The sequence below is a fragment of the Argiope bruennichi genome, chromosome 1 (assembly GCF_947563725.1).
Source record: "Argiope bruennichi chromosome 1, qqArgBrue1.1, whole genome shotgun sequence".
NCBI classification, from domain to species: Eukaryota; Metazoa; Arthropoda; class Arachnida; order Araneae; family Araneidae; genus Argiope; species Argiope bruennichi.
The window spans coordinates 14467269-14576225 of NC_079151.1; the positions used below are offsets into that span (position 1 = coordinate 14467269).

The 108957-nt window shown below is 29.6% G+C and overlaps 1 protein-coding gene across 2 annotated transcripts; it reads left to right on the forward strand.

Annotated features, from left to right (window-relative positions):
* Nucleotides 1-2562: 2562 nt before the first annotated feature.
* LOC129971406 (uncharacterized) lies at nt 2563-99718 on the forward strand. Of its 2 annotated transcripts, none has more exons than XM_056085162.1 (2): nt 2563-2640; nt 95141-99718. In XM_056085162.1, the coding sequence occupies exon 2, from the start codon at nt 95173-95175 to the stop codon at nt 97279-97281; it is 2109 nt and encodes a 702-aa protein (XP_055941137.1). In that variant the 5' UTR covers nt 2563-2640; nt 95141-95172; the 3' UTR covers nt 97282-99718. The 2 variants fall into 2 exon arrangements, with proteins under 2 accessions (XP_055941137.1, XP_055941127.1); XM_056085152.1 differs by lacking the exon at nt 2563-2640 and adding an exon at nt 35735-35984.
* Nucleotides 99719-108957: the final 9239 nt, after the last annotated feature.

Consider the following 108957-nt stretch of genomic DNA (forward strand, 5'->3'; position numbering starts at 1 on the left):
TTTAACTGCAAATTGAAATTAAAAAAACAAACAAACCCGAAATATGTTTATACTTGTATTTATCACTTTCGCGCTAACAGCTGAAAATCCTGAATAGATTTTTTTTTTTCTGTTTGTTTAAGCAGATCGGTTGAACTTCTTAACTGATTGAAGACGGTGCAGGTTCTTTTCTCGAGGAACACGTGGTCCCTGCTCTTCATCAGCGTACGTGTAAACAATTGCTGGTCACAAACGCCGACTGAATATTCAACGAGACTGCGCATCCTCTTCCTAGAGTGGGTTCATAATTTTCACATTTGGCTATCTTGCGCTCTATTTGGCGATATACTGCAGTTTGGCCTACTTCAGACATACTCGGATTTAAGTTTTTAATTCTGAGATCACATTTATCGCTCCTTTTTACTTTTGGTGATGATTTCTACAAATGTTATCCTATGCAACATAAATAATTTTCGAATCATCTTAAAATATTAAACATTATTTTTCCATCTATATAAATTAAACATTATTTTTCCATCTATATTCTTTCTTTTTTTTTAAAATAAAATTAAAATATTTTAAATGTGATTTGCAATAATACTTTTCATCGTAGAAATTAAAATTGAACCTATTTCATTGTTTCAAGAGATAATTTTTCTTCCATTAAAGAATCATTGGATCTCATACACTCTTATCATTTTATTTTGTTCTTAAGCTATAAAAATGTAGCAAGAGATTTTATAGCTTATTAATATTTTTTCTGTCCTTTTTTATCTCCCATCCTTGAACGATTTAGAATATTTTCCTAACTCCTAAAATTAACATACAAAATATTTTTATGCCTACAATGCATGCAGCCTACAATATATTTTTTGTGCAATGATTGATTTAGATAATTACCGTGATTTTCGTTTATTTTCTAAATATATTCATCTGTGTCTTTACCCTCTAACTTTTTCAGATTTGCAGGTTTTTATCCATTTCGGAAGAAATCTCTCTCTGTGATGTCTGTCTGTTCGTCCGTCCATGTTCACGTGAATGCAATTGCACACAAAAACACAAACGCTAGTTGGCTGAAATTAAACATATAGATTTATGATTAGAAATATTGATCTGTATCAACTTTTGGATCTAATCCTTCAAAGGGCTCACTGTCTGTATCTTTATGAGTATGAGAATGCGATAACTCGAAAATGTAACGACTGAAATGATTGAAATTTGCTATCTAATATTTTCACCAAGATTGTCAAAAGAATATCAGATTGCCAGTGGAAAGACGAATATCGAAAATAATAACGAATATATTCCGTTTCCTTCATTGAATTATGAAGTACCAAACACCGCATATTGTATACAAACCAGTGGCATGGTCTTTCAAAAATTCCTCGCATACTCTCTAATAAAGGTGTTATCCCAGAGAACGCCTTGCAAGCCATTGGCGTACAATAGTAACGAAATATTAAACTTTGTCGTAGAATTAAGCATTTTTGCTGAATCTATTATGTGATTCTTGGCGAATTTTTTGGCAATTAATCCCTGACATGATGTTAATAGTATCCGACAATCGAATTGTGTTTTAGACGGATTTTTCCCTATCAATGGAAACAAAAAGTTGACACAGAATTATAACTGCAGTCCAATCACATACCAAATCTGATATATTTAAATCATTGTGTTTTTGAGTTATCGTGTTTATCTGCTTTCCAAGTTTAGACCAACCCCTTCTTGAATTTGGCTCAAAATTATTTAGATGTCTACACTAAAGATATTAAATCTGTGCACCGAGTTTTATCCGTCTAGCTCTCTTTATTTTGTAATTATCATGTTAACTTATATTCAAACTACCAGACAGACAGCGTCCTTGCATAGGGATAGCGCATCTTCCCCGTGATCTGGGTGTCCCGGGTTCGAATCCCGGTTCGGGCATGGTTGTTCTTCATCTGTGTTCTATCTGTGAGGTGTGCGAATGTCCCCCCCCCATGAAAAAAGGGGTTGTGCTAGCGAATGTGTGAGTTTCATCTTCATATGAGCTAGAAGTCAGACTTCTACCCTCGGGTGCTCAGGGGTATTTCCCTCAGAAGCTACTGCACCCCCTTTCCGTGGTAACGTGGGCACATCATCACCAGACAGATAGAACACTGTTTTACATAGGTGAAGCTGTAGCGCAGTTATGTACAGCTCATAAAGAATCGGTTATTAAAAGGGATTATATTTCTGGAATGATTAACGCAGATTATCTTTCAAACTAAAATGAAACGAAACTATATCATGCCGACATATTTTTATTCCAAAGCAAGCAACTTTTATCACCAATTTTAAAAGGACAAACTTGCGAAACAAAGATAATGATATAAAGATATAGCTGCTACAAAGCCATTTTAGAAAAGTGCTTTTGAAATATGAATGCCATAACCAACAAAACATAACCGACATCCAAAAGCACTAACTTAATATAAAGATTCGGTTTTTGCCATTGACAAAGTTCCCGCTCTTGGCGCTTTGCTTGGCGGTTATTTACGTTCTGATTTATGGTAACCTCGAAACGTGCTGGTTACGCATGATAGCAATCTCTTCAATTTCGTTCAAAGTTTTCCGCCTCGCAGTTCAGGTAAATCGGCATGGGATACTAAAAAAAATGCCTGCTTGTTTGGACGCAAAGGGGTGAGTGAGAAAAAACCATTCAGTTCATTCATAAGAGTTGGTAAACTTCTCTATTAGAATCGCATGTAGTAATGCTGAATATCTTATTTATCCAAAATGTCAAAATTTATTGTGAGCATCGTTTTTTTTTAATTGGATAGAGCTCATACAATAAGAAGAATATTTTACATGACTTCAAATTTTATTCATTTATTACTTAAAATAGAATGAAATTTTGCCAGAAATTACATGTTATCATGCACTGCATATTTTTCATTCCTAATGAGCTTCTAAAAATAATAAAGGCGGGAAATACTTAAGTTTATTTTAAGAGATGAATAAGCTGTTTGCTTTTTTTTTAATAATAAATTACAGAGTTTGTTTGATACTGAAATTTTCTATATAGATGGTTGAATTTCATTGCGTATATTTTTCTTCTGCGTTTCTTAATATTTCTGATTTGTGACCATGCTGCTTTTCTTTTAAACCATAAAAACATTTTCATATTACACTAATTGAAAAGTTTTAAATGAAATACCAAATTTGGTTTGAATAAAAATCCGAAGAATATCAGAAGTTTTATATTCGCTTTTTAATCATCAGAATGATACAAGAATACTGTTTTGGTATTTTCAGATTAAAGGAGCTATTTTAAAAATTATTATCACATCCCTCCCCTTCGCCCCCAGAAATTTGCAGTCTCATTAAATATTATGAAGGCGAAATGAGCTCCATTATAGACCTCAATAAATACTTAAATGCTTTAAAGCTTAAATAATACACTGCTACAAAGTATATTCGAACAAACAAGATAATTGATATTTTAATCCAGTGAATTTTTTGATTATGTATGATACTTTCACGTTGTGAATATTTTTATAATATTTCATGAGTAATTTCTGTATTTTTAATAGCAACATTTTACATTTGTAAAAAAATATCTATAAGCATTATATTTTATTTATTATAATTGTAACAAAATGTTTATTACATTTGTTACAAACGTTTAATTCAAAAAATACTGTGGCATGATCGGATATTAACATTTTTTCTTGTTTTGCATGAATAATTTTAATTTATTATTATGTTTATTGATTCAAATTGTAAATTCCATATAAATTATAAAATTAAAAACATCATTTCCGTATATTTAAAAGATAATCTTATCAGCCGAGTTGTCATCTCTAAAGAATGAAAATATCTTAAATATTCTATTTATTTGCTACTGCTTTTGCTTCTTCTTGTACTTTTTTTTGTTTGCTTTTGCATCAATATTTAATTAAAATTGTATAATATATTAAAAATTATTTAAATCTTTAGAAAAAATAAGTTTTTGGCGATTAAAATTTTTTTTTTTGGATACAGTCTGTTATTTTTAAGGAGATAAGAAATTTAAAATCGTTTGGTGCAAATGATGTTCGTTGAAAAGTAGTTAGATAAAATCGTTTGGTGAAAATGGTTATAATTTTGTTTAAAAATTATATTGTAAACCATAAGAGGAATTCTTATTGTAGTAATTATTTTATATAAAATGATTATCCATATATATTTGAAATTATATGAAAAACCAGTGAACCAGTTTCCCCTCAACCACTGCTTCATTTCGTCAATTTTTGTTTATGAAAACTCATGATCTTTAGTTATGTTTTCAGGAGTCGCCTTCCTTTATCCACCAAAATTCCAAATTCCAAAAACAACACATTCTCTTTTGGGAAAAACCACGCCAGAGTTTTTCGTAATTTTAACCCATTACCGATTCCGAAATATTCATACGAAAGTACTTGAGTTCTAGTTAGGTCATCATTAGAGATCTGTCCTAAAGTTTCAAGAGATATTTCAAAATAAATTGGGCAGAGACCCTAACTTAACGATTGGTCTAATTTCTCTAATTTTATTCGTCAATATATATATATATTTTAAATAATAAAAGAACCAATCCTCCTGCCCCAGTCACTGACCCTATTTTGTAATCTTTTATTTCATATGAAATCTCATTTCAAATAAATCATCTTCTTCTAAATAAAATAGCCTATCTCTCATTAACCCTCCCCCCTCATTTCCGAATAAAATGTCAAAATTTCTTTACATTCTGTATGGATAAAAAAAAATCCCGATAGAATGCGCCATTCTCAATCACTGTACTTATTTTACCAACTTCTATTTTATCAAAAAACTCATGACTTTGAGATACGTTAACAATGATTGCCTGCCCAATTTCCTTTTCCATTTTCTAGAGCTACTGTAAAATAAAAACCATGACATGGGGGCTAGCCTCAATAATTGGACCGATTTCGCCAACTAATCTCGCCATTTAGCATGCGTTGCTAACCAGTCAGAATACTTTTTATTTATTGTGCTAATATAATTTAAAATACTACTTTTAATGCGGTGATGTGATGCATTTCATCAAAGTTGGTTGACTTTGTTAACTAGCAAAATTAAGGGCGGAAAGCTAGTCGCTGTAGGCGGCTAATTAAATTATTGTGTATTGTTTCTGTACATAAAATAGTTTGTTATGTTTTAATCCCTCTTTGCAAGCTGATGGAAATTTCTATCATAACATTTAGCGAACAAAAAAATAAATAAATAAAATGTCACAATAATTACCTCGGGTTTGAATTTATCGTTCCGTTGTTTGTTGTGGTTGGAAGAAACGTGTGATTTCTTAAATATTTTTTATGACTAACCGGAGATTGTTTTGCTAATAAAATCGATAATGAGTGGAGAAATTTAGAAAAGAGGGAGACATTGAAGATTTTGTACTGAGCTTAACATGTAAATATGCATGATGATGGATATTTCCACCATACTGTTTTTAATTATTCCATATTGTATATTTATACTAGGATTTTTTAAAAACATTTTTCTTGTTATCTACGGCATAAATTATATCACCCTGATTTATTTTATCAAAAAAAAATCATGCTATAGAGGGTTGAAAATAGATTTGTCTGCGTTGGCATTTAGCATTTTTCTTGCGAATAGCGTTTACATCATATATCTGATTTAATGCTATAAAAAAGGTCTTCTTACTCAATGAGCTTAGGAAAGCCATTGATACAAGAGGGCGCTTAAAATTTATTACCCTGTTTTTTACTTAAATTTTGAATAAACAAATATTTAATTGTAATTTTATGTATATGGAAAGCAAAAATGTGTTTAGGGTTAATAACTAAACAACCACTGATTTTGTAGAATTACATGAAATATATCGACTCAAAAAATATTCAAATATAAACGATCATTGAGAAAATGCCAAACTATAAGCGTTTTAAAGTTTGTTGAGGTCGACAGTTGCATGCTATACCTAAAATCAGAATACTGAATTAAATTTAGTTCTTTCTACAAAACTCTGCAGTAAAGAATATTGTGCGTTGGATTCCAACAAAATGTGATTTAATTATGTGTGATGATTGCTTTAAAGAATTGTTTTGGCATGAGTATCTTTTGATACGCAATAATAAAATTATTAATCATTTTTAAAAGATACCGATTCTCAAAACTTTAAAATTTTAATCGGAGAATAAATTACTGCATTTTACAACTAGAATCTTTTAATGTGTAAATATTTCCTTTGGGTCATTAACTCTCAAATTCTTAGCTGCAATTATGATGGAGTGGCAAATTACTCTGGGGCACGAGCGCTCATAGTTCTCAAGCTCACCATGATGATATATTTGAAATTTTGAGGAAAATCCACATTCTGGACCTGTTGGAGTCTGAAAAACATATTTTGATATGACTATAATTTCTGACCTGTGTAAAATTTTGGCATTATATTTGTCGGTTTATCTGCTTGTCTGTCTGTGAACAGGATAACTCAAAAATGCTTTGATCTAGACAGGTGAAATTTGGTATATGGAATTACAACGAAATTTTAGATTTCCATCGAATTTTGAGCGAAATCAATTCGCAGGAAGTCTGTCTGTCTAGCTGTTTGAGCACAAGTGAACTTGGTAGTTGTAAAACGCAAAAATCTAGGTAGATAAAATTCGGCACCACAGGTTTAGAATCTAAAATATAGATACTTATCAAATTTTGAAGAAAATTCTTCAAACGAGTGACCGTCTGTTGGTCTATATTTTCGAGTGCATGTAAACGCAATGGCTTCAATCAAAGAAATTTACTATATGATTTTGAGATGATAATTGTTGTTCCGAGTCAAATTTTGGTTTAAATCGGTTTGAACAAAAAACGTTTAAAATACCTATTCAAACGATAGATTAAGTAAAAATCCGAGATTCGCGCGAAAAATCTATATTTCGTAACTATTGTTCACCAATGCCATGCAAAGAATTTTGAACAAGGTCCACAATTTCATGTGGAGGAAGGGAAATAAGCTTTTTACTGGACAGAATGAGGGAAAATTTCGGGGAAACCACTCTCGCTAGTTATACTTTTTAATTCCCGTTAATCAATTAATGTTTAGCCTTCCATAACTATGATAGAAAAAAACTAAAAAGAATCTAATAGTATTTATTTGAATCAAAAAATTATTTTAAATGAAAATGAAATGACCATCATTAAACAAAAATACCCCATGGATATCATATCAGTCAAAAACTTTTTGCTTTTCATTACTGTCATTTCCTGCTTTTAAAGAAAGTGAAGAGGACCGGTATATTGACCCAGTCCGTCGCAAGAGGAAGGTATCTGGCCACTGACCATATCAATATGCAAAACTCGGGCCATGGCGGTTGCGTTCTATTTGTGTCAGACGGTTGTTCGAAAAAAAAAAAAAAAGTAATCAGACGGTGAGCTCTCCAGTAACGAGATCAGGAAAAAACATATATTATTTGTCGATAACTGAAGAAAAACAATTGTAATTTCGATTTCTGAATTAAAGAGGCAATGTAAAAATATTGAGATTTTATTCATTTGGTTTCTGGTTCAATCACCTCATTTGAATGACTTAAACCAAAAAATAACTATGAAAATAATTTATTGGCGAAAGTGTTGTGTTTTATTCTTTTAAATTTTAGAATTTATAATTATTTTGTTTCCTTCTCATATATATTTTTATTTGATTCATTGAAATTTCAGACAGTTTTAAAAGAACAATCATGTTCTATTTATTTAAAATGAACTGCCATTTATATAAAAGTAAAATTTTGAATGGCTCGACCTTTATTTTTCTTGATTGCAGAATTTTTCAAAAGCTAGAATCAATTTATCTTTTGATAATAAAAGTTCAAGATACGCATATTTAATTTTGTATGATAAATGGCACTTTTTTAATATACGTAATTGCTTTTATTGGGGTTAAAAAATGGCGCAAAACATCTTATGATTTTAAAATATATTCTACTTAGTTTTTTTACTACTCTTAGTTATTTTCAGAAGTCAGAAAAAAGCTTTTAGCCGCAATAACATTTAACATTACTTCAATTGTTATTTATTCGGATTTTTTATAGTGTATGTTTGCTAAAGACCGATAGTAAGAATAAAATCGAGAAGTATCAGCTTATATAGGATTTCATTAGCACGTGATAAATACCACAGATGCCTTGTATAATGTTTGATACCGCATAGTATTCATAATAGTGTACACAGTATCGCGCAAAATATTATCATACAATATCGTGATGTTATACCATGTTGTTTTGAGAGGTTTTTTTTAGTTTTGTGCTAAATTTAAATAAAAATTTTCTATCAATGCTGTCTTTCCTTTTGGTTATTTTAAATACCATTAACATTATGAGTGCAAATACTTGATAAGTCAGCCATCTGACTCTCCGACCCGCCACGAAGGCACATGGATTTAAACCATAAAACTGAATGACCGGACCGCCGCAACAGCAACACTGGCGGGAACTGTGGTTGAGTCCCAATGGCCATCACCGGCTACGGTGCAACCCTCCCCGAAGGAAGTACGTCCCGTCATCGATGGGGGAGTCAGATCTCCCACCTACTTGTGTATCCTCCAGGGTGGCGAGATCCAACCACCATACCGGAAGCATCTCATTCTCATTTCGAGGTGCCCCCGGGGGTGCAAATACTTGATAAAGTAAAAACCGAGTATCCGGTTCGGAACTATCCGGCCTAGTTTTCTTTTATCCTAATTAAATGAGGAAGACAAGGCGTTGCATTGGCAACATTGCCAAGGCATTGGAAACGGGCGTCTATTGCGAACCATGTCGTGTGCAAAATACAAGTTGTGACACGGAAAGAGCAACGTTCTGCTCGTTATTCATTGTTTCGTCAGTGTGTAACGGACCTCAATGGTTGCCGTTGTTACTGAATATAACTGCACAGTACGTAGAGTATTCGTAAATTTTTCTTGGGGTATACTTAATGTTTTTTCAAATGTACCACAATGAAGATTACAGAATTTATGTTAAAATGTGAACAATTTATATTTTTGAACTTATTTTTCCCTCTAATAAATTTTTGAAGCATGTAATGCAATGTATGAATTACCAGTACAGAGCCTTCTATTTTAACTCGAAACGTTACCGACAACTACTTCTATGATTCACTGCGCTGTGGGCCGCGTTCTCATTCTATGTGGCTTGAATTAAATGGAAGGCTTTGTACTCAATAAGAAGTGAGAAAATACGTATTATAACAGGACAGTTTTGGTATAAAAACATTGTCTTCTGGTATTGGTGACCAAAGAACTCTGGCCTATGCGGCGTTTTTGTTATTCGGCCGGCCCTTCCGCCACATTAGGCCGTAAACTCGGGAGTCTACTAGCATTTTCTTCCTTAGAAAAATTATTTAAAACTTAAAATCTATTGAATCTATTCTCATCTTTCTTTTGCTGGGAAAAGAAATATTATTTTTCTTTATTCTTATAGCCTCAAAATTGAAAGACCAATTAGCTACAAATGCCCTTTCTATTAGCACGCAAAATGTTGGTCGTGTGCATAGACACTTCATCAGTCAGCACGTCCTTCTGGTGTTTAAATATTTGCGCCAGTCTCGACTCTGTATCTGCAGAGTGTTAAATGCATCAGAAAGAAGCGATTCTGTCATATTTGAAGAATTTTAAGTGGCTTATTTATCATCGAGGCCTTTTGCCGTGTTCTGTTGAAATTTGAATTTTACGAAAGCTTACTTGATTATTTTTAAACTTCATCCCTTCTCCATCATCAGCGCGTGTCAAAATGCTTTGAAACAATTCCTCGAAAAATCGATAACCTTAATCTCCTGGATATCAGCCCCGAAATAGTCATACTCGGATGAAGAGTTTTGCAATGGCGGAGATAAGGAGTTACAAGATAAAGTATTTCGCGTGTGTCATTTTTCTTTTCTCTCTGCTTTTTTTTATTGCGTTGCGACTACTTATCAGTTTGGATTCTGTTTTTAAGGGAAAGTTTTCTGAAATATGAATGCTGATTTATAAGATTTGATTTAGGTAGACTGGTTAGGGCATTTTGTGTTATTGATGGTCCTTGATGGATAGAAGATGTAGTGAGATAATACACATACGCTATTAAAATAATCTCACGAGAATGCTTTACCCTCCATCGTCTGTTTACCTCTATTGCATTAGGTGTGTTTTTAGATTTACAAATTTGGCACTCACAAAAAATTTTATTTATCAAAGCCGTCTATTTATTTTTGAGTGATCGTATTCACACGATTCAAAGGGTACATAAATATGAGCAGCTTTATACCAGAATTTGCTATCATCACTAATAATGCTAAATCATTGTATTTTTGATTTATTATTTAGCATTTAAGTTAACAATTAGAGGCTGTTTTAGCGTTTTGATTTTCAGAAATATATTCCAGTATAAGATGTACAGAAAAACTTTATATTGAGATTATGGCAGATATTTTTGTATAAATTCATTGAAAAGTATCTTTTCTAATCACTTACTAATAGAACATCTTCGTATTAAAAATATAACGGAAAATGAAATCTTATTAAGAAATATTGGTGAAATATATAATTTTTATCAGATTTAGATAAAAAAATCATAATTCTAGTGGCGTCTTTACTTCTTAAAGCGAAACAGATTAAGATGATCGAAACTATTTTTAAATCTTTAATTTATATATATATATATATATATATATATATATATATATATATATATATATATATATATATATATATATATATATATATATATATATATATATATATATATATATAATATGTCATTAGAAGAGAAATCATTACACACACACACACACACACACATATATATATATATGTGTGTGTGTGTGTAGTGATTTCTCTTAATCTAATTTAAGTCTTAATTAATTTCCTAATTTTTATCTTAATTTAAGGCCATATTAACTTCATTCTAAAGTGTTGTCTTATTTCCTAATCTATTTTTTACTTTTTTTATTAAAATAATCCTACATGCTCTCTGTAAAACTGCTCAAATGAGCGAGATCTCACGCTCCGAGAGAAGGGATAAAACTCCTTAATGCTTAGCACATTTTTTTAAAGATTCCTGAATTTCCCAATTCTAAATCTACACGCGTCAAAGAAATACTTTAAAAATCTCATTATAAAATCACTGAGGGAATAATTTTAGCGTCTTTCACTGTTTTGTCGCGATGTATACTGACGTATTTCTTACCACTTATTCTGGAACATAAATCCTGCCTCCCTGGATGGAACAAATAGAAGTTAAAAATTCAGAAGTGTCTTCTCTTCGGCCAAGAGTTATATCGGCCACGAGTATATATATATATTATACATAAATTTCATAAGCAAAAAGATTGTCAAAAAAATTGCTTAAAAAATTGTGGATTTTTCAGAAATATTTGAAATAAAAATAAACACACTAATCCTAGAGGTTGATTTCATGGAGCTATTTTTTTCTGAAAATTGTTTGTTTGACCTAAGCATGCAATCTTATTTCCACTATTCTTTTTTATATATATTTTGATACCTAAACACGAATTTATTGAACCATCACGCAGCAAGCATTAAATCTGGTTAAAGAAATTCATTTTCGACCGAGTTAAATAGAGTGTCAGAAATTTCTAATGTTACAAAATTGAGAAAATTTGCAACCCGATGATTAAATTCCCAGATACGTAAGCAATTTATAAATAAATGCAAATGATGAAAGAATAAACGCTAACTTTTGCAACCCATTGCCAAACTTATAATGAAACGTTATTGCTTTTTTCTTTTTGTTGTAGAAATACCTTGTTTTTTCCTAGTAAAACTTAAATAGGCGGTCAACCTTTTTCAAAATTGTTGTATAGTAATTTCAAAATTGTTTTAAAAATAGTATCTAAATGTTACTTTAACTTTTTACCTAACAACCAATATTAATTTTGACTCTTTTTTACAAAATCAGATTTTCTAAATAGAACTAAGTTTCTACATGAAAATATTCTTCATTTTGAGTCAAAATTTAAAATACTTTAATGTATTAAAATATTTTGGATAAAATAATGTGAGAGAATTATTTTAATCATTTTTTTTATCTTTATAAAACAAATTTTCCAGCTATTTGTTCTGATATAAAATAAGTGTTTTATCATAAAAGTTATTAACAACAAACAAAAACAAAAGCATTGAATATATTAATATCATTTATAAAAAATTTTTAATGAAAATTTTCTAATTTCGATATAAAAAATGAATTTTGACACCCACAATTAAAAGAATCCCGTCAATGCTACATTATATTTTGTTTGCCTCACTCCTAAATTTAGAAGTAACGGTACACCATAGATTTGATGCTCGAAGAAAAATAACAGACAGACAAATAACTATAATAACCTAAGCGTATATGCTGTCCTTACAATCTGTGACCCGAAGCATTTTCATTGCAGCATTTTGTCCATGGTGAGAGATAAGAGAGAAAGATAGGATTTTCATCTTTGACGAAGAACAATGTTATACACCGCATTATGTGCAAATCAGTTCAAATAACCCTTACCAGCCGAGTTATGACTTTGCATGTATACGCAGTCTGACATAATGGCAATGAACATAGTGATTAAATAACATACTGACATTTGAGAAGACTTTTTGGGTAAACATTTTTGAAAGAACCTGTATTCTGTTTTCTTGCCCTCGAAATTCCCGTGTTTCAATAGATGCATTATTTTTGCTCACGTGTTAGTAACTTAGATAATAAATTCTATCGATGGATGTTATACTCTTATGTGAAAAAGTATTGAATAATAGATGAAAGACAAGTAAAGTTAAAAACACCAGGCGGGTGTGGTCTCTCCAAAACTTTCTTGCATACCCTCTTATAAAGGAGTTTTCCCAGAGACCCCTTGCATGGCATTCGCGTACAATGGCTACGAAATATTAACCTTTGGCGTGAATTTACCATTTTTATTTAATATATCATGTGATCCTTGGCGAGAATTTTTGACGATTAATCCTTGGCATGTTGTTAATAGTATTCGAGAATCGAGTGTGTTTTAAGACACGTTTTTCGCAACCAATTGAAACAAAAATTTGATACAGTAGTACACTTGTAGTCACAAAATCACATACCAAATTTGATATATTTAAATCATTGCTTTTTTTAAGTTATTGTGTTTATGTGCATGAGAAAGTACAGACCGACCGACTGTCAATCCGTTGTTGGATTTGGCTCAAAATTTCATAGGTGCCTACGCTACAGCTGCTAAATCTGTGTACTGAAATGTATCCATCCAGTTCTCTTTGTTTTGTAGTTATGTTAACTTACATTCGTACAGTCGGACAGACAGACTTCTTCTACACTAATTTTGCTCAAAATTTGATAGAGATCTACACATTTGGTGCAAATACAGTATACAAAATGTAATGTATCCAACTCAAAGCGTTTTCGAATTACCTTTGTCAGAGACAGATAAAACATTTTTCGTATGTGTTTTTTCGAACTCGGGAAAAGTGTGAAACGCGGAGATTTGTCAAAATCGCGAGTTCGAATTTTTTCATGATTACACTATTTTTCCATACTTCATATACGAGAAAATAAAAAGAATGTAAATTAATTTTGCATCTATCGCATTCCGAATCCGGTTTCAAAACTAAAGTACATTGTCGAAAGTGTATCAATAATGCTTCAATTTACTAACGATTCATATGACAGCAAGCATTTCTTGAGTTATAAGTTGAATTTTAATATTTGATTTTCATACTGGGTATTTAATATATATAAAGCCTTCTCGAACCTTATGCCTCTTATTAATGAGTTAGCGTTTTATGCTGAAATAAATTTCATCAAAATTCTTTCTTCCGTTTCAAAAATTTGATGAATTATAAAAACAGTCCGAATATTCCATTTTCTTCGACAATTAAATCTGCCATAATTTTTTAGCAGATATTTTTCAGTTTATATATATATTTTAAGTTTTAATATGATATAAAAACATAACACTTTGCTTTACATTCTCTTCTTTTTTGAATTTCAAAATTCTTTCTAAACGTAACGAATACTTGATATATAATTTGAAAATTCCGGAATCTTGTTGCAAATCTTTATAGAGCTATATTTTACCTTGTCAGGGTAGTTCGAAGAATTCTTTGTAAAACTAATTCAGATTGAATATGCTACACATGAAACTTGATTTATTACTTGGTTAAGTTTTTTTCTCCTCATAGTTTTTTGAAAGAAAATGATTAATGATTTTTAATGATTTTTTAAAAAAATACGTGGGGATTCTTTGATATTTTCTTTTTGATAAGACATGGCTTTTCCTATATGTTCTTCCAATTATCCGGTAGACCTCTCGTCTGATACCTGTTGAATTAGTGAAGAATAATTGGACTGAGCGGCAGTTCTATTGTTGGGCACATAAAGAAAAAAATATGTTTATTCAAATTCCGCACACACATTTTGAAACTGTTGGAGCATTTCACTATATTTATACTGTTTTATTAATAAAGTTTAACTGAACGGCCACTTTTTTCCACTTGGATCACAATTACGTGAAATTGTGTCAAAATGAACTTTTCATACATTAAATCAAAAGTTTTAATTACATTTCTAAATTAAGAAATGTCACTTCCTATACCTCTGAGGACTTCAGTATGTTTTCGATTATGGGATCTTTCACCTTTTGGGGCAAAGAAATGATGTTCCAACAAGTCTGCGGTGTAGGCTACTGGGTCAGAAGTCCCTAAAGTGACTTTACAGCATTTGCTTTTTTTTTTTTAACTGCATTTGCTTTTTTTTTTTTTTAACTGAGCGGGTTTTATTTGTTTGTTTGTTTGCTTCCTCTCCTCATCATTATTAAATTTATTGGGAAATGGAGAGTTCGCATGCAATCATTAGAGAGTTAGTGCAGTTAGCAAAAGATCAGAAGTTTCGGGAAAAAACAATTTTGTGAAGGTCACCTTTCCGAATTTTATTATTCTTACTTAAAAATGCATTATCTTAAAGTTTTCGAGGAACTCAACTAACTTAAAATGGTTGTATAAAAGTTTGAAATGACTATTATTTCCTGAATAATTAAACTTATTTTGTTTACCATTGAAAATTTTATTTTTAAAATACACGCAGGAGTAAATATTCCTTATAGGTTTGATATTATTTCCTGAATAATTAAACTTGTTTTGTTTACTATTGAAAATTTTATTTTTAAACTACATGCAAAGAAAAACATTCCTTATATGTCTGATACTAGCATTAAATGACCCATTTATTTCGAGAGTATGTATTTGATACTAATGTGAAATCTGGTTATTGATCAAGTCTGCTATTTTTTTAATCCAATCACACTAGTTTATTCATGTCTATATTGTTTAAGTATATTTCTTTCAATTTTCAGAAGAACAGTTATGTAAATATACGAAGAATTCAGGGAAGAAAAATTATCTTCAGCTAAATTGCGTGAAATGTTCTTATTTTCTTTTATAAATATTGAAAAGTGCATGTGCTATACAAAAGTTTACTTGATTAGTATCAATGCATTATAATATATAATTTGGATGAAAATCATAATAGAATTATATTTATTTATTTGTTCAGATTTTGCAGAACTTCAATGAAAAACACACCATGGAGATGAGCATCATGTTTATAATAATGAATGATCCATAGAATGCCAAAGCTACTCTTTTATTTTCAGCCAGGAAATACTTCAAATTATTAGAAACTTTCTTTTAAAATTTGCTTTAATTAACTTTTTTTTCATATGTTATAGATTAAACTATTCTTTTCAGAATGTATATACTTCATTGGAGGGCAAAAATGTTCCAAAATTTTTAAAAAACAAGCAAGAAACTGGAAAAACATACTTATTAACAAACAGTAAAAGATCATTAAAAATTTTAGAATATTCCTTTAGTTTATTTCTTCATTTTGTTTATTCGAACATTTCGACTTCTATATAAACAACAGTAATGCAGAACTATCGTTTGTACAAAATAGATTTAATAAGTATCGATTTAAAAACATACTTTTATTTGTATACTAAAACATATATTTTTTATTTTAATTATTTCCTACTTTTTAATTTTTAATTCATAATTCTTTATAAAATACACTGTATATCAACAATAATATGGAATTACGATTTAATTAAGTAGATTGTTTAGCCAATAATTAAATTCTGGAAATATTAAAATAGAATACATAAGTATATAAAATTTCAAAATATTAGTATATTAGGAAGTGAAAGGAAAATAGACAATAAACTTTCTTCTTTACAAGCTTGAAACAAATCATAGTAAATAAAGATATTTAAAGAAATTATAAAATACAGATTTTAAATTGAAAAAAAAATTGTTTTATATATTTCACGAATAATGACTTACAAAATATAGCGAAATATTTATCCTAAACAAATTGTTTTAGATAAGAAATGGAGTTATAAAGCCAAATATTGAATATGTACAAATTACATAATATATATTTAATACTTTGAAGAAAGAATGTGATTGTATTAAGTAAAAGTATCATTTATTTATTATGGAATCGATGAAATTGTGCGTTTTAAAAAGTTTATATACTCAATATGTTTTCAAATTAAACACAAATGAATTTTAATACACAAAATTAATAAAAAAAAAGTCTTCAGATAGTCTTTGAAATTATTTCAGGCATATAAAAACCAAGTCATTTTTTGGAACAGAATATCGGAAGCGCGAAGAAAACAGATACCTTTTGACGAATAAGTAAAAGAAAAGAACGTGACAGATAAAAATCAAATGAAATACAAATTATCTGTAATACATATACACAGTTGTAACACAAAAAGTTGAATATTAAAATGCAGAATATAGATTCAAGTATTAGCAGAATATAGATTCTCGGTAATATAGCAACACAAATGCAAATTAAAAATTCGAATGCAACATCGACAATAGCTCGGAAAACGCAGCGTTAATACAAATTTCCGTCAACACAATTGCAGCGTTAAAAATCGAATGATGTATGACAGATACATTGGCAAGGAGAAGGCAATATGAATAGAATACACATTCTCGTTTAACACAGATCGCAATTGCAACACAAAAAGTCTAACACAACATGATAGATAAATGCTTGGGCGAAAGCAATATGGAAGATAATGCTTTGGAAAATTTAAACGCTCAAAGAATTTGGCGTCCGAAGTTATTATTGGCTTCATATGTTCATATTCACATAACTGTGCTGTTGCATTTCTATAAATATGTATTCCAATGCCTTCTCTGTTGCACAATTTATTTAGTCCATCATTTCTTTTTACTCAATTTACTTTAAAATATCGTCCTTTCCGTTTAAAAATGACTTGTTTCTGTTTTTCTGACTTGCTTTTTAAGTTTATCCAAGGACTTTCAATTAATTTTTATATAGGGTTATCAATATATTTCATTTAGAGAATTCGTTTTATTAAATTTTGATATATCTAATTGAATAGGTGGTATGTATATATTTGTAAAATCTAGGGGTTGTGTTCTTCTTTGAACTATCTCGCATATTCTCTAATAAAGGAATTATTCCATCATCTTACCTCATAAAATGTGGAATTTAGACAAGACTAAGAACGCCATGAGTTCCCAAAACGCCACCAGTCCAGCACATTGCAGTTTCGTGCTTTGTATATTATAAAGGAAACCGAATATACAAATCGGGCACCTATTTTCGACTGACTGAAACAGAAAACATATCTATAATTGTAGTATCAAGATCATACACCAACTTTCATTTATTTAAGTAGCTTCGTTTTTATGTTATTGTATTTGTATGCGTGCGATTGTAGTGATTAGTAGACGGTCAGTCCTTTGACAGATATGGTACAATATTTGATACGGATGTACTCTTTAAATACTAAATCTGCGTTCCAAATTTTATCCATCTCATTCTTTATATTTTGTAAATTTTGTGTTTACCTGTATTCGGACAGACAGACAGATTTCCTGTGAATAGATCTCGTTCAATTCTCGTTGAAAGGAATCCATAAGTTGGGGGCAAAGATTACTTATTAAATTTCTTTAGTCTAGCTCAAAGGATTTTTCAACTGTCGTGCTTACAGACAGATACACATAATTTATGAAACGTTTTTTTCTGTATCAGGGAGATGTGGAACGTAGAAATTAGTCAAAATCTTGTGTTCGAATTTTTCAATGATTATTATACTTTCTTTTTGTATATTTCTGACACAAGAAAGTAAAAATATTGAACTTATTACGAAAAATTTAAATGGTTGCAAATTATTAATATGTTTTAAAAAGAGTTCAATCAACTTCATTTCATCTTGCATTCTTCGTACAACTAGCACTTAAAAATAAACTCATTTACAGTAAAGCCTTTGTTCGTCCTTGGTTCTAATTAGGCTTCCATTGTAAATACCCCTCATTTCCTCTGTCCTTGAGTACATCACATTTTTCTTGTGCCCTTACCCTTTGTTTGAACATAAAGTAATTTTCGATACAAGAAATGCTATTTAATATCTTTCAATAATTTCATACTTGATTCCAAGGATTTCTTGTGTCTCTACTTATGCTCTTATCTGGATAAGAGTTGTGGCTCTATAGCTTTATTAACTTGTCCGACAAAAGTTAACTACCTGATGTCATTGTTTCTACTTATCAAAGAATCAATTCCGAATGTTGCTTCATCCTAAAGCTTGTTTAGTTTTATTCGATTTATTAGTATATTGTTTAAGGTTAAGATACTTAATTAACTTCTCAAGTGTGATATTCATTGATTTTTTTTGAAAAAAAATCTCTTTTGATTAGACAAACACAGGTCATTGAAAAAGTCTGTGCAAAAACGGAATCGAATTTTGAGAACATGGCAAAGATTTGATTAAATATTCCATTTGTAGAAAAACATTCGATTTTTTCCTGTGTCATGTTTTAATGAATGTTTTTTTAAATACACATATAAATTATTTTACAATAAAGATTATTTTAAACTCTAAATTAGGCATTGAAGCGTAGGAAAATATTTATTGGTGAACTTTACAAAATTCAAAAAATTTGAGAAGAACAATAATTTTTAATATTCTTGTGGGAAGATTTGTTGAAATTTTTTCATTTACTCAGAGCTATTTCGAAGAAAAAATATATTGTAAAAACAAGAGAGAGAGTTACATTTTTATTAATAATTCAAATACACGACTATTTTATTTGTTAATAGGACAATAATTTACAATATAAAATTTGAGCGTAAATTTAGTGGGGTTTTTTTTGTTTTTTTTTTGAAATAAGCACTTTTGGAAGCGAATCTTCTGAAAGCCAAAGTTCGAATATTCATTTTTAATACAGCCTTTTTGCTATATCAGAATCATATTTATCGTTTTCGTTTTTCATAGTTTTTTAATCATTTTTTTGCCGAATATACAAGAAGAATTGGAATAATTTAATTAAAATACTGTTTAAAAAATAATGACGAAGATTCATAATGTTAAAGTTTTGATTTTATTTTAAAATCACAGCATAGGAAAAAACATCTTGACAGTTTTTCTGCTCTCATAGATTCCTGAGACAAATACAATTCGAAATTCTCCTTTGTTTTTGTTTTTCATACAAGTAAGTGTGGTATTTTCATTGTTGCAGAACTTAGATCCAAGGGTTTCACGTTCTTTTGTTTCCTTTTATTTTATGAACGAAGATCACTGAAAAGCTGACATATAAACATAAAGCGAATAAAAATAGCGTCTTTAAGATTGAAAAGATGCTGGATTATGACATACAAGAATCGAATATGTATCTCCTTGGAATACATTCGGTGTCTAAATCTGTTCTTTCATACCTGATTCTTTTTTTGGTTTTTTATTTGAGAAACAATATTTCAAGGAAAAATCATATTTAGTTAAAAGGTATATTTAGTTTTACAAATAATTTCTCTTAAAAATTAATAAAAAAAATGAAATCACTAAATAGAATAAATAAAAAGCAAAAAAATATAGAACAACAATTTGAAAAATATAATAACCTCTATCTTTCTAGTCATTAATTTGTGACATACTTTACCATTTCAGTATTATTATTTTTATTTTCTGAAATGAAGCGTACTTCATAAATTTTATAACTTTTGCTTATTTTGAACACATTTCTGATGTTTGAAATATATATATAGTCCTGCCTTCTGATAGACGGATCTCATTTTTTCCTAATAGATAACGGCTATTATTTTTTTATTAAAAGGAGACGTTTCTTTCTAATTAAAATATAGTAATTGTTTATTTTTTTAGATATAACGGCTGTTTGAACAATAAAGCAGAATTTCTAAAATTTGTAATGAATACAATTTTTATTAGCTTGCATATTTGCACCTCAGTGTTGGCGGAATTTCAATTTGAAAGTCTGGAAAAAAAATCGCTTCTTTTTTTCACAAATAAAATTTGATTATCTTTTGGATGTCCTTAGACAAAAATAGATAGTAAAAACTACAAGATTTACCAGAATTATATTTAAATAGTCTGTATATTGAAGGAAATTCGAATTTTATATTATTAATTTCACTTCACGTCAAAAAAAAAGAAATTTGAATTGGATTTCTATTGGATACCTGAGTTCTAATACAGGCCAAGTTAATTTCAGTCCTTAGTTTAGTTCAATGCTTGTTCAGTATTGATTTAAATATTAAATAGACTTTATAATCCGTTGTAGAAGTCACACACATCATTATCAGCGAAGGGTTTTAATCTGTTGGTATAGACATTCTTTCTATAGATATAATAAAAACATCTATTGTGTCACCTTCTGTGTCAAATTTAAGGGATTGAATTTTAAAAAAAAAACCCTTTTGCACAAGAAATTAATGTAAATAAAAAGCAAGAAAATATGAGTTACCTCTGTTAGTCACATTTTCATCCTTAAATGATGGCAGTGAGTCTAACGGGAACAGAATCTCTTTATTGTTATGTTCTTCTGGTTCCCATTTTTTTTTTCCTTTAAAGTATAATAATGAGCTCTGATAAGAATGGAATTCAGTTCTAATAAGAATATTAAGTTAATATCTAGTTCTCATTAGAATATTTAGTTATTAATTATCAGAAATAAGAATATTTCTTATAAGAATAAAATTCAGTTCTAACGAGAATACAAATTTGCTTTTCTGTATGTAAAATTTAAGTTGCAACGGATAAAAAACGGATAATAAATGCAGATTTTATGAACATGTGTTAGATATTATGACTAATGTAAGGAAAATTTCATAATATATTTACTGATTTCTTATTTTTTGTTAGTAATGTATATTGATTGGAAATTCAGATTATGAAAATGTGCTGGATTTCAAAAATGCAAGAAATGTATTGATAACATTTTCAAATGTATGTACATATTTAAATAGAATTATGAAATAAAAGCAAAACGACACAAAAGATAACATTCTTCATTATTCTTGCATACTTATCATATTGCCAATTGATGGTTATCTCTTGTAAGCATAATGTTACGTTAACGTTAAAAATATCGTACGATGTGAAGATAACATTCTTCATTATTCTTGCATACTTATCATATTGCCAATTGATGGTTATCTCTTGTAAGCATAATGTTACGTTAACGTTAAAAATATCGTACGATGTGAAGATAACATTCTTCATTATTCTTGCATACTTATCATATTGCCAACTTGTAAGCATAATGAGGAACGTTAAAATTATCGTACGAAGTGAAGCGTATCAAATAATAGTCAGCATTCCTAAATTTTTCCATGATTTATAAAAAAAAAAAAATCTGCAAAAATGAATCGTTAGAACTTGAAATTTCATCATCTGATGTCCGCTCTTTTCAAAGCAGTTGAATGATACTTTCAGAAATAATATTTAAGCTTAAGATTTTTACAATACAGTATGAAATTATCCAGCTGTAATTCATGCATTTAAAAAAATAATCTTAAAGTACCATCTATCATCCAGATTTTGCTAACAATAAAAACTATAAACAAAAATTAGGAATTCAAACGAAAGATAAAATTTATTTGAAAAGCATATTGAATTATAATATTTGGAGTTTATAATATTGATATAAAGAATGTTGGCGTAAATGTTAAGTCAAAAAAATTTTACTTATTCTTTTAAATATATTGAATTAGGTTTATTGTTTTTTAAGGTATTAGAACAAAGAAGCTCTGAATCATAATTTGTTATACTAAGAAAATTCTTTGTCTGGTTGAGGATTGATTTTAATCCTCTTTTAAAGTCATTTGTCATATATATCCAACGAGTGCAAATGGAGCTTCGGGGCACACACTTGTTTGAATCGTGAAATAGCTCCCACTGTGCTTTTATTGTAAATGGATTTGTGCTGTCGGAAGTGCTGAAGCCTGTGAATTCGGGCACTCACTTGATTTTTTCCCATATCCTACAACTTCTTTTGCTTCATGTGAACTTCACACGGATCCCAAATGCATCTCTCCATCGTAAGTGATCCCCCCCCCCTTTCTTCCAGAATTCAGGGTTGTTACTCGGTTCGCTTGCCTCTACTGGAACTAAGCAGATCAAATTATTTGAAACGATTTTTCGGTCCTCAAAGCGAGAAAACGCAGTTGTCTGTTGCTCTTTGGGTTAATAGGCTCGAATGTCGTCGCTCCTTGTTTTTGTTTTCTTTCCCGATTATTTGCATATCGAGTTCAGTTTGTTACCCTGAGGTGGGATCAATGAGTTGCAGACACTCGGGTGAGTAATCGAACCCATATTTCTTTGTCTTCGTGTGATATTACCCATTTTTTGGAAACTAGGTAGCAGTTTTTCTCTTGCAAACCTAGACTGCAGCTACTTCCGACAGGTTGTTTAAAATGTAAAGAGAAGCGTAGAAAATTTGATTGGTCTCGTATCGTCGAGTATACGTGAATTTTTGAACTCGAGAACTGAGTCACGAACATCCTGTTTATTAACGTAGAAAAATTTCTGAATTTGTTTCTGTCATATGTTCAACGAATATCAGGTTTTAGTGAGACTCTAAGGGTAAATTACAATAAACATTTTGCGAAGAAAATCAAAGGTGCAATTTACCTTTTGAAACATAAGCATGAAACGAAACAAATTGTTTCCATAAACTTTTGAACAGTAACATGTATCCTTTCAAAGCCGTTTCTGCTTTCTCGCATATGTAATAATGAAGAAGTATAGCAATCTACAAAAAATTCAAACTCGTTATTTTGACGTATTCCCACGTTTTAGACCTCCCTGTGTTGGAAAAATACTTTTTGGAGAAATGTCTGTCTGTCTGATAAATTTAAAATTCATATTGTAGACACCTATCAAATTTTGAGCAAAATTCAACTAGGACTTCATCGACTCTAGATCTATACTTTCAGAAACGTGAAAACGCGATAACTCAAAAATGCAATAACTTAAGTGTACCAAATTTGCTGTATGATTTTGTGACTGTAATTTTAACTCTGGTCAAATTTTGGTTCGATTAGGTTAGAAAAAAATTTCCTAAAATTCAAATTCGATTTTCAGATACTATTTGCCGCCAAAAAACTCGATAAGGATTCGATACGATAAATTCATTGAAAATAGTAAATTCACTCCAAAGTTCAATATTTCGTGACTATTCTACGTAAAGGCCATACAAGACGTTCTTTGTCGTATCCAAGATCCATGACACCCCCCCCCCTTTTGTGGGGGTCGGGGGATAACATTATTGTTAGGGAGTATGCCAGAAAGTTTTTGGGAGATTGCTCCTACTAATTCCTTCTAAATATTTGATGAATTTGGTGCCATGGATTCATCACCATATCATTCATTAATCATTCTATGGCTTGGCGAATAACGTGTTTAAATTAACGGTCTAATGATTTCTCTCCCATCATTTTCTTTCGATGTCCCCTGACCTTTATCAAGGTAATTTGCCTCATAGTGTAAGGTGTTATTTTGTTGATGGGGTCACTTCTGCTGATATTAACTTATAAAGCACTGCACTCTCTTTTGGCTTCTTCATTATTCTTTAATCAATAACATCTTTTGACTCCGTAGTAGACACTCATTTTTTGCGATTATACCTAAATGTTAAGCATTAGCGTCAATCCAAACACATATTACGAGGCAGATTTGGGTTAATGTTTCAGGCAGATATTATTGTCTTTCTTTTGTATTTCGGCTTTATTGATTTAATTTACGTGCGATATAAATTTTCTACATCCTGTATCATTTGTATGCGAAATAATGTGTTAATATTCAGGTATGGAACAATTAACTTTATTATAAAATTAATTTTATAATTTGGTATCATTTTTTTCAATAAAAAATAAATTCAATCAATTTTTTCAATAAAATCTGTCAAAACTTCTGTTCTCTATCTTCATTAAATAAGTTATTTCTTTTTATATTTTGTTTAAAAAAATGGCAGTGATTGTATTTAATAAAAATCCTTCAAATTACTGATACGTGTTTTTCATTATTCTTTTTAGTGTAGGTAACTGACTTGCTGTACGAATATTTTTTTTATATTTTTCTGTAATTTAATAAGGAAGTTAAGATATTATTTTTTCTATTTCATTTTACCAATATTTTTTGTATTAAAATAAATAATTTAATTGTGATTTTTTTTATTATCTCGGTTGAATTAATAATAGTCGTTGCTCTGAATATTCAGAAAGAATGCTTGGCTTCAATGACTCAGTTGGCTCATATTTTCTAAACTTTACAAATTATCAATTCATTGTAAAAATTTTGATTTATGTAATGTGCATAATTTTTTGTCATTCATAATAACTTCTTAGTATAGAATTTCAATTACAAAGATATTTTGGCCTATTTTTGGATTTGATGAAAACAAAATTGTTAATGCTTTATTAGCATTCACTAAGAGACCCAGCGCCAGCGTCCTGGTAATGGGGTAGCGAGTCTTCCCCGTGATCTGAGCGTCCTGGGTTTGAGTCCGGTTCGGGCATAGTTGTTCTACATCTGTTCTATCTGTGAGATGTCTGAATATACCCCCCTGTAAAAAGGGGTTGTGCAAGCGAATGTGATGCGTGAGTAACTAAGACGTTCTCTTGGCCCTTGTTGGCGCTACTAAAAACAAGAGACGCTTCCTCGGCTTAAAATCGCTGATTTCGTCAGCGAGCTTGTCCATGGCAAGGGCCATTATAAACAACAACAACAAGAGACCAAGCTTATTTAAAAGTTGTCTGTCAACATCAACTGCAGACATTTCGGAAGTGGAAATTTTTTATGATGACATTTTATTTTATCTTACAATTTTGCTTCCATATTATTCCCAACTAAATTATTCAATTATTTATGAATTATTTCTTATTTTTTATTATTTCTTGTTGCTTTAAAATATCATCTTTGTATCTGAAAGAATAATATGTATTATATGAATAATATATGTTCTTTGTATACTATCCTGATGACGCTTTGATGCTCACTATTTTTTGTTACACGAATGTCACTTTAAAATAAGAATACATTAATTAAATTTTTTTTTGGTTTTAATATTTTCTATGGATTTTGTCTATAAATTGCTATAGATTTCTATCTAACTTTTAGGCTTAATTTTTTGGTTTTCGAAATTTATGATGAATATAAATATTTCAAAGTTTCACTTAAATATAAAAAAAATAAATTTTTCAAAAATTTATCTTTTGAACTCAATTGAAAAAACAAATTCTTTTTAATTATGACTCATTCCAATAAAAATTGAGTTCGAATGTGGAAAAAAGAACAATGTAAGATCTATTATATATTTATTTTAAACAATGTTTTCAAAATTAAACATTATTCCATCATAATTTTTTTTAACAACGGGTGGGTGTTTTTGAGATGGACCTCGAATTTTGAGCCGTAGTTTGATAATATTTGTCTATCATCTCTCCCTCAAGTTTCCTCACTTGACAATAAAAGTAGACTTATCGTGAGCAAGACTACATACACAATAATCTTCATACAACGGGTTCACGATCCCTCAGTTTTCGGTTCAATTCTTGAAACCAACCAAATTCTCTTCCCAGTGTTATTGTAATACAGTTCAAATCTTTGAAAACCGAAACGTATCGTAATCGTATTCCAGATGTCGGCGTTCTATATGATAAAAGTAATACTTGCTATCCAAATTTTATCATATTTTTATAAAATAGATATTTAAATCAAAATATTCAATTTTATTATGTTAAAAGTTTTTTTTAATTAGATATTATAAATTATAATTAATAGATTTAAACCCTAAATTAACAATATTATGTCTGTAATCCACCAGTATGGAATATTTTGGCACCATCATTTAGAATATATTATTGTAAACATGCTTTCAAAATTTGACTATCGTTTCAATTTTACATTTCAGTTATGACATAACTTTCATGATTTAGTGATTATAATCAGCGGAATCTTTTGTTCAAAGTAACAATTAAACTTTAAATCAAATTAAGATTACTATCATTTCTTAATTAATGAGTACCATAAATTTTCATATTGAATTGTTATGTTGAGATTTCGGCTGTCGATTTTAGACCCACATTTCATCTTAATATACGTGTTGAAATCCTGCTTTTATGTATGTTTTAAAAACGTCGATTTTACCTAAAGTGTTTCTTGACATAAATTAGGTTTATGTATTTCGTTTGCAAGTCGTTCAAATATATATATGTATATTATTGTTTACATGTTTTTTGCAATAACATAATCTTTTTAGAAGCAAAAGAAAAAAAAATGCCTTTCGCAATCAATGCTGTGAAATGACATACAGAACATATTTTTTTCGCCTCATAATTTGTTGAAAGGAGTGACAACATTTACGCAATTCATTTTGCGTCTTCTGTGGACGAAACAGAGAATCAAATGTGGCGCACACTCTTATTTCTACTTCGACCTTGACAGTGAAGGGATGGAACGGGGCCCCCTCTCCCATTGTTTCGAGAGCCTTGAAGAATGCTGGCTGACACATTATGATATGCATGCGCCTGCGAGATGAGGGTAGAGGCACGAACAAAACGAAGCATCACGTTTCGAACATAATAGCCACTGCGAACATTAATTTATTCCAAAAGCTGAAGGATGCAATTTCGGTATTTTTGAGATGGATAAATTGTTCTTGGTATTAAATTCCCCTTTTTTAGAATGGTTCTGTACATGATATTTTATTTCTTTGTATGGAGTTTCTTAGTAGTTGGAATAACGTTGTTTTTTAGGAACATTCTTAAGAGGCTCAGATTTTCGCCTCAAAACGTTTAATATAAAAAGTTTTTTAATTTTGATAGTGTTTACCTTATTTATTATACTAAATTAAGATTATAAATTGTTCCTTTTTTTATTATTTTTTTTTTATTGATTTGAGATTTACGGGTCTAATTTTTTCAATGATTCGTTATTATTTTAAGTCCTAATTTGCTGATTTTTTTTTCTCAACAGTCTAGATGAAGCTTTCGATTCTATTAACAAAATATTCACTCCAAATTTAAAGGGACAAAAACAGGTAAAATAAATTATTAAGGCAAGAATATTTTCATTTTCTTAGTGAAAATATTTATAAACGTTGTTTAAATAAATATACTGTTTAAATAAACATACTAGATATTGATATAATTTTAGACAAACATAACTTATAACAGCATTTTCTGTTTCTTTTTGCTTGTTTGCTACTAGCCATTGCGATTTAATTGAAAATAAAAATGATATGTATTTATTATTTAAAAAAAATTGCAATTATAATGTACTTGTTCATCTGTTGTCAAATGTTACCAATTAAAACTAATTAAAAATATCTTTGTTCTCCGATAAATTTCAAAGTATTGACTTAATTATTGTCATGTGCACCTTTATTTATTTATTATTTTTTAATTGATTTCTATATCAATATGAAATTTATACAAATATTGTTTTTTAAACATTTCATCTTTCAGATTAATAATATTTTACGACCTTCTTCCATTCAAATACAAACTAAATTCATTTCTTTGTGCTTAATCTGGATATTTGACCCATTTATTTCGCATTCGAAAAATATTTCTTTTTTTAAATCTGTTAATAAAATAACACATGTTGACATGTTTTTAATTAAAATTCGCCAATTACAATACAGACAAATAACTCTCAGATTGATTGAATTGCATTTTGCCCACAGATGTCAATTATAATAGATTTCTATTCGAGAACGGTGTGATATAGATATTTTGTAAGCAAAGTAAGTTAGTTGGTGATACAGGCACCATAACATTTGGCTTAACCATTAAATTGGCATTTCTTAAATAATCTAAAGGCATAATGTATATCAAATCTTTGTAACTGGATAAATCTCTAAATAGTTCTCATCCTGTGCATAACTCCCTTGTTTAACAACGCTGTCTGCCAGAGCGACGATCCACTCGTTCGTCATTCATGCTCGACTTCCTGATTAAAACACGGCGAGAGGAACAGTGCATCTTTAGAGATATCCTGTGGTGCGTGCCGTGATCGCATCGAACTGAAAAGCAGCCTATTTTGGCACTCCCACATTGGATTATTAGCTCACCATCCATTTTCTTGCTGTGAGTCTCAGGACTGCTCAGGATTATTGTTATCGTCATTGTTATTGCTCTTTCCCTTTCTGCACTTCCTCATTTCGTCTTAACCTCTATTAAAATATTATCTCATTCCCAGATGGGTTTTGTTTCTTCAACTGTTCCGATGGAATATTTTAAAGGCAGAAAAATTTCTGCAATTAGTAAGAATCATTGTGCGGTCAATTCTTATAGAATCCATTTGCTAGTGTTCGTAATAGTTTCGTAACTTTCAGGTATTCAGTAAAAGTATGAGAGAGAAAAGATTGTCTGAATTAAAACAAGAGGGGAATTTTAAAGTAATTTTAGGACTGTAATTAAGCGAAAAGTGCACTTCCCAATTTCCCCCTGGGATAAAAAAGGGGGAGGGGACTGTTCATATGTACTGATTCATTACTTTTTCTTTATTTCAAATAAATATTTCGCAACGCATTTATCATCTAAAATTGCGTTTAATTTTATTTTGATTCGATTTTTTTCTTGTCTTTTTTTATACAATTTTCAAGTGCAATGACACACATTTAAATTTCTGTAAATTTTTCATATATTCTGGAGACTGTTTATTTTTGTATTAATTTGAAATTATATATTTTTCTAATTCATTCTAATTTCTTGTCAAAACAAAGTCTTATTTATTTAAATCGTTGCTGCTATCTTGCTATCCTGCTTGTAAAACCAATATTGAACATGCATTTTGGGAAAAAAAATACAGTAAATAAAATTTACCTTATTTTAGAAATTATTTTAAATCTTTTTATGGGTATATTTAAATTATTTTTGTATTTCTCAAAAATATTCTGACCCCTTTTTATAAATAATTTTCATTAAATATATTCTTTTAAGACTACAAATCGAACTTGAGTTAATCGAGGAAAACGATTCATGAATGCAGATTTGAAGCGAAAATATATTTCATGTTTTTTCTAGTTAGACTGTAAGATTTTAAAAGGAATGCTTCAGTTTCTAAACACAAGCTTGCACAGATAAAGAAGAATTGTTCCACTGATGTCAAAACATTTATTTCAAAAGCATCTCGATCCCAGTTCAGATTTCAACTTCAGAATTAAAAAAAAAAAAATTACATCTCTGATCATTTTTGTTGTGCTTCCTCATTTAAATCATGCATTTTTCTGGGCACACACTTCTCATTTCTGTTGTAAGATTTATCTTTGAAATTTGTATCACTACATCTTCGAAATAACCTTACTCATTTACTTTTTACTTTCTCATATACGAAGTTTAGAGAAAGTATTGCAATCGTCAAACAATTGGAAATCGAAATGATGGTGAGTCTCTAACTACGGGTTGATCGTCAGTCAGTTTGTATTTTCGCATGCATGTAAAGACAATAACTCAACAATGATATGACTTAAATTATAAATTTTGTGATTTTGGGACTATAAATGTACTTCTATGTCAAATTTTAAATTCAGTAGATTGAGATAAATAAGATGACGTCTCGACTTTCGACTTTTGGATACTATTACTCGAAAACCACGGATTCATCGCCAAAAATTCGCCAAGTATTACGCGATAGATTCAGAAAAAATATAAATTCCCGCCAAAGGTAATTTTTTTTTTCTATTGTACATGAATGCCTTTCTGAGATAAAATATTCACTAGAGAGTATACGAGAAAGTTTTGAGAAGACTACTCCTTCTTGTTCTTATTAATTGTTTAGTTTTTAATTTTAATTTATAAAAACGTGCATAACGGAATATGATTCGTCTTTGAAAAGCAAGCTATTCAGTTTCCGTCTGCTAAATTTATTCATTCCAGACCTTTGTTATTTTCCGAATTCAACTAATGAGACAATCATAAAATGAAGCATTTGCATATAATAAGCGAATTCCTATGATTTTTGTATTACAAGATTTAACAGTGATATATTGTTTTGACTCATTCTTTATCTGAATTGAAACGGAAGTTATTTATGTGATTGATTCGGTGGATCAGTGCTGGAACTGTGCACATTCAACCGCATCAACTTGAGGTTTACTCATAGCATTTAACTTCACTCGGATGAAAGAACTTAATAGTGTAAAATAAATGTAATCGTGGATCATTCGAGACACAAGTACATTGGTAAGCGTGTGGTACAAATTGGACTTTTAATACCTTGTGATTAAGGTCATTCAATGAGTAAATTTTGTTCTTAATCCATGAATAATTCGAGACTTTTCACATGGTCTTTTAAAATTAGAAATGCTATAATAGTCGAGAAATTTGCTGACTCTGAAATATCTTTTAAATGTTATGTATTGTGCAATTGCATATTCATGAAATTGTGTTTGATAACAGTGTTGCATGTTGATGTTATGCATTGATAACTTTATGCTTCTTGCATTTTATTATTAATAAATTTGTGTTTCAGGATTACTTGGTGATTACAGTTTGATTTCCTTCTGGTTTATTACGATTGTATTTGTTTTTCCTGTTAATTTATTCTATAATTTGTTAGGCGAGAAAAATATGTTCTTAAATGATTTATAACCGCTATAAATAATAATAAAGAATAAAGATTTTTTAACAAAAAAATTATTTTTATTCTATCTTATTCTGGAGATTTAGAGAAATCATTTCCAAATTTCTGGTATCCTATCAGTTTGAATATAAGTGAGTGAATAAAAACACTAGGTTATGGCAATGTTTTCATTAAATTTAATTCTTATTGCTACAGTTTCTTTGAAAAAAAAATGTTTCACTATTCTATCCGATTCTTTTTTTTTGAAATTCAAAACGTTATTTTCAGATTCTGCTTTAATTTTTTATTATAATGTGGAAACATTAACATATTATAATTGCTATTTTGTTTTATTTAACAATTCTTAATTAAAACGTCTAAAAGCAATACAAGCCCGTTAAGGAAAGTTCTCTTCCTTTTTAAGAACTGCTATTTACAAGTTTCTTTCTTTCTATATTGGTTTATATCTAGTAGACAATTTTGTTAATATAAATAATTACCAGAGTTTAATTTCAAAATAAGATCCATTCTAAATTGCAGAAAATTTCGATTGTTTTTTGTTGCCATTTTCCTTATTTGAAGACAAAATGTTTTTGCGTCTTTTACCTTTTAGATCGTATTCTTTCAGGTATCATCTGTTTACAGAATTTTTAATCGTAAACGCATAATTCAAATAACTTGTTAAAAAGAATATTTTTATTGAGTAGAATATATTCTGGTATGTAATATCTTCTCTATGGTGGAAGACTCCTCTTATGTGGGTTTTAAATTTTACATTTATTAGTGAAAGGAAAAAGCTAAATTCTGCTCTGTAATTTTGCTAGTATTAATGAAACCTAATTTCAATCGCTATTTGCTTGAATTTATTTTGTTGCTCATTTTATTTTAGCTTTCAATTCTGATTCTTTGCTCAGTGAATTTATATTTTTAAAACAAAAGCTTTGGTAAAGAGTTTGGAATATTCAGTTTTCTAAGCTTCGCTCTGAAAGTAATGAGATTCATTAGTATACTAATTTAAATATAAAGATTTCCTTTTAGTGCTTTGAAATCTCAAAAATAGTTGTAGATTTGTTGTAATTTCTAAAAATTAATATGAAAGTTTTTTCTGTTGCATGGCTTTTATAATAATCATTATCCAACAAGAATGCGAAGACGATGCATCCTCCACAACGGCAGTTAACCTGTATATACAAGTGCAAGGAGTTAAAAATATATAAAATCCGAGAAAGAATTTAAAAGTATAGTTGGTATAGTGTTTTGTTAATTCATGCATATGTAAGATTTTTATTTGGTCCTCCCCCCATATAAGTTAATATCTAAATAACAATTCATGATTGATTTAAAAAATAATCTGTTGACGCTATTCGCTATCTGAAATATACATTAAGCAATCAACGACATGCCAAAGATTTTTGTGAGATGTCAATTGATATCTACTAGAGGCCCAAAATACAAAAAAGCCAATAATTATTATCTACTAGTGCCAATAATTATTGCATTAGTTTGGATTTTATTCTGTTGCATAAAAAAAGCATTTGCTCTCACTGCAAATATATTGCACGAAAATGGTTTTAAATTTCAACAACAAGAAAGAAATATTTCAACAATGTATAAATATAATGTGTGCAAAAAAAATATTGTATTAACTCATTTTTGCTATAAGATGGACATTGCTCACCTTGTTTATATTCTAGCGTCTTATCTTTGCGTATATACTAGTATTGTATGCATATTTTTGTATTCTTAAGACTGATGGGTATTATTTTTAATCTATTTTCGTGATTATTTGTCAGAATTAGTGTCTGATGAGTGAATTCATGAAATTATTTAAAAAGTTATGAGTCTTTACAACTTTTTTCCCCCGACTCCTTATTTTAGAAAAAGATGAGCTATTTTCGAAATATAATTCTGCATGACAGATGTAAAGAATCAAAGTTATAGGGAAAAAAATGAATAATAAGCAAGTCATAGTGAATTATATACCATATACCAGGTGTATACTATTTAAACAGAAGTTTATTTCTCTGCAGAATAATAGATAATTTTTAATAACCATTATTTGTATGTAATAACAATAATGCATACATAAACAACTTGCATTTTCAAGAATAATGATAAGGAGTTGAAGAATCTGTGCATGATGAGATTCCTTATCCGAGATTGTGCTTTATTTGAATACAAAAATCTTATGCTTAAATGTTTGCAATTCGAACTGTTAATTAATTAATTTATTAACATTCCATACAGATTCATAATCCAATACAGATACCCATAAGTGATAATAACAATAAGTCCTGTTAGCGAGTGAGCAGTTCCACGCTGTGATCGATCCAAGAACTCAGGGACGATCTTTAAGATTTTTTCCTCGATTCATGGACTCAATTAAGAAGAGTGAAGGCCATTTAAAAACTGAAAAGAACTAAAATTTAATCGAATAAAATTTATTAAGTTTTCTTTCGAATTATTAGATTTAGACCTTACGAAAAAAGTGAAAAACATTACCTTTGTGTAAGCAAAGTATTGAAAGCGTGGCTCATTGGATTCCATTTCTTTTTTGCCCTTCAATTTTAAACGAGCGGGAATCGATTCTGCCTCCTCATACATCATCCTCGACTTAACCTAGATTCGAGGTACAAGTTCACTAAGGTGGGGTGAGTTGTCTCGGGAATTCAAAGAAATCAAGGTTACTCTCGGCAAGAAGTTTCTGGACCCGCTGACCCAGACTCTCCTCTTTCCATTTATAGAACCGTCGGTCACTTTTGCGTTTCAGTTTTAGTTATCCGACTCCTTGCAGTTCACTTTCTTATCGTCTCTCTTTAGAAATGATGTTCTTTTATTGGCCATCTTTTTTCTGTGATTTCTGTTTTCATATCAACAAATTTCATTAAAGTTTTCTTCCCTTAACCAATTTGTATTTTTATATATATAAAAAGTATTTTACCAATGCTCCTTGAAAAAATACAACGAATCTTGGATGGAATTTATTGTGGAAAAAAATTATTTTTAGCTGAATTAGTATATTAATTTACAGCTAAGAACTCGAAAATTATTAACATATTCTATAGTCAATCAGAACAAATAACGGCATAGTATAAAATTTAAGAATGTTAATAAATGTGGAAATGAATGATAAGAAACGATTACAAAATTCTTACAACTATAAAACAAGCGTTATTAAGTAATGAATTAACTTTAGAGTTAATAAGCCTTTAAGATGCTCGATGGAAGATAAATTATAAAGATCTGATATTGTATTATTCTATATTTAGAATTTTCATTGCAGATAAATGTTCAATGTATATTTTTGAATGCATTGTTTCTTTATGACAAAAATTTTTTTAATTTTTTTTCATCCATTCTTAACAATCAACATTGTTCCAAACATATAATTATTTTCGCTTTTAAGATTTACGTTTTTCTACCTACATCTCTCTATATATATACATTTTTTTTTTTTTGAAATATTGTAGATTCGGAGTATTTAGATTTTTAAAAATAATTTTTCAGTTTATGCAAGTACTTTTTTTATTTTTTTTTTTTTGTTTCATTTTATTGAACGGAAGTGAAATACTTTTTCCGTAAAACAATGAAGAAATTCTTTTCGGCTTTCTTAGGTTTTGTTTCAAACCGCTTTCCAAGTGATTTCCATCTTAATAATATCTCTAACTCCTTTTTGGAACAGTATATTTCTACGAATGTGTTCTAAATTCCAAACAATGCCAATCGAATTTCTTACAACCAACGTGATTCACAATGTTCGTCATTCCTATTTCTGTTTAAACTCAATTCTTCCACCAGGTGGAGTGTTCCCAAGATTGCGCTCATTGATAGAGAAAGAATAGAGATCGTTTGCGATGTTAAACCAATGATCGTGCGTGTACAAACAAAAACGGGACCTCTGTTTTACAGAAGCCGCAGTTAGGTGAGAATTAGCTCCTGAGGATTCTCCCCATAATGAGTTCAAGCTTCTTAATGAATGGCCAGTAGCTCATTGAAAGGTCGCTTTGTTTGTTGAAAAATAGATCATCATACTTCTTAAACAGAAGATAGTCGGCGCTTGTTTTTGTGTCTCATTGCTTGTTATGGTGCGATTAGTACACTTGATTTTTTTCTTTTCTTTTTGTAATCTTAAATTGTTGGTCTAATTTAGAGATAGCTTGTTTGAAATAATGACTTTTGAAAAATGATACTGGACTACATTCAAAGTTCCATTATACTTTTTTAAAACAGAGAAAAGATAATCTGTATTGATTGTAATACTACATCATTCTCGTTCTGATGAAAGCGAATATTTAAAATACGAATATAATTATTGTCCTTGCTGTTTACTGACTATCTGATCTATTTATCTCTTCTGTAAGAACATGTTCACGCATTTAATATTTTAGTTAATATAGTATTTCTTTAATTTCCTTAGTACTTTTGAAAACAGTGTATATGTATATTTATTGAATCGTTAAGAAAACATCATCAGTTACTACTGAAGCGACAAAGAGAATAGAAAAATAAAATAAAAAAATAATTTTATATCCGGTGAACTACTTTTTAAAATGTGTTCTAACGAGATATTCACAAACTAATCGCCTTTGGAGACATTTGATTAAAGCTCATTCGTCACCAAACGATAAACGGAGACCGCCGGCAGCTAAAACTGAAAAAGAACCTCTTCGGTTCGTCGCGCCTCTTCTTAACCCGTAGCTCGCGGGTTTGAAACCAACTTCGAAAATTTGAATTAAAACGATCTCAACAACACCCGCTATGTATCCATATGACGCAACTTTTTTCTCTTTTGTATTATTCCCTTGATTGTTTTGTTCCGTTACCTGCCCTTTGATGCGTTGAGGCGCGCGTTCCGGTGTGTTGTCAGAGCATGACAGGAAGCGTGGGGTTCGATTCGTCAATGGCATCAGTTTGGCAGCTGCCCTGATAACGTTCGAAGAGGTTTGTTAGAAGTGATGAGGGATCGGGATGAGGCAGTTCTTTCAGTGTGCTCTCGGCGATCGAAGAGGATGGAGGGTGCTCTGCGTGTTTGAATAACCCGGGATATATTTAGCAGCCACTTTAATGCAAACATTCTGCGCTTTATGGAAAGGAAGTTTTCACTAAAGGTAAGACAATTTTTGGAATGAATAATTTTTTTTTATTGTTTGGATAATTAATAATAATTTTCTTTAATATTTTTAATGGTGAAATTAATTTAATGTTGTAGAGGGAACTTGCCCTTTATTAACTTGATTTGTTTCATGTAGATAATGACGAAATTTGAGGTTTGAAATTTCTTTTCTTGGTAGGAAAGAGCTCTAAAATTTTTGTATATATAATTTCACTATTCCTAACCTCAATGAAAAAACGCTGTTTTAATATTTTCAAAATTTAATTAGTAGTTAACCGACTGATGCAACTGATTTTGCGGTCCTTGCGAGTAACCATCTAGAAATAACTTTTTCAGAAATTATCAGAAAACTTCGTATTATTTAAAATGACGAATTGTAAATTAAAAATTAAAAAGTAGGCAGCAGTTAAAGTAAAAAAAATGTTCCTTTTTATACACAAATAAAATGAATTTTTAAAAATTGTTCCTATTTCAGTTTTATATTGCTGGTAGGCTTTAAAAACGATATGTAAATGGAAATAATGAATGTTTGCTATTTTTTCAAGAAATTTTATTTGTTCGCGCAGATGCGGCTGTTTATTTATTACTTATTATTTTTCAGGTTTGTAATTAAACCTGAAAAGCTGACCCTGTTATTTGAAATTTACTTTCAGAAATCCAAAAAAATTACAAAATAGTGATGTGCGTGCAAAAAACTGTCGACTATTATAAAAAGATTTGAATGTTGTTTTCCGCCTTTTTACAGACAATATTATTATATGAATGAAATTTACGGAATTATTTCTAACTTAATCATGGAAACTTAATGCTGTGAATGAACTCTATTGGTTCATTTATTTGTGATTTGATGACTTAAAAACATTTTTTCATATTATCTTTGGTTTATTTGTTGGTTATCATCTAATGACCTTGCACTGAAATTTCAGTTAAAACATCAAGAAATGATAAAATGACACAAAATGACTTTTTGTTTTTTGTGTTCAATAGAGACCAAATGTTTAGTCTGGATTTTTATTATTTTTTTCTTTTTTAATTTGCCTTTTGGCATCATGTATAAAGGCTTCTGTGGGCTGGCCTTTAAAAGCCCGCGAACATCTGTGCCATACAGCTGTGTAGAAAACGTTGCCGGCGCGTGTTTCCCCAACAATATGGCTTGTTAAGAAAATCCCCCCCTCCCCTTTTTTTAATATTTTTTTTATTTTTGGCTTTCCACTTTTTTTTTTCTTTTTCTTCTGCTTTCCTTAGACAGGAAAAAAACTTCTGTTTAATAAAGCCGGATTTGTGTGTGTTTATGTATTGCGCTGGTTCTTGTTTATGTAATTATATCTAAATAATCCGCTTCATTGTTTTTTTTTTTGCTAAAATAGATTTCTCTAATTACATTGCAAAACAATGCTGAATTAGCTTAAACGCGACTCATTCATTTTAATCTGCTTTTAAATGGGTAAATCTAATTATTCTAATCTTAAAACAACTAATGAATAATATATGCTCTACTAATTTCTGTGCAACTTTAAAATGAATAAAAAAAGTAATGTGTATCGTACTGATAAAATATGTTAATGAGGCGTATCCATGTTATGTATTAGATGTATATTAAAACTGCAAGAATCGGTATGTGCGAGTTAAACACTCTTTGAAACAAAAATTATATGTTTTCGATTTATAGACAAATACATCATTTCTTTGTAAGTGTTGCACTAAAACGTTTTATTTCTTAAAAGCAATTCCCATGTATACTTTGCTTTTAAATAATTGCAAACTCATAATTTTTAAAAATAAAGCCATAGAAAATATACTGCTAGTGATTTTATGATGGCATTACTAAAGATATTACTTTTATATTTCTGAGATCGAACTTCATGCCTATTAGGTAAATATTACTTTTGCATGGGGTATCGCAGGAAGAACTATTTTTACATGGGATTTAAAATTTTAATCTTGCAAAAGTGAGCCGAAACGGTTAAAGTATTTGTAATATCGAAAGAGAAATGCTGTTTGTTGGTGTATTTTCAAATTATTTGAATCGATCCTATACAGTTGAACTTAGGGGATACTTGTATTATTTGGACGATGTTGTTTATATTGAAAAAATGACTAAGCAGAAATATCAGTTTATCAGTGACTATTTGAAATATTTCACAAAAAAGTAATTTTCATCAAGTAAATAACAATTTCTACCTTTTTTTTAGTTTCGTTCACCTCCTCCTCTAACTTTTAATATACTTTTAAAAACAAGCAAGGACAAGGGAGTTTAATGAGAATGCCAGAGAAATAGTTTAAACGTTTTAAATATATCATCGATTGCGATAAGTGTGGAACATACTTCTGCACCCTCACTTCAGAGGGGGGGGGGAATTCGGGGTGCAATATTTTATAATTTGATCACTAAGTTCCTTTAATATTTATTTTTATAAATAATTTCGCGGTTATTTTCTTTTCTTCTTTTTTATACTTTCTTACAGAAAAAAAAAGCGATTTGTAAAAGATATTAGTATTAGTTTATCATCTCAAACATCTTGTAACGTGCACTGTTTCCTACGCTTTATGTAATGTATTGCGCTGAAGTAAATCAAAGAAGCATTCGAACTTCTTTCCTTTAGCTAATAGGATCTAAAACTAGGATTCGTATTTGCCATATTGATGTTTATTCATCTAGTTTTTGCATTTCTGAGTTACTGATTTCGCATATCCATGATTTGACAGACTAACAAACAATCAACCCTTTGACGGATTTGATACAAAACACTTATATGTTTCTATTATTTTTGTGTAAATTTACATGCCACATTTCATCTATATAGATTAGATTACTAAGTCTTCGAGTTACTATGTTCTCATGCACTCGGAAGATCAAACAGATAAGACTTTCTGTTAAGGATTTCGTCCAGAATTTGATAGATATCTTCAATTTTAATGTAAGCACCACTAGAACCGGCCTTCTCTATAAAGGGACGTGAGTGCAAGAAACCATTTGGGGCTCTAAATTTTTTATAAAGTAAAAAGAAAAAAAATTACAAGCAGAATATATAATACTATGGCGCGTTTATTTATTACTTGATTTTGTTTTTGCTATTAATTACTTCAGAATAATTATAATTTTTTTTATCGATTCTTAGTACAGAAAATGCATTTAAGCTTGTTTCTATGTTTTCATTGCAAGATTGCACAGTTTGTGTGGAACTTTCTTCTCCAGTTGGAGCTTGAATTGCAACTTTTGAAGCAGAAACAATATTATTGGCAGAATGACTTCACTGACATGGAAACAGATCTACTTGTGACTTCTCGAAATTTAGCTTTTATTCTTTTTCCTTTTCTGTTAATTTTCTTTTTTGACACCCAGAGAGATATTTCCTTGGCATGGACATAATTAAATCTAACAATATTAAACATTTTATAATATGAATTATCAAAATAATATATGCAATTTAACCTAGTAGATGTGGTAAATGACCATTATATTTATAATATGTTGCACACTTGCATCAGATTGTAATACATTTGTAAACTTCGTATATTTCAAAACCCGTCGATTGTTCCAGTTAAATTTCTTCCTCTCTTCTTTCCATATCGATATTATTATTCATAACATTATTTTAGTTCTCCAACATGTTAGGGCTCCCTCCATCGCGGGGCCCCGGTGCATTGCATCCGCTTCACCCCCCAGGTGGCCAGCCCTGAACACCACACACTTAAATTCTTTTTTCTAGTTTATTCCAGTTCCTGACTGTTTCCAAATATTAGAATTTTGATCTTTGCATTCAGTATATTACTATTCAGATAATAAATTCATTGACATTATAACTTTACTTTTAAATTATAAAATTAGATCACAGTCAGATCGACAGACAGATATAATTTCAAAGTTTTTTTTTTCTCCGAATTCAGGGAGGCCCACTACGAGAAATTACAGATCGAAATTTTGTGTAATAACAATATTTTCTCTATCCATATTTCATAGCGATAAAAGTAATGAAATAATCTTCACAATGAATTTCCTCGACAAATTTCCCATATCTATCCACTCGTGTCGTCATTTCTCTTTTTACTTCGCGACTCAAATTTTCCTATTAAATAACATGCTAACGATGGGCGACGATTCACAAAAGGCAGACTGAAAGCGTTTGCCTCTGTTATACGTGTTAAACTGAAAAGGATTATTCAGTGAAACAGAAGTCGAAGCCATTAAAAGCGCCAAGGCCGTCTGGAAATATTTGCCCTTTTAACGTAATGGCCAACCTTTCACATATGGACATTTCCCGTCTTTTAAAACATTTTTTTTTTACACAGTATCTTATTACCACTGTTATCTATCAGAGGCGGAAGGCCGTTGTATTAATATAAAAGCTATTTTATTTGTGCATTTCTTTTTATCTTTGAATGCTTTAATGAACAAAAGCGAATAAAAAAAAAGAATGAAATCTGAACTTTGCCCGAAAAAAAATTGACCCACTGTCGGAGGTGTCATGTAATCCTTTCGTCAGCGCTATCTGCATAGTGATGTGGCGAGACACGAAAAGCGCGTGATACGCGCTCTGGACGGAGATGCTAAGTGAAAGGTTTGTCGGACGTAAACGAGGATAAGAATATAATCCCCCTCTTTTCCATCTCTTGTTCAAGGATAAATGAAAAAGGATTACGTGTGTCTTTTGGCAGTTGTGCAACAGGAAAATGTTGAGGAAAAACTGTTCGATGCATCTGTATCGCTGTAATTATTTCCATAATGAAGGACAAAAAAATTATTACACTTCTAATTTTCTACAAAATATCGTTTGCTATAAATTCAAGAACAAGTTTATGAAAGAGGAAAGATAATCCAAGAAATATTTTTGTGTTCGAATTAAACTTTAATTTTGACGTTTTAATGATTGAGGAGTTTTTGTTAAGTTTAGACAAAATATTATTCCGTTATTCGTTCTCTTCCTTTTTTTAAACTTTTATTTATGTCACCATACAGTAAATTCGTTAACAAACCTTGGCATCAATTTAAATTTTAATCTGATTCGGATCTAGAAAATTTAAGTTAATTTCGTACCATGGATTAGAGCATATATAATTCTAATAACTTCTAAAATTTTCAAAATCCTGGAATGCAACAAAATGAATTTTTCTGTTAATACATTAGATCTGCTTATCAAATTTTATGCATGAAACATTCTTTTTTAGAAGGAAAAAAACAAAGTCTGCAAATAAACTTGTCAAAAGAAATAAAACATTTTAGACACATAAGAAAATAAAATAAAATCACATAGAATAAAAAGAAGGCTAAGACTTTTTGTGAATAGAATATATTTAGAATAATCTTAGATAATAATTATATGAAATATGTAAAATACAAGAGGATATTTTTACAAAATTACGAACCATTCATTCTTAAACAATTATATATATCTATTTTAATAAAATTGCTTCTGTTGAATTTATAGCAAGTGATAGAGAAAAAAAAACTGAATTTTTTTTGTCATATGTATTTCTAAGTTCAGTTAAAGTGTAAATTTAGTTTAAAATAATTCAACGTTCATGGGGCAATAATAAATAAGTAAATATATGTAATTTTAAATATTTCAAATCTGTCTGTAGATCTTGTCGCATAAATTGAGTAAATAAATAAAATTTGTTTTGTTTTTTATTTTTATACTCTGCTTTCCTAGAAAATAAAGCTTAATAAAGAACTGGAAAAAATATTTGTTTTTTTTTTTATATTTCCAAATTTAAAAGATAGCGTTTATTTTCATTTTGCATAAATAAAGTATATCGGAGTCTATAATTGGATAACTACTTTGTTTCTAGTGTAACGAAACTCTGAATTATATCTGGAAATTCTATTTTCTTATTATTTTTGTACTATTCACTGGCTAAACATTCAATTCAGTTATTGACGATTGGGTATTTTCATTTGACTTGCTGAGATAAAATAGCATAGTTAAGTTTACGAATATTTATTAATAATGATTTTACGAATTTTCTTACTTAGATGAATTGACATATTCAACTTTTGTTAGATTTCAAAATAAAAACAACAAGTGGCTGTTAAGAAATAGTACTAGGAGCCCTTACAATTAGTTACTAGAATATTCACTTTCTTATCTATTAATAATATATCTGAATGTAACAAATCTGGTGTAAAAATTTTTTATTTAGATAAACTGAACATTTTAATATCGCAAACAAGTTAGTAATATTCATTAGCTTGCATCTTAAGGATCCATATTTCACTAAAATGCTTAATAAAATATAAATTTTATTATATTAACAGAATCAGTGGTAAAATTGGCCTTGCTTTGTTACGTTTTAAATCTGCATCAAACGTAACCTTTATGAAGTGCTTCGATGTAAGTCTTCGAAAATTATTGCATTTCACGTAGTCGTGCAAGAAATTTAATATTCAATTTTGGGTGATTTCCTCTTACAGAAATTGCACTAAACAATGTTCATTGCTCCAAGCTGCGTGAAAATGCTATTTAACCGTTTCTTCCTATCATTGTCTTTCTTTCAGAAATTCGTTTCTTCAAGCATCAAATCCGCTTTCACCGCCTTTTACTTTCTCAAGCGAAAAATAACCTACTGCGTTGCTCTGACAATTTTGTTTTGTTATACGTTTCCTGACGGCAGACGATATTCAACTGAAATCGAATCCTTTTGTTGCAAAGGAATTTTTTCAGTTGAAAGCTTCGTTCACGACTGTTTTCCTTGAAGGATCGATAAATTAGTTGATTCAAATTGTTTAAAGCCACCTCGAAGTCCCCAAAATAGAAGATTACTTGCAGATTTACTTCCTCTTCATTCAACTGATGCCTAGTTTTTTGCCCTCTGACGAAAATATGTTTATACATATTTTCATTAGTCAGTGATTACCTGCCCATTTTTTAAAATTCTGAATTTCTCCACTTCTTTTCTCAACAAAATTTCTTTTTACTAGAATTTCTATTATTCATGAGGCGTTCCAGACGAACTAAGTTTATTGGCTAATGCTACAAGTGTATAAATAAGTGTGCTTCTACAATGATACTTGCTACTTTCGTTTTATTTTGTGATTGGCAATACAAATGCCAAAGAGATTAAATTCTTAAGAGTATGAATTATTAATGGCATAACATCCAAATCAACTTATAGCAGCAATAATGGCTATCGTTAAACGAATGGGGGCCGACTTTACTTTCTTCTAATGATAATTGTTCAATTAGAAACTTGAACTCAGCCAAGCATTAAGTTGTGAAACATGATATGACGCTATATTGTATTGTTGACGCTATATTGTATTGTTAATTTATTTTTATGAAGATTGACCGAACTTTAAGAAGTTAAATACGGTTGCCTGTTAAATAAAGTGAATTGCAATGAAAAAATTTTCTGACAGATAAACAAATTTATTTATGTTTATTTATTTATTTATTTAAGGATAAATTTTAATGTATTTTATGTCTGACTATTGGAGATTAACTGTTCTTGGCGAAACTTTAGAACGTCAAACAAAATTGTTCTATACTTTTTAAAATAATTTTCCTTATAGCGTTTATTTGTCTTACGTTAAGAGTTTTCCGCTTATTTCTTTGGCATCAAATTTTCTGACGCATGTTGCGAATAGTTTGCCTTTTATTCTTTGAAAAAAGACTAAAGGCATAACAAAAGAAGTTCATATTTTGACGTTTCGGATATTCATATTTTCTCATATTTCACTTTCTTATGTATATAGAAATATGATATAAAATATCTTTTACTAAAAGCAAATCAAGAAATGCATTATAATTGCATTATCGAATAATCCATTACATTAATTCTTTACTACTTGTAAAACTGTCAAAGTAACACCGAATAATTGAAATATCAACTTGAAATATATTATAAAATATTTTTTTATTAAAAGCAAATCAAGAAAGGCATTATTATTGGATTATCGCTTAATCCATTGCATTCATTCTTTACTAATTGTGAAGCGATCAAAATAACATCGAATAACTGCAGTATCAACTTGAAAAGGTATATTCTACATTCATATTTTCTTAAATCGTATTTTCTCTGTTCCGAATTCACACTGACTGAATTCCAGTTGCTGTTATCTCAGTTCTCGAACTCTCGTGCTGAAGTGATTTTTATTGCTTTGAGTGCGTAGAAATAAAAGTTACTTTATGGCACTCCTTTAATTCCTTAATTAGATTTTACTGGATCATAAAATATCCTAGGAGGAACATCCGGTTTACAGGAGGCCTTGTAACCGCGGTTTCTCCTTTTTGGTGGAAAGAAAATTACCGCATGAATTTATGAGCTAGTTGAAATTCTTTGCTACTACCTTTTATAATTAATTCTATTACAAAGATATGTGCGTTGCTGCCTTATTCTATTGGTAATTGTAGTATTATGAGCTGTTAAGGAAGCCGAGAATTAAGATGATTAAGATACTCGATGTGATTACCTACAGGTTAAACAAGTAACATAATATTTGATGCATTCAGAAAAGGATCATCACTGGACTATAAAATTAAATTAGAAAATTTATATATGAAAACAATTTAAACGGAGAATAGTCAAATATAGTTCAACAATTTATTTTATTAAAGATTTTAAAATTAATTTTAAGAATAAAGAAAATAGTATGTAGTTTGTTTCACTTGATAGTTGATTGAATTTCATTTTTCAAAATACAGTTTTATGAAGCCAAACTATTAATATTAGCTTCAATCAATTGATTTCAAACGTATCAGGTCTGGAATTAAAATATTTGTTTGAAAGCATATTGAAAAATTATTATATTGCATGTATTTACATATTTTTGCAGATTTAATAAATGAAATACTATAAAAAAGCCAAAAAGCTTAAAAAAATGGGAAATAAAGATTATACATTTATTTTATATGAAAGAAATTGCTTTTCTCTACTAAGGAAATGGTCTTGTAAATTTATTGTTTTTACGATACTTTTAGTATAATTTATAATTCTTCATTATTTAAATTATTTCATTTAGTGAAATTAATTTTTTATACTCTCAATGTTAATTCACCAAGTGAAAGTTTCTAATATAATATTAAAGTTCTTGAATAAAATTCTCCATTTTTCTAAATTTGATTTTCACTTCTTACCTTAAATGGCCATGGTTACTCATTTTCATTTTTTTCTTTTTTTAAAAAAATTTTTTAGCCGTTATTTTCTTTATTTTTTTATTTAATTTTATATTTTTATTTTATAAATATGTGATCTCTTGATATTTGAACAATGAATGTAACTTTGTACTCATTATGTCAAAAACTGAAGATTTTTTTAATTTACAGCTCAATTAAAATGAAATCAACTAAAATTTATTTTGGTTAAACAAAAGTATTTTTTTTGTTGTTATTTTAAGTTGAAACGAATTTTTTTTTTTTACAAACCTCAGAATAAGAAAGAATTAGAATTCAAGTATCATATCTAGTTAGCCATATTTAGTTTACTCAAAGTATTTGGACTTGATGCAACTTTTCAAGCACGAGCTTATGTATTTTTCTTTTTTAGACTTGTTTTTTTTTTCTCACAATTTTTTACTTTTGAAAAAGGCACCTCATTATATTTGGTTTAAAAGCATTTTCAGTCAGTTATCCAATCTAAAATACTGTCAAAAGAAAAGAAAAAAGAATTCTGATAGTCACAGATGGGCTTTGATCTCCATCCTTAGCAGAATATTCCTGCGGACACGCCTATGAAAATCATCTAATACAATATAGCTGAAATTGTTTTCTTGAATTATGCATCAACATTTCTTATGGAGTGCCATGGCAATAATTCATTGTTGTCTCTAAAGAAAATAAGAAAAGCACCATTTTAGCAAATATTTTCATTATAAAACTTTATATAAAACTGACTTCCCAAAATTCTGTGCTTAATTTCAGGTGTGGTAAGGTGCGTAGATAAATTTAACCTTTATTTTATATTGAATTCTAAATACATAAATTTAATTCAGATATGAAATTTGACGATGGCATGACCGCAGTAAAAATTTGATATATATAAAACTTCGAATTAAAAAAAGGACCAGTAAATGAGTACAGTGAGAGAAAATGTCAATTTTTATATAAAAACGAAAGTTAAAATTTATTTATAATGTTTAGGGTTTTAATAAATACTAAATATTAATAAATAAAGTAATTATTGAAAATTCTTAAAAATCATAAAGATAATTTTAATAAATGTGTTTGTAATTCTACTAACACAAAAAATACTTTTACTAAACAGCACTTTGAATAATAAAAATTCAAAATGGACAGTGTTTTTGGCATCCAATTTGAGGAAGGATTTTTTTTAAATGAAGTATTTCTATTGCATTTTAATTGAAAAAAAAATTAGAAAAAAGATGTATTAAATAGAAAATATACAATATTTCGTATTATGGTATTGAAAATAGAAATTGTATAGAAAAAAGTAGAAAATAAATAAAACACTTCGAAGAATTGTTTACTTGCGTTGGTTGATTGTACAAGATAGAACTCATTTAATTCAAATATAAAAACCTTTTTTTTAATTTTATTTTTTTACAATTTTTGATTTTAACTAAAATGAATTCAAATTATAAAACAACAATTAAAATACAATTAAAATTGTTTTAATTGAAAGTTCAAGAGAACAGAAAGAATTCTAATTATTGTCAAATTCAAATTCGTCTGTTCTACTGTATTCAATATAATTACTTTAAAACACTAATCATGAAGAAAATCTAAGAAAGCAATTTCGAAAAGATTTTATAAATTCAATGAACGCAAATTCTTTCCGATTCTGAATAAGCATGAGAGCATGAATTTTCCAGGAAACCTTCGCAAAAGTCGCACACAGGTATATTATTACGTAGATCGTGTCTAGACTAAATAACAAAATGGTTTTTGTCTACCCTGTACCAGCTTCATCCACCAGCATTTTTTTTTTTTTGTATTATTATTATTTCCTATTCTTTTCTCGGAAACGGAAAACAATAAGCCGATCGAGATCTGAGCTAAAATCTACCGTTAAAGCATTGAAATTATGTGGTTGGGCGACATTGGCTATACCCAAGTAGTCATCAGATTTTGGAACTACTGTTGATACGAAAGGAGGAAACAAAAAGGATAAACCTAGCGCCTTCAGCCTCTTGAAGCGTGTCTTCAGACAACAGAGTGCTTCAAAGGTCTGAAAATAAAAAAAGCCAGGCTCTCAAGTTTCGTTGTTTGTCTGCTGAGACTTATCCTTGTGATGATATTTCTTTTAAATAATCGAGGACACGAGGTTACTAGTATAGAATTCCCTTACGAACCAGAAGTAATTAATTTTGCCGTCATTTTCCACTTAATATAAATAAGCAGAAATATAACTTTTTATCATGTGGAGAAAAATTCACCATTTTTCAGCCATAAAATTAAATAGTTTTCGACTTAGTAGCACTTTTTATCATTATATTTACATATTATAGGTTGCTTTTGCACTTAGCTGCGTTCTTAAATTTTAAAAAAAACATTAAGAAAGCAATTATTCTTTTTCCATTATTTAAAATATTAAATTAATTACCAACTTACTTTGTGAGAGACTTTAAAACGAATGGAAATTTTGTTATATATTAAATAGTTTATTCATTATTGATAATTTTGTTCTATTCTATATTTATTCTATATTAAATTTTGTTCTATATTCTTAATGGATATTGCCTTGACAGAAAACGAATGATTATATCAGAAATATATTTATTTTTAAGCAGTGTTACTAATCACATATGAATTATGAATACGAATAAACTGTGCAAATTTTTACAACCATAAAAACTTTTCTTTTCTGCAAGTGAAGAAAAAAATGTGGGCGAAAAAATCGTTGATATAATATTAAAAAAAATCCATAAAAACTAGCTTTATTTCTATTGCAGATTATTTTCTAAATGCTGCAAAAATTTATATAAATACAGAACAAAAACATTAGCGTGAAATTTTTATTTCTAAAATTTTAATTCTTGGTTCCTTTTTTAATTTTAAAATTTCGATATTAGACTAGGCAACATAGAAGAGCTAAAAATACTCGAGAATCCCTTTTCTAACGATGGCAATAGAGAACACTTTGTTGTGTATAAGATTATAATGTTTATGTTATCAGCAAATAATTTTCTATTCCCAATGATTCTTTTTTTCCGTTTTGCCCAAAATTCTTTAATTGGCGTTTTATTTTATAACTAGGAATCTGTGCTGAATTATGAAATTCAAATGGACTTTTCCTCCCTATCAATCAAACATTTCTGAGCGACAGTTAGGTACGGAAAATTGTATAAACCCCGGTTGGTACCGGAAATCAACCACTTAGTTCAACAAAGAATGTGGCCTCTGTGGAAATTATTTTCTCCCAGATATGTCAATCATGTTTCATAACGATGAACTCATCATTTCCGTGAAGCTTCAATAAAAAAAATGATTTTTTTTATTTATATATATTTTCGTTTATACAAATGTGAAATCGCTCTCGTGTGATCAGCTGAAAAACCATTTTACTTGAGTTTCAAGATCATGGGAATACGCTTTATTTTCTCACATATTATTCTAATATGACTTTTTATTAAAAATAAACTTTAGGTCACGGAGAGTGCATCTGTGCGAACTAAACCTAAAATTCCAAATGATAAGAATTATTCGCATGTTAAAATATGATTGAGAGAATTTTATTTGAAAATTACAAAAACATTTCTTTTTGGTAAGTAAATTTTAATTAAATTCTTTTTCATTTGACAATACATCCCTCATCAAAAAATAAATTCATAAAAAATTTTCTCAATAAAATGAAAATGAAATATTCAAAAATAATTTGTATCTGATTTTCAGTAGATTTCCTTTAAAATTCCTCATAAATATTTTCGGTATTAATAACTAAAATACGCTTTCTTTTGTGTCTTTCACGTTCGTAAATCTAATAATCAGAAATAGAATTCAAAATGTAAGACTTTTGGTGTACCTGGTAATTAAGATTTTTAAAAATAGGATGGCATTCGCATTTGTAAGCTAGCCACTGAGCCCTTTTTCTTTTCCAAATCGACAACGGCAACGGAAACGTCGTGATGTTTCGGAGTTCCGCGATGTGACAAAGTGGTCACGAGCACCTCCACATCATAATTTGGAATAGATACTTTAATTTGTTGGTTTAGGGAAAAGTTAAATTTAATTGAACTAGTTTGGACGAGCGCAATAAAGCTCTAACGTCATGAAATTTGGTATTTAATTCATATTATTATTATTTATGATACAATTAATTAATTTAAAAATAATATTTATATTATTTATGGGGTAAAAAAGAACTTTAGTGGAATTACGTTGCACGTGCCATAACTATTGGGGCGTTTTTGGGAATAAACTTTCTGAAGGAAAAAATTTCAAGAAATTTCACGCGTGTAGCTCATCGTAGCTATCTGAGGCCGAAACAAATAATTTTGATAAATTTAATCGAATCACAATGTTAGTAAAAAAAGCGGTTAATTTTCATTGGTTCCAAAATTATGCCATGTTTATTGTTTCATGCTATGTAAAAAAAAGAAACTTTGATATGGAAGAAAATGCACTATAGATGTAGATAGATGAAGCTTAATTTTTTATTTTCAAATTTCAATCACAAGTACTTTTCATAATTAAAGCTAATCTTTTATTCATTTGATAACAGTTATTTAAAGATGAATATTTTAGCTATACATTTTGCGATTATTATACAATGACGCTGAAGAAGGTCATCACATTACTACCTGAAAAAAAATCCATATGATTCAATGCTTTGAAAATTGTCTGTCAGTCAGTATTATCGATTCTTTTATATTGCGGTAGTTGAAAGCAACAATTAAATAGAATTAAGTCATTCGATCACAAATGCACTGTTACTGGAATATTCTGAAAGCTGTTGTTTGTGTGGTAAAATGCAATGAATGTAATGCAGCTTGTTTTTAAAATTATATTCTAATATTTGTGGCATATCTACAGATTCTTTGAGAAACATTTACAATTTGTAAGATCGTAGTTCAAATCGTAAACGTAAGGTTTATAAAGTATATAGAAAGTATGGTTTATAAAATGTATAAAAAGTAGTTAAAGAATAAACTTAAGTTGTGTATTACAAAAGTTCGATCATTAAAACATAAAAGAATTCGAAAGCTCCAAACGTTATTCTGGTCTCAAACATTACCCCGTTTTTAACGCGAGATTATTTAATTAAAAGTTAGAAACCAAACGATAAATTAGTAATGTCATGTGAATGGAACATGACTTAATAGAATCACTAAACATATGTATGTGTTTTCAATGTATGATTTTATGCATTAGTATGCTTTTTAATAAAACGACACATAAGAAATGTGTTATATTTTATTTGCATAAAGATATTGTGAAGGAGTTCGTGTGGTTTCACAATCATGTGAAAAATTAATTACTTATGTCATCTAACATTTATTTTCCCTTTGTCTTGCATTATGTTGTGTTTGACATCATGTCCGTTGTCCTTCTGCAAGATACGTAACGGATTCCAAAATTAAAATGACGTGGCGAAATTGATATGTCACGTGGGCAAAATTCCATCCCGTAATGATATTTTTTATAGTCAATATATTATCGACTTCAAATTTTGACATGAATCTGAACGATCTCTTACTTAAGATAGCTCATAAAGAAATTACCGGGGATCAAATGGTCTAAAATAGTAATGTAGACCGTGATAAGTATAAGTAAGTATGAAGAAATTATGAATAATTTTTATAAATTCAAAAGTAATTCAGTAATTGAAAGAAGTTGAAATGCTCAAAAATAGCATCATCTAATGACAGATACTATAGAATGAAAATAATAAGCATAAAATATATTTGCAATCTCAATTAACTCCTCTCTCCGCAAAAAAAAAAGTATGTTTTTGAAATTATGTATAATACAATTATGTATAAACATGTATGTAAAAACGATAATTCGATAAACGTTACAGATTAAACGAATGAAATGTGGTGTCCGGTCTTCGCCTTTAAAATCCAAAAGCAGATTAATGAAATTTAATTTATGCTTTTACCATCAGAATTTTTGATATGTATCCAATTTTTGACTAAATCTGGCTAAGAGTAGACTGTTTGTCTATTTACCTGTCCATCTGCTTACCTGCTGACTGAACCAGTGGGTTATGATCTTCCAAAAATTTTCTCACGTGCTCCCTAATAAAAGGTGCTATTAGACACTATCCGTAGAATATTGTGGTCCTTGGGTAAGGCAGAGAAGTCCTGAACGACATTGGCTTACAATAGCTACGAAATCTGGTATTTTTACTGAATCTGTCAAGTAAATCTTGGCGATTAATTCCTGACTTGTGAATAATAGTATTCGAAAATAGAATTTGATGCAGATTGACAATGATTTTTAGATTTGTGATGAGGATTTTTAGATTTTTCTTTCATTTGTATTTTTTCCAACCGATCGAAACCAAATTTTGACACAGAATTACAGTTGCAGTTATAATTGAAGTCACACACCAAACTTGATATGTTTGAACCATTGCGTTTTTGAATTATCACCTTTACATGCTTTTTAAAATGCAGTCAACCTGTTGTTGGATTTGGTTCAATATTTGACAAGTGTCTACAATGTATAGATGTTTAATCTGTGTACCGAATTTTTTCTTATTTTCTTCGTTTTCTAGTTATCGTGTTAACTTATATTCGAACAGCCGGACAGACAGACTTCCTCTGAATAGAGTTTGCTCAAGACTTGACAGATAACTACACATTTGATGTAAAAATCGCGTACCAAATTTCCTCTTTCTAACTCTAAGCGTTTATAAATTATCTTCGTCACCGACGGACTGACAGCAATGCCAAAAATGTATTTTTGGAACTTGGGGAGGTATGAAACGTGGAGATTCATAAAAATCTCGAGTTCGAAAATTTTACCTACTATAAATTTTTAGCAACACCTTTTCTATACTTCATACACGAGAAAGTAAAAATGCATTGAATTAGATAAATGAAATTTGTTATGAAATCTTGCCAGCAAATGATGGATCTACATGAAGATTTGGTTTTCGTAAGATAAAAGAAACATGCCTAACTGCATGCTCGATTTTCTTCACTGTACTTCTTCACAAAGGACAAAGTGCGCCGCAATCCATTACTGTATCAGAGAGGCGATGAGAAAATTTTCCCCCAAGTTTAACAAAGAGAGAAAAAAAGTTCGTATCAGGTTATTAAGAATGCCTGGTTTCCATATCTTCTGTGGCCGATTGATTCATCTGTGAGAGTTGCTGTTTTTTAATGTGATATTCTTTGGATGAAAAATGAGTTTTCGTATGAAAAAAAGGCAAGAACATCTTCAGTTACACTCTGATTATCTACAGAATTATTGGGAACATTTTTTCCTAATAAAAATCGTTATTTGAAATGTATACACGCCATAAAAAAAAGCTAAAGATTTGTAGTTGCTTTTTTATGTTCACGTTTTTTTTCTTCAAATGTCTTGTTAGCGTGTCAAACTTCTCATCATTTGGTACTCAACCAACCTGAAATGATGAGTTTAGGGTTTTTTATTTGGATTGTATGTCAGTAGTTGAATGATATCAGTCCGTTTGGTTCGCTCAGTTAATCCAAACAAAATTCATTTCTTGAATTCGTTTAAATGTAAAAGAAGTCTGAATCTTTCGCATTTTTTTATAATTTTATATTAATAAAAAATCAACAGACTGTATTTCCTTGTACTTTCTCTTATATTTAAAATATAATGACGTCCTTTGTGCTTCGTGGATTCTCTTATAATGAAGAAAAGCGAATATGCATTTAGGAGCTTTCTTTTTTCGAAATGGTTCAAATTTGATGACAGATATACAGTTATAATGAAATAATTAAAAACAATTTTTTTTCTACCGAATTCGGTTTTTAGTTACAAATTTTGCGATACTGTACTGTAATGTTGGTCAGTGCTTTCAGAAACATGTAAAGTCAATAATTCAAAAACACAGTGGCTTAAATGTATCAAATTTGGTATGCGATTTTGTGACTACAAATGTAGTTTTGTGTCAAATTTATTTTCAATCGCTTAGACAAGAACGCATCTAATACACAAATTCACCTTTATTATAAAGTATGCGAGAAAAGTTTGAGGAGACCTCTTCCATTGCTTTAATTATCGTGTTCGCAAATCATCAGAGAGGCATACTTACTTTTTTTCTTGTTTTATGGAAGACTAAACCACAGCAAATCATCTAAATATTGAGATTAAAATTCAATATACACTGTAATTCTCGTGTCTCTTTGTAGGGTATAATTAATATACGAAAAAGTATCAAAATATTTACTTGAATCATTCTAATTGTATAGCGTCGTTACAATTTAACAATCGTTACTTTGCATTAAAAAAGATATGAGGGTCTGTCATCTGAAAATAACTAAAAACTGTTTGTCCGATTCATTTGACAAAGTGAATTGCTTCAAAGTTTTTATGGGAAGTTCGTAATTTAATTACAGATGAATTTCATTTCGTAAATTTGGCTACTTTTGATTCATTTTCAGATTGCTTTGTTTCTACAAAACATTTTCACATTTCAATTTTTGAAAAACTGAGTCGTTTTCTATAAAACCGAATTGTAACAAGAAATGGAGAATTACGCTAAAATATAATAACTCTAAACAACTTTAATCTCCACAGTCTATTTGCATTTGATTACACTTTGATTGCTTTAATTCTCCGAGTTGGAAATATTTTTGAAAGAAATGTTTTTTTAACGAAATATGTTGAATAAAAAATGACCTAATTTTTGCAAACTGCAAACTATTTATAGAGTTTTCGTAAGCAATATTTTCGTTTTTGTTATTTTTTCGTTACTATATTGCATTTGTCTATTAGAATCTTCAAAATATTAACACTGTGATAAAGAAGCAAACACAAAATTTAAAAATAAATTTAAGTGATTCTTATGGTGTGCGTTTTTTATTTAGTTTACACAACCTATATTAGTCTTTCCAAAGGAGACAGTTTTAAATTTCTCTTTAAAATTTAAAGCTTTATATTAAGAATGCCATGAATCGAATCGCGTCTCGTGTTTAATGTTTTTGTAACAATGCTCCATCACAACTAATTTCTTTCATACTTTTATTTCTGTTAAAATGAAATTTTAGTTTGGTGACATTTTACTGAATGGATGCTTTGAGCAATATTTACAGAATCACTCTGAGAATTAAAAAAACTCGAATTTTGCGTTGATGTACTTTTTATTGAAACGCAATGGAGATTTCAATGAAATCCCTGTTAAATTTCCATGGTGGGATTTTATATTTTATGTTTTCAAAGGCATTTTATATTTTTTAACTACAGCTTTCAATTTTTACTAAAGAAATATGCTGTAAAAAATTACCATTTTTTATAGTAAAACTGTAGATGAAATGTATTAATATTTTAATATATTTTCGTTTTTAAAATAAGTTACCATTTTAATACTTGAGAATAAATTTCAAGAACGCACTTGATTCCTAAAAAATGACATCATATAAAAATTAAATTTGATATGATGGGTAAGATAATTTTTTTTTGTTTATTTACCGAAAATATTATTTTGAAATAATACCGATATGTCTTCTACATTATTTCCATTCCTTTTTTTCAAATAATACAAAACCTACGACGATAAATAAAGTATCAGCGGATGGGTATTTTCACCTACTTCGGATATTGCAAACTTATTTTACAGTAAAATTCTTTTTTTTTAATATGGATTAAAAGAAAGATTATCGTCATAATTTATATAACGTAAAAGGTATTAAAAATACCTTAAGTTATGGATTTTTATTACATTCATATTACCGGCTGAGGTTTTCATAAACTAATTGGGAAATATGATAAATATTCAATGCTTTATCACTTTTACCAAGTTTGGTGATGATTAGGAATAATCATCAGTTTATTACATTTACCATAACATTATACATGGTTTATTTTTTGCCTGTATAAGATTGAAGTACTTTTTTTGACGTCATTATGAAAGTAACAGACAACTTATTTCAAATGTTCCAACAGAATAAAGCATCTAACTATGAAAAGAGGAAGAAATAACTGGAAATGTCATAGGGGAATCTTCTTTACATGTTAATCAACTTTATGTATCATATAATATATATTTTTTCTTTCTTGCATATCATTTTTTATGCTGTCTTGGAGACCAGTCTTGAATGCAAATGCTTTAGAAAACGTAAAAGAGTGAAAAATAACTGCCAGCTTGAAGGGAAATTGGTATATTTATATCAGATTTGAGGAATTTCAAACTTTCCCTCATGAAAATGTTTCTGAAATTTTTATTCACGTCATGTATTAATTTAAATAAAAACTACTGCAAAATTCATGCTTCAATAACATCGGTGTCCTTTTGGCCGCTGTTTTAACAAATAGAGTTTTATTTGAAAGTAATGTTTTACAGTTTTTTGAAGTTATCTCAGTAAATCCGATTCTGCAATACAATGATTCTCCTCATTTATGAATGTAAATGTATGAGTCAGACATTACAGAACAAAACCTTTTAAATCGTTCCTTTACATTTAATGTCGGTATTAAAATTTTAACTCAATAAAAAAAGAATACTAAAAAGAAACAGATGCAGAAATCATCATCTTTTTTTAAATGTTGCAATGGTGATGATATATGGCGATGGATGACGGTTTATCGAGTTCTGAATGTATTTTCACTTTTATTTAATTTGATTTGTTTCATGTTTGCAAGGATGGAATTTTGGAATCAAACTTTTTTTTCAATCACTTACAGTAAAATACAATTTACACTTGTGTAAGTTATTAACTAACTTGTACACTCGTTTGATCTCGATGATAATGTACTATTTCAGAATATTAAATAATCGATTAATCAAATTAAATTTTGATATCAATCGAAAGGCGCCCTTTGATTGTGAAGGTATGAAAATTAAGATTTTTTTGAGTTCATGATAGTCATAATAAATACTAATTCAGAATTAAGAAGTAAAAAATTATTAAAATTAAAAATTTCTTCTCTTTAGTACACTAATAAGAGCGTATTTTTGGAAAATGCCCTTATTAAATGCATTACAGATAAATTATTGAAAAACATTTTCTTTCAAAGAAATAAACAAGACTGATTACTTTATTTACAACATTTTTTTTAACATTTCCCATTTTTAAAGACATTTTTATATTTCATTATATTTTATTAGTATAAATTTTTCTAGTAATTAATTTAATTTTAGGCCATAAAAAATAATCGATATCAAGGATAACTTGCCATTCGAAACTGTTAAACAGAAAAACTTGACATATTTCTTTATTCGCTACAGAAATTAGATCCTCACAGACGCTTCCGCATAGCTGCAAACGATAATGTTAATGTAATCAATGATTTAATCACTAGCTAATCGTGGCAAGAATGTGTAGTCTGCATGGAATTTCTGAATAGCATTTCGCAAGTAACTGAAATAATTTAAAGCGATAATGCTTTAGAAATGTCACATTAACTTTGAAGAAAGATTTCAACTATGAACATTTTTACTTTCTCGTATACGAAACATAGAGAAATTATTGCAATCGTTAAAAAAAAAAAAAAAAAATCGAATTCGAGATTTTTGCGAATTTCCGAGTTTCAGACCTCTTTGAATTTGAAAAGCACCTTTTTTGGCATTATGCCTATCCATGACAAAAATAAATCAGAAACGCTGTGAGCTGTATGGATGCAATTTGGTATATGGCCTTTACACCAAATTTGAAGATTTTATCAAATGTTGAGAAAAATCCATTCAGTGGAAATCTGTCAGTCTAGCTGTTCAAATATAAATTAACATAATAACCACAAAACAGAGAGAGCTAATACTTGGATAAAATTCGATACACAGATTTAATATCTATAAGTAGACAGGTAGCAAATTTGAGCCATATCTGACAACGGATTGGCCATGTGTCGTTTGTTCTTTTCAGAAACATGTAAATGCAGCAACTCAAAAACGCAATGATGATATATCAAATTTGATATGTTATTTCCCGATTGAATTGTAGTTTTATGTCAAATTTTGGTTTGAATTGGCTGGGAAAAAAATGATTTTCCTTTTCCTCAAATTTTTCTTTATTAGAGTATATGCGAGAATGTTTTGGGAAAACCACTTCCGCTGGTTAAATTTTGGCTTCCTGTATTTTAAGACTCTCAAATAAATAAAAAGAAAAAGAAAAAAAGTGCTCTCATGGTGGTTTATTTTATCAAATTTTGAGAAATAGATAAAAAGAGAATAATATAATTATCTATTTTTCTGTGTTTGATACATAATTCAAAAATTTCCAAACTCTAAAACACTAGTAAATGGAGAAAATACAGATTTTAAAAGCGTCTATAGCTACAGATTATACTATTTTTGTGTCAATATAATCTATCGATTTGCATTAGTTTATATAATTTTTAATTTTTTTAATTTGTTAAAAGTACAGACAGATTATGACTTTTTATTCGATTTTAATTATAGCATCTTTCTTCTGCTTTAATTTTTTTTTGTTTCTTATGTAAACAAAACCTTTGATTGTCCGCTAATTCAAATCAAACTGTGCGCTTCGAGACAAAAATAAAATGGGTCATCGCATTATTCCTTATTTAAAAATAGTCCATACCTCTTGTTCTCTTTAAGTCTTTTCATCACTCCCCTTTGCTTTATTTTTTCTTTTTACTCATCAGAATAAATGACGGTTTATCTTTTAAAAAGAGCCCAATGAATGATGGAATGACCATCCCTTTCAGATTCTGACATGTACCGTTGGTAATTTGAATGCATTATTGAAAGTATGTCGATCGACAAATGAGACAGAAAAGCTCAGATAATGGCAATAAATCCTTCGTGTTCGGTAGACAATGTCTTGTATTTACGAGTGTTATCAAAAGAGCGTTATCGATGATACAGATTTTTTTATTTTCAATCGTTCACAGTTGAATTCTTTTTTTCTTTTCTTCGAGCGTTTTGTTGCTGCATTGTTTCGAAAGAAATCGCGCGGTATCATTGAGGTCAATCTGCTGCTATTGGTATCGCTTCTGACTTCTTTGTTCTTGCTCTTTTCTGAAGGGCTAGATGGCAATCAGAACTTCAAATCCTCTTTTTAGTCCGAATTATCCTTTGAGAAGCATGCGTTGATAGCTTGAATGAATCCTGTTTGATACCAAATGAGTTATATTTGGAGTTGCATGGGTTATTGGTTTTGATAGATTCCTAAAGCACGATTTTCGTGTACAAGTATAGCATTACTCATTATTAAGAGCATTAACTCCTTAATAATGAAAAAAATATTATTTGAAACTAGCCGCCTTTGGTGATTGCCAAATGATTGACATTTTTAGCTGTTAAATAGTAATGTGTAATGTATATATTTTTTAAAAATATTCACCTGCAATTAAAAAGTGTATATAATACGAAACAAAAGTGGAATTGAATATCCTACTTTGGAATTCATGTCAAAAGAAAGCACTTTTTTTATAAGAATAAAATAAAATGTGTTCTTATAATGAATTTTTATTTTATACTCACGGTTTTAAATTATAATATTATTAATTTAATGGTGTGCTGCTTTTGTTTAAAAATGGTAGCGAAGTAGCGATCAAGGAATACAACAAGAAGCGAATGCAAATTTAGCTCTTCTAAAATGAAATTATGTTAGTATACTTGACATTAATCACTTCGAGATTCTATTATTTATTTTTAAGACATTAATATTCAGTCAACAATGTTATCAAAATTAAATATTTTTATAGTAATGACAATTTGTTCAGTTACTTGTTATTAAACATTTTATAGTTATTACAATTTGCTCAATGACAGCTGTTATTACAAATTTTACAGTTTTTACAATTTGCTCAATTATATTTTTTTCTAGTTACTACAATTTACAATGCAAATAGATTACACTGAAAGAAGGTTTAATTCGATGTAAATACTAAGCCGTAATGCTTATAATTGTAAGACGTCTGTTGCCTCCAAACCGTGCTCTTGATTCCTGCATTTAATCGACCTTGAAATCGCAAAATTTATTGCAATCATCGAAAAGGATGACACAGTACACAGTAAGAATGCAATAAAAGTTTGTTATACTCCGATTCCATTAACTTCAGCTTTCACTGTCGTGCACTGCATATTAATAAGTCCATCCGTGCAGCGTTTCTCAAGAAAAGTGCCGTATTGCATTTTCCCGTAATTCACATTCTTCTTCGTATCATCCTATTGTTTGAAACTTTTCTTGGAAAGCTGAAAATAGTAATTCTCAAAATTATTTGTATTTTCGACTTGAAGGTTACAAATTCTAGTTGAAATAAATAAAAATATTCTATGTGTTGGGTATTTAATCATAATTGGTTATTTATTTTTCATAATTGTAAATATTATTTTCTTTTACGTACGTGTTACCTTCACAATTATAAATTTTAAAACACAAAGACTATCAATATTAGTGGTTGTTTAAACTAGAGATTTTTTAATAGAATGAAGTCTATTTTATATTAATTATTCTAATCGAAACTTTGCTCTAAGTAATATCCGTATGCTTTAAGATGGAAAGAGGGTCATATCTAATCCAAAAACACAGAAACGATGTGTGTGTTTTCTGACTAATTCAAAAGTCATTATTTTGCCAATATCTCTCCATCCATTAAGTAAATTCATGCATAATGAATAAACTAATTAACGGAGATTTAAATATTAATTATTATCAATCGTACACGTTTCTTCATTAAGTTTAGATTGATCGCAATGAACACATTTTAACTATTCTTGTTATATATTATTATATTATATATTCTTGTTATATACTATCGCAGTGTCTTTGCGGCATTATTATAGTGATTGTTTGATGTTACCTCTTCATTCCATTGACCCCTGACATATCTATTCTCTACTCTCTTTGTAGAACACAATTAATATTGTAACTGTAGAATGCATTGAAAAGTTATTGTTCTTATTATTCATTATACGAAAATGTATTCTGCTATTAAACAGTAAAATATTTTTAAGATCATTGTCTCGCATCCAGAAATCTATTTAAATGAGAGAGTTCATGACAGAAGATCCTTTTCGTTTCTACTCATATTATGCTATTTCATATTATTATAATATTTTCGACTGAGCACTTGATATACAGTGACAACACATATTTTTGGAAATTTGGTGTAAAGACCATACTCCAAATTTCAACCCTTTAGCTCAAAGCGTTTTTGAGTTATCTTTGTCGCGAACAGACAGGTATAATACCAAAAATGTGTTTTTCGAATTCCGGGAGGTGTAAGGGACGAGGTAGCCTGATGGTAAGGTTTCGGCATCGGAACCAGAGGGTTTCAGCTCCGAGACCCGATTCCACAGAAGAACCGCCGTGTAAGCAGGTCTGGTGCACGTTAAATCCGTCCGAGCCAAACGTCCTCCCGCTGGTGTGGCGTGGAAGTTTGAAGAAGGGGTGCCAGCTCAGGTGTAGCTCTTGTCATCTGACCGCGGTTCATAATTAGGAGGACCGTCCTAAAATAGCCACAGTGTTGCTTTAAAACGGGACATTAATATAACTAAACTAAACAGGGAGGTGTAAAATGTGGAAATTCGTCAAAATTTCGAGTTTGTTTTTTCTGACAAGTACAATACTTTCTCTGTACTTGGTATACGAGAAAGTAAAAAACAAAAAGGATATACCTTTCTTAGAAATGGAACGAACTAATGGAAATTTTTAAAAAGTGGCGTTTTGCTCGAAGGTCGTTCCCAGCACGATTTTATTACAGGGAAGAGGCGCGTGATGCCCAACAGTTTTACTGGTGTCGAGAGAGGTGCAAATGATCGTTGCGCGTGCAACTCTAACAGGTGGAAGGTTGGTTTGTTTGCTCAACTCGGGTCATGGCCGACAATGCGGGGGTGGAAATCTCCACAACCACTCTCGAAGAAAGCTCTTGTGTACCGAAGGATCGGCTACAGAATCAACAACACTTCAGATGCACTCTCCTCTGTTTAACTAGGATGGGCTTTTTTTTTTTTTTTTTTTTTTTTTTGAGATTACTGTTATTTTAGCATGCGGTCTCGATCTTCCAAAAATAGCCTGTAAATTTCTTTTTATCTTCTCAGAGAGAATATATTATTGAATTTGTTTGGTTAAATCCAAGCAAATCTTTCTCAACGATTAATCTATTATTTTTGGGATTTTTTTTAAATCAGTATTACAGAAATTTTAATCTTTCAAGTCAACAGATTTTGGAGCTCATCTGCGAAATTTTTTTTTAATTATTAGTATTCAAAAGAAATCCAGCTATTATTAGCATGCTTACTATATTAGATACTACTTCGTTATAACCAGTGCATTGTGTGGTAACTGTATGCAAAAGAATTTTTTTATTTAGATTTAAAAATTTATTTGTGCTAGATAACTTTCTACATTAGCTTTATTTACATACTATTTTGTAAATTCAGTACGCAATCGCAATTTCAAAATTTAAAAGAAAAGTTATTCAAACCTGATTAGATGCAAAATATCTGGTCATGATCTGACAACCAAAATTCCATCTAATCAATATCTAAACCCAAGCACCCATTTTTGATAAAATACACTTTTAAAAATATTTCTTTTACTTATTTATAACTGTATACCTAAAATCATAAAAGTTCCGTTTATAATCAATCAGTATAAAGGAAAACTCTTCGTGGCATCGCTTTTAGTGTATCACTGTAAATGTGCCGTTTAAATGTAATACAAACTATGAAAGAATTTTTTTTAAAAAAAAAACTAATAATACGGATTTTCTCAGTTCTCATAACAGTTTTTGAATATCATATATATTTGTGAGAATTTATTTCCATAAATGTCTATATATAAAAAACGCTGAAGAATGCATCATAGAAATCGATTTTTTTTTTTACTTACTAGAGAATGGCAATAGTCAAACGTATTGTCATCAAATCAAACCATCGTCCGAATTTCAAGCTGCTTCATTGAATGTTTTGTTATTATTAAAAATGTGTCCTGAGGAAGGTTCGCTGTGTCAACAAAAATTTAGCCAATTTAAAAAGGTAAAAGAAATAAATATAAAATAAACGTAAATTTAAATTTTAAAGAGGAAGTTTAATCGAATGCAAAAATAGGCTTAACCGATCTTTGTATTATCTAAAAACTAAAAAAAAAAATAATTACTTTTTTATAGATATCAATTTCATTTCCATAGAATTTCATCCTATGTTCCCCTAAACTTAAGACTTCCTCTGATCATTCTCCCTATTCTTAAGACACGAAAACTACCTCTCTAGTGATATCCATTCCATATCCATCTAATTTTTTTCTTTCATTTTAATATTTTTAATTCCGTTTGATATATTATTTCTGGAATTTTTTTTTGTTATTATGAAATTTAAACTCATCCATCAAACACATTCAATCGCGTGCTTTTACCAATCATTAACTCAGTAGAAGAATATTCACTTCTACTTTTATTTCGTAATATGTAGAATTTATAATTTCCAATAAACTAATTGATTTCATGCGCAAATACATCAAATATGATTTCAATCGCATCAAATAGGAATTTTAAAAAAATCCTATCCATATTAACAATTTAACAATCAAAAGTCAATAATTTGGGCGGACAAACGGGTCGCCAAAGGCGGTTGATGAAATTTTAGTGATTTAGTGATTAGAACAAGTTACATGTAATACTAAAATTAGTACGTCATAAAACCAATTAATAGTTGATTTAATTCCATTATAATTCCATGGCTTATTAATGCATGTATTTAGATATTTGTATTGTCGGTAAATTGGCTCATCGCGATTAAGACACAGAGATATTACACAAGGATGCTGCCATTGATAGTAGTAATAGATAATCACCAGATCTCTAATCAGTTCTCATCTCATCATGTGAGAATGATGTAGAGTTAAAATATCAAAGTTGAACACTCAATCTGTAGCTTCACATCGAGACGTTACTTTAAATAATTTTAATTTGGTTCACTTTTCTATCTTACAGAATTTAAAAGGTCTGGAAAATGACTCACGTTTCTTATTATGATTGCTATATAATCATTTTAAATGCTTTATATCTTTTAAAAGAATTTTCGAAAATTTATTTATTTGTTATTATTGTTTTTAAGGGGTAATAAGTTGATAAAGTAATTAGTATAGACAACATTTTTAATATTTGTCGTAACTAATACAATGTGTATTTTAATATTTTCGGCTTAAACGTTAACGGTTCGCATTTTACTAGTAAATATTTATACATTTTTTTCAAATAATTCATTTGTTATGGCTTATTAAAACAGAAAATTATCTCTTTCAAATAACGTTGTATATCGAATAAATGTACATTTTTTTCGAAAGGTATATAAAATTTTTTCTTTTTGTATATTTAGAGATCAGAGTGATTTTTTTCACTATGTTATAATGAAATTTGAAATATCGCTTTGTATAAAACGTGTATCTAGCTTACACTTCAAAAATCGCAAACACTCAACTATGAGTCCCCGATTAGGTAATGAATCGTTATCTATCACAAATCAACACCACGCAAGTTTTTCGTTTAGAAATTTCAAGTCATATAAGTATTATCTTGATCCAATTATATTATAATTGGCCAACTGGAATATCGAATTTACTGTTCTGATTTCTATGTGTCGAAACAGTTTTCTCGCTTGGCATTCAATGAAGAGATATGATAAAGGTAATGTCATTGCCTTTGTTAAATTGAGAATTTGAAACCCTTTTTTCACGTATATCTGAGTTAATGAACTATTAAAATGATTTTGCTTTTGACACTAGGACAATAGCCGCATGCATTTTATCCATACATTAACAAGTTTGCCGAAGACGAGCATACTAAAGAGCTGCTCTTCGTTTCATTTCTCGGAGACGAAGAGCGTGTCTAATTTCGAATGCATCAGCCAAGTAAGGAAAGTATACTCGAGAATTATATATGAAAAACGTACGTGGAAATCTCTCTTGTTACAAATTATCGAACGGCAATATGCACACAATTCACTATATACTACTTTATTTTTACAGCTGCACGTAATTCACCACTTTACTAACTAATGGAGCTGCAAAGTATTATTAGAAATGCGATGAATAGAGCTCACCAAAAACTATTTCGTTACAGAAAGTAGGATGTAAAAAAACTTAGGCGTCAAACAAAGTTTAATCGAGCGAGCACGAAAAGGCTTAATCATTGCCGGATGGGCAATTTAGCCATGACAATTGATGAATATATCTTCCAAAATTATTATCTCACAAAAATGGGTTTTGTATTATCTTAAAACTGAAAAAAAAAAGCATTTATTAATGAATTTTATTTATTCTCTGTGTGATGTTTTCTGTATTTTTAATTTTAAGTGCAATTTAATACTTTTTAAATGTAAGTTCATTTTAAGTGTAAGTTTTTTTAGAGTATAATGCACAATTTGTAATGTTATAAGGAAATTCAACAGCATCTGACAATGTATTCAATCGGGTGCTTTTGCAAATGTTAAAAATCTAATTAAAAAAAATACTTTTGGGTACAATAACACCGAAGTAGGATTTTTACTTCCACTTTTATTTCGTAGTATATACACTTTTTAATTTGCACACGTTATAATGTCTTTTGACTTATTCAATTAAATTCATGTTTTCGGGTCTTAACAAATATAAATCAATTTTTTCAACAAATCAGTCTTAAAGATCAATAATCTAGGCGAATAAGTTAGTATCCAAAGGTGGCTAGTGTATTAAACTTTGTACTAGTTTGCGGAACAGAGAATATATTAAAACCTGTTTGTCTTAGGTCACTTTGGTAAATGTTTAAGCTATAAAATGGAAACATTCCGCTTTGTAAATATATGGATTTTATGAATATGAAAACAAAATTTCTTATGCCATTTAATTGAAAATTCATTTCATTAAATAATTCTCCATTAATTATCATAAGCATATTTGAATTATTTTGGATACATCTTATTGGAAATAGTCGGTTGGCTATTCTTCAACTATCAATTTTGTTCATCATGAGGTTGGCGACTTACACGAGGCTTAACGCAGTAGAGGTATTATTAATAGGGTATTTTTGTATTCTCGTATACGAAGCCTAGAGAAAATATTATAATTGTCAAAACATCCGAATTTAAGATTTTGAATCCCCACGTTTCATACTTCTCTGGGTTCGGAAAACAATTTTTTTTGTATCATGTCTGGCTGTCTGCCTGTGACAAAGGTAACTGAAAAATACTTTGAGCTAGACGGAGCTCATTTGAAATACATAAATTTGGTTTACTATCTTTATGCCTAATTTGTAGATTTATACCAAGTTAAAAAAAATACTGAAAAATTCAAAACTCAGAGTTAAAACCGATTTTAAATGTAAAACAAAATTATCTTGCATATTGATTTGCTTTTCTTTGATAAGATATCAGATGAAGACTTCACTGATGTGTTTCAATAGAGGATTGTATGGAATCACTCAACTCTAAATTTTACTCTCGAATACCCCGTACGCTGAACGGTGTCGGAAATCGATCAGAAACGTGTTTCATCTAAATGAAAACAATCTCTTTCCGCTTCTTAAACGGCTTTCACTGCAACGGCAACGGCTCAATTGTTTCATGCTTCATTTGGGAGATAAATGTTTAACAACCATTTCAGAATGGCTCATTGTTCCGAGTTCCTGCCTTCATCAGCGAGAGATTGTGTTCCTTATTCATAATACATTTTTTTTATGATTGTTTCTTTGCTTTTTTCACCTCTTTCTGTATATACTGCACAGCGTCGTATATTTATTGACTGAAATGAAACGATACGTATGAAAATTTACTTATTGGAAAATGTATCATCATGCAGTGATTGTGCAATTTTTCTGAACTGTCATCATGACATTGAGAACAGTCTTAATGAATGCCCGAAGAACTCACAAGCATCATATTTGAAATATTCTCAAACTAATGTGTAGAACTGCGTATGATATGTAACCATTACAAGAAGAACTCACAAGCATCATATTTGAAATATTCTCAAACTAATGTGTAGAACTGCGTATGATATATAACCTTTACAAGAAGAACTTCATCAAGACGTTATATATCATCATACGCTTTTATTACTTTCTCGTACTCGAAGTATAGAGAAGCTTAGTTATATTACCATGCCGTTTTAAAGCAACACTAGAGCTGTTTTGAGACGGACATCGTAATTCAGATGATGAGGACGACGCCTGAATTGGCACTCCCTCTCCAAACTACCACACCCCACCAGCTACAGGACGTCTGACCCCTACAGATTTAACGTACACCAGACCCACTTACGGGACGGTTCTTCAGTGGCCTCGGGTCTCGAACATGAAGCTCTAAGGTTTCGCAGCAAAGACTTTACCACAAAGCCACCGTGGCCCTAAATTTAGAGAAAGTATTATGATTGACAAAATAATTCTAACTTGAGTTTTTGATAAATCTTCATGCTGTAGATTCCCCCCGAGTTCGAAAAACACATTTTTATAAAATGCATGCTTGTCTACAATAATGATAACTTAAAAATACTTTGAGCTAAACGGACGGAATTTGATATCTGGCTATTACACCAAATTTATATTTCTGTCAAATTTCGAATAAAATCTGTTCAGTCTGTCTGTCAAACTGTTCGAATATATGTTTACACAATGACTACGAAACGAAGAGAGCTAGATGGATGAAATTCGGTGCACTGATTTAACATCTATATGGTAGACACCGATGAAACTCTGAGCCAAATCCAATTAGGGATTGAAGGTCTGTCATTTTATATTTTCCGATGCATGTAAAAGCAATAACTAAACAAACAAAAAGAAAAAAAACCAATGTCTTAAATAGATCAAATTTGGAATGTGATTTTGAGATTATAATTGTAGTTTTCTGTCAAATTCGCTTTCAATCGTTTGGAAAAAATACATCTTAAACATGAATTCACCTTTTTTGGAGAATATGCAAAAAAGTTTGGGGAGAATCACTCACGCTTGAGAACTTGTTAATTTGTTTAATGTTTGTAAAGATAAACTTTTGTAGTCTATATTTCACTCACTTGTTTGAGATCTAAAATTTTATGTATTTATGTAGTCCTGATGATAAAACATATTTTAATTCTTTCGGAACTTGGAAATTAATCAATTCATTTAAGTATGTTTCGATTTTACGAGACTGGTGCCAACTGATAATAAATTTGATGAATAATTCATTAGATGACTCCATCATATTAATAAAAATGAATTAAAAATAAAAGACTAAAAAACTGAAAACGATTTTTAAAAAATGTGATTTTTTTTTTGTGTGCAAATAATGAAAATGTGTTTTTAAAAAATTATTTTTGTTAAAGTTATTAATAGTTAATAAACGTTTTATCTGTATGTGTTAATGTTATTTATTTTCAAAAAAATTTCAGATAATAGCCATTTTAAACTGGAAATGAATGTAAAACTTGTGCCTCATTTTATAAAATTAGAATCCTAATACCAGTTTGACGTAATAAATTTTTTTATTAGCTAATCAGCTCTACACATAATAGTTAAAAATACCAACTAATATACTACTAATAAATACTACATACTACATATATTACTAATAAATATACTACATAGTAGCTAAATAATTTTATACAAAAATGCGTTCGTATTTTCAACATTTTGTAGATTGTCAGGTTAATTTTTTAATTATATCCAGTAGAAATATTTTTCCTTCGACGTTTTCGTATACTAACACAATATGACCCTTTTAGTGCTTTATGGCATGGTTTGAAGAAACTTGAATATGAATTTTTGGGTATCTTCTTTCTCACATATTCTGCTCAAAATTTGATTTAGTTGTACACATTGATGACTAGACTAATACCAAATATATAAACCGTTGAGTTACCGTTTTTGCATACATGTATATAACACTTTGACAGATATACATATATATATATATATATATATATATATATATATATATATATATATATATATATATATATATATATATATATATAATATACTCAATTTCATCCATCTAGCTCTTCGGATTTTTAAATTAGGGTGTTATAAGGCATATAGACGAAACAACAGACAATATTCTCATATATATGTTTATGCATTAGCGGGCCATCATTCGATAGAAATCTGTATAATTAGCGAAAAAGTTAAATACCAAATTTCATTTCTGTAGCTTGTTGTGTTCACAGAACGAGATGTAAAATTATTTAAATATCTTCATTATGTTCTTCAAATTTCCAGCTCAATATTTTTGAGGATTATAATACTTTCCAGACATTTTAAACGAAAAAGTATTTATATTATTGGTCGACTTATGTATTTATCAATTCGCTTTACGTCTAAATCTTAACGAATTACAGATAACTACTTGAGTAAATTCTAGTGGAAGATTTCAGTAAGATCACTTTGTTGATAGGTGGATTGGTGATGTTTTTTCATTGTGTTATGGTGACATTGAACTTTTCACCAAGTAACTTTTGAGTCACCCGAAACGTGACTCGGCAATTTCTATTCGTCGTAGGTCATGTGATATGATCAGACTATCTGAAAAGTGGTGAGAGACCTGACGCATCACGCAATCTATATATATAATATATATATAATGTTATAAAGTGCGAGACACAGAAATCGCTCTTATTACTTATTCCGAATAGCAACAGTCAAATATAAATAAATTGTTCTACAAATATTTCAGATTGCTTCAATGAATATTTTTAAGCTAGACTTAATTCAACGTTTCGAAAATAATGAAACTACAAATTATTATTAGAAAAATTCTGAAGAGGATTCATGGTGTCCTTAAAGTTTCATTCAAGCAAAAGAAACAAGATGTAAAAGAAACCAATAAATAAGTGAAACCAATAACACTGAAAATTTAATCTAGCGCAAAAAAATTCGCCTTTATCAACGTGTTGCAGATAAAGCACAAATTAAAATTCCTACTGCAAGCCAAAAATAGAAAAGCATCATCTTCAGTACGTGCCTGTGTTAAATAAAATAAATATGAAATAGGATATTTTCTGGAAAAATAAATGCAAGAAAAGAGATTTTGTCACCTTAAAAATAAATATCTTTATTATTAAATAAATTATTTTGTGTCATTTTAGACAAACATAGCTTAATATATGCAGGAAAAAGTATTTTGTGACCTTTAAAATATCTGTATTATTAAATAAACTATTTTGTGTCATTTTAGACGAACATGGCTTAATATATGCAGGAAAAAGGATTTTGTGACCTTTAAAATATCTGTATTATTAAATAAATTATTTTGTGTCATTTTAGACGAACATGGCTTAATATATGCAGGAAAAAGGATTTTGTGACCTTTAAAATATCTGTATTATTAAATAAATTATTTTGTGTCATTTTAGACGAACATGGCTTAATATATGCAGGAAAAAGGATTTTGTGACCTTTAAAATATCTGTATTATTAAATAAATTATTTTGTGTCATTTTAGACGAACATGGCTTAATATATGCAGGAAAAAGGATTTTGTGACCTTTAAAATATCTGTATTATTAAATAAACTATTTTGTGTCATTTTAGACAAACATGGCTTATTATATACAGGATATCCACTTTAATTCAAGCCCAACAGCTAATTTGTAACCCATTCATAATAGGCATATATATATAGTAGGAAAAATGTTCAAAGTGATGTGAAGAATACTATTTTATGCAGTTTGAGTCAATAAATGTTTTGATGAATTATGAATTTTATATTTTTCTACCGACCTTTGGGTTATATCTACGGTCCTATGATACTTATATTATAGGACAGTATATGATTTTTATACGGTCTTATGAATTATATTTTGTAATATATTTTTGAAACACTAACATTTTAGAACTCTCAAAGATCGAAATTCGCAATTGTTGTTTCTCAATGATATACTGTTAATACACAAGTATCACGTACTCAAATATGGAAATAAAAATGTGAGCACTCCTAGTTTTCGCGGCATTTTTCATAATCCATAGTTTTATACGGAGGGTGAGAGGGATCCCTGTCTTTGTCAGAAAGTATACTATGTTTCACTGAGACCATGTCATGACCATGACTGTTTTTGTCATCTGACAAAATGAAAAAAAAAAATAAAAAAATGCGTTAGTATTTAGTGAAAGCTCGTTCAAGGATTTTTGCGGTTTTTTTCTCTTCATTGAAATCATACTGTACATAAATGTTGAATGTTTGTTGCGAATAAGCAGCTTTTTTTAATGATATCACTGAATAGGTCAGACTGACGAAAGTATGAACATGGTTGCATCCTGAGGGCAAGTGTGCGGCCTGTTTTTAAGAAAGATATAAACTCTCTCGTCACAGTAACGGATTGCCAGCTCCCTTAAGTAAAATAGAAACCTGTTTCTTTAATTTATATCAAAAGAAAAAAAAATTATTTCATTTCTTTCAAATGTTTTATTTTTACACTTTTCGGTATATTTTTAAGAATCACTCTCTATTTTCAGGATCACAATTTGAAAGGAAATTGCATCGTTATACAATAATTGTGACAATTAGTTTTAAATGCATTTATAAGAAGTTTCTGTCTGATTGTTCTGTAAATAATAACATAAAAATAATAGGCGACAGCCAGAAAAAAAAATCGTAAGTAGATTTATCCTCAAGTAACTAGACTATGTGCGGACTCCTTTGAATTGTTTACTGTGAGATTTTCCGAAAAATAAATCGAATAATTGTGTCTGCCTTTAAACATTTGATGCATTCGGGCTCCATGAGAAACTAAATTGTTACGTTATAATTATTTATAATCATATAAGTGGCATAACTAGAGAGTATATTGAACTCCTGCCAGAGTGAGACCTTTTGAAAATCAAATACATCTTTGTCATCAATAATAAAGTGTTTCACTTTTTGAAATGCTTAACTCTGTTAATATTGAGAGGCCCATAAATGTCTGTTCAACGAAATTACGGCGAGCGCCCGAAATGCCTGGATATCACTGCGAAAATATCTTCCTCTTTTTCGTTAACCATGCTTTCTTTAACATCCGTGGTGCTTTCTTTGTTTATTAGAGATACTCGCCCAAATGTGTTTGGAGGACAGGGAGGTTTTTGGTGAACTCTCAAATAAATTCCAAGCATACATTTGCTTAGTAGCCATCGACTAAGCAAAGTCCTGTTTGGTATATCAATCCCTTAAGAACGGGAGCTGCCATTCGATGTTTGAGGGAATACGGAATTTATCTCATCGTTAAAAAAGAAATTCAGTTTTTCTTAAAACTCATACAAATATATCTTTATTCATACAAATATATCTTGTGAATTAACAAAAATATTTTGTTATCTCACAAAATAATTTTATTACTATTTTTAATGTTAAATTTATTATTTATAATACGTTTATAATTGTTACAATAAAGATGGAATTTTGTAGTCAGTTTTCAATTCTGTTCATTATGTACGAAAGTTTTGATATTTGTAGCCTTTGTATACTTTCGGTGACAAATCTGCATTTTAATTTTTTGAGAAATTAGATATATTTTAATTAATTTAATTTAGTTTTTGATATCATTAGCATGGTGCCATTTGGTTTGAATTTTAAAAATAAAACAAATATACTGTAATGATTTATAAATTAAAGATTAAAAAGTAGAAAATATTCAAAATAAAATTGATTTCTATTTTTCTAATTGACTCATAAAAATGTGTTTTAACAACTATTTTCTTTTAATTATTAAATTAATTGTTAATAATCTGTTTTCATTCTAGAATCGTAATTTGAATCCATTATACGATTCGAGACGGATATCACACCAAGTGTGCAAAAAACATATTTGGAATTCTATATCTCCGAAATATGCACCGTCTCGAATAGGTTAATGACTGGAATTATTATTTCTTTTTTTCTGCTGGTCTTTCACTTACTGTGAAAGTTTTCTGCGCATGCGCATGCCATACTTGTAACATATTTCATTCTTATATGTCAATTACAAGTCAGTTTCTAAGTTAGAGGACCAGGACCACATGCATTTTTTTTTCCCTCTAGATATTTGCAAATATATTTTATAATAGTAGCTCATCAATTTTCGTTCGAAAAATTTCGCCTTCTTCCCTCCCCCCCCCCCCGAAACAAAGGCGACACTGGGTGCGGTGATCCGAAAAGTGCAAATTGCCACGAAGACTCCTCGGTTAATGGTCTTCTTTCTGGCCCACAGCCAGCTGCATTGGGTCATCTTCGACGGAGGGGCTGGGATCGTAATTAGATTAGAAGAGGACCACTTCCTTCATTGCTATGCGAGTTGTACCGGCGGGATGAATAATGTCCACTAGAGATATCAGAAAGTACAGTAAATGGAAACTATTTTTCTTTTGGAATGCTTACTGTTTTTAAAGATATCCTTTGTGAAAAGCTAAGAAACAGAAATTATTTTTATTTTAATAATTTCTTAAAAGTACAAACCGACAGACGTTCAATCCCTTGTTAAACTTTGCTCAAAATCTGATAGGCGTCTGCAGTATAAAACTTAAATATGAGTACCGAATTTTATTTACTTAGCTCACTTTGTTTTGTAATTATCGTGTTCACTTATATTCGAACAGCTGGACAGACAGACTTCCTCTGAAAGGATTTTACTCAAAATTTGATAGAAATCTACAAATTTTTTTGTAAAGACTACGTACTAAATTTCAACCATCTAGCTCAAAGCGTTTTTGTGATAACTTTGTCACAAACTAACAAACGCGCGTTTTCCAAAAAATAAGTTTTTTTTTTTTTTTTTTTTTTTTTTCTAAATTTACATGGCCTAAAACGTGGAGATTCAATAAAATCTGGAGTTTGAATTTTTTGACAATTATAATACTTTCTGTAAACTTCGAAAACAAGAAAATAACAAGTAATCCGTCTCTTTGTCTGTCTGAACAGGAATCTTTTTGTCTTTTCCGAACGTTTCTAAATATGAAAACACCTAATGCTTATATAAGGGTAAATGCAGTCGACAAATTCTTATTCCTTATTCTGTATCCTTTGTTGACTGTTGCAGTCGTCATAACTTTTGCAGTAAATAATAATTTGCAAATAACCTTTTAAAATTTAAAATAGAGATAATTTTGAGTCCTTCTTTGAAATAATTATAAATAATTAATAGACAACAAAAAAATCAGGACACATCTTTTGGGGGGGGGGAGAATCCTAAAGCTTATTTCTATAACTAAGGGAGACGGGGGCTAGTTGCAACAACTTTTGAAAAAATGATTGTATTTTTAAATCTATGAGCGATTTCTTGATTATTGCTATTTTATAAACAATATAGCAATTTTTTAATACCACCAAAAAAAAAATTCAATAATTTTGTTGATTTTAGGACCAGAATTCTTTTTCAAAACTTAACGATGCTTACAATTTGCCTGAGGTTGGAGAAAGTTGTAATAATGAAATAAATCACTATTTAAGATAATTTTACCTTAAGGTCATTTATTATGTTAAGATCTTTACAATTATTTTATTAATGAACATGCAAGATATTTGATTAGCATAATGATAATTATTGTTATCCAATGATTTACTGTAAAATATAGAAAAATGATTTAGCCGATCACTACAAAAGTCAGTCTGCATCAAAATTGCAATTAAAGCAAACAAATGATGGATTGATTCATATTGTACACATTTTATATCCAAATTTGGCAAATTAAGAAATGAATCCATTTTCCTTCCTTAAAATTTTTAGCTGTTTATCATCTAGGCCCAATTTTATCGAAGAACCGTTGGTTATACGACAAATCGGTCTGGTCTGGTCTGGTATACGACAAATCGTAATCATCCATATCATATACGCCAATCGCCAAATGGATTCCCTTTATGTGCCTCGGAAGCTTACATAATGGAGTACTAGCTCAGGCATTATCCTTGTTATCTGAACGCTGTTCAGAAGTACGTAACGTGTCCCAAAATAATACTGAAGTTGCTTCCAAGCGTTTAATCTAATATATTATATTGTAATATATCGTCAGAGTTATTGCAAGCATCTCTGAAAAAAAAAAATCTTTTATCATTTTTTCCAGGGTCTGTCTGCTAGTTCAAATTCTCACCTTTAACCTTCTTTTTTTCTTTGTTTCTCTTTTGGGCATTATTTTTCTTAAACCTCCCATCTTCACTTATTTTTTTCCTGTCTTCATTTCTTATAAATTATCTGGTTAATTCTTTTTCAGGTGGGTCAGTTAAAAGAGTTTTTTTTAAAGAATTTTTTCCTTATGTGAACCATTGTTAAATTTCTTCCAAGGGAGACCTTAGGAAGAGATCTGATATAATGTTCATATTTAAAGTAAAAAAGCAAATAACATAAATTAGACACAAATCAAGATAAATTTCGTCATTTAAAATGTACTATAATCTGCCCCGTCTTATAATTTCGAATATATTTGCCGATTATTAAAAAAATATTGAGATTTTAAAAAAATTATTTTTTTAAAACTTAATACATAATCAAAATCAGTAAATATTAATATTTTTGGGAAAAAAATCAACTAATGTATCTTAAATCAAATTTTGCGAAATATTTTCCCTGCATTAATTAGTTAAAACAGATTACATATTCACAATTTCTCGCTACTCCTTTTGGCTGAGCTTTAACAACGATGATGTCATTGGCCTGCCATAAGAATCCTATTTAGGGAAAATTCTGTTTAAAAATTTTAAAGACCTCTGTGTAATGTGCTTGCTACAACTTGACTCTATTACAATTAGCCTCGCACTCTCCTATGGTAGTTTTAAATACAAAATATGCTGAACAAACTTAATGTTGCTAACAATATTCTTCAAGCTAAAATTTAATACTTCTAAGGCACTTGAAAGCTATCTGAAAGAATATAGAGAAGATAAAAGATTTCGTGAACTATCCGTCTTATGCTAACGGATAGCAAAAAACTAGCCTCTTCTGCAGATATTCATGCAAGTTTCAAAAACTTAAAAACATTAAGACCTCGAAAAATCAATGAAAAATTTTCTTACTAAAACGAAGACTTATAGAAAACAAAAAAGTGAATTTTAAAACAAATTGTTTTTTTTTTTTTTGGAGTATTAAATTTTACGATATTGTAAGATAAGATCCCCTGTCTTCTCATTCAGAAATGTTTAAATTTTTATGAAATATCTCTAACTTCAATAAATGCTTTGAACAAGATCAACTCAATTTATATCAAAAACTAGGAGAAGTATTAATTGGTAAAAGCCAAAGTGACATAAAATGTACGGGATTTATGCAGGGAAAATTTTGGAGAAAATGTAGTATTGCCAGTTTAAGCTCTAAATTATATCGTTTTTCAATAATTTGACTGACTCTCTTTTTAATATTTATATTACTATAAATGTTTTTTTTTAACATTTCCAGCCTCCATAGCTGGAGCAGAGAGATAAATTTCAAAAACGGAAAATAATTAAAAACCATCAGAGATCTAGTCTGGGTCAGGAGAGACTAGCAAATCTTGCAATTATTTCTATTGAAAGTGCTATTTGTACAAAAATTCGATTTAAGATTTAGATATAAATCAATTTTCTAAAACAAAGACCGAATAGACACGATATTTAGAATTTAACTCCTACCAAATGTTGAAATTATTTTGTTTAAAATGATTTCCGTTTATTTGTTTATTATGTTAAAATAGATTTAATGAGTTAATATAATTTTTTGTTAATAAATAATTAAAATATATTATTTACTTATTTACATTTCACGTACTAGCAAGATATATTTCAAATATTTAACGTATTTGTGAGAGTAAATTAATTTATTTCTAATTATAAGATGATAATGTTAAGCAGTATTTGGTATTAGATATATTACTTCGCTTCGCTTGTAAATTTATTTTTATTATGTAAATATATGTATAATTCTTCAATGAATGTGTTTGAGTGTAGGTTTTAACAAACAAATAAATAAATAAATATTTATGCATTTTTAAAAATTTGGATATAAAAAGGAATTTTTAAAAAAAATTCGTATTATTTTTATGCTAATGAAATTTCATTTCAAGTGTGCATCATAAATCATTTCCCTTTTATATCGTCATTGTATAAAAGCATTCATTAGATATTTGCACGATGGTGCCGATTAGGCTTATTATTATTAAGGCTCTTTTGCTAAACATGAATTAAAATAGTGCTGAATATCATATATTTATTCTTAATTTAAAAACGAACTTAATATTTCGTCAACTTTCAACGGAAATAGCTGTTTGATGATATCTCATCTGGTCGGCACTATCTATTTTTTTCCCTCCTCTATTCTGAAATTTCCGACGTTAATAATTTATAAATTTACAAAATATTAATCCCTGATATTATATGTAAGTATCCAAATTCTTATTTATGAAATTGCTCCTAACTTTGCGAACGTTAAATCGGTCATGTACTTTTATTTATAAAGATTCGAGGAATATACATTATACAAGACGATAAAAACAAAAGTTGCCCATTGTTCCATGACGTTTAATTATGTATATGGTTGCCTATTCTTAAAGTGTGTTCATCTTACTTGTACATTCTTAAGAAAGTCTTCTTATTTATGTATTCTTAAAGAATATCTTTTTTTGTGTGTTCGTAACTAAATGTCAACATTTTGTTCTAGATAAATGATCAGAACATTCAAGTGTTTTGAAGTTTTAACTCAGTACTGGTTTATATATTTTAAAAATATTTTTGTAGTTGCAGATTGTATATATTCACATATTAAAATGTATCTAGAACGATTCGTTTACTTACCCTTTAATTAATTTATTTCTTTTCGTAATTATTTTATTTTTTTCTGCTGATTATTGACAGAATTCCAACATTTAATAAGCATCTATTTGAATTTTGATTAAAAAAATAACTTATGATTTTTTTTTTAAATATCAAGGATAGAAAATGCTTGTGAACGGAATATACGTACTTAATACTAGCCGTTATAAATGATGAGCAATGACTGATTCATCATTTTCTATTAAAAAAATGTTTTACCTCATGAAGCAGCTGTTCATATTCACAAACTTCCCAATTTGTAATCTCCGATCGCATTTTTCACTTTTTCATTCCTGTATCAGTTTTCCGAAACCCGTCTCGTCGCCCACTGCTTGGCCCCGTAACCCGAGGGGGCCTCTGCACGGGTATAAATCTTGCTAGGGTTGATACATCGTGCAAAACAAAGCCTTGGGGGATCTTCATATCCTGCTGGACGGCCACACGGAAATGGGTCAGGATCTTCTATATCTGTGACTTAATTACTTTCAATTAGTCACGATGTCGTTTTTCTTTGAGTGGTTCTTAAATGGCTATCCAATAGTTCGATTAATTAAGCGGGAATGACTGCCTGATGCCATTTTGAGCAGATTAATTTTTAACGATTCCCCTCTCCTTTTCTTCATAAATGCCATCTGGCTCTATTTATGGAAGCATCGTTAGTCCAAAATTGAATAAGCTCTTTCGCATTGTGTCCGTCAATCCAATTATGGGCTATCAATTTTGATGCACCGCGAGAGTTTTTGTTATGCATGATAGTTAACTAAATTTTACGCTTCAACGTCCCAGACATGTCATTAAATGCAGCGAGGAGTTGTTTACGATGGCTAAATCAACCGATTAAACGTCTTTAAAATAGCACTCTATCTATGATCATAAGCTTCACTTGAGTTAATAGTTATTGTCTTGAATTTGGATGGTTAAATAATGTAAATTTACAGCCGTTGATGAGGTAATGCCTATCTGACGTTCTAAAAACGAATGGGATGATCTTTTTTACGAGCTCTGGCCGAAGAACAATACAGGCGAATGTTTTCATTCCACAAAGACAGCAGATTAGAAGAGGCATTGTTGGTATGTTGCCTTTCTCAGTACAAAGCGCACGCTTCGACAATAAGACGAGGCAGTTTTGAATTCAATTCTCAGCGTTTACGCACTGTCATTTTCCTATTATTGTTTTTATTTATGTTCTCCGAGTGTTACGTGCGTGCGCGAGCAGGCAATAAGAATACTTAAGTGAGTTCTATCGTAGAAGTATCTAGCGAAGTCAAGCTTTGAAGAGCCAGAATAAGTTTCAATTTATCATTTGAGATTTATCTGAAGCATAGCAGTTTAGATAGATACGTAAAGCTTTGTGTGATTTATTTTTAGCAGAAATTTTATGACTAAAAGATTTAGATCTGCATTTTCGAATGTATTGAGCTGTAAAATCTCATTTTCACTTTAAGAAAGGGGTATATTTCACTTTAGCTCATCGAAATGGTTTTGTTAAATATAGATATTTAAGTTTAATATGCATTATCATGTTGTGAGAAACAGCTCATGTTAACTTAACATTTTTACATTATTCAATATAAATAATATTTTTCATATGAGACTGTCTAAAATTGTTCCATTTGCTACGCTTTTTCTGTCGAACGAAATTCGGAAATATTTATTACTTTCATCGAGTATATTATATTTGGAAAAAATGATGATAAATGAAAAATAAAAACATAAATTTCGATTTGTTGATGATGAAGAAAGAATATTTGCATATACATTCATCTCTCCACTACAATAAAAAAGTTCAATTGTAATTTGTTTGGAATTAAGAAATATTAAATATCTTGATAGAAATGTTGCTGAAATTCTTGTAATTTCAAACGTTTCTGTTTTGTTCTATTTTGGGCTGTACTCTTATTTTAAGAACTCCTTTTTTTAATTTTTTTATAAAATAGTGTATAGTAATACCGTGCTCAGTAACGACATCTTTTAAGATAGTTGAAGCAAAGTATATCAATTGAAATTGCCTCAAATTATCCATTAAAAATTTTATTTCGTTGTAAAACTTGCTTAAAATACACCTTTCACTAAAAGGGTTTCTTTTAAAATCATGATTCACTTTTGTTAAAATTCTTTTCTGTTTCAAAGCATGATCGACTCGCGTTCTATCATATTCTCCAATATAGTTAAAATCAGTTTTGGAAAATGTGGTTGCTGCTTAAATAGTTATTTTGTTGGAATTTATTGCAAAATGACTGGCATGTTTTATTATGGAATTCATTCACAAATGTTATACAAAATTGATTAACAGGGTATTTTTGAATAAATAGACGTTTTAATAATTTTAACGTGTTAATAATTTTTATATAATATGCTATCTGTGTTCTAATTTTTCATGCTTAAATTTTTAAATGTTTCTATCATCTCATTAAGTTTGGAAAATTTGTAATTTATCTTATTTTATTGCAATTATTTATCCTTCTGAATTTGAAATTCAATATCATTTAATTTATCAAATAATTTTTAATACTTTACTATTTCATTAATCGATCTGATTCTTCTTTACTTTGTTCATGTTTATGTATAAAATCCTCTATATCACTTTATATTTCATATGACACATCCCGATATTGGAATGTTCTGGATAAGAATTCATTCATTTTTTCACATCATTTTTTTGGAGTCAAACTCAGTAATTATTCTTCATCTCTATACGATGGGTTACAGTTTGCTTTTGAGCAAAGAATTAACCACGGTATTTGAAGGATGAGGTCAACGTACTCAATGGCTAGACAGGGAATGCTTACCACCGTATGCATTTTAAACGATTCCACTTGGAAGTGCATAACAGGATAAATAAAATAGTTTCAGCCCGTTCATTCTTTTTGTTGACCATAGTGCCACGGAAGCACTTAGTTCCACCTCCTAGATACGAACGCGTGCGTTACAATGCATGGCATGAGTTAATTAATTTCATTTTCAGCTTTCCCGTGCTGTTTAGGTTGTAATAACCGGATAAAAGTTACGCACCTGCAATCGCTCTGTTAGATTGGCAAACATCAGCTTTTTACCAAATGAGTAAAACTTTCCATATCGCCTGTATAGGAATGTTATATGCATATTGGAAATGATTTTTTTTAAAAACCCTTTTCTTTATTAGATTTTAGTTATTTTTATTAAGAAACAAAACGAATGACAAAAGGAATGTATTAATTTCTTTAAAAATTATTATAATATAAATTTGAAACGATAACGAAGTCCTTTGTTTATTATATTTTTCTTTTTATTAAGAAACAAGACGAATGGTAAATGAAATGTATTAATTTCTTTAAAAAAATTGTTATATTTGAGATGTTAAAGGAGTCTTTGTTATATTTTAAGTATTTTTGTTTATTTAGAAACAAAACCAATGACAAATGAAATATATTAATTTCTCAAAAGAATTGTTATAATATAAATTGGAAATGATAAAAAGGCCTTTGTTTATTAGATTTTTCTTTTTATTAAGAAACAAGATGAATGGCAAATGAAATGTGTTAATTTCTTTTTAAAAAAATTGCTATATTTGAGTTGTTAAAGGAGTCTTTGTTATATTTTGAGCATTTTTTTATTTAGAAAAAAACAAATAACAAATGAAATATATTAATTTCGTTAAAAAATTGTTATAATATGAATTGGAAACGACAAAAAAGCCTTTGTTTATTAGATTTTTCTTTCTATTAAGAAACAAAACGAACGACTAATGAAATGTGTTAATTTTTTTAAAGTTGTTTTTAATAACGAATAATTAAAAAATATAAAGGAATAAAATGGAGCTTATCTTATTTCTAGTGGGAATAAAATCATAAAAAATGTTTGAACAGAGAATTTAACGAATTTAATTGGTTAGCTAGACCGCAATATGTATTTTTAATATTATTTCTATTGACTGTTTCGGCTCAAATTTTGACACAAAGATCAGAAATTTTAAAGGCAATTTCTCATGCCAAAATTTATGTATCTACGTAGTGGCGTTTATACATTTAATTCAAGTTCACAAAAATAAGCAGATCGATTTTTGAGTCACAAATTTAATATCTACGATTCTATAATTAATATAACTATATTTTAAATTTCACCTCTTTCTAATTTATGTTGTGTTGCTTTTCATTTAACGTATTCGCATGCATACAAGGGGTAGACAGACTTGCTAAATGCATTTCATTCCAAAAACTCATTTTCATTGAAATCTTACAGTTTGATTTAATAAAATTCCTATCCACTTTCATATTTCTAGCTGGTTGCTGTTTAGAGTTATTGTTCTCAAAGACAGGCGGACAAAATTCGAAAAATGTGTTTTTCGAATTCAGAAAGATCTGAAATATGGAGATTTTTGAATTTGGCCAGAGGAAATGTAATCGAAAACTACTAACATAATATGAAGCATAATGTTAATTTCTCCTAACAAAAACATTTCCACGCGACGAATCAGAGAAAAAGCGCCAAAATTTGCTATTAGACACGGGCTGACATAAAAAGCATACTGTATACTAACACATTATAACGGGTTTTATGCTTCGTTTTATAATGAAGGATGCTAAATAATTTTGCTATTTTTTTTTCCTTTGACTGGTTGGATCTAAAATTTGATGCATGCTTATACATCTGGTCGTAAGCGACATTATTGATTTTTAATTCCATTTTCGAATATCTCATTTATATACAAGGAGTAGACTGACTGGCAAACTGCCAACATGCAGACGAATTTTATTTGCATTTTCATAGATTCTGCATCCGCAATTAGACCATATGACTTATTTTATTAATTTTTCTCATTACATTTGTGAATTATGTCTGACTGAGGAAAATTTGAAGCATGAAAATTCCTCACAGTCTCGCTTTTTTTTTTTTTTTTTTTCAAATAAATATAAGCCTTTTCTCTCTCTCTTGTATAGTGGAAAATAAAAATATATAATTATTCCCTTTTAAATTATTTGATCTGTTGAATTCTTTGATTATTGCCATGCTTTGTCTGATAACAAAAGAATTATTCGTTTAAGTATTAGTGTTTGTTTTTCGTATTCAAATATTTTCACTTTTTCCCAATGCTTTGAAGTTTTAAAATGGCTCATTCCTATTCGCTAGCGTAAATGTCAAATTATATCCTTCATTACTAATATCGTAAAATAGAAACACATATATTCAAGTATCCCACAGAGTTATGAGAAGTCTTATTGCATCGGCTGGTGTAGAATTCTTTTCGATACCTTTCTATTTTACGAGGTTCTGCGAAACGCTTGCAAAGGAAAGCGCTTTCAACTTTCTCAAATCATAAGTGCAGGTGTATGCCCTGAAGGCGGTTGTCTCTTTTCAAAAAATGCCGAGCTGTGGCTTTCGGTATTCGACGTTTCGGCTGTCGACGTTATAAAATTCCCATTCGATCGGCCTTCCGCCAATTTCATTTTATCTTCGAGCCAGCCGGACAATGCGGAAAAGCGGCGTCCGTCCGTTGAACCCGGTCCTCGTTGATGGCCATTCGGTAGCTGTCGAATGTGATTATACAAGAGCGCTTTTCGACAGCGAAGGTAAAAAGAGAGAGAAAGAGTAAACGATTGTTTTGACACGAATTGCAACATCAACACGCGATTGGCGAGGGAATGGTGACCATTTGGGGACACGCTTCACTGTGATTGCGGCCGCGATCAAAAGATTTGCGAAACGCTTTGAAGAACCGCGAATTCCAAAATGTAAAAAAATGTGGTTTTAGTATGAAAGATGGATTAGCAATCAGAATTCTTTTTTTCGGTGTTTGAATTCTGAATGCTGATATAAGTTTTCCGGCAATCGACGGTCATTTGGAGTGGGAACTCGAGAATTTGAGAATAGCTATCTTAAAGTACATCAGCCAACTTTGGCGATCAGCTTGTGCGCTCAAATTATTTACTTTTTAAACGATTCATAAGGAATAATTCACTCATAGGATTATCTATTTGGCGACAGTTAAGCCTATTTTAGAGCTTCTTAAACTTTCTGTTTAACGTCGATTTCTTTTAGATCTTGTTTTCTCTGACTTAATGAAATGTCAGCTCTTTCTTAAATCCATTAATTATCGAAAGCTCCATTAATTATCGAAACATTGAATCCAACACAACTGTAAGAAAATCATTGAAGTAGTCTGTAACGTTCACATAATAATGTGTTTACATTTCTTTGTTGCCATTCTGCAATAAATAAAAAAGAGCAATTTCTGCGCCAAGTATGCTAGCGTTTTATATATTTAGGGATTATTAAAATTGTTTTTCTAAGAGCACAATTAATAGTAATTTAAAATAAGAAAAATTAATATTAAAATTAAGATACTTTGAAATAACCTGTCATAATTATTTAGCATAGTTACCTATTTAATCTTTAAAGTTATATTGATATTTATTAAAGGGTGCTTTGGTTTAATGCTGTGACTTCTAATGATTTATATAATGATTTCAAAATAAGCAATGCTTATTATCCATAATTTAGAATGCGGCAGTGATCTCCTCAATGCTTTCTCGCATATTCTGTAATAAACTTGTCATGCCGGAGAAACCCTTATATGGCATTGGCATACAATAGTTACGAAATTGTAACTTTTGGCTTGAATTTAGCATTTTTCCTGAATATGTGGTGTTATCCTTGACGAGCTATTTGGCGATTAATCCTTAGCATGCATTAATAGTATCTGGAAATCGAATTTCGATTTTAAACACATTTTTCGCAACCATTTGAAACAAAGATTTGACACAAAATTGACTTGAAGTCACAAAATCCCATACCAAATTTGATATAATTAAGTCATGACGTTTTTAAATTATTGCGTTTATATGCTTCTGAAAGTACAGATCGATAGACGGTCAACCCGTTTTTGGATTTGGCTCAAAATTTGAAAGATGTCTACAATATAAATGTCAAATCTGTGTACCGAATTTTAGATATCTAGCTCTCTTTGATTTGTAATTATCGTGTTAACTTATATTCGAACAGCCGGACTTCCTCTGAATAGATTCTATTCAAAATTTAATATAAGTCTTCAAATTTGGTGCAAAAACCATATATCAAATTTCAACTGTCTAGCTCAAAGAGTTTTTTTCCCCAGTTGTCTTTATTGTAGACAGACAGCAGCCAAAAACATGATTTTCGAACTGAAGGAAGTCTAAAAGGTGGAGATTCGTCAAAATCTCAAGTACGAATTTTTTTGGCGTTTACTATCAGGTGTCGTCCTTGTCATCTAACCGCGGTTCAAAATTACGAGGTCGGTCCCAAAATAGCCCTAGTGTTACTTCAAACCAAACTTGGCGTTTACTATACTTTCTCTATACTACGTATACAAGCAAGTAATAAAGTATCTTCTCTTCGTTAATTCTTGTCGTTTGTTGTTCAACGAATAAGGGCTCTATTGCCATGGTGATAGATGATTATTGTAAATCCCAATTTCACTATAAATAATCCAAGCTTTAATGTTGTTTGAAGTGGTCCTTTTAACATGACAGGAAAGATTTAAAAAAAAAGTGGATGATAAATATAAAATCAGTCAATGCTTCAAATGGCAGCGGAATGTCATTTCCTAGAACATGATGCCATCTCCACAAATTCAATGAACTATTGTGTGTCAATCGGTGATGGGGATAACAATTTTATCAGAAACTTAATTGGAAGAAGAATATGGAAATGGAAGCAAGTAACAGTTGATATTGATATTGATGATTAGAACACACATTCAACATTTAAAAACATTCAGTGGATCAAAACTTTAATTTAATGTATTTAATATTGCACGAAAGTGTGTTAAGCAATATGTATTAGATTGAGTGCTATTATTTTTCACTTCCATTTCTATTGTAGCTGAAATTTTCGTATGGTGCATTTTTTTTTATTTGAAATTATAGTAATCCTGTTTTTCACTTCCTCTTATACCAAATATAAAGATTCATTTATTGTCGAAAAATTCGAACCCGAGATTTCGAGAAAACTCTCCTCGTTTTAGACTTTTTAGAACACATTTTTGGCATTATGACCATTTGTATGTGATAAAGATAACTGAAAAATCCTTTAAGCTAGATGACTGGGATTTTGTACATCCTCTTTATGTTTAATTTGCAGGATTTAGGATTTCTGTCAAATTTTCAGCAAAATCCGTTCTTAGGAAGCCTATTGGTCCGGTTGTCTAAATATAAATTAACACAATAATTAAAAACGAAGAAAGCTAAATAGTAAAATTCGGTACTCATATTTAATATTTACAGTATAAAACAACTATAAAATTTTGAGCCAAATCCAATAAGGTATGGACCGTCTGTCGATTTGTAATTTCAGACTTCGTAACTTAAATTTAACGTGCTTAAAACGTAATGATTTAAATATATCGAATTTAGTAGGAGATTTTGTAATTACAAGCGTAGTTCTGAGTCAAATTTGTATTGAAATCGGTTGTGAAAACCGGTTCTAAAAACCAAATTTCGTTTTCTGTTATCATTATTCGGTTATTGTCAGGAGTTAATCCCCAAAACACTCGCCAACAATCATTCGACAGATTCAGTAAACATGCTAAATTCACAACAAAAGTTAATATATCTTAACTATTGAATGGGCGTTCTCTGAGATAACACCTTTATTCGAGTGCATGCGAGAATATTTTGGAGAGATCACCCCCGCTGGTTCACCCTCTCAGAATACCCCACTGATTTACACAGACACAGAAACAAAAAGGCTACCATTTGGCGAATTTGGCCCAAAGTACAAATTTGATGCTAAACTTCATTTCTTGTGATAAAAATTTACATCATTTCAATCATCTATCTTTCAGCCATTTTGAATTTTCTTTGGCAGATACAAATTTTTTAAAAACTTTTTATTATTATTTAGGAAGGTATAAAACGTGGAAATATCAATTTCTCATGGGAGAATTCTTGTGTCGATTTAATGCTTGTTCTTTGTATCGAAAAACGACGACGAAATATATCTCATAAAATTTGTCATTTTCTAAAATTGGTTTTGATATAGTTTTAGATTGAATCACTTGGTTAATCATCATACCTCGTATTTCATGTGGAAACTAATCTAAATGTGTTTTAATTTTCATATTCTATATTGTTCACTCTGTTTCGTATTTTCTTTTTTACATTTCACTATCGAATTTGCTTTTTTTTTTTTTTTCCTTTCTGCTTCGAACCAATATAAGGCGAAGCATATAGCTTTTTCAAGAAATGTTTGCTTGTTTTTCTTCTTAGCGGTTTTAGAAAGAAACAGACTTACTTCAAGTATTTTAATTTAAAATGTTAAAAAAATTTCTCATTTTTTGTTTCAAACGTATTGATGCTGATCAGAAATTCCTCTGCTATTAGGAATTCCTTTCCGGGGATTATTTGACTCACCTTGGACTAAAGAATTCGTTCAAGGTTCTCCGGCAGCCTAATCTAAATAGATGGATACGTCCATTTGTTTTATTCCTAGCCATTTAAAAATGGATTTACACTGATGCGATCCTTGAAACGGTTAAAAGTCAAAAGTTATTTATATAGGACATTTAAATAAAAAATTTGTGGCTTGGGTGAAAATATCAATATATATATGAAATGATATCTTTAATCATTACATAATAATTTAGGTCTTAACCAATTTCCAAATTTTTATCTTAATTTAACCCTTATTATAACTTCATTCTAAACTTGTCTCTTATTTAATCATCCAATTCCTACATTTTTATTTAATTAATGCAACATGCTTTCTAGAAAGCTGTAAATTCAGCAGGTTCCCACTCTTCGTGTAAAGGGATAAAAATCATTATTACTTAGCACATTCTTTTAAAGATACCTGAATTTCCCTATCCTAAATGTATACTTTTCAAAGAAATCCCTATCAAAATCTCGTTATAGAAACCTCAGAGGAAAAAATTTCTGTCTCTTTCGCTTTTTGTTCTTCTGTTCTTGTGTCGCTATGAAGAATGACGTATTTCTGACCACTTATTATTTGTACGCAAGTTATGCCTCCCTGGATGGAATAAATCAAAGTTTAAAAATTCAAAAGGGCCTTCTTCTCGGCCACGCATCTGCTAAAATAGGCTTATATATTATTGGAAACATAACGGTCTACTGTAATGACCATTTTATAATTTACCGGTCGTATAGATTTAGGATATTTGAAAACAGCCATGATAATAAGGACTTTTAGTAAAATATGTTACACGAATTTTTTTATTAGTGTATTACGAAGAAATCATTATTTTTCATTGTATTTATTTTCTATTTAATTTATAATTCATTATTAAATGTGAGGGCTTAAATGAGACACTCCAGAATGATGTCAAACATGAGATTAAATTAAAAAAATTTTTAATAATATAATTAAAAGAAAGGAAAGACATCGCATTCATGTGAATCTTTAAAACAAAACAACGCGAGTGATCTTTCAAAACCCTTATAATATACTCTAAAAAAAGTGAATTCTTTAGACGCGGTTTTTCCCAATCGATTGAAACAAAAAATTAGCACAAATCTATAATTTCAGTGAAAAAAAATCACATGTCAAATTTGATATATTTAAATCATTTTACGCTTGAGTTATTACGCTTATTTGCTTCTGAAAATACAAACTGACAAACTTCCAAACCTTTTCTTGGATTTAGCTCAACATTTGATATATGGCCACCGAACATATATTAAATCTGTGTACCAAAATGTATTCATCTAGCTGTCTCTTTCTCTCTCTTTTATAGCTATTCGTGTTAACTTATATTCGAATATCCACACAGACAGACTTTTCATGGATAGAGTTTGCATAAAATTTCATAGAACTCTACGAATTTGGTGTAAAGACCGCATTCCAAATTTCATCCATCTAGCTAAAAGCGTTTCTGAATTATCTTTGTCACATTAAGACAGACTTTTCCAAAAATGTATTTTTCGAAATCTGGGAAGTTTAAAATTTGGATATTCGTCAAACTCACGATTTTGAATTTTTTAATAATTACAGCATTTTGTCTCTACTTTTTATATGGGAAGGTAAAAAAGAAAAGAATAAAAAAAAGAAAAAGTTTTAGGAAGGTGAACTACCCTTTATATCAAACAAATTAAATTATCAGAGGTTACAAAACATCATAGTCTGTCATCAAAGTTTCTTTATTCTGGTCTGTCAACAATTCTTCATTCTGGCACAAATAAGTGAGTAAAATAATAATGATAATAATAAATAAATAAATAAATATAAAGATCTTGTGACGTTAGCAGTTTTGTAGCTACTATCTGAGAGGAGGGTATCTGGCCGGGGATTTAATTGTATTATGTCTCATAAATATTACGTAAGTTTGAATTTAACTTTTTCTTACATTGGGCTACCACTAATGAGAAATAAAAATTGAGGGTAAATTAATTGACTTAATGATAATAGAGTTTTGAAGATATTAAAATAGGTTTATGTTTTTGTTTGCAAATTTGAATTATTCGGTTGAAAAGACATCTATTTGGGTGCTCTAGTTTTAAATGAGTTTCTTGACCGCTATCATATTTCCTTCCACTTTTCAAAAAGCGTCTTGTTTGTTAAAGGAATAAATGAGTTGCCTCTTCATAAATCGTAAACCTAAAAGAGCTCTTTGAGATTAAAATACTTCCTTCTCCAGCAGCGATCAAATGATTTCTTTGAAATGAAAAAATGACGAGGAATGCCATTTTCAGTGACTTATTTTAGATTTTGGTTGTGGAAGATTTTGAACATTTCTCTAGAAACATTGTAATAAAACGCGGCAGATATTTTCATATTTCTGCTGGCAGAGTCTCGCTTGGAGTAGCGATCTATAGAAGATACTCCCCAGAAAAAATTGAGCAGTTTTCAGTTCTTACATTTCTTCGCATTGGAATGATGCGAAATCTGGAAGGAATTGGCCATTTTGGGAGTCTTTCTTACTATCTGACCGAGAGTAAAAATTTCAAATGTTATACTGTCTTGGGTTATCCAAAAACACCAGTCGCCATTAGCTTTTTAACTTTTTATTTTTATTTTGAACAAACACGCATCGACGAAACTCGCAGGTACACACAAAACACAGGCTTGTATTTTTAAAGCAATAAAATATGCTTAAACAATTAATCCGAGCGAAATATGGTACGGGAAACCACCATGGCGTCATGTCACCGCTCTCGAACTCCATCTTGACACCTGTCTCGACTCTTCTTCTCGCCAGATGACATGCATCGGCCCACATCACATGCATGGTTTGGAAGTTTGGACAGAGGATATCAGTTCAGATGTTCTCTTCATTTCATTACGATTTCAAGTGTCATCACAAAATAATTCTCTAATTGTTAGTTACTGAGAAATAGGAATTGAAAACTTCGAAGTAATACATACTAACTTGGAAGTAATGCATAATGTGTTTGAATGACTTTTTGAGTAAAAGAAACTAACAGTATTTATATTTGTTTAATTTTAAAACGTAAGTGACTAAAGAATTTTTTGAATTTGAATATCTTATTAGAATTTTGCTAATAAATATGTGTTACAGCTTCACGCCGATAGATGGCGTATCTGTCGAGTAAGAAGTTTTTGTTAATTCTTTTTTGTCTCTTAACGTTTGGTGTGTAAGAACGATTCTGTGACCTAGACGTGGCACCCAATTGTGAGAGGTGTCTTAATCTGTAACAGTCTACCTGAAGAGGCACAAAAAATGTGTCCGAAAATAAAATAAAATGGTGTTCACCAGACAGAAATGATTTTTATTTGAAGAGAATTACAATATGTTTGAACAATCTTCCTTTTACTTATACGCATGGCAAAGCGAGATCATTCATTAAAATCTCGTTATTGAATTTAATGAATGATGTTGGCATCGGAACCTTTTAAATGCATAGAGGATTTCGGGAATTATTTTTGCAGAAAAGAAGATTTATCGTTGTATATTACTTTAAAATTATCTTTTTTAAGATTGTTACTTGTCTCAAGTAATTTCAAATTAATTTCAATGTACATGTTTGATAGTTTGAAGCTTATTTCTGAATAATTGCTATGGGCTTTTTCACTCTTCCGTATATGAATATTCACGAAAGAAGTATTATAAAAAAAATGATCTCAAGATATTGTTGGATCTCTTCGTTTTAGACGTCCGAAAAAAGAATTTTTGGGGTTATATGTCTCTCTCTGTGAACAAGAGAGATAAAAAAGACATTGAGCTAGAAATATGAAATGCAGTATATGCTCTTTACATAAAAACGGAAGATATCTATAAAATTTTGTTGTCTTGTTTCTCCTTGTAAATATGAACAATATAAAATACAATCAATGAAAATAAAATTCAGCTTATAATACTATCCTCAGAATTGGAGACGTGCATAAATTTTGGACCAAATTCCTTAAAAGATTGACTTTCTATCGATTCATGCGTATTTTAAAGCTGTAACTCATCAAACAGAAGATCTTCATAAATAAAGCTATATATAGGTTTGCTATCAAAAGTTTTTGTCGGTGTCGTTTTTATAAGAATAACTATAAAAATGACATATAGAAGAATGGAGAATTAAAAAAAAAATCTTTTTTATAGGGAAAAAGAAAAAAGTAAATTCGCTGGTTTCTAGCCAAATGACCAATGTTAAACTGCAGTTTAATTTTCATATGTTCAAAATATATTTACAGAAATAATATCGAAAAGTATTTTAAATATTTTTTTCAGATTATGTTCTTTTGCGCCAATTTATCTAATCGCATCTTGTTGAATATTTTCACATAAGAATTTTGGGTCGTTTTACCGACTTTATCCTGAGACTATATAATAACAATAGACTATAGACAAAGAATAATCGCTATAAATTATATAAAGTGAGAAATATAAATTGCCTAATCTGTTTCTTCAGAGATGTATTTATATTTTTTCTACTTCCAAAAATATTTTGAACAGCTGCTTTTGGCAATCAACTGTTTTTCCGGGAACGTTGATTGATTTAATTTTAATTAAATATCATATTAATGATGCCCACGTTTGTCCCAACAAAATATTTTTAACTATCAATTAATTTGAACATTAAAGCCATACTATTTTGTTTTGTAGTTATCTCTTCTGTCTATAATGGACATGAATCTTCCTAACGGGGTTCAATACCATGATTTCATAGTACCGTTAAAAACTAGAATGTCTTTGTAATATATTTGAATTTGCACGCTATCTTCGTCTTATTCCTCATTTAAATTCCATAAGTAATAAAGAAACTTTCTTCTTCGACATTCAACAATGGAAAAAATCATGTTGTTAAATATTTCATAGAACAATAAAAATAGTTTGAATTTCATAACAACAATAGAAAGTACTGTCGAAAATTAGGAAATGTATGTATATATAAATATATGTATAATATATAGAAAAAATGCAAAACAACTAAATTTATATCGTTAAAAGGATAATATTTTTACTTTTAAAATTGTATACAAATTTGTCATTGATCATATTTTCGAAAGTTATAGCGGAAAAATATCCAACTCCCGTTTCATTTTCAATTAATTAAAATTCTAATAAAAATTTAAAAATTTTTCTTAAGTACACATTTTTTTCCCTTTCAAAATATATTAATATGAAATTAGATCATATAAAATAAATGATTATTAGATTATTTATAATAATATTTCTTTATAAATAAATATTATTATAAATAATGATTTATACTAATTATATTAATTTATTATATATTTATATTTAGATTATTTATAAATAATGATTATTAGATTAGATTAATTTATTATATATTTATATTTAGATTATTTATAAATAATGATTATTAGATTAGATTAATTTATTATATATTTATATTTAGATTATTTATAAATAATGATTATTAGATTAAATTAATTTAAATAGACGATTTAGTATGCAGAGCAAACCAGACAGACACGCAGATATACTCGCTTTTTCTTTTATTATTAATAGAGATTTATTAACTCTTTTATTTTATAAATCTATGTCATATCTATGTACCTTTATATCTTCATTCAATTTTGTGCTGGAGTTCAACATCGATCCTTCTAAAGATATATACATACATATATAAACATAACTTGTTAAAGGCTTTCGGGTTTCCTTATCAAAAATTTCATCATGTTCAAGAGAAGATTTTTCCCTGTGGTTTTTTTAAAAACCAGTGTACAATTTTTGTCCTGCAGGCATGAGGCTTCTTTTAAATTTGATTGATTGCGTTCGAGAGCCTTCTTAACATTCAGCTTTCATCTTCGGTATCTCATTAAACACTTGAAAACAAAATCGACAGGCTTTCGTTTTTCGTTAAACCTTTTCAAGATCTGTACGGGCGATATTTATAATTCATCCTTTTGTCGATCCTCTGCCAAATTTCCCGTACATTGATTGAATGAAAGGTAATGGTGTTTTTGCTTACTCTTTGGCTGATGTATTTTCTTTATTACTTTCTCATATGTGAAATAGAGAGAAAATATTGTCATTGTCAAAAAAATCGAAGCTCGAGATTTTGGCGAATCCCCACATTTCTGATCTTCCTGAATTAGAAAAACATTTGACGTTTCAGTCTATCTGCCTGTGAACAGTATAACTCTAAACCGCTTTGAATGACGCATATGAAATTTGATTTGAGGACTTTAAACGAAATTTGTAGAATACGAAGAAATTTTAAGATAAAACCAATTCCAGGAAATCTGTCTAATGGTTCGAGTACAAGTGAACTCAATAAATATAAAACGCAAAGAGCTAGTTAGATAATATTTGGTACACAAGTTTAGAACTAAAATATAAATTCTTATAAAACTTTTAACTAAATCAGTTGATCGTCTGTCGTTCTCTACTCTCGTATGTATTTAAGTGCAATAGCTCATAAACACAATCAATGAAATTCGATATGCTGCTTATATCTGCAACTATTATTTCCATTTGATTTATTTTTTCGATATACACTAATCGGATTACTGACTTTAGGAATTGCAAATAGCTTTAATTTAAGAAATTATTCAAATTCATTTTTCTTAAAAATAAAAGAATAGAGAGATATATTATCTAATCTTTCGATATCATATCCATTTTTTTTAAATGTAGTCAAAGAGACTTCAAATGCATGAATAGTTTGCATCTAAAGAAACTAAAAGAATTGAATTGATTTTCTTCAAAATATGCTCATAGTTGCTATATGAAAATAATGACGAAGTGAGTGAAAGTTTCGTGACATCTCATTATATAATAGTTATTGATTTTTTTATCTAGTAAAACTCACATTTTCATATAAAAAAAAGAATATTATCTTCAGTGCTGTCATATTTAATATTCAGTTAAAATCTGTATCATTTTCTAAAGAATTATTAATTTGCAGAAAAGTCAAACTTTCCGTGTTTTTTTTTTGTTTTTGTTTTTTTTTAAATTTGGTAGTTGCTGTCTGTAATTTTTTGAGATTTAAAAATGGTTTGGTACTATTGTTATTCTCGTTAAACAAAAAATAAAAGAGCAGACGATAACAGAATTTTGTGAATTGAAATATTTTACATAAAAATGTTTTGGGATGATCGTAACTGTACTTATATTATAAGTAATCATTATAAGAGCCTCAAATGTTGCAAACAAATGCTGAAGAAAAGAGAAAGTTAAGTGACTATCAATTAAATATTTTAATATTGACAATATATCACAAGATATATATTGTACAATATTCTCCACGATTTGTTTGATAATTTAAAGGTTCGACAAAGTCATGAAGATGTTCGGGAGTTTATGTTAACTAGAGAGTAACGCGGGAAAAATACGCTTATTTCCAAGCAAATGCAAGAATTTTTTTTGTAAATGGGCAGTGTCGCCATCTAATGGAGAATTACATGTTTACCAGCTTGTTTTGCAACATTTTCTAAACTGCACCGTATGTTCTAGCTTAATTTTATTTCGTAATATTTGTTCTTTTATTATAATGAATTTTTTAAAAAAAATTGGAAATTGAATATAAGAATACCTTTAATTATTAGCAAGTTCTTAAAAACAATTTTCATTTCAAATCCACATTTTCTGCGAATGTCAAGTAATTACTACGATTTTTTTAAGAAACATTTTTAAATTAGAAATTAAATTTCAGCTTAAAAAATTGAAACTTTAAACATTTATTTCAGGACTTTTTTCTCTTTTGGTCTTTTATTTGTAATTCATTACACTTTTCAAGCTTGCTGTCAGGAAACTGGTGAACTTAATTTACTATTGAGCTTATTAAATCAAGTTAAATATTAATTTAAAAAGTTATTTTTTTTAGATAAATATACCGCACTTCGCAGATAACACTTTTATTAAAAATATATTAAATGCGTTTCAAATATCTGATGAGAATGACCTATTTTTTAAACATATTATTCTTTTAGAGATATATTTTGAATGTAGGGAAGTAAAAACAAAAACCCACTTATATCAGTGACGTATCCAGTTTTTATTATGCTACCAATATTGCAAGTTAAAATAGGTGCTAAGCTAAGGTATCACTTTTAAAGTTTTTTTTAAAGTTATTCCCTTGTTTTTAAACTAAAACAGTTCTAGAATAATATTAAATAAATTGGTGCAAGTAGAAAAAAAGACAGGAAACATTTTTCTATCTTCGCATGCTCTAAATTATCGCGAAAGAGGAAATGGGTATTCAAAAATCATTTTATCTAAATTTGACTTTTTTTTATAGTGTTAAAATAATAATTTGATAGTTTTTTATTGGGTAACAGAGCATTTTCCTTTCCTTATATTTTCTTTTAACTCCAGTCGATATCATTGATAATAAAGTTATTGAAGCCACTTATACGAAATTTTATTTCTAAAAAAAAGTAACAAGCTTCAAACAGTTTTGAATTTTTTGTTACTTTATTTTTTATGGGGATTAATTCTTGTTTATATAAGGATTTTCTTTTTGATTTCTGAATAGAAAAACAAGTATTTTAGAATAATTCCTAAATTTTTATGTTCTTGCTAATCAAACATAAGTGATGGCTGTTTTTCTTTACGTGTGATTAAAATTGTGTTATTCACGAATAAAATTATGATTATTATGTTTTTCTTGTAAATTTTCTTTTATGGAATTAATTCTAATTCATTCGAGCTGTTTTTGACAACTAGCTTGTTCGCTTGGATGTTGTTAAAGAATTTTTTATATTATTAAAGAATTAATATAGAATGTGTGAATGAAATTAAAAAGTGTTTTATACAAACTAAAAGAGGAAGTGAAAATCCTACAATGGATTTAATAATTGGTAAAAACATGCAATTGAGTGTTTTGATAAATGAGTTTGAATCATTCATCATTGAATCATTTCATCATAACATTTGAAAACAAATTGTGTGCATCAAATTAAGTTTAAAATATTATTAAAATTAAGGCTAAAGTTATACAAAAATGAAACTGAGATAAATGGTAATTTGAGGGGAGGGGGCTTTAAGATAATACAAAGATAAATTTATGCTCTTAATGCAAAAACCATGCTAATTTCATTTTGAAATGTTCTCTTTTCCAAGTTTTAATTCTTTGTTTCTCTCTTCTTTTTCAGATTCTGTCTTAGTTGCCATGGTTTAATGAGAAATGGCCCGATTAGCTGCTTATTATCAAGAAGACTTTCACTATCCTGCTGTTGGATACGCACCTAAGCAAAGAAAGTCAACTTACGTTTTGTATGAAGAGCCTAAAAATCATTTGTGCCGGGGCCATCTGACCAATGGGGGCAGAATAAGAAGCTTGGCTGCTTCCGAACCTGTTTTATCTCCAAAGTTTGTTCATCCTTCAGAAACAGACGGTATGACTTTGAAGCAGAGACCTTTGCTGTATGGAAGTCAACTGATTGAGAGTCCCCACTCTTCAGTCCAACATTTTGATAATGCTGGCCGCAACTCGAGCACAAACAATCGATTGGCAGGGTATGAAACTAACATCTTCGATAATGATTCCATGTCCTCCTTTGGTGAAATGCTAGCTTATGACAATCGTTACCTTCACAGACCGAGACCTCAACACAAAGACAGACCGCGCCAGAGGTTTTCCTACGCGGAACCTAACAGCAGCCATGTTCCACATCAACATTTTACGGGGCATGAACCCCAAAGGACTTTTCATGAGGCGGAATTCACCAATTATGATAAAAGATTGTTGCACCCTGACAATTGCTTCATAGAATCTTCAGAACGCGACCTAAGTCCCCATACTTTTTATCGTCCTGAGTCTCGACAAGGAAAGTGGCACTGGGTCTCACCCCACTCTTCTTTCCTTTCCCCTCCTTCTCCTTTAGATTCAGGACTGAGTTCTCAATCTATTACGTCCAGTCCTAGTCTTGAAGCAGAGCCAATTTCATTTCGAGGCGAAGCTTTTAGAAATGAGGGACACCCAAGATGTTTATGTCCGAAAGTGACATATCCCGAATCGAAAGGCCATTTGTATCCTTTGAATAGGTACGATTCCGGCCGAATTTCACCTGGTGCACGTTCTGTTTCACATCACTCTCATGTAATGGCTAATGATAGAAACAGAATTTCCAACAGTGGTAAAGCCATGTCATATGTTGGGGATGATTTTTATAATAATGATCATCAATTTAGTCAAATACGGTATGGAAAACTGGGCATTGTCGGTGAACCTACGGATGCAGAACAAATAATCGCTTCCAGGAAACGTTTGGATAATTTCAGGGAACAAAGCTATCCTCAGAACAATTTGGAAAATAAAATTTCATATTCTTATGCTGCAGAAAATGGCATTCCTCCGCCGAAACCTCACAGACACAAGTCCCAGAAATGTGCTCCGAATTATACAAAACCTTGCCTTATCATCATCGAGTCTCCTGAGAAGAGTGATAGCAGTGATGGAACATCGTCCCCTGATCGAGAACACTCCGATAAGAGTCCGGGACCCGAATCTCCGATGAGTGTGACTGCTTCCAATTCTGCCTCAGAGTCGCCATCCGTATCGTCTAGCAACAACGAACTGGACATTGACGACCGACGGAAATCTTGCAAAAGAACAGAAAGCGAAATTCGCGAATTGGAAGATATGTACAAAAAATGCAACCTCAATGACAGAGATCTCCTGGATCGAGCCGAAAGACGGGATTTGCCCACGCCCCACCAAGAGAGAGTAGGACACCGGTTGATGCGAAGTAACAGCGACACACTTTACGAAGTGATGAGTCCCGTTTTTCACAATCCATATGAAACGCCTCATCGGGCTCCACCTTTGAGAAGATCAGGTCTACCCGACAGGATAGCAGACGACATGGCTTTGAGGAAGCTACAGAAACCTGTGTCCAGTTCTAGTTTCAATCCAGTGGACAACACAATAACGTACATGTTGTGTTCCACCCATTTCACTCCTTCAGTGCCTGTTGGCAAAGATATTCTGTTCAAGGACTATCCTGATGTTGAACTAGATGATTTTTCGTACAGGAAACATTACTTTGGTAAGAAGAATAAGATTATGGATCCTCAACCTCCTTTTGGCATACCTTTGAGGCCCCCACCGCCTCAAAAAGTATTCACTGACTACTTACACGTCGCTCCATCTAATGTACCCCAACCTTTGTGTCACGCCAGGAGGAATCCGGATGTTGTCCGGGACGACTTGGCTTTTAGAACACTGCGAAAAGAAGAACCAGAAAGAATGTACTACGATATATCCCAATTTTATAAAAAAAGCAAACGATGAAGACTTTTATACTATGTATATTTTTTCTTGCGTGCAATACTATTTTTGGCAGCGTGTTTCTGCAATCCTATATTAGAGTTAGAATTGCAATTTTCTTTTAGCAGTTATGTAAAATAGAAAATTTACTCTTTTCTTGTCTTTAAACTGTCATATATATTTTTGTACATATAAATATTGAAATATGACACTGTCCGTAATGTATCTTAAGTGAATGCCGTTTTAAATAATTATTGAAATTAACTTATGTCTCAGTCAATTAATATTTTTAGAGTCGGTTGATCGAATGCCATTACAAGAAGCTCATCTTGCGTTTGAACTTCACTTGCCAAGAATAAGATGTATTTTTCTTTAGTATTGATAAAATGTACTGCAATTAATGTAGGAGTACAAAAAGTAAAAAATTCAATGGTTGAAGACTGGTTCATTTACTTTCTTCAAAATGTTTCTCAACGGAAGAAATTAAGAGTAATTTTTAGTTTCAAAACTAAAATACTTCCGAAAGATTTATTAGTATAAAGATAAATCTTAAAATTATGTTAATCCGTCAGAGTAAAATTTTATGACTTATCATGATTGATTTTGTTTGTATCAAGAATTCTGAGATGATATATTTTCAATGTTTCAAGTCACGAGAGGATTTCTTGTAATGTAAATAACGTTTTTCTGTATCTAGATGCAAAGTACAAAATGTAAACCAAAGTTAAATCTGCAGAAATAGTTTGCAGATAAGAGATTATTAAGAAAACCACTAATGCTATTTTTTTTCCTAGCAGATTGAAACGAAGAATACATCTAATAATTATATAAGTTTACAATTTTGGTTACATTTAAAATATTTACCTTGAGTTATAACATGTAACAATCATGGCAATGAGTTGTAGCATGTTATATTTTTGTAGAATTATATTTTTATTTCTAAATTGACGCATAATAAAAGAATATTTTCGTCTCTGTTATTTCAAAATGTCATTTCCCCCCCCCCAAAAAAAAGTTGAGAGATTTATTTATAGCAGTTAGAACTATCCGAGGCATATAATGTTTTGCATATCATTTGCAAAGATTGCAAATATAGTTGATATAGAAGAATTTTGCATCAACAATATATTTTAGCAAGTTTATTTATGATATTTTGATTGAACAATTACTATTTGTTTTTTCCTCGACCTATAGCTAATTTTTTTTTATTATTTATTTAAAATCTACCTACAAGAAAAATTCTGTGGTAATGCTTTAATTATTATTCTATTTCAATACTTGGCAGAAAAAAAATGAATAAATTTTAAAAAAATGATTTCAGGGCTGGCAATTTTTATTGAGAAAACTATATAATTACCTTTCGAATGGTTTTAATGCAAACACATTCAGAATTTTTGGAGTCCCTTAACAAATATTTATCGAATCTGCAAGTTTCACACTATATATGACTTTGGGTTTTTTTAACAAACAGGAATCGTGAAGTTTTGAATTACTCACGCTGATATTCAATGAATAAGATAAATTTTTGTTTAATGTCTTTGCTTCAAAATAAACAAAATTATAATTGCAAAAAAATTAAAACTATTTATTTCTACAAATAAATTTTGATAACAAAAAATTTTGTCACAAAATTTATTTTTTATAACACAGCAAATCATAGTTTTACTTAAAATACATCTAATGGTTATATTGATTATTAATTTCGATCGTCGCATAGATTTTTTTTACGAATATCATTTAATATTCAAATGTGTGCTTTTTAGACACATTTTTTAAAAATTTGTGAGACATTTCAAGTTTCTAAAAGTATGATGATAAAGACATCACGTCTTTTCTGTAATAAATGATCAATATAAAACAGGCAGAACATATTTTTCATTCCTTTTTTGCTGCATGATGTAGAAATGCCTTTTTTTTTCATCTTGTTTTGTTAAACATGAATAAAAACGTTTTATTTCAATTTTTTTTTCATTTAAAAAAATCTTTACTTAATTCAAAACTTGTAGAATTATTATTGAAATATACGTCCATGTCTTTATAAAGAAATTAGAAATTCTCTTTATATTTTTCTCAGTTATTTGATATATATTATTTCTTTATTATTAAAATTTTTGATATGTATGAAAATAATGAATAATTTTCCATTTATTAAAATAATAATCAGTCATTGTTTCTTATTTTGATACATAGTAATAATGGTATATCAGCATTAACGGCAATCCATTTCTGAATATATTATAGCATCCACATTACAGATCATCCTTGATCAGCGCCAGCCTTTTTTTCCTCATATTTCCACATATAGTTATATAGATAATAAGTGCATTATTGAAAATGTTCTTCGCCTTTGTCTAAGTCAAAGGACTGAAATGTTCTTTTGTGCCTCTGTTTAGTACAGGATATCAAGAGTCTTCTTATATTTTTGTTTGGATTTGAATAAAAATTTATTCTTTTGTTTTTATCTTTTTTATGTATCTTTTCTACATCAAAGAATCTATCTATATATAAAACGCCGACATACGTGATATGAAAAGTGCTCTTATTACATGTTATCGAATGGCAACAACCAAATGTAAACAAATCACTTGCGAATGCTTCAGATTACTTCTTCCACTCTCTTTAAACTGGAATTTTGATATCTGAGTCAAAACAAATAAGAATTTAAACATGAAATTTCTTCGTCACATGCAGTGTTTAATTTATTCATCCTTCCTGTTTTTCATGTTTCATATTTTTTTTCTTCTTTTCTTCTGGTTTAAAAAAAAATTTCTCTCAAATATACTTTTTGAATGTCTTTGGTAACATACCTGTGGATAATTTGAGATAAAGCAATTGAAGTGAGCGTTAACGTCAAAGAAGCTTTCAAATTAAACTAAACAGACGGATATTTTTACAACTACATTTAATTCAATGCTTTGCCAATTGATGAAGCTGAGAAATTTCATTAGAAATGCTCTAGAAAAGGCTCGCTTTAAAAACTTTTTGCACTCAGGAGATAGAAGATCTAAAAGAAATCAAGTCAACAAAGTTTAATCGGGCTCGAAAACAACCATAATCATCATCTTAAAACTCAAGAAGTTACTTTTTTGATTAATATCAGTTACATTTCTGTTCAATATTTTTTATTTTATTTTTAGCGATTTTTTTTAAAAATTTAATATACAATTTTTAATGCTATGCAATTCAAACTCATCCAACAAAACGTTCAGTATCATTCTTTAGTTAATGTTAAAGTAAAGTTTAAAAAAAATGCAACATTTTTTTTTTTTTTTGCTGCTAATCCATGGACACGAGAACAACAAATATGACACAAAACAAACTGTATAATTTTTTTTTTTAATATAGTCCTTTTCCATGTAATTTCATAACACAGTCTAAAAAGGCAATCATGTGTTTAAAAAATACTCCAAAAGTTTGTTCATATGTAAAAGTTTAATGAAAGACCTTTTGCCTAATATCGTCCATCCAGTTTGTTACTGTTTTAATTTAATGTGACCACGAATACTCAGTGACATGGCAAACAAAATTTTTAAGGAGTCAGGGAGTATCTAAAACATAATAATTCATCCAAGTTTCCAGATCACATTTTTTGACAATCACAGTAATTAGAAAAAGGCTTTATAACCGCCCTGTGATATTGCTTCATTTGCCTGTTCACCGACACGACTCGAGCCTGATATTCGGAATACCTACAGTCGCTCAAACAATTGAGAGTACACCTTCCTTTTCCTTCATAAATCCGATTTTCGATATAAATAACACATTAACGAGAAGTGCATACATGCTTTTATTTTTACTTATAATATATGGTTTAATTTAAAGTAAAAACAAAGAGCAATCAAAGAAGAATTTCTAAACTGAAAATTTTTAGAAGCATTTTAAATAAACATATGCAGATTTTTATCTCAATAAATTGAGAATACACCAATGAAATTTTTGTACTATTTCGCTTAGAAAGAAAGTGTAAGTATTTAGTTGCATGTATTTTGACTTTTATAATGGCCTTTAAACGTCGTGGTACCGATACGACCCATTTTTGATGGTATTTGAAGATATTTTACCCCATTCTTCTTGCAACACTGATGATCTTCTTGATGTCGGGGTACTGTGGTGATGTGTGTAACTGCTGTTTACAATGAAAAAGGCGCCACATTTTAACGCTATGTGCAGTATGTTTGAAGTTATTGCCCTGCAGGAAAATGAAATTTCAATCTAAACCCAAATTTTTAGCACTTTTCTTTAGATTGCTGCAAACATATGATTCATCCAATTTGCTGCAGAAATATTTTAAATCATAGGCATAAGTGTAAGTGCTGAAACCGTGTGAAAGTAATTAGACTTGCTGAATATAAAAGTCGAAAACTTTTCGTTAATGTGTTATTTCTATTGAAAGTTGGATTTATGAAGTAAAAGTAAGGTGTACTCTCAATTGTTTTAGCCACTCTACCTAATTAGATGACTCCTTCTTTGCTTTCTCTTAACTATAAATGGCAAAGGGATAAAGGATAGTCTGATTAGACAGATGGTTCGGTACAATTCGAAATGAGGTGTGTCCCATCTGTAATGCTCATGACAGTGATATCAAAGAGCAAAGTGGTTTTACACTTTTTAAATCATTTTAAAATAATATCATAAATCTGGAACAGATCTAAAATTTTTGATATAAAGATAATATACCGAAATACGTGCATCTAGCACGTTGCGTGTAAGAGTTATGTCCACATACACAAGAATTGACAGACAGATTGACAAACATTCAAGCTTATGATGGATTTCATTTAATGTGCGATTCGCACTTGCAATCCTGGCAATAAAATAGCATTCAAAATTTAACACAACACGATGGTTGCCTTAATGACTTGTTGTGATTATGTGCTCAAGGATGGATGAACATACTTCTTTTTCGCTTGTTTTATGAAAGATACACAGAAATCAACGATTTCGTATAAATACCATATGCCAAATTTCATACGTCTAGTTTCTTATGCTTTTAAATGATCGTGTTGACACATACCAGTCCAAAAAGGGCTTTCTCACTCTTGGTAAAGTCCGAAGCATAGAAATTCATCCTAATGTTGTGTTCGAATTTTTTAAAATTTTTTTACATTCTCGTATAGAAAAAGTATTGAAATCGTAAAAAAAAAAAAAAAAAAAACGAATTCAAGATTTTAACAAATCTCCCCATTTCAGACTTCCCTGAGTTCAAAAGAAACGTTTATGGAAATACATCTGTCCATCTGTCTTTAATAAAGGTAACTCAAAACCGATATGCGCTCGACGAATGAAATTTGTTATACAGTCTTTATAATAAATTTGTAGATTCTATCAAATTTTGAGTAATGTTCTTTCACAGGAAGTCTGTCTGTCTGGCTATTCGGATACTTGTTAACGCCATAACTATAAAACGAAAATAACTAGAATATATAAAATTAGGTATACAAATTTAACGTCTATAGTGCGAATATCTATAAAATTTTGAGCCATATCTAACAACGAGTTGACCGTCTGTCGGTCTGTACTTTCAGAAACATGTAAACGCGATCATTCAAAAACGCAATGGCCTAAATATATCAAATTTGGTATGTGATTTTTGAGACCGCAAGCGTAGTTCTGCTTCAAGTTTTTGTTTCAATAAGTTGGGAAAAACGCGTCTGAAACACAAATTCGATTTCCGGATATTATTAACCGCATGCCAGAAATTCATCGCCAAAAATTTCACCAAGGTTCACATAATAGACTCAGTAAAAAATACTAAATTCACGCCAAAAGTTTATATTTTGTAAATACTGTACGCCAATGTAATGCAAGGCGTTCTGTTGGATAACTCGTTTGTTAGGGAGTGCATAAGAATTCTTGTTCTCTTCGTATATAAGAGAAAAATATTTTCTGTTTCTCTCTTGGCATTGCGAGAGAAAACATGCGTGACCTTAAAGGAAACCGGGAGAATAAATCTTCCGCCGGATGCTACTATCTTCGCTCAGGATTTTTAAAAGGTGTGTACAGATTACAAGAGAAAACTGTTTTGCTTTTGTATAAAGAAAGAAACGGGAAGAAGTTTTATTAGAAAAACATAAACACCAGGTGTTTTCTGTATTGTGTGTTGTAAATAAATACATAAATATGAATAAAGCAAAAATGTATCGATATCATTTTAGTATATTATTTTTATGCGTTAGCTTGCACAATCGCCAACAACAACAACAACAAAAAAACATCTCTATATCTAGAATATTTATTATTATATTTTCAAAGGGAAAAAAAATTACCAGTTAGGAAGGCAATGACTCAATGGGACTGGATGTTCAAAGTGAAAAAAAAATGATTAACTGAGTTAATTACCTTAATCAATTAATTGCTATATAAATATATAAATTATTTATGCTCTTCATTTGCTTTGATTTTTATGTTGTTCTGATGAAAATTTTTGAGTAATAAGGTTTTGGAAAAGATGCATCCAATGGTAAACAAGTTTTGCAATCATTTGGCAACGTCTCTGTAATTTTTATATACTTTCAAAATATCTTTAAGCTCACTAAAAGAACAAAAGCTTATTACACAAAATGATAAAACGAATTTATAAATAAGAAATCGAAATTTTTTGAGTTCCAAATTTGATCATGAAAAGAAGTTAATTATAAAATACTAAAATTTTTACATGAAAGCAAAGCTGAAATATTAAAATGTTGTAATTTTAAAAAAATGCGAGCGTTACAAAAAAAAAAAAAAAAAAAAAAAAAAATCCCGCAGCCGATCAGTAACGTCTATTTTTTAATTTTTCGTATATGGAGTATAGAAAAACTATTGTGATCATCAAATTTCGAATTCGAAATTTCTACGAATCTCCATGTTTTAGGCCTCCACAAGTTTTAAAAAAACACATTTTTTGGAAAATATCTTTCTGCTTGTCTTCAAAGATAACGTTGAAATACTTTAAACTATAAATATGAATTCTGGTATATGTTTTACAACAAATTTCTAGATTGCTATCAAAATTTAAGAAAAATCTATTTGGAGGAAATCTGTCTGTCCAGTTTTTCGAATATAAATTAACGCGATAACTACAAAAAGAAGTGAGCTAGATGGATAAAATTCGGTACACAAATTTAACATCTAGAGTGTTGACACCGATCAAATTTTAAGCCAAATCCAACAAAGGGTTGGACATCTGTCGATCTGTAATTTCAGAAACACGTGAGCGCGATGATTTAAAAACACAATGATTTAAATATATAAAATTTGATGCGTGATTTTGTGACTATAAGTGCGGTGTTTTGACTGATTTTAATTTAATTTGTCAGAAATATAGACGTCTAACACACAAATTTGATTTTAGGATATTGTCAACCTTATGCCAGGGACCATTCGCTGAAAAATTCCTCAAAAATCACCTGAGAAATTCAGTAACAATATTAAATTCAGTAACAGATTCGGTAAATATTTCGTAACCATTGTATGCCATTACCTTCTTTCGTAACCATTGTATGCCATTACCTTATTTTTTGTGGAGATAACACTTTTGATAGAGAGCACTGGAGAGCACTCCTGCTGGTTGAGGACTGTATATTATTTTTGTATGTAACATATCAATGATTGGCAAAATTCGAGATTTAATGTCCATTACAAAACAGCGATTAAATGAAAATTGGTTTCATTTTCCAAAGCAGATGATTTTAAGAAAAAATGCTTTTTTATTCTCTTAAAAAATTAAGTATTCCTTTTATAAATTAGATTTAATGTGTTATCAAGTAGGATTTCTCGCCAGAAGAAAAGATAATCATATTGTTGAAATACAGTATTTAATAACTAATTTAATCTCAATTATTTTCTGTTTCTCCTTTTTTTAAAATTCCTTTTGTTACCAAGATTAAGATTTAATCAATGCTTAATAGAGCAAATGATGTATACTTATAAATTTTTAAGCTTTTATATCATATCATTCATTTATGAATAAGTAATATTCCGCTGACAGTTCAAATGAACTGTCAACCACCATTGTTCAACCTTTAGAACAATGGTCTTTTTATATATATAAAAAAAGTCGATGATATTTTATAAATTTTTCTTTTGCGTTCTTCAAAGTAATTTAAAAATAATTCTGCATTTGATTCGTTTACCTCTTTTAAATATTTAATGCATTATCTTACTTCATTAACTAATTTTTTTCCCAGGTTTATCTTTGATTTCACTGCGATTTAAGTACGTAATTTTATTATAAAAGTTTTAGTTCCTTTTTATACTTCTCAAAGTTTAAGAATTTTAATTTAAAGATACCTGAAATCAGGTAATTCCTTTATAACGGAGAGCCTAATAACGGGATTACCCACCTATCGTTGCCATTCTCATTCAAACTAGATAGTAATTCGTTTATCTAGTTGTAAAACATTATTGCATGAAAAAAACTTTTTAAAAAGTAAATATGATGAACTTAATACTGAATGTTGGGGGGTGAGGGAGAAACTTGTTTGCTTCGGATTCGAAAGGAAATCTTGAGAAAGTCGAACCTCAAATTGAAATGAATATATTATTTAATCCTTATGCTTATTATTATTTTTCAGCTCCATTACCTTCCATATCCGATAAAATTCGATTGGATTATAACGTCAGTTGAATTATCATAATTTTATTCTTAATCTTACTATCATAATTTTATTATAAAAATCGTTAAATATTTAACACTTTTACTTATTGATGTGATTAAAATATTGTCGAACTCTATTTAAAATCCAATGTATATTATTCTTATTTTTAACAGTGAAAAAACTATTTAGCTTAAATTCTTATATGATTAATAGTTGTTTGTTTTCGCAATAAACGCTCCTCCATTTTATAAATCCTGGTTCATTCATTGACTTAAAGTGTCATTGTTTCCTCGCAAACAAGCTGGAATTGCGTTTAAATGCGGTGGAATCAATGCATTTCATTCACAATTTGAAAACAAAGCATTCTTTTATCCATTTTAGTTAAGTGTTAAAAAAGTTATAATTAGCATATTTATATAAATATTAAGTAAAGAACTTGGTGCCTAATCGCAGATCCCCATCCTAAGGAATTCGCATATAAAAGAACGCGCAGTTGAAATTTAAAAATAATTTTAAACCAAATAGTTAAAAAAAAATGACAAAACTTTTCTTAATACAATCTAAAACAATATTTGATAACGAAATTCCATATTATTTTAAAATCCTAAAGCACTATATTTCTTTAGAATAGTAAAAATAAACTATTATATAACTTGTAAATGGTACCTCATTAGGAATTTTGCTAAAATAATGTTCCAAAATCAATTTAAATAATAATCTATTTTAATTTAACTAAATTCGATTTCACTTTCTTTATAGTTAAATGAAAAAAATTAAATAACTTTCAAAATGCCGCATAAAACTCTTTAGGGCTCAAGGCCCCATAAAGTGGTTCAGGTCCTACGGGATTACATATTTTGCCCATTTAAAAATTCGGCCCTGCATATACAGTGAACTGAGTTTTTCTTCTGCCTAGCCACTTAATAACGCACAAAGAACTTTCGAGAAATATCCAAATAAATAAGTAAATAAAAATGTCAAGAAAATCAGACAAAAAATTATTAAAGCAAAATGATTCAGTAAACGAACATTGAATATAAAAATCACGCGATTTAAATCCGATGTGATTTTTATACATCACAAACATGTATCCAAACAACATGCATCATTCTTGCGAGTTCGCAAATTGTACAGACTAAGTCTATGGCAAAGGATACCGACGTGCTCTGATTGGTTTAAGCCTTGGCATCTTTTTGGCAATGTTTTTCCAAAAAGATGCCATATCGAAATATATTTTTATAAAAATAAATAAAATTTGTGAATTTATCCGGTTTACATATTTTTACGGTTTACATGTAATATTAATCTGGAACAAATTAATATTACATTTCATCTTTACAAGCAGAAAAGATGAAATCCTGAAACCTAAATTCAAGAAATATAAAAATTACAATTTATTAAAAATATCTTTTGTGTGTGTTTCTTCTTAATATTATTTTCAGAAAACTAAAAAAAATAGCTACAAAATCACATATTCCATTAAATCTTACATATTTATACATTTTGGGCATTAAGTAATCATCTCCCCATATGTAGTTGATGGGAAAATAACAAACGTTCAGCAATAAGTTTCAACGACTGCATAAATTATCTAATAAAGGCACGAAAATCCTCGAAAAATAAGAATTATTTCATTGCTGCATCATATGTTGAGTAATTACTTTCATTTAATTTTTATACTTATGTGCATAAACTATATTAGTTACTTGTATTATTAGTAATATTCATTATTATTATTATTAATTAGTATTAGTAGTATTACTAGTAATATTCAGAGAAAACAATCATATTAATAATAATTAGATCGTGTTGATATCCACTCGTATCTTCCATAAAACTAATGAAAGGTACAAGGTTTGAGCCAAATAAGCAAAAATTACACTATTATGAGTGAAAAACATTGCCAAAAAGATGCCAAGGCTTAAACCAATCAGAGCACGTCGGTATCCTTTGCCATAGACTTAGTCTGTACAATTTGCGAACTCGCATTATTCTCACTGTAATATATTAATTGTTATTGAAAAATGTTGAGCAATAAAAGTTTCATTGCATTTCTAGCACATGTCATACATATATTAAATTGTCTTAAAATTTTCCTTTAACGTCCTTCCTTTTCCTTTTCCTTTCCTTTTATTTAAATGGCATCTTATAACCGACAGCGAACTATTAACTAAACCAGTGATGCAGTCTTCTGCTCCTCTACACCTCTAAATCTATATCTCATTCTGAACCAAATAAAGCTCAATCAATCTCTACAAATACTTGAGGAGAAAATATATATGTACTGGTATTTTACAGGTCAGACGGTTTGAACTCGAACTTATAAACACGGTACATATTATTTCGTGGACAGTGCGATGTGTACCTTGGAGCGATTTTTTTTTGAATTTTTAATATGAATAGAACTAATGAAAAATTAAATAAAATGTTTCTTCTATAACCTTTGAAAATATAACTGCATTAAAATTATGTTTACATCATCTGAAAATTCAAGAAATTGTTTTTTCTTTGATATTAAATTTTTTTCATGTATATATATATATATATATATATATATATATATATATTTCAATTTTGAATAAAATTTTTAAAAAATATTTAAAGCTTATCTCAAATCGTTTTCATTCTTATTACAAGCACTTTATCCCAGCTTTTCCCCATTGTTGATGATTAAGGTATGAAGGTTAGGCATATTTTTTCATATTGAATAAGTTTGAATTTAAGATATACTTATAAAAAAAAATTGAAATTTTGCTGACTTTACATTTTAGATTTAACTTCAGGCCCAAATAATAGCCCATTTTTAAATAATGTCTTACTTTACAGTGATATTATTGGACGATGAAGTTTCATAAAGAAAATTATGAAAAGAATAACACAATGAGCAGAACGAGATAAGACTTTTAATATAATATAGCCTATTTTATCTCTAAAAATTTTAAATTTAAAACTACTTGTTTGAGTAAGCCATTATTTAAATTTAATTTTTAGCAATCATTATTTTCGCTGAATAACTTGTCGTCAAAAGCGGCAAGTGTGCTATAAAAAGAATTTGGTAAAAAAAAAAAAAAAAAAAAAAAAAATGGTATACAGTAAAACTGTATACATTTCTGTAGGTTTG

Bases quoted from the DNA above. Each gene is read 5' to 3' on its own strand.
- LOC129971406 (XM_056085162.1), top strand. From the start codon at position 95,173: ATGGCCCGATTAGCTGCTTATTATCAAGAAGACTTTCACTATCCTGCT.